The sequence below is a fragment of the Budorcas taxicolor genome, chromosome 6 (assembly GCF_023091745.1).
Source record: "Budorcas taxicolor isolate Tak-1 chromosome 6, Takin1.1, whole genome shotgun sequence".
Classification (NCBI taxonomy): Eukaryota; Metazoa; Chordata; class Mammalia; order Artiodactyla; family Bovidae; genus Budorcas; species Budorcas taxicolor.
In genome coordinates, this window is record NC_068915.1 from 4,445,533 (window position 1) to 4,589,711 (window position 144,179).

At 40.6% G+C, this 144,179-nt stretch overlaps 1 protein-coding gene and 1 non-coding gene across 2 annotated transcripts; both read left to right on the forward strand.

Moving 5' to 3' along the window:
* The first annotated feature begins 7,706 nt into the window (after positions 1 to 7,706).
* On the forward strand, positions 7,707 to 7,778 carry TRNAC-ACA (transfer RNA cysteine (anticodon ACA)). Its single transcript has one exon. It is a non-coding gene; the product is annotated as a tRNA-Cys (tRNA).
* Positions 7,779 to 12,352: 4,574 nt separating this feature from the next.
* Positions 12,353 to 67,797, forward strand: QRFPR (pyroglutamylated RFamide peptide receptor). Its single transcript, XM_052642214.1, has 6 exons — positions 12,353 to 12,692; positions 55,642 to 55,800; positions 59,023 to 59,084; positions 64,309 to 64,544; positions 66,556 to 66,653; positions 67,397 to 67,797. The coding sequence occupies exons 1-6, from the start codon at positions 12,353 to 12,355 to the stop codon at positions 67,795 to 67,797; spliced, it is 1,296 nt and encodes a 431-aa protein (XP_052498174.1).
* Positions 67,798 to 144,179: the final 76,382 nt, after the last annotated feature.

The following is a 144,179-nucleotide window of genomic DNA, read 5'->3' on the forward strand; positions in this document are numbered from 1 at the left end:
GTTAGACTATCCTGGGAACATCAGCAAGTGTGTGTCACTATTATCCTAAACAAACCCACAGGAATAATAAAAAGCTTCTGAGCACAATCTCTGCATGAGTACACACACCATTCTAAAGACAGAGGCCTTCCCCCTGCCCTTGCGGCTCCTTTGATAAAGCTCAAAATGATCACTTGCTCCATTGATTTGGCTATTATTTATTGTTTTTCACAGTTTTCATAGTGTTTCTCATAGTATTAGAATTCAGAAACAAGCATTATAAACTCAACACAAGTACCTCCCAAATTGGGTCACAAAACTGATTCTTTTCAGTTGGTTTTAATCTATAGTTTGGTTAGCTGTCATTAGACTCATTTATTATAAAATGGCCTATTTAGTTAAAGGAAACTCCCGACCCAGGGATCGAACCCGGGTCTCCAGCATTGGAGGCAGATGCTTTAACCTCTGAGCCACCAGGGAAGCCCTTAATTAAAGCAAGGGAGTCATTATTGACATTAGTGATTTTCATACTTGCTTATCCATTACAACCATGTAGGGAGCTTCCACACTCTCAGAAGCCCAATTGGCATTCAAATTAGTTACATTAGTAACTTGGGGTGGGGTCCAGGTGTCATACATTTTTAAGTGCTCCAGGAGATTCCAACATGTTTGGAAACTACTGATATAAAGGAAAATTTTAAAATTTTTATACTACTTAATTAGATTTATACTAATAGCAAAGACTGGGATATTGTGCCTGCGAATGTACTGGGCACTGTTGTCAACCTTTATGAATGTAAACACACCTAATCTTCACTACAGCCCTATGGTATTATTATCTCCATGTTACAGTCGATGGAAAAAAGATACAGAAATTAAAAGACCTGTCCAAAGTAACTCACACTGTAAGTAGCAGAGTCATAATTTTTATTCCATTAGTTTGGCTCATAACCATCATTCTGTCTGTTAAATGTTTATGTTTTTAAATAGAGTTTGAAAACAAACATTTAACAGTAGTTGCAGCAGTGATGTCAGGATGCACTCAGAGGCACACTTTTAAGTTCTTTATATAAAGAAATACATTGATAACAAAGAAAGAAAGAAAGAAAGTGAAAGTGAAGTTGCTCTGTCGTGTTCGACTCTTGGCGACCCCTTGGACTGTAGCCTACCAGGCTCCTCCGTCCATGAAATTTTCCAGGCAAGAGTACTGGAGTGGGTTGCCATTTCCTTCTCCAGGGGATCTTCCCGACCCAGGGATCAAACCCAGGTCTCCTGCCTTGCAGACAGACGCTTTACCATCTGAGCCACCAGGGAAGCCCAAGAAAACCTCTTAAATACCAGTTCTTATTAGTAACTGCTTGATCTATTTTTGATTGTTTTACTCAGACAAACCTCTTTTGGAATGTTATATAACAAATTAAGCCATATATCGTGTACCAGGAACATTAGCTTAAAACTATTTGTTAACATTGACAATGCACGTTCCTATGAAAATCTTCCTGTAATTGTCTTCCCTTTCATTCTCTTTAAAAAGTTCTGAACCTTTTACCTTTTTAGTTGAAAACATATAAATTATAAAGTGAAAGAAAGAATGGGCCTTGCAGTTAAGTCAGGTCTGGAGTCAAATCCCAGCTCTGCCACTGGCTATCTGGGCTCCTTCACCTCTCTGAGACTCGGTTTTTTTCTCTACAAAATGGGGATAAATATAATGCATGTGAATGTGCATGCAGCAGGGTTCCAGGCCTAGATGAGACCCTCCTCCACTGTTCCCAGACCTTGGTTTCCCCATCTAGGCAATGCAGTAGGGAAAAAAATAAAGTGACTCTCCTCTCCCCAAACAAGTGAACAAGCACTCCTCTTTTGTTCTTACCTGAAGTACCATCATCCCAGAATACTTAAAAGTCCCCCCTGGGAGCCCTCTCCTGTGCTGCAGGCATACTTAACCCTGGTAACTGCCTTCCCGACATTCCTGGTTTACCCCCTCTCAGAGTTTCTGACACCCAAGATCAGCACAAAAGCAAGCAGCTCTTGGAGCCCGCCACCTCCAGGCAGCACTTCCCTTTCTCTGCCGTGCAGCCTGCAGGAGAGAGAGGCTCCTCCAGCCTCAGGCCCCAGGAAAGGGGCCCTCTGGCTGCTCCCTTCTCCTCGGGTCACTCTGCTTCACCATGGCCCGTGAAGTTTGCTCACAGAGGCCATGGAGGTCCTGCAGCTGCTGCCAGCTAAGCCTGATGGGGGCCCTGAACCAGACCTCTGAAACAGTGCTGAGTCCCTCTTAGAGTGGGCACATACATAGCTGTTGATTATCATCTGCCTTTTAGTCCACCCTCAGTGTTATGTCTCTACTTTTCTCTTCACACTCACATTCCAGCCTTGGAGGCTGGCCCTGACCTGAGATAACCTCCCTTTCTTCCCTCTGGCATCTGTAGTCTAAGCCCCAAACATCAGCCCCAGACTGGGCTGGCCACATGCTGACAGATCTCACTAATGCCCACAGTCTGCTGTTGCGGCCTTATGACTCTGCCAGGCCTCTGGGAATCCATGTGCCAGTCTCCCTGGATGATCTCTGCTTTACTGTCAACGCCTGTGGAGACTTGTCCCAGTGACCTCCTCTGCCCTTGGGGTTCTGTGGAGTCTCCACTTATTGGCCTTTTCTAGCCTGACCCACCCCACGTGCCATTTGAACTGAAGTGTGGCAGCTTTCTCTCCATGGGAGCTGGGGGTTATGATAAATTATTCATGTGCACACAGAATTTTGTTTTTACTGGATTGTGTCACCAGCTTCTAGCAGTTGTCCCCACCTGTCTCAAGATGGCTGGCACAGATTTCCCTTTATTTAAAGGGGCCAGGTCATTTTTCATAAAACATTTAAAAAGCACATGTACACGGGGCATACCTGTAAGCAGGTGTGCAGTAGCTTCTGGGGGCTTCACAGGGCATCATGTTTTCCCATGCCCTCTGCATCCCTCATCTGCATCCATCACTGACCAGCTTCCACCCAGACTCCTCCTTCTCTCTGTCTCTGCATGTCCCTCCTCATATCCCTCAATCGTCAGTTTCAATACCCATTCCTCAGGCTCTGGCTGCATATTAGAGTTACCTGAGTCCCTTCAATTAAACTACAGTCTCTGCAGGTGGGGCCCGGCGTTGGCACTATGAAAGGCTCCTCGGATGATTCTAATCTGCTTTCAAACATGAGAACTTCTGACAGGAAAATTTAGGCTTCAGTTCTTTTCCAGGAAGGGCAAGAAGCTCCGCCACCAAGAATTAATCTCTATCTAACTTATAATTTTACTCCTCATATATAACATAGCATGTAGCATATCTTGGGGATAATGTGTGCTTGATGAATAAATAAATGGATATTCTGAAATGTGTTTACAGCTTTGTCCTAAGCCTGGAAGCTATGATTTATATCCACTAAGCCAAATTGGCTAGAAAATTTGAAAAAAACACATTCCAAGCATGTTCTCATCCAATTATAAAAATTTTAGATTTTGACATTCCTTATCACTATATTAAAATTCAAAATATTTCTCCCATTTTTATATACACTAATTGTAGAAAAAACAGAAAATACTTCCAATCAAAATAATCTAAATAACATCTCTGCTTATACCATGACTGTTAACCCTTTATCATCTCTCATTTACTATGCCCACACACTATTGCATATATTAAATTGAATTATACCTTATTCCTTCAACAATATGTTGTGTAAAACCTTAGTCTCATTAAAAGTAACTTGGAGACAAGTCAGCTAAACATTAGGGAGGTTAAAACTTAAGTGTCTAAGTCCCCTTGAAGGACACTGAGAACTTTCTAACATTTGGCTACATTCTTATGTTCAATATGTGTATGTGTATTAGTCATTCAGTCATGTCTGACTCTTTGTAACATCATGGACTATAGACCACAAGACTCCTCTGTCCATGGAATTCTCCAGGCAAGAATACTGGAGTGGATTGCCATTCCCTTCTCCAGGGGATCTTCCTGACCCAGGGATCAAATCTGGGTTTCCTGCAGTTCTCACAAATTCTTTACCATCTGAGCCAACAGTGTAGCCCATGCCTGTATTCTCTTATTAGTCAAGTCGGTAAATGACATTTGTATTTGAAAAAATGAACCTTAGGTGACTGTGAAATAGGGAAAGTTACTCTCCAGTGACTACATATAGGGACAAAGAGAACATTTTTAATAAAAATGAAAACAATTTCTGAGGGTTTCAAATCTTAAACTCAACATTATTTTGAACCTATGCTTGCTTTTTTATTTTGACAGAAGAAAACCACGATGACTAATGTTTATCAACCACTTTTTTGTTAGGCACTGTACTAAACAATTTATGTAAACTATTTTGCTTATTGCTCACAATAGAACCATTAAGTAGGTATTATATCCCCCGGTTATGAATAAGGAAGCTGAGGCTTAGACAGACTAACAGGTTCAGCTGGGTTCTGCAGGTAGCGAGTGACAGAGCTGGGATTGAGGGATGAGAAGGGTCTCCCCTGACCACAGTGTTCTATTGCTAGTCTCAGTTCACTTACCGTGTCTGACTCTTTGCGACCCCATGAAACACGCTGGGCTTCCCTGTCCATCAGCAACTCCCAGAGCTTGCCCAAACTCATGTCCATTGAGTCAGTGATGCCATTCAACCATTTCATCCTCTGTCATCCCCTTCTCTCCCTGCCTTCAATCTTTCCCAGCATCAGGCTCTTTTCCAATGAGTCAGTTCTTCATATCCGGTGAACAAAGTATTGGAGATTCAGCTTCAGTATCAGCCCTTCCAATGAATAGTTAGTCTTGATTTCATTTAGGATGGACTGGTTGGATCTCCTTGCAGTCCAAGGGACTCTCAAGGGTCTTCTCCAGCACCACAGTTCAAAAGCATAAATTCTTCAGCACTCAGCTTTCTTTATGGTCCAACTCTCACATCCATACATGACCACTCGAAAAACCACAGCTTTGATTGTATGGACCTTTGTTGGCAAAGTAATGTCTCTGCTTTTTAATATGCTCTCTACGTTTGTCATAGTTTTCTTCCAAGGAGCAAGTGTCTTTCAGTTTCATGGCTGCAATCACCATCTGCAGTGATAAGAAAATAAAGTTGTGTCTAGCAACTGCTAGTCTAGTAGCACCTAATAAAATGCATTACTTTGACAAACCTTATTCTTAATTAAAAAAACCTGTGTTGATAATCTCCTTCCTTTTATTAAATTACTCTATAATTTTACTGGAACTCGCCTTAAATTTATGGTTTAAAAATCGCTGTTTTCCTTCTTGGGGAAATGGAGAATTTATCCACGTCTAGTCCACAATATTTTTATTGTTTTCTTTTTAATTTTCTAAAGATTCTCAGTGGCAGTTCTTCAGCCCCATGGGTTAAGTTAGTCCTCCTCATAGATAGTGTATTAAAAAGCAGAGACATCACTTTGCTGACAAAGGTCCGTATAGTCAAAACTATGTTTTTTTTTCCAGTCGTCATGTACAGATGTGTGAGTTGGACCATAAAGAAGTCTGAGTGCCAAAGAATTGATGCTTTCAAACTGTGGTATTGGAGAAGACGCTTGAGAGTCCCTTGGACAGCAAGATCAAACCAGTCAACCCTAAAGGAAATCAGTCCTGAATATTTATTGGAAGTACTGATACTTAAGCTGAAACTCCAATACTTTGACCACTTAATGCAAAGAATTGACTCTTTGGAAAAGACCCTGATGCTGGGAAAGATCGAAGGCAGGAGGAGAGGGGACAACAGAGGATGAGATGGTTGGATGGCATCACTGAGTTAATGGACATGGATCTGAGCAAACTCCGGGAGATAGTAAAGGACAGGGAAGCCTGGTGTGCTGCAGTCCATGGGATGGCAAACATGACTTTAGTGACTGAACAACAACAAACATGCTTTCCAGCCCTACAGTCTGTTGCTGACGGCATGCAGAATCAGAGGGGTCCACTTGAACAGTAGGACAGTGCAGCTGATCCCTTAACTTTCCTAACAAACCCACTAACTAGTAAATATACTGTGTCCAGAGCACATGGGTCTCTTTTCAATCAACAGCAGAAATTACCTCATTTTCTCAATTTAGAGCTACTTCCTATATGCAGCTCCTGTCCAAAGGCTGACAAATACAACTGATATTCAGGGCTGGTAGTTTATGAGACGTGAATAGTAATACATTTCCTAAGCTTTCTCCTACCCAGTCAAATCACTCACATATAATCACATGCCTGCATTTTATTACTCTGGCTTTCCATACACCTCATTTTAGGGGTTATGACTCGAGTTATGCCTTCAGCCGCATGGTGAAGTTTGTCCTATGAATGGCGACATGCCGAATGTCCACTACTGCTGAAGACACATCAGCATGTACTTTCATGTTTTTTCTATAAAGGCTGGTGTGGTCAATTCCTGCTGCAGTTCAGAGTCAGAAAAAGCCTGGTCTCTTCTGACATACAAGTATGCTTCTTTTCTCTTTTGAGTAATGAAGAATGACTCCCTTCTGCAGGAAGGAGAGGGGAGTCCTTCCTCCCTACTCCCTTCCCTTCAGGAAGCTGGTAGCTAAATATTCTACTCAGTTGCTGTAGCTTCTTATCTAGATTCACTGGTATAAGTGCCTGCTTGTCTTTCTTCATTGCCAACTCCATGCCTATATTCCCTGCCTCTCCTTCTTTTTGTTTTGTCCTGGTAAGTTTAATAGATTTTTGCTGGATAGTAAAGACAGTATGGGCTTAAGAACCTTACTTCCTGGAATTCTTTAGAAACTAACAGTTTTAAGCTGTGTGAAGTTGAGTGAGTTTCATAATATTGTCTATGGCTCCCTTTTTCATTTATAAAATGAGAATAATAAAAGCACCTGCCTCACACAGTTGTTTTAAAAATAAAATAATGCAACATATAGTTCAAATGATGCTATTATTAATGCTTTCGCTCCCTTTAAAAAAATACTCGATGCATGATGCAGGATGCTTGGGGCTGGTGCACTGGGATGACCCAGAGGGATGGTTTGCGGAGGGAGTTGGGAGGGGGGTTCAGGATGGGGAACACGTGTACACCTGTGGTGGATTCATGTTGATATATGGCAAAAACCAATACAATATTATAAAGTAATTAGCCTACAATTAAAACTAATAAATTTATATTTAAAAAGATAAACACAAACCATAAAATTAAATACACAAACCATAAAATTTACTATCTTAACCATTTGTAAGTGTGCAGTTTAGTACTGTAGTATATCCACATCATTGTGCAACCAATCTCTAGAACTCTTTACAGTTTGCAAGACTGAGATGCTTGATATACCCCAACAACTCTCCATCTGCTCCAGCACTTAACACCTGGCAGCCACCATTCTACTTTCTATCTCAATGAATTTGACTACCCTAAGTACCTCAGATAAGTGGAACCGTACAGCATTTGTCTTTTTGTGACTGGTTTATTTCACTTAGCATAATGTCCCAAGGTTAATTCATGTTGTAGCACATGTCAGGATTTCCTTCTCTTTTAAGGCTGAATAATATCCCATTATATATATATACACACACACACATATATATGTGTGTGTGTGTATATATACACTCACATATAATACCACATTTTGTTTATATATTTATCCATTGATAGACACTTGGGTTGTTTCCACTTTTTTGCCTATTGTGACTAATGCTCTACATCTGTGTCTCTATTTTTGCTTTGTGAATACATCATCTATACCATTTTTCTTAAGCCTTCCCTGGTGGCTCAGATGGTAAAGCGTCTGCCTACAATGCAGGAGACCCGGGTTCAATCCCTGGGGAGGGAAGATCTCCTGGAGAAGGAAATGGCAACCCACTCCCGTATTCTTGCCTGGAAAATCCCATGGGTGGTGGAACCTGGTAGGCTACACCCTATGCGGTCACAAAGAGTTGGACATGACTGAGCAACTTCACAAATACCATTTTTCTAGATTCCACCTCTATTTACACCTATAGTGTATGCATTAATACACTATATTTTTTCTTCTCTTCCTAACTGACTTCACTTTGTATGACTCTCTCTTTTCAAATGACATGATTGTCAATGTAGAAAATCTCAAGAGATCAACAACAACAAACCGCCTAAAACTAACAAGTAAATTCAGCAGCATCATAGGTTTCAAGATCAACATATGAAATAATTGCATTTCCATGTACTAGTAATGAACACATGGAACTGAAAATTAGAACTACAATATCATGCACAGATGCTTAAAAAATAGCTTAAGTGCAAATCTAACAAAATATTATGCAGGCCTTATATGCTGAAAACTGCAAAATGCTGATGAAAGAAATCAAAGAAGACCTAAATATACAATGAGACCTACTCTGTTCACAGATTTATTCATAGTAGAGATCTCAATTCCTATCAAAATCCTAGAAAGACATTTTGCAGAGACACACAAATATATTATAATATTTATACAAATAGGCACAGGCCCTAGAATATCTAAAATTCTTTTTTTAAAGAAAAAGAAAGTGGCAGAAATCACTCTACTTGGTTTCAAGACTTACATAGCTGCAGTATTCACAACTGTCAGGGATTAGAGGACAAAGAGACACTTCAGTCAGTGGAACAGAATAGAGAGCTCAAAATGTCAGATGTAAAACCACAGCACTCTTAGAAAAGGACACAGGAGGAAAGCCTAGGGACAGGGAATCTGGTGAAGAGTTCTCAGACTGGACGTCAAAAGTATAACTAATAAAATTAAAAAAGGATAAATGGGACCTGATCAAAATTGAAACCTTTGAGAAGGAAGGTATATATGTACACATAGAGCCAATTCACTTCATTGTACAGCAGAAACTAACAGACCATTGTAAAGCAACTGTACTCCAATAAAAAATTTAAAAATGAAAATTTTGATCCATGAGAGACTCTGTAAAGGGGATAAACAACAGAGTATAAACAGAAGGAAAGATTACAAGCCACTTATTTGACAAAGAATTAGCATCTAGCACTCTAGTACTCTTGCTTAGAAAATTCCATGGATGGAGGAGTGTGGTGGGCTACAGTCCATGGGGTTGCAAAGAGTTGGACACAACTGAGCAACTTCACTTTACTTTCACTTTATCCAAAGTGTACCTTCTAAACTCAACAGCAAACAAGCCAAACAGTTCAATTAGAAAATGGGTAAATATATTTTAAAAAATGTTTCACTGAAGAAGATACTGGGATGGCAAATAAACACATGAGAAGATATTCAATATAATTTGCTATTAGAAGAATGCAAAGTAAGACTCAATGAGATATCACTGAACACTTATTAAAACAGCTAAAATAAAAGTAATGAGACAGCACCAAGGATGTGGAGAAACGGAAATTCTAATATGTAGATGTTGGAAAGTTAAAATGTACAACTATTCCAAAAAGTAGTTTGACAATTTCTTGTTGTTGCTCAGTCACTTAGTTGTGTCCGACTTTGCAACCAGCATGGGAAGGCCTGGACTTTGCAGCACACCAGGCTTTCCTGTCCATCACCAACTCCAGGAGCTTGGTCAAACTCATGTCCATCAAGTCAGTGATGCCATCCAACCATCTTATCCTCTGTCATCCCCTTCTTTTCCTGCCTTCAATCTTTCCTAGCATCAAAGTTTTTTCCAATGAGTCAGTTGTTTGCATCAGGTGGCAGACGTATTGGAGCTTCAACTTTAGCATCAGTCCTTCCAATGAGTATTCAGGACTGATTTCCTTTAGGATTGACTGGTTTGATCTCCTTGCTGTCCAAGGGAGTCTCAAGAGTCTTCTCCAGCACCACAGTTTGAAGGCATCAATTCCTTGGGGCTCAGCCTTTTTTATTGCCCAGCTTTCACATCTGTACATGACTACTGGAAAAAACATAACTTTGACTAGAGGACCTTTGGCAAGGTAATGCCTCTGCTTTTTAATATGCTGTCTAGGTTGTTCTTAACTTTTCTGCCAAGGAGCAAGCATCTTAATTTCATGGCTGCAGGCACTATCCACAGTGATAATGGAGCCCAAGAAAATAAAGTCAGCCACTGTTTCCACTGTTTCCACTGTTTCCCCATCTACTTACCGTGGAGTGATGGGACCGGATGCCATGATCTTAGTTTTCTGAATGTTGTTTAGTTTTAAGCCAACTTTTTCACTCTCCTCTTTCACTTTCATCAAGAGGCTCTTTAGTTCTTCTTCGTTTTTTGCCATACAGGTGGTGTCATTTGCATATCTGAGGTTATTGATATTTCTCCCGGCAATCTTGATTCCAGCTTGTGATTCATCCAGCCAGATATTTCATATGATGTATTCTGTACATAAGTTAAATAAGCAGGGTGACAATATACAGCCTTGATGTACTCCTTGGCAATTTCTTAAAAACCTAAATATACAAACCATAGACTGGACAAGCAAAGTGAAGAGAAGTGTTAGTCACTCAGTTGTGTATGACTCTTTGCAACCCCATGGACTGTAGCCTGCCAGGCTCCTCTGTCCATGGAATTCTCCAGGCCAAAATACTGGAGTGGGTTGCCATTCCCTCTTTCAGGCGATTTTCCTGACCCAGGGATTGAACCTGGGTCTCCTGCATTGCATGCAAATTCTTAACCATTTGAGCCACCAGGAAAGCCCAGAATGGACAAGCAAACTTTTTGTCATTTCTCAAAGAAATGAAAACATACACACAAAAATCTGTACCTGGCTCTTCAGAGTAGCTGTGTTTATAATAGCCCCAAACTGGAAACAACCAAAATATCTTATTATGGGTGACTGGTTAAACGGTGATATATGCTCAGCAGTAAAAATGCAACTACTGATACACCTAACAACTTTGATGAATTTTAAGAGCATTATGCTGAGTGGGCAAAAAAAATTGATATCAAAAGATCATATACTGTGTGATTGTTTATACAACCTGCCAAAATACAGAGCCGGAGAATGATTAGTGATCAGCAGGGGTCAGAGATAGGGGGAGTACTGGGTGTGACTGTAAAGGGATAGCTTTATGGAAATCTTTGTGGTGAGAGAAGAGTTTTCTATCTTGGTTTTGGTGGTGGTTACAGGCATCTACACTTGCTATAAAATGACACAGACCTACACACACAATATATCACACACATATCAGATTCCTGGTTTTATATTCTACTATAGGAAGAAAAATTATGACCAACGTAGATAGCATATTCAAAAGCAGAGACATTACCTTGCCAACCAAAGTCCGTCTAGTCAAGGCTATGATTTTTCCAGTAGTCATGTATGGATGTGAGAGTTGGACTGTGAAGAAGGCTGAGTGCCGAAGAATTGATGCTTTTGAACTGTGGTGTTGGAGAAGACTCTTGAGAGTCCCTGGGACTGCAAGGAGATCCAACCAGTCCATTCTGAAGGAGATCAGCCCTGGTTGTTCTTTGGAAGGAATGATGCTAAGGCTGAAACTCCAGTACTTTGGCCACCTCATACGAAGAGTTGACTCATTGGAAAAGACTCTGATGCTGGGAGGGATTGGGGGCAGGAGGAGAAGGGGATGACCGAGGATGAGATGGCTGGATGGCATCACTGACTTGATGGTCGTGAGTCTGAGTGAACTCCGGGAGTTGGTGATGGACAGGGAGGCCTGGCGTGCTGCGATTCATGGGGTGGCAAAGAGGCGGACACGACTGAGCGACTGAACTTGACTGAACTGAACTGATCTGATAGTTAAACAAGATATAATCAATTGGAGAAACCAGATGCAGGATACAGGAGACCTCTCTGTACTATCTGTGTGATTTCCTAGGAGCTTGTAATTATTTTTTAACACAGGAGAATAATTAAAAATAAATCTCATTTTGCCTTGGCTGGCTGTAGCCCTATTATAAGAGGAGAAACGGTGAGACTGTGGAAAACCACAGTACTCAGTTTTACCCAGACGCAGGACCTGGGGCACCAGACAGGGAGGAGTTTCCCACTCCCGCCTGGAGGGTGCGGAGGCGGGGTCCCCGAGCTGAAGCTGGGAGTGAGCGGCGCGCAGCCGAGCTCCCGCCCCGCCCTCCGCCCCTCCGGAGCCGGTGCAGCGTCCTCACCGCGTGGCCGGGGAGTGAAAGGCGTGGGGACTGCCGCTCCGGCATTCCGGACGGCCACAGCGCCTGGCCTCAGAGAAGAGCAGAACTTTGAACTAGGAACATTTTTGGTCAATGGGATAATCTCCCTCGCTTTGGCTCTCGATTATGAGTTAAAGCCCTGCACTGTGTTCCCTCCCCCGAACCTCTCGCGCTGCTGGCGGGAGCCCTCCCGCGCGCCGGAGCGCAGAGCAGAGGCTGCCGAGGCCTCCAGGGGCGGGAGGCGGCCGCCGGGCCGGTCCTCCAGGAGCCCGCGCCCCGCTGCGCGGGAGTCCGTGCCCCGGAGGTGGATGGCGCTAGGGGCGCGTGCAGCATGCAATCGCTCAACATCACTCCGGAGCAGTTCTCCCGGCTGCTGCGGGACCACAACCTGACGCGGCAGCAGTTCATCTCGCTCTACGGGCTGAGGCCGCTCGTCTACACCCCAGAGCTGCCCGGGCGCGCCAAGCTGGCCTTCGTGCTCACCGGTGTGCTCATCTTCGCCCTGGCACTCTTTGGCAACGCGTTGGTGGTCTACGTGGTGACCCGCAGCAAGGCCATGCGCACTGTCACCAACATCTTCATCTGCTCCCTGGCGCTCAGCGACCTGCTCATCGCCTTCTTCTGCATCCCGGTCACTATGCTCCAGAACATCTCCGACAACTGGCTGGGCGGTGAGTTCTCTCCCTTTCCTTCTCCCCTAATCCCCAGCCTTCCAGGGAATCCCCCACCACAACACACACTCTGTGCTTTTGACTTTCTTTTTTCCTCCCTCTTCCAAATGAATCCAGCGCCCTTTCTCGGAACTTTCTTACCTTCTCTCACTTGGAGATAAGTTTTGGCTGCTTTTGTTTCCGTTCCACCGTTTTTCTTCCTGTTGCTTAGAAACTCAAGTTAGGAAGCACTTAGAAGAGGCTCAGGGCAGTGGGGTGGGAAGTCACATCAGTTATTTCAGCTTCCTTTTCCATAGTTCCCTGGGTGAGTAAGAGCCCCTGGAGAAGGGAATGGCAACCCACTTCAATATTCTTGCCTGGAGAATTCCATGGACAGAGGAGCCATGGGGTCTCAAAGAGTCGGACAGGACTGAGCAACAAACACACACTTTCCATAATTATCAGAACTTTTCCCTATTTTTTTTTAATAAAAGTGAGATACTTTCAAATAATAAAAGCCCCAACATCTCATTCCTCTAATGTCCAGCCTCACTCCCCAGTTTGCCTATACAGGTATTTGTAGTGCCAGTATATTTACGGACTTAAAACTTCAAAACAAACCTAATGCATTAGCAAGAAAAAAAAAAAAAATCTAGTCCTCTTAAAAAAAAAAAAAAACATAGACAGAGTCATACTTGGAGAAGGAATACAGAAAACATAGTCCCCCTGAAAGAGAAGAGATTAATTTCTCTTCCTTAGGAGAGCAGAAATGGAAGAGAACCATTTGGAACCATCGTTGAGAGTAGTATGTGGGGAAAAATAGACACTGAACTCCCCTCAAATGATCCAGTCTTTCCAAAGACACATAGCTAGAGCATGTGTTTCGTAATCCTAAATAGTAGTGGGTTGTATTTTCACCAATGCTTATGGAGTGCCCTGAGGAGGAAGCATTAGTTGTACCTGTATTTTCATGGTTGGCTGTACTCTTGTGACCACATCAAAATTCTAAAAAATGGTTGGAAATATAGGGAGAACAGGGAGAAGCTCTGCTGTTTCCACCCATTCCTGAGCTAATCCCTTTTATTCTTATGGCGGGTGTTTACTTCATCCTACTGTTACCAACTTGAGATCTTCCATTTAAGTCTCTGGTATTGTTTTTTGTTTTTCATTTTTTGTACTGTATTTATTGTTAGTGGATCAGGATGCTAAAATCTTTGTTTCCCATCTCATCTATGATGTATGTATTTCTCCAAATGCATCCAACATTAGAGTACACAGCATTGGCTTAAAAGTGACACATAACGCAGTGTCATAAATTGATTTCTGGATTACTGACTTTCTTATGCACTCTGATTTAAATCATTATACTTGGGTATTTTAAAGTTGCCCATTGTAACTAATTCCACAGCATTAATGGAAAAACTTTTAACCGTCACATCTAGCTGTTTTTTTGGTGTTTTTTTGTTTTTTTTTTTTTTGTTTTGTTTTGTTTTGTTTTTGAGAAAAAGGCACAGGAGTTTTCATTTCTAAATGTTTGTGAAGACAGATTTGTGAAGCATGTTTGTATTGCTGGATGATGATAGCAGCATTTATAAAGTTTCTGTAATTAAGCAAAGTGGGTTCTTACACTGGGAATCAGAAGACTTGGATTACTACTTTGGCATTAATGCAGGTTAATGCAACATGTCTGGACCTCAGTTCAATTGAGTATTAGGGATTCTAGAAGCTTGAAAGTGGAATGGGGCAAATCTTTAGCCCCTATCATTGGAGAATGATGCCTAGGGAAGAGTACCTAATGGACCTTCCCTCCTGAGGATTTAGGTGGGCATTGCAGATTTTTTTGAACTTTCTGTTTTCCTAGTTCATGGTGAACATTTCACTTTAACTTCAAATGCTGAAAGAGTATACTACATTGCTTACATATATTTCAGAGTTAGTGTGAGGGTAAAATGTATTATAAAAAGTGCTTTGAAAAAATTTGCCATTCCATGAATATGTAAGGAATTAATTCTATGAAGAAGTGTTTAAAGATGATCTATGTCCATCTGGAACCAGATTTATAGAATAAATGTTCTTATAAATTGAATAAGCAACACCAAAATTGAAGAAAAAAAAAGCTTGTAGGCCAACTGGAGATAGTAGTACAAGGAGGATTAACTTGTACTTCACAGGATAGGATAAAAATGGCAAAACTCCCGTGATGAATTACAAAAAGAGAGTTAAAGGGAATGTAATCTAACAGTTAAAATCAGTTCACAGTTTTTTACTTTATAAAGCTATTGAGGATCTCATTTGTTGGCAAAGCATTTTACTATGAGAATACAAAAATGAATAAAGCCCACATGTGGCTCTATGGGCCTCAGAGAATAGGAAATAACCTAAGCTGGGCAAAAGGTAGGTATGGTAAGAGAGAATTTATTTAGGCCTGCAGCATGGAAAAGTCAGGAAGGTTTCATCAAGGCAAAAATCTTGAAGGGTAATTCAAACTGTTTCCAGAAAAAAAAAAACAGAAGGATGGAATGCATTTTAGGAACAGGGCTTCAAATTGTGGAGAAAAGAAAGGAAGTGATGTAGTCCAAGAATATTATTTAAGGAAGGCATTTCAGAGAATCCGGAAATACAGATTTTATGCTGTTGGCATTAATTCAGATTTGAAAAATAAAATGTAGTTAGGTGAAAGCAAACCTCTCTGTGGGTTTGGCCACATATCACCTGATGTGAAGAGCCGACTCATTGGAAAAGATCCTGATGCTGGGCAAGGTTGAGAGCAGGAGGAGAAGGGAGTGATAGAGGATGAGATGGTTGGATGGCGTCATTGACTCAGTGGACGTGAGTTTGAACAAACTCCGGACGATAGTGAAGGACAGTGAAGCCTGGTATGATGAAGTCCACGGGATTGCAAAAAGTTGGACATGACCGAGGTACTGAGCAACAACAACACGGGCCTCCAGTTTGTGACTTCTCTACAAAGCCTCTCAGACATTTCTGAGAACAGAAGAGTTGGGAATGACTTGTGTTTCTTCCTGTAGTCTACTCTCTCCCTTGCTCGGGACCAAGAGCAACTTCTGAGTTAAAGCCTATGCTTTGATAAGATCCTCAAGTGATTCACGCACACATGAAAGTTTGAGAGATACCGCTTTAGGTAATGGTTCTCAGACCTGGCTGCACAGAGAATCTCCTGAGGGAGTGTGAAAGCTGAGCCGGGCCCGCCCCCGTCCAGACTGGTTGCATCTGACGCTCTGGAGTACTGACTTAGAGCCTCTGTGTGCATCTCTACTCCGCTCCCTGCTGCAGGACATGATGTTGTTGCCTTGACACTGGTCGTGGCAGGAGTATTTGAATCATGGAAATTGTTAGCTATGTATTTGTCCTTTAAAAAAACCCAGACACTTGTTTTCCAGCATACCCCCGAGCAGAGGGATTGAGTTTCCTTTTGCCCAGTGATGGCACATCCATGACAGTAAGACAAAGTGTAGCCATAAACATTTAGTTTATTTAGGAGATACAACTGATCCTCAGCATCTAGGTGTTGCCCAGCATTGTGGCAAGCTGATGTACAATCCTGTTTATATCCTGTGTCTTACCATCCTGATATCGACTGTCTTTGACCTGTCGATTGACTTGTTCCCAGGCTACTCCCCAGAACTGCTTCCCGCATGGAATGAGGATTCTCTTCCCCCCAAAATAATAAATAACATTTGCTCCTAACTTTTCTTTGATCACTAATACAAGGATGGGGTTGTGTTATTACCATAGCAATTAACAGTAGGGCCTTGAAAGTTCTGTCTCTGATCTACTCTGATTTATTTGGTCAGACTCCAGCAGTGAGCTTGCCCACTGTGTTCTTGGGGCCAGGGAATTTACCTGTCCTTATCTGTAGCCTACTCTTCTTCATTTTGCCTCTTTCCTCCCCTTCCTTTTATCTTTCTTTACAATATCTACATGTGTCTCCACATTCACTGACTGAGCCTGTTCAACTTTTTGTCCAGCTAAAATCAGTGTAATAAATTGGGCTTCTGAGTAATGCTCTGGGACACTTTGCTCTCTTCTCTAACTTTCCCATGAACTTCCCTTTTCTTTCTATCTCTGTTGCCTTTATGTCTCTGTCTCTTTCTTTATGCTTTCCCTTTGAATGATTCTCACTTACCCTTATTTTTTTGCGTGCATATCCACTGAAGCCTAGTATGCAGTCTTTTTTTCTCTCCTCATTCATTTCTGCACTGAGGCTACAGCCAGGACTCTTCCTTACTTTCCTGATGATTCTGAAATCAATATCTAATCATTATCTTAGGCCACAGTTCCTCATTCAATTTGAAGGCATTTACACATGAATATTCTTTGAGCCCCTTTCTTGGGGAGGGTGGGCAAAAATACTGGAGTGGGTTGATACTCCCTTCACCAGGAGATCTTCCCGACCCAGGGATTGAACCCGGGTCTCCCGCATTGTAGGCAGATGCTTCACCATCTGAGCCACCAGGGAAGTCAAGTCATCTATTTCTGCTTTATTGACTATGCCAAAGCCTTTGACTGTGTAGATCACAATAAACTGTGGAAAATTCTGAAAGAGATGGGAATACCAGACCATCTGACCTACCTCTTGAGAAACCTATATGCAGGTCAGGAAGCAACAGTTAGAACTGGACATGGAATAACAGACTGGTTCCAAGTAGGAAAAGGAGTACGTCAAGGCTGTATATTGTCACCCTGCTTATTTAACTTACATGCAGAGTACATCATGAGAAATGCTGGGCTGGAAGAAGCACAAGCTGGAATCAAGATTGCTGGGAGAAATATCAATAACTTCAGATATGCAGATGACACCACCCTTATGGCAGAAAGTGAAGAGGAACTAAAAAGCCTCTTGATGAAAGTGAAAGAGGAGAGTGAAAAAGTTGGCTTAAAGCTCAACATTCAGAAAACGAAGATCATGGCATCTGGTCCCATCACTTCATGGCAAATAGATGGGGAAACAGTGGAAACAGTGGCAGACTTTATTTTGGGGGGCTCCAAAATCACTGCAGATGTTGATTGCAGCCATGAAATTAAAAGACGCTTACTCCTTGGAATGAAATTTATGACCAACCTAGATAGCATATTAAAAAGCAGAGACATTCCTTTGCCAACAGAGGTCTGCTTAGTCAAGGCTATGGTTTTTCCTGTGGTCATGTATGGATGTGAGAGTTGGACTGTGAAGAAAGCTAAGCGCCAAAGAATTAATGCATTTGAACTGTGGTGCTGGACAAGACTCTTGACAGTCCCTTGGACTGCAAGCAGATCCAACCAGTCCATTCTAAAGGAGATCAGTCCTGAGTGTTCACTGGAAGGACTGATGCTGAAGCTGAACCTCCAGTACTTTGTCCACCTCATGTGAAGAGTTGACTCATTGGAAAAGACTCTGATGCTGGGAGGGATGAGGGGCAGGAGGAGAAGGGGACGATAGAGGATGAGATGGCTGGATGGCATCACCGACTCAATGGACGTTAGTTTGGGTGAACTCTGGGAGTTGGTGATGGACAGGAAAGCCTGCCATTCATGGGGTCGCAAAGAGTCAGACACGAGTGAGCAACTGAACTGAACTGGACTGACATGTGAATATCTTATCAGCCTCCGACATTCTCTCACCCTACTTTGTCCCTCTGCCCAGGGTCTAAGTTATTATTAATAGTACTATGAGTCATTCTTGTATTCAGCATTTCCTAGGTATCTGCTCTGTTTATTAGGATATTGTAGGTGTTGAGAAAGCTGTGCCCTGGTGGAATAGCCAGGTTTCAGTTAGAGCGAGAAGGGGAAGGAAGCATTCAAAGAAAAGATGGAGAATGCAGAGAATTTTGTTGATGTCAGGGTTCCAGAGCGCATAGTGGAGAAAGCACAGTGCAAGTGTTGGGCGGCAGGGGCTTGAGTCAAGTTGGGATGAACCTGGATTGGGACCAAGAGCGAGGGATGGTCAAAGAGAATGGGCTTCACAGTGACTGAGGTACATGTGAACTTGAGGCCCAAGCGGTTATTTTGTCTATTTCTTTGGCTTCACCATGCCTTAGTTGAGGCAGGCAAGATCTTTGGTCTTTATTGGAGGTAGAAAGTCAGTTCTAATTCTAGGCTTCTTTATGGCTCTCAACATTAATAAGGTGAGATGGGGCGTGTTTGGGGAGAGGGTGGAGTGGTCCCTTGTTGGCAGGGCTCTGTGCCCACTTTAATCCTGCTGTGCTTGTAGTCACAGCCAGGGGCAAGGATAGTCTCCCTGGGTGTACAGAGAGCTCCGTGGCTCTCCCTGCAATCCTGCTTAGGGCAATGAAAAGAATTTTCTAATGGTTGTTAGAAATTTGAGTAAAAGCTCTTCTAAAAAAAGGAATTCCAAAAATATCCTAGGTGATGGCTGCATCAGTGAGGGAAGCGTATATCCTTGTCTACACTTGAGGACTTCCAGCTTAGGTGATAAAATGTAAAACATCAGAATTCCTCTTAGAGCAGTGGCTCTCAGTCTTGGAAAAACACACGAATCACCTGGGAAGTTTTGAAAACGATGCCTGATGCTTTTCCGCTAGAGATTCTGATTTAATTGATCCCTGAGTATCAGTGTGAACCCAGGGTATCCGATTCTCAAGTTTCCTGATAGAAAATATTGTAATTTATAACCAAGGTTGAGAACCACTGATGTAGGATAAATGCACCAACACTTGGACTGTTGTAAAGGTTAAAAGAAAGAATGTATGTAAAGTGCTTAAATAGCATGATACCAGTCACACGTACCAGTGTAATATATTGTAGCTATTATATTTTTTAAAATAGTAGTTGGAGTCAGAATGTTCGGAAAATACAGAAGCAGGTTGCATAAAATTGAGTCCAACATGGAACTCTGAGGCAATTCTTTTATTGTACACAGCCAATTTCATCTATACTGATGCCCTTAACTTTTTTTGGAGTCTTTCCCAATGGATTTGAAAAGAAGTTAAAAATGATTTAAGAAAAAAGTTGGGATCTAAGCTATGCAAAGGTTAGAAGAAGTTTTCTCTCATCTGGAGAATAGAACTCTAATACTAAACTAGCACATCCAAGCCATAGTGGCTGGTGGGGTGACTTGTGACAGATGAGGTAAAGCTCTCAAGCTTCATCAGAACAACTCCCTTCTTTCTTTTTAATAGATAGGGTTTTGCATAAGATTTCATATGAAAAAGAACAGTTTTACTGAAAGGAGGACCGGAGGGAGGAAGGGAGAAAAAGAAAGAGCCCTCACTGAACACAGCATGACAAATTTAGGTGAATTTTTAGAGATTATGAGCTGATGAATTGTGAAGTGGGTTATTAAAAAAAGTTGTGAAAATTTTATTTGATGATAAGATCTTAATTCTTTGGGCCAATTCAGAACAGAGAGATTAGATTGAACTTCTTCAGGTCTATATTATTGTTTTTTTAATTGATTGATTAGTGGTTAGAAAATATCACTTGTGCTTATTATAATAATTTGTTCTAGAACAGCTCAGAAACTTCAGAGTCCCAGGGGAAATTTAAATATGGTGAAATTGATGTAAAATCAGCAGTATTATGGGCCTTTAAAAAATCTTTTCAGAGGGATGATGAAAGTTATTGATGAAGAATAGTCTCATTAAAGTATAAAAGAAATAAATCAAAGGGAGGCCCAACAGCAACAGCAGTTTGGAAATAAGATAAAAATTGTGCCAGGGGGCTGGCCTCTGGGTGATCTTTCTTGGAATCAGTTATGCACACACTTTGAGAAGGAAAGATGCCAGGGGTCAGAAAATCACTAAATTTTCTCAGATGGTTAGATTGGCAGTAACAGCAATGGGATTTGTATAAAATATTCTCTCTACTTAAGACAAAAATATTTTACAGTTAAAATAAGGAAAGGATTTAACAATCGGAAAGTTTGAAAAACTTTATTGTTCACATAGAATCTTAGAATCGAATCGCCAGTCTATGTCCGATGCAGGATACAGCATGCTTGGGGCTGGTGCACGGGGATGACCCAGAGAGATGTTATGGGGAGGGAAGTGGGAGGGGGGTTCATGTTTGGGAACGCATGTACACCCGTGGTGGATTCATGTCAATGTATGGCAAAACCAATACAGTATTGTAAAGTAAAATAAAGTAAAAATAAAAATTTAAAAAAAAAGAATTTCTTATAGTTTGCTTTTCTGGAACATAGCTCAGCATGTTCTTTGACAAGTGGTTGGTTTATTAGGATTCTTGTTTACAAGTAGCTATGGTTTTTCCAGTGGTCATGTATGGATGTGAGAGTTGGACTGTGAAGAAACCTGAGCACCGAAGTATTGATGCTTTTGAACTGTGGTGTTGGAGAAGACTCTTGAGAGTCCCTTGGACTGCAAGGAGATCCAACCAGTCCATTCTGAAGGAGATCAGCCCTGGGTGTTCTTTGGAAGGAATGATTCTAAAGCTGAAACTCCAGTACTTTGGCCACCTCATGTGAAGAGTTGACCCACTGGAAAAGACTCTGATGCTGGGAGGGATTGGTGGCAGGAGGAGAAGGGGATGACAGAGGATGAGATGGCTGGATGGCATCACTGACTCGATGGACGTGAGTCTGAGTGAACTCCTGGAGTTGGTGATGGACAGGGAGGCCTGGCGTGCTGCGATTCATGGGGTCACAAAGAGTCGGACAGGACTGAAGCAACTTAGCAGCGGCAACAGCACACTGTAGTGTGGGTGTCCCAGGTGGCACAGTGGTAAGGAGTCCACCTGCCAGTGCAGGAGGCACAAGAGACACGGTTTCAATCCCTGGATCAGGAAGATCACCTGGAGAAGGAAGTGGCCACCCTCTCCAGTACTCTTGCCTGGAAAATTCCACAGACAGAGGAACCTGGCAGGCTACAGTCCATAGGGTCACAAAGGGTCAGACATGACTGAGCAACTGAGCGCCACACCACACAGACATTATGGTGTATACAGAAGTCAAAATAGAGTGTACACATGAATTTTATATATTGATATAAGCCAGTGTCTTCAATACATTCTTTAAAATGTTTGGTGCATTTGTGTGTAGAATGGTTTTATAATCAATAAGGATGATAGAATTAAAACACTGTATGTAGCATGTTACTAATATCTCAGATACATATGATAATGTATATATACAAAACAACTACAAATAACCTGGCCCATTGATATTTTTGTTATTAAAATCTTGAAGATATTCACTTCCACATGAAGACTATTATAAAAATTCAAACTAATCATTTGTATTCAGAAAATAAAAGAGTGCTTGATTTCTTTTGTCTCAGAAGCAATTATATTTAATATATCCCTAGAGGAGAATTAAGTGGTAAAAAATGTGTTGGGGCTGGTACAGAATTTTGCAATTCCTTGCAAGGCTCCTGCCTCTTTCCAAGCCACTCCAGGCTGCAGGCACAATGTTGCCATGCCCGTGTCAGTGCCAAGCTGTCCCACTGAATCATGCCCCCTCTTATAATGCAGAGTCTTAAGGTCCCTCAACTCTGTGCCACCCTCCCCATCCCACCCCAACTGAACCTCCCTTGATTATGAATCTGTGCTGCTGGTACCTTGTTAACATCCCTGCTGCCCAGCCGATGGCATGAAAAGGCACATCAGGCACCTCAACTTGGCAGGAACGTGACCAGAGTCTTGGTTGTGGTGAAGCATTGACATCAGTTTCATGACTGCTGTCCTTTACTCTCTCTTGCTGGCATGTGAGATTTGCTGGGATCTGGGCAATTCTGGGGCTTCCCAGGTAACACTAGTGGTAAAGAACCCACCTGCCAATGCAGGAGATATAAGAGATGCAGGTTTAATTCCTGGGTCAGGAAAATCCCCTGAAGGAGGGCATGGCAACCCACTCCAGTATTCTTGCCTAGAGCATCCCATGGACAGAGAAGCGTGGCAGGCTACAGTCCCTAGGGTCGCAGAGTTGGACACGAGTGAAGCAACTTAACACAGGCAATTCTGGATGCTAGAATCTCATCGGCTCTGTAGAGAAGAGAGAATATTACTGAAATGAATACCAAACTCTTAATATAGAGCTTTGGCTTCCCTGGTGGCTCAGCGGTAAAGCGTCTGCCTGCAATGCGGGAGACCCGGGTTCGATTCCTGGGTTGGGAAGATCCCTTGGAGAAGGAAATGGCAATCCAGTCCAGCACTCTTGCCTGGAAAATCTCATGGATGGAGGAGCCTGATAGGCTACAGTTCATGGGGTCGCAAAGAGTCGGACACGACTGAGTGACTTCACTTCACTTCATGTGCAAGTCTATTATTATCCCCATTTTACATGGGAAAAAATGAAGGGACAAAGAGATGGTGCTATGTATCATTTATCTGTTCTGCATAACTACTCACACTGGTGGATTAACAAACACTCTGTTTATTTGCTCATGATTCAGTGGGTTGGTATTTTTAGCCTAGCTCGCTGGGCAATTTTTTGCTAGTCTCACCTGGGCTTTTCAGGTAGCGCTAGTGGTAAATAATCCTCCTGCCAATGCAGGAAATGCAAGAGATGGGTTTGATCCCTGGGTGGGGAAGATCCCCTGGAGTAGGAAATGGCAACCCACTCCATTATTCTGGCCTGGGAAATCCCATGGACAGAGGAGCCTGGTGGGCTACAGTCCATGGGGTCATAGTGTCAGATATGACTGAGAGACTGAGCACACTTATGAGTGACTGGGGTCACTCATAAGACTCCAGTCCTCTAGTAGCCTAATGGAGGCTCACTGTTTAGATGGCCTCAGTAGAGACAGGTCATCTCTGGCCATGCAGTTGCCTTATCCAGTAGGATAACCCAGGATTCCTTGTGCAGAAGCATCACGTTTTAGGAGAGTGAGAGCAGAAGCTTGAAGATTCCTTGAGACCAGGACTGGAAGTTGTGCAGATGTCACTTCTATGATAAAGCAAGTCACAGCACCAGCCTAGATTCAAAGAATGGAGAAATAGAGATCTCTCGACTTGATGAGGAAAGTGGCATAGTCACATTGCTAAGGGTGGGTGCAGGGAGTTGCAGAGAGTCATGGAAGAAATCTGTAGCTTTTTATTTTTATTTTTATTTTTTTACAATTAGTCATCATCACATTAAACAAATTGCCCAAACTCATATAGGTAGGAATTGATGGTTCCAGGATCTGAAGGTATCTGCTTCAGTGTTGAGGTTTTAACGTGGTGGCTCTACGGGAAGAGGCACAGTTTCTACAATGCGTTATTCTTCATCATCTGCTTCTGCACCACTTGCCTATGGTATTGGCCTACACAGTTTGACCCCCTAGACGTCAGATACTGTTTTGGGACCTGGAGGACACATTTCCTGAAATGAAACAATTGCCATCATCTTTTATTTAACTTATATGCAGAGTACATCATGAGAAACGCTGGACTGGAAGAAACAGAAGCTGGAATCAAGATTGCCGGGAGAAATATCAATAACTTCAGATATGCAGATGACACCACCCTTATGGCAGAAAGTGAAGAGGAACTCAAAAGCCTCATGATTAAAGTGAAAGACGAGAGTGAAAAAGTTGGCTCAAAGCTCAACATTCAGAAAACGAAGATCATGGCATCTGGTCCCATCACTTCATGGGAAATAGATGGGGAAACAGTGTCAGACTTTATTTTTTTGGGCTCCAAAATCACTGCAGATGGTGCCTGCAGCCATGAAATTAAAAGATGCTTACTCCTTGGAAGAAAAGTGTGACCAACCTAGATAGCATATTCAAAAGCAGAGACATTACTTTGCCAACTAAGGTCCGTCTAGTCAAGGCTATGATTTTTCCAGTGGTCATGTATGGATGTGAGAGTTGGACTGTGAAGAAGGCTGAGCACCGAAGAATTGATGCTTTTGAAGTGTGGTGTTGGAGAAGACTTGAGAGTCCCTTGTACTGCAAGGAGATCCAACCAGTCCATTGTGAAGGAGATCAACCCTGGGATTTCTTTGGAAGGAATGATGCTAAAGCTGGAACTCCAGTACTTTGGCCACCTCATGTGAAGAGCTGACCCATTGGAAAAGACTCTGATGCTGGGAGGGATTGGGGGCAGGAGGAGAAGGGGACGACCGAGGATGAGATGGCTGGATGGCATCATGGACTCAATGGACGTGAGTCTGAGTGAACTCCGGGAGTTGGTGATAGACAGGGAGGCCTGGCGTGCTGGGATTCATGGGGTCACAAATAGTCGGACACAACTGAGTGACAGAACTGAACTGAACCTTCCTGAGAAACCTTGATGAGAAGTTGTTGTTCAGTTTCTCAGTCATGTCCCACTCTTTGCGACCCCATGGACTGCAGTATGCCAGGCTTCCCTGTCCCTTACCATCTCCTGGAGCTTGCTCAAACTCATGTTCATGAAAACTCATGCTCAAACTCCTGCAAAATGACACTCAGTAGCTCTTCCCACCAGTCCACTAATAATTGGACTACTAATACACACACAGTCCATACTAATTGAGATACAGAAGGAATTGTCAGGTTAATCTACAGATGAAACCCCATGCTTGGCTTTTTAAAACTTTCCTGTAATATCCACAGATAATAAAGGACTTCTTTTTATGAGGAGGAATTTTATTGGATCAAACTGTAGTCTTAGTATCAATATGAAACTGATCCAAGCAGGGATTGTCTTAAGTGGACTCTGAGAAAGAAATAGTAGTAAATTCATTTTAAGAGAACAGTTTTACTTTCTTTGCAAGAACAGTGATGGAGGCTTAGAAATTAGCACTGATCTAGTGCTTAAAGCAAAGTAAGTGAGACTTAATGAAATAAAATAACACTTTGAGTAAGATGTAGATCCTGTTGAAAATTTCTCATTACCTATAAATAGAATCATTAGGTTTAAAATGTAGATCTTCACACTGGGTCTGCAGGATGCTAAAAGAGCTGGTAAATTCAGCCAGCACATTATTCAGATTAGATTTTCAGTGTTGGAGAAATAACATATCTAAACTTTATGACGTTGAAGACACAATTTATTTGCATATATATATATATATATATATATATATATAAGCCCTGGTTGCTTAGACGGTAAAGCGTCTGCCTGCAATGCGGGAGACCCCGGTTCGATCCCTGGGTCGGGAAGATCTCCTGGAGAAGGAAATGGCAACCCACTCCAGTACTCTTGCCTGGAAAATTCCATGGACAGAGGAGCCTTCTAGGCTACAGTCCATGGGGTCGCAAAGAGTCAGACACGACTGAGCAACTTCACTTCTTCTGTATGAGATATCCAGGTGGCGCTAGTGGTCAAGAACCCAGCTGCCAATGCAAGAGACATAAGAGACACAGGTTTGATACCTGCATCAGGAAGATCCCCTGGAGGAGGGCATGGCGACCCACTATGCCTAAAGAATTCCATGGACAGAGGAGCCAGGTATGGGCTAGAGTCCATAGGGTCGCAAGAGTCAGACATGACTGAAGTGACTTAGCAAGCAAGCATACATACGTGTGTGTGTGTGTGTGTGTGTGTGTGTGTGTGTGTGTGTGTGTGTATTTGGTGTCTTTCACTAGAATGGGCTCCCCTGGTGGTTCAGACAGTGAGGAATCCACCTACAACACAGGAGACCTGGATTCAATCCCTGGATCCAGAAGATCCCCTGGAGAAAGGCATGACAACCCACTGCAGTATTCTTTCCTAGAGAATTCTGTGCACAGTGGAACCTGGCAGGCTACAGTCCATGGGGTCGCAAAGAATCAGACACTACTGAGTGACTAATGCTTTCACTAGAATGTAAGTTACATAAGGTCAAAGATTTCATCTGTCTTGTTTATCGAGCACTTAGTTTGTTGCCCAGCAATAGAAGGTTCTTGATATCATGTAAGAGGTTATCAATACATATTTTTAATGAATTTATATAATCTTATCTATCATTGCACTGATGTTTGAGGCTTTTAAGGAATAAGTTGTATTTATTTTTGTGATGTGCAGAAGAATGAGATTGCATTGACTTTTGGTTTTTCGGTCACAATGAGCAAAGATTCAGTTTACCTCAAATAATTGGAGTTTTGGTGAGGCTGTTTTTCAGCAATAAAGGAAAAGGGCTTCTGTGTTGAATTTAAGGATGGTGACAGGTAGATCTCATGGAAACTGAAGTTGGACCCAAAGAGGCAGCTGTATGGAACACCCCATGAGAAGTCATGAATCTCCAGAGCTTAGCCGCAAATGTGACTTTGCTTCCCTTCAGCAATTGAAAGGCCTGCTGTTTAAATCTGATTACTTTTTACTACCACAGTGTTTAATCTTTGGTTTATTAAGTCTTTCTACTGTCTCATATCTTCTGCCTTCTGCTTTACTCTTGGTAGCCTGAATAAATCCTAGTGTTCTAGGTAGCCCAGGCTAGATACTGCATCACATTCTAAGAAACATAGTCCAGTATCCAACACTCATGTAAAATAATTTAAAATTTTACTTGCATACTTCAAAATATTTTAAGGTTTTAGCTCACTTTTCACAAGGTTATTTCTTAAAACCCCTTTCTTCTCTTCCACTCAGGTGTTTTCTGTCACAATTTGTCATGTCCCATAAGACTCTTCTCAACCTGCAAGTCTCAGGTGTCTTTTCAGGCCATCTGTACTTTAGACACAATGTTGCCATGTTGTATTAATGCAAAGCCCTCCCACTGACTCTTGCCCTCCTCCTTGGTAATCCTGGACCTCTAGACTCCTCAACTCCTTTGTGCTACACTCCCCATCCTTCCCCAAGAGAAGCTCCCTTGAGTACGTTCCAGTTATCTTGAGTACGTTCCAGTTATCTTGAGTATGTTCCAGTTATCTTGAGTATGTTCCAGTTATCTTGAGTATGTTCCAGTTATCTTGAGTATGTTCCAGTTATCTTGAGTATATTCCAGTTATCTTGAGTACGTTCCAGTTATCTTGAGTATGTTCCAGTTATCTTGAGTATGCTCCAGTTATCTTGAGTATGTTCCAGTTATCTTGAGTATGTTCCAGTTATCTTGAGTATGTCCCAGTTATCTTGAGTATATTCCAGTTATCTTGAGTATGTTCCAGTTATCTTGAGTATGTTCCAGTTATCTTGAGTATGCTCCAGTTATCTTGAGTATCTTGAGTATGTTCCAGTTATCTTGAGTATGCTCCAGTTATCTTGAGTATCTTGAGTATGCTCCAGTTATCTTGAGTATGCTCCAGTTATCTTGAGTATGTCCCAGTTATCTTGAGTATATTCCAGTTATCTTGAGTATATTCCAGTTATCTTGAGTACGTTCCAGTTATCTTGAGTATGTTCCAGTTATCTTGAGTATATTCCAGTTATCTTGAGTATGTTCCAGTTATCTTGAGTATGTTCCAGTTATCTTGAGTATGTTCCAGTTACCTTGAGTACATTCCAGTTATCTTGAGTATGTTCCAGTTATCTATCTTGAGTATGTTCCAGTTATCTTGAGTATGCTCCAGTTATCTTGAGTATGTTCCAGTTATCTTGAGTATATTCCAGTTATCTATCTTGAGTATATTCCAGTTATCTTGAGTATGCTCCAGTTATCTTGAGTATGCTCCAGTTATCTATCTTGAGTATGCTCCAGTTATCTTGAGTACGTTCCAGTTATCTTGAGTATATTCCAGTTATCTTGAGTACGTTCCAGTTATCTTGGGTATATTCCAGTTATCTTGAGTATATTCCAGTTATCTTGAGTATGCTCCAGTTATCTTGAGTATATTCCAGTTATCTTGAGTATGCTCCAGTTATCTTGAGTATATTCCAGTTATCTTGAGTATGTTCCAGTTATCTTGAGTATGCTCCAGTTATCTTGAGTATCTTGAGTATGTTCCAGTTATCTTGAGTATACTCCAGTTATCTTGAGTATGTTCCAGTTATCTTGAGTATGCTCCAGTTATCTTGAGTATATTCCAGTTATCTTGAGTATGCTCCAGTTATCTTGAGTATATTCCAGTTATCTTGAGTATGTTCCAGTTATCTTCAGTATGCTCCAGTTATCTTGAGTATCTTGAGTATGTTCCAGTTATCTTGAGTATACTCCAGTTATCTTGAGTATGCTCCAGTTATCTTGAGTATGTTCCAGTTATCTATCTTGAGTATGTTCCAGTTATCTATCTTGAGTATGTTCCAGTTATCTATCTTGAGTATGCTCCAGTTATCTATCTTGAGTATGCTCCAGTTATCTATCTTGAGTATGCTCCAGTTATCTATCTTGAGTATGCTCCAGTTATCTATCTTGAGTATGTTCCAGTTATCTTGAGTACATTCCAGTTATCTTGAGTATGTTCCAGTTATCTATCTTGAGTATGCTCCAGTTATCTATCTTGAGTATGCTCCAGTTATCTATCTTGAGTATGCTCCAGTTATCTATCTTGAGTATGCTCCAGTTATCTATCTTGAGTATGTTCCAGTTATCTTGAGTACATTCCAGTTATCTTGAGTATGTTCCAGTTATCTATCTTGAGTATGTTCCAGTTATCTTGAGTATATTCCAGTTATCTTGAGTATGCTCCAGTTATCTTGAGTATGCTCCAGTTATCTATCTTGAGTATGCTCCAGTTATCTATCTTGAGTATGCTCCAGTTATCTATCTTGAGTATGCTCCAGTTATCTATCTTGAGTATGTTCCAGTTATCTTGAGTACATTCCAGTTATCTTGAGTATGTTCCAGTTATCTATCTTGAGTATGTTCCAGTTATCTTGAGTATATTCCAGTTATCTTGAGTATGCTCCAGTTATCTTGAGTATGCTCCAGTTATCTATCTTGAGTATGCTCCAGTTATCTATCTTGAGTATGTTCCAGTTATCTTGAGTATGTTCCAGTTATCTTGAGTATGCTCCAGTTATCTTGAGTATGTTCCAGTTATCTTGAGTATGTTCCAGTTATCTTGAGTATGTTCCAGTTATCTATCTTGAGTATGCTCCAGTTATCTATCTTGAGTATGCTCCAGTTATCTATCTTGAGTATGCTCCAGTTATCTATCTTGAGTATGCTCCAGTTATCTTGAGTATGCTCCAGTTATCTATCTTGAGTATATTCCAGTTATCTATCTTGAGTATGCTCCAGTTATCTTGAGTATGCTCCAGTTATCTTGAGTATGCTCCAGTTATCTATCTTGAGTATGCTCCAGTTATCCTGAGTACGCTCCAGTTATCTTGAGTATATCCCAGTTATCTATCTTGAGTACATCCCACCTATACTGTCGACATTCTTGCTCTTTAGGTCCTTTCCTTTCTCCAGCCTGGTCAGTCTTTTCTCTTTTCTCCTTTCTTCGCTGTTCTCTTATTCCTGTTCTTTTTTCTTCTTCTTTCTCTCCACCTCTTCCTTTTCTTCTGTCCCTTTCCTTCTCCCATTTCCTCTCTCTACCCTTTAAATCTCAGTCTTATTCACACAAATACCCCATCCTAATATCTACCCTCCCCCCACCCATTTATTAACACAATCTGGTTAATAAAATGGCCTCTAGAGGGAAATATCTAGCAAATATTTTCCTTAGGTAAGGAGTGAAGTGTTGAAGAGAGAACAAAGCTAGGAAAACTCATCCTATTCTATTTACTCATCTTTAGGTTTTCTATTTCCTCAAAATCCTGTGGTCTCCACTCTTGCTTATGTCTTTTCTGTGTATCTTCTGTCTTCATTTGGCATTGTATCTTTATTTAATTTACTACATCTTAGCCCAAAGAGAAGCTTTGATTTGGAGCGCAATATGCTTTGACATTGGGCCCAATATCCAGTCAGCAAAGGGCTGTGGGAGAAGGGGTAAGGTCATGAGACCCACACAGGGCATCTCCCTTGGCAGACTTGGAGAGAAAGGGTAGTGCCGTGCTGTGGCAAGATTGACACATGAAGCAGGATGTAGTTTGGGCTCCTTCCTTGGGAAATTCCTGGAGGCTGAAGAGTACACTAGGCTTGTGTGGACTTCAAAGAGGTTAATTGACTAATTTCTTTCCTTTAAATTTGTCTATGAAACTCTCAAGTCTTTGGAAGAACTGTTCTCTGTGATAATTTGCAGAGTTATTTCAATAATTATGATGGGAATTTCATGGGATAAGTATAAACCTTGGTGAGTTATCTAAATTGGATTTGCTTTTTATCCTTGACAGACTTCTCTTTAAATAGTCTTTATTGTAGTAGACATTCCAGAGAAAGATTTTCTCTTTAGTTAAAGCGTCTCTATATATGTTCCCCATTTTTTCTCTCCTTGGAAAAATGTATGTAGTAAAAACAAAACAAAACAAAAAATCTTTAATCAAGGAAAGGAACTGGGGGAAAACTACACCTGCATTTTTCTATTATTGTCAAAAACTCTCGACTTATAGATGTTACTGACACATGGGAGGCTGACTCTATGAAACTGGGATTTGATTATCTTCCATTAAAAACTTGAAGGAAATCTAACAACAACAACAAAAAAGTTAAGTTAGAGGAATATGAGCCAAAATAATATAGTGAGCTGTTTGGGTTCCATGTGACTTTTATGTATCTTTTCAAGATGTTTCAGTTCTATGTAGTAACAATGTAGAGAATTGACAACAACTGAAGTTTCTGATGTCAATGAAAAATGGCTGCTTCACTGATAACTGGAAGATATCTTATTCTGGGAAGAATAGTACTAGTTTCTTTTAATTTGAAATTCTGTGGAGGAAGGAAGGGCTGCTCTTTGGCTGAAACAGTTCCTCCAGCACAAGTCATTAGGTCAAGTGGTCATAGGACCTGCTTGTGGCCCAGTTACCTTGGTAACACAAATATTTGAAATGGGAAGTAATGCTGCCTAGGATCAAAAGAGAACTTCTTCAATAAACTGTGTACTTTTCATGAAGGCTTCATACACAATGATCCCATAGTCTTACAAAAACTATTGCATTAGAAATGCTAGTATTTCAGGTCAGTATGCCAATGCGAGGCTTTTGTAGTTGTAATTTTGTTTCTCAAACTGGCCACTTTTAAAATGTAGACATTAAACATAGATGTCTGCAAAAAATAGTAAAATAAAAATTATGTGATTTCTTGTTATTTGGGCTTAAATAATGCTTTCCTTGCTTGTTGGGCTTAAAGCTCAACATTCAGAAAACTAAGATCATGGCATCTGGTCCCATCACTTCATGGCAAATAAATGGGGAAACAGTGGAAACAGTGATAGACTTTGTTTTGGGGGGCTCCAAAACCACTGCAGATGTTGACTGCAGCCATGAAATTAAGACTGTTCTCCTTGGAAGAAAAGTTATGACCAACCTTGACAGCATACTAAAAAGCAGAGACATTACTTTGCCAACAAAGGTCCGTCTAGTCAAGGCTATGCTTTTTCCAGTGGTCATATATGGATATGAGAGTTGGACCATAAGGAAAGCTGAGCGCCGAAGGATTGATGCTTTTGAACTGTGGTGTTGGAGGACTCTTGAGAGTCCCTTGGACTGCAAGCAGATCCAGCCAGTCCATCCTAAAGGAAATCAGTCCTGAATATTCATTGGAAGGACTCATGGTGAAGCTGAAGCTCCAATACTTTGGCCACCTGATGTGACGACCTGACTCATTTGAAAAGACCCTGATGCTGGGAAAGATTGAGGGCAGGAGAAGGGGATGACAGAGGATGAGATGGTTGGATGGCATCACCAACTCAGTGAACATGAGTTTGGGTAAACTCCAGGAGTTGGTGATGGACACGGAGGCCTGGTGTGCTGCAGTCCATGGGGTCACAAAGAGTAGGACATGACTGAGTGACTGAACTGAACTGAACTTTCTATTTAGAGTCTAGGCAATAGGCCTGTAGCATCGTATCACCTGAAATCTTCTTAGAAATGCAGTCTAGATTCTGTTCCAGACCTAATGAATCAGAATGTGCATTTTAACAAGATCCAAATTCACAAGGAAGTTTGAGACCCATAGGTCTCAAATACACTATTGATCTCTAATGCACCATTCCTGCGTTTCACTTTGGGACAGATTATTTTCCCTGGTGGTAATAGGCCACCACTAAGCATTTTTCATTAGCAAATAGACAGGCTAAATATTTCTCTTTGATTGTCTATTATACCACAGAAGCAGTTACTATAGTAACCAGGACTTATGTTATTACAGCTCATTTTTCCAAGTCATCATTATACCAAGGTTGTGTGGAACTTAATACACAGTCAATTTTATTTGTCTGTCTGATTTGTTGATGGCCAAAATCCACCTGAAGCAAATTAAATGGGGGACAATTTCCTCAAAGTAAATAAGCTTTTATGAAACTGTTCACTCTAGTTTCCAGAAATTATAATTTTCCTTAGTAAATCTCTAGGTTATTGAGTGCTTTTTCGCCTTTCTGTAGCCTAAACCTGCATTTGCAGTGTAAAATCTGTGGAATGTTATTGTCAAAGTACATTATTTGAATAGATTTTTATATAATTTTTCCTTGGTTCATTTATTCATTCACTTACTGATTCACCTAATATTTTTTGAATCCCTAGTTTATGCTAGTCATTATACTGAACTCAAATACAAGGGTGAATAGTATACAATTTATGTTGTGTAAGATTTTGAGGAAAGAGCAATTTTCCTGAAAAATGTGAGTAGTCTGTATTCTTGAAGTTTAGCATGCAAAGAGAAAGTGGTGAGAGATGAAGCTGGAGAGGAAAAGAAAATCATGAAGAGCCTTCTAGTGCTATACGAAGGAGTTTGAACTTTATTCTGAAGCAGACCCATCTCTTCTGGAGCAGTGAATTTCAAACTAGAAGTTGAAACTTGTTAATTAGTCATTTGTGCATCAGGATTAGCAATTTTTGAAAAAAGCTGACATAGAATAGAGAATTTCAAAGGGCATTTACATAGTAAAATTTCGGTTGTTTGTGTATGTATAAGTATAATCATATATGTATACACACATGTAGTAAGAAATTTCACGTCTGTGTGACTAATGTAAAGATATTTCCTATTGTAGGTCATGGTCAAAACTGCTACTGTAAAGGAGAGCAAGTTAGAGCAAGTACAGTTTCCCACAAGCAAACCAAACCCATCAGAACTCAGCAGCGTCATGGTTATGTTCCATCGCTACATGTGACAATACTCTGTCAGCCAACTCTCAGAATTGAATTATTAAACTGGAGGAATTAATGATGCAATTTCTATGAAACACAGTTAATTTTAAAAAATTGATTGATTTGGGTTGCTAATAAAGTAGAAGTTTGTATTCATCTTGGAATGTGTGAGTGTGGAATTGTTGTTCAGTTGCTCAGTCGTGCCCAACTCTTGGCAACCCCATGGACTGCAGCACACCAGGCTTCCCTGTCCTTCACCATCTCCTGGAGCTTGCTCAAACTCACGTCCATCGAGTCACTGATGCCATCCAACCATCTCATCCTCTGTTGTCCCCTTCTCCTCTGGCCTTCAATCTTTCCCAGCATCAGGGTCTTTTTCCAATGACTCAGTTCTTCGCATCAGGTGGCCAAAATATTGGAGCTTCAGCTTCACCATCAGTTCTTCCAATGAATATTCAGGACTGATTTCCTTTAAGATTAGCTGGTTTTATCTCCTTGCAGTCCAAGGAGATAAAGACTCTCAAGAATCTTCTCCAACAGCACAGTTCAAAAGTGTCAATTCTTCGGTGCTCAGCCTTCTTTATGGTCCAACTCTCACATCCATACATGACTACTGGAAAAAACAGAGCTTGGACTATACGGACCTTTGTTGGCAAAGTGATGTCTCTGCTTTTTAGTACACTGTCTAGGTTTGTCCTAGCTTTTCTTCTAAAGAGCAAACAAGTGTGGAATAGACCGTGACAAACGCAAAGAGATGAGATGAGACTGAGATGAGATTATGCCAAAAGATGCAAGTGGTGGCTGCATGGAAAAATGGCTATCTTACATGGTTTTTTGCCTCAGGTCACCTAGCTCTCTGACTATTTTTATTACTGCAGTAAAATCAGAGCTGTTCCTAGAAAAACAAAAATACGGTGTGTGTGTACATGTGTGTTTGTGTGTGCTCAGTCGCTCAGTTGTGTCCATCTGTTTGTGACCCCATGGACTGTAGCCTGCCAGGCTCCTCTGTCCATGGAATTTACCAGGCAAGATTACTGTAGTGGGTTGCTATGCCCTCCTCCAGGGAATCATCTTGACCCAGGGATCAAACCTGTGTCTCCTGCACTGGCAGGCGTGTTCTTACCACTAGCATCACCTAGGAAGCCCAGAAGGCATTAAACAGGGGCAAAGAAAAGAGAGAGCAGATGCGAGCAGAGATAGACTTTCGTGATGTTGCAGAACTGCAGAAGTCAATGAGAGCAGGGTAGGGAAAGAGTTGAAAGACAAGCATGTTAGCCAGGGTTCTGCTGGGAAACGGAACCAATAGTACATGTGTGTATGTATGATCTATTGTGAAGAATTGACACACAGTTATGCAGGCTGAGAAGTCCAACAGTCTGTTGTCTGTAAGTCAGAGACCAAGAAAGCGTGTGGTGCTGGTAGTTCAAAAGCCAGAGGGCCACAGAAGCAATGTTGCAGATTTCAGTCTGAATCTGAAGGCCTGAGAACCAGGGGTCTTGAGGACAGAAGAGCAGTTTCTCAGCTCAAGCAGTCAGGCAGAAAAAAAATTCAACCTTCCTCCAGCCTTTTGTCTATTTAGGCCCTCAAAAGACAGATATGCCCAACCACACTGGAAAGGGCCATTTGCTTTACTCAGTCCATCAGTTCAAATAATAATCACCTCTGGAAACACCCTCAAGTAATGTTTAACACACCCAGACACACCCAAAAGTAATGTTTAACCAGACATCTGGGCACCCCATGGGTCCATTCAAGTTGACACATAAAGTATCACAGAGTATTGAATAGACTTCCATGTGCTATACAGTAGGTCCTTGTGAGGTGATAGATGTTAACTATATTGATTGTGGTAATCATTTTGTAATATATACTTGTTTCAAGTCATGTTTTACACCTTGAACTAATACAAGGTTATATGTCAATTTTATCTCAGTGAAACTGGGGGAAAAAAGAAAAATTATAAATCCACTTCCCATTTTCTTTTCTTTCTATTTTGAACATTGCTTAGTGTCTAAGCCCACACCAGTGCTATAGTGTTTATTGAAAAGACTTTTTAGGATATCTAAATATTGTATTTGGAAAGCCCCTCATTTCTTTAACCTTCTCTTTCAGAGCTGATTTAGCTGTGTAAGAACCTTTATTTTTCCATAAGCACTTAAAAATAAGTTTGTGCGTACTAAGTTCCTTCAGTTGTGTCCAACTCTTTGCAACCCTGTGGATCATAGCTCACCAGGCTCCTCTGTCCATAGGATTCTCCAGGCAAGAATACTGGAGTGGGTTGCTGTGCCCTCCTCCAAGGGATCCTCCTGACCCAGGGATCGAACCTGTATCTCTTATGTCTTCTGCCTTAGTAGGCAGATTCTTTACCACTAGTGCCACCTGGGAAGCCCCCCAAAAATGTTTGTTCCCCTGGAATTTTGATTGGTATTGTATTCAATTTATGTGTCATTTTGGAGATAATTGGCATTTTTATGATAAGTCACTGTGAAATATTAAGTCGTGTTAATTCTATGTGATAAAACAGAATAGTGGTCCTTCAAAGATGTCTAATCCTTACAGACTGTGATTATGTTACTTTACTTGGCAAAAGGGATTTTGCTGATGTGCCCAAGTTGAGGATCCAGAGCTGTGGGGATCATCCTATATTATCTGGCTGGACTTTCTTAATCACAAGGGTATGTATAGTCAGGAGTGTCAGAAGCAGAGAAGGAGATGTGGCAACTGTGTCACAGGTCAGAATAATGCAGAACTTTGAGTCAAGGAATGTAGGCAATCTCTAGACACTGGAAAAGGTGAGGAAACAAATTGTTTTCTAGAGCCTTCAGAAGGAATGCAACCCTGCAGACCCATTTAAACACCTGACTTCCAGAACTGTAAGGTATAAATGTGTGTTCTTTTGAACCACTAAGATTGTGGTAATTTGTTGTACCAGCAATAGAGAATTAATAATATCACCCTTTGCATATAGGATCATTCTATTTATTTAGGTATTATTGGGTGTTATTCCTTCCAAGCAGAAACCTGGTATGTTAGGTATTGGATGGACGTGTTCTTCAGGGATGTTTAGGATCCTTCTCAGCTCTAGGATTGGATTTCATTAATTTAGGTCAGTATTTTAAATTTCATTCCCCTTGTCCATGATGAGTTATAAAATGGGCATACAACCCATTTTGGCCATGGGGGCTGGGGGGTAGTCTAAGATTTTCCTCACTTTCATAAAGGGTTTGAGAAAAGTATGTATTTTCCTTTCCGCTCTTGGCTTTTGGATATTGTTTGAGCGGCAGTGGTTAGAGATAGTGTAGGCATCTTATTTGCACAAAGGTAGCATGCTAAGAGCAAGAGCAGAGCCACGCTAAGGAGCATGAAGCAATCCAAAGGAGAGAGCGCCAGTCCATGGTGAGATCATTCAGCTATCGAATTTACTGCCCCATTATTGCTCTACCTTTGGAATCACTTTCATGTGAAGTAGTACATCTCCCTTATTGTTTCAGCCAGTTGAGATGAATTTTCTTTTATTGGCAGTCCAAAACATCCTAATTAACATACAGAACAAATATGCATGCAGAAATATAAAGAAAATAAAATTTATGTATTTCAAATCCAGAGGTAATTATAATGAGAAGTTTTAGTGTGTTACACTTTAGTTTTCCCCTGAATATATTTTTAACAAAATAGAAACTCCAGTGTTTGAGTGTATGTGTGTGTGTGTCTAAATGTATATATCACTTGCTTACTGCTTGATTTCAGTTAGTTTTCATTTTAAATCATCCATTGAAAGATGGCTTAATAATTTACATTATATTGACACAAAAATTATTTATTCATACAGCTGTTTTTTGCATTATGTTAAATTAATTTGACATTGTTTTATGTTTGGTGATCAACTGAGTACATAAATTACATGAATGTTTAATATTTTTATTAAGCTTTTCTTGGATGAACACTTTATAATGCACTTTTTTTGCATGATAACATTTACATTCAAGAATTTTTTCCCTAATACCTAACCTGGGTTTCTGTATTTCTTTCCTCATATACAAAAAAAAAAAAAAAGGAAAGGAAAGAAAGAAAAATCCCTCCTTCATTGCTTGATAGTAAGTTATTTTAACATTTTAGCATAATGAAGCCACATTGTTTCTGCTTTCTGTTTTATTACCCTGATGTTTAACCTGGGCTTATTTTATTCTATTATTTGAAAATCTGACTATTGCCATTAATGGAAAGTAAAAAGCCAATTCAGTTACTTTTTTAAAATAGTATTTGTACCTATTAGAGTAATGCAAATAAAAATGAAACTACCAGAAGAGATATAATTTTACTTCGGTCTACTTGTTTTTTCTAGCACAAATATACATGCAGAAGTTTCTTCTTCTAGAATAATTGAAGGAAGCACTCTGAGCAGGACTACAGAACTAGTACCAACTTGGCTCCACAGGGAAAAACCTCAGAGTCCTGCAATTTGTATGACCTCTAGAGGAAGCCCAGTCATCCTAAATCAAAGTCTTTCTGAGGACAACTCCAGCTCCTGCACACAGAGAAGCCAGAAGTCTTTCATGTTGCTCCATTCTTAAATATGTAAAGGCAACCAAGGATTGTTAGGCAGTTGAAGAAAGTTTGCAGAATAAAAGGGAATAAGACAAGGCAATGGCACCCCACTCCAGTACTCTTGCCTGGAAAATCCCATGGACGGAGGAGCCTGGTGGGCTGCAGTCCATGGGGTCACTGAGAGTCGGACACAACAGAGCAACTTCACTTTGACTTTTCACTTTCATGCATTGGAGAAGGAAATGGCAGCCCACTCCAGTGTTCTTGCCTGGAGAATCCCAGGGATGGGGAAGCCTGGTGGGCTGCCATCTATGGGGTCACACAGAGTTGGACACGACTGATGCAACTTAGCAGCAGCAGCAGCAGCAGAACATCAAAATCGCAGATATTTTGAACAGCATGCCTAGTGTCCACAAAGGGATGTGTGTACAGAATGTTGCTGACATTAATGAAAGAAACCACACCATTTCACACATTCTCATGACCTCCTAGGTAGCTCAGCTGGTAAAGAATCCACCTGCAATGCAAAAGACCCCAGTTCAATTCCTGGAGTGGTAAGTTCCCCTGGAGAAGGGATAGGCTACCCATTTCAGTACTCTTGGGCTTCCCTGGTGGCTCAGCTGGTAAAGGATCTGCCTGCAGCACAGGAGACTGGGTTCAGTCCCTGGGTTGGGAAGATTCCCTGAAGAAGGGCATGGCAACCCACTCCAATATTCTTGTCTAGAGAATCCCCATGGACAGAGAAGCCTGGCAGGCTAGTCCATGCGGTCTCAAAGAGTCAGACACGATCTAGCAACGAAGCACATCACACATTCTTAGCGGCTGAGCCATTCTTTGCAATCATTAGTTTTGAAAAGGAGACTCACTGTGCAAAGAGGTCACTGGAAAAGAGATTGAATTCTTTAATTGCATGATGAGAAATTAACAAAAACTGAAGTTGTTCAGAATATTAGTCTGAAAAGTTTAATCACAGTTGTAACCAGAAGGTATTCAATTAAATCACTAGATACTGCTTGCTAAAAATTATTTGTGGATTCTGCAAATACACTGATAATCATTATCTTTGAACTTGGCTGCCAGATATTTCTTATAGCATCATGCAATAAGACTAGAGGAGAGTAAGTAAAGCTTTATTCTGAAATTTTTCATCCTAAAATATCACCTATCTCCCCTTGAATATTCATTCAGGAGTCTTTACCTGAGCACAGAGGTGATATTAAAAAAAAAAAAAAAACTGACAGCTTCTGAATTTTATAGTTTGCTTGAATTTGCACCCCAACTTACCCATGATATCATTCTCCACAACCAATGACAATGATTACACTGCAACCCTCCTCACCTCTCAACTTTCTTCAAATTTCCAGTCTGTTCCTTTCTTCATGGGTAACAGGTCATCCCATTGTCCTGTTTTGTTGCAAATTATACCTGAATTTTTCTCACATATTCATTAATTTCTGTGTGCTGGTTGCTATAATTTGTTGGAAAAAAATATTCGTGATGTACCACGAAAATGCTGCATACAGAACAACATGCACGCAAACAATTAGATAAGAACATTCTAATTGCTTTTGCAGTTGGAAGCAATATTTTAAGCACTTTTGCATGCTTTAGTTACACTTAAGGAATTCTGTTGGAAGTTTAATTTGGAATTCTAAATAATAGGGAGTAGGCTCCGAGTGCACATTTTCACACAGAATGTATCATTTTCATGAATGAGTTGCTGATGATAAGTGGGAGGTGTCTTGATTTAAGAAGATATTGACTTCATAATTCAAGAACAAGCATTTCTGAAAAGAAACAATTTGAGAAGAAAAGCTCTTAAAAGTGAAAATATGATTACTGAATTTATATATAAGAATTGGAAGATAAAGACAAGAAACTTTTTATAATGTGGACCAAAAGGACAAAGAGAATTTATAAGGTAAAAAATACGTATAAACAAAAGATATTCAACATGGGGGATATACCTAGGAATTCCAAAATCTGATTAATAAGAGTTTCAACCCCCCCCCAAAATGAACAAAACAGAGATAAAACACAGAGATATTGGAATCAAAAGTCTCCAAATTCAAAAAGCACACAAAGAGCAGAAGAATAAATGGGCCATGCTTCAACACATATCCCCATAACATTTCAGAATCCAATTACAAAGAGATCAATAAAAGCTTCCAAATAGTAACCAGGGTACTCATAAGGGAGAAAAAGTCAGTCTGATGGTATAAATATGTTAACACCAAAAGTGGATGCTAGAGATCAATAAAGCAAGATTTTCAAGATTCCAAAGGAAGATGATATTGAATTTAAGTCAAATATTAGCCACTTTCTGATAAGCAAGAACTTACTTTAAACTCATTATTTTGAAGAAGGTATGTGAGAAAGATTCATGCAAAATGAGAATGATATGCAAGAATTAAGTAGCAATGAAATAAAAGGAACAGTGGAGAAGGTATCCATTCTAAATGAATTTCAAAATTATGGCTATAGAACAATTTTAAATAAATAAAGAGCTGTAGTCATCAAAATTGGAAATCAATAGTGTTCTAGGGGAAAGTTTTAAAAGAAAAAATGTTAGAAAAATAGATAACAAATAAGGACCTACTATATAGCAGAGAGAATTCTACTCACTACTCTAATATCCTATATGGAAAAGAATCTTAAAAAGAGTGAATATATGTATTTGTATAACTGATTCACTTTGCTATACACCTGAAACTAATATAACATTGTAAATCAACTGTGTGCCAATAACATTTTTATAAAAAGAAAGAAAAAGAAAAACAAATACTAGAATTGATTCCAGGTACTGAATATACTATGTGAAAAGTTGAGGTGTAATAGTAAAAATGATGGTGATGATGGTGATGATGATGATGACAACAATCAATGTAGCTAACACTCATGAATGCTATTCCACTGGCGCTAGAGATTATTTTAAACACACTGTTTATATGATTTCACTCATTGGAAAAAACTCTGATTGCTGGGAGGGATTGGGGGCAGGAGGAGAAGGGGACAACCGAGGATGAGATGGCTGGATGGCATCACGGACTCGATGGACGTGAGTCTGAGTGAACTCCGGAAGTTGGTGATGGACAGGGAGGCCTGGCGTGCTGCGATTCATGGGGTCTCAAAGAGTCGGACACGATTGAGCGACTGAACTGGACTGAACTGAATCCTCTAAGAGTCCTCTGAAACAAGTAGTGTTTCATCATTTGCATTTTATAGATAAGAAAATCCAAGACACAATGAAGAAAGGTCATGTCTTTGGGGTTTCCCTGGTGTCTCAAATGGTAAAGAATCTGCCTGCCATGCCGGAGCTTGGGTTTGATCCCTGGGTTGGAAAGATCCCCTAGAGAAGGGAATGGTAACCCTCTAAAGTATTCTTGCCTGGAGAATCCCATGAACATAGGAACCTGGTGGGCTACAGTCGATGGAGTCTCAAAGATTTGGACACACAATTAAAGTGAAAGTGAAAGAAAGTGTAAGTGAAGTTGCTCACTCGTGTCCGACTCTTTGCGACCCTATGGACTATAGCCCACCAGGCTCCTCTGTCCATGGGATTCTCCAGGCAAGAATACTGGAGTGGGTTGCCATTTCCTTCTCCAGGGGAATCTTCCCAACTCAGGGCTTGGACCCGGGTCTTCCACATTGTAGGCAGATTCTTTACTGTCAGAACCACCAGGGAAGTGACAGACACACAGTTAACTACTGACTAAGTCAAGATTCAAAGCCAGGCAGTCTAATTCCAGAAGGTGAAGTGAAAATGAAAGAGTGAAAAGTGAGAGTCGTGTCCGACTCTTTGCAACCCCATGGAATATACAGTCCATGAAATTCTCCAGGCCAGAATACTGGAGGGGGTAGCCTTTCTCCTCTCCGGTGGATCTTCCCAACCCAGGGATTGAACCCAGAAGGAAATGGCAACCCACTCCAGTACTCTTGCCTGGAAAATTTCATGGATAGAGGAGCCTGCTGGGCTACAGTCCATGGGGTTGCAGAGTCGAACACGAACTGAGCGACTTGACTTTTTCTTCTCCCACATTGCAGGCAGATTCTTCACCAGCTCAGCCACAAGAGAAGCCCCTAATTCCAGAGCTCATACTCTAAACTACTGTACCGTGCTGAAGAAGGTGCATGTTTCTTCTTCAAACTAGAAAAAAAAAGAAAAAAAGAAATGCAAGGAAAAAAAGAAAACTCTAGGAAAAATGAAATAAATGAAAATGCTCTACAAAAGAGCATAGCCTTGATCAAAAACACATTAAATTATGGCATACTTTAGGGCAGTAAGTAAATTCACAAGGATCATGACTATAAAGTCAGAGAAAGAGAAATGTATTTAGAGCATACCTACTGGCTTTGTACTTAAAATATTTAAATAGTCATACTGATGAAAATGCTGTCTATAGTTTTAATCTTTCATAATTAAAATGTAGGCCAAGTGCACAAGATTTAACATGGCTATGAAACAGAATGAAAAGCTATTAGTCTCGATAAAGTAAATGTAAAGGTATGGCTGATAGAAGTTACAGGGCAGAAGAGAGAAAGAAAAGGAGGAAGGAGGTGATGCGAGGAGGTGAGGTATTATCATCTTACAAAGTGTGGGGTGAGATAAACTGTTGGAAGCTGAGAAACTAAGGAATAGCATGTTAAGTATATTACTTCATGAGTCAAAGATGGGGAAAACACATACTTGAATTTAGGAAGCACACTTCTCAAAATCTTTTCAAAGAAATTATTGAAGAAAGTGTTTTAACTATAAGAAAACTAAAAGGAGAAGCAGACGTAGGAGGTGATTAAAGTGAACTAAAAGCCCATCTTTCCTAGAAGAAAGTCAATACAGACCATCTAAAATCAATAAATCAAAAACCAAAAGCAGTTAGATTAGAGATGTCAAGGTGCCTGACAGAAGACTGCAACACAAGCAGATTTGGAAGTAAGACATCAGGTGAGTGAGGGTGGGAGAGACCCATTCTTTTTTATTGTAGCCCTTTTGATTTAGAAACATTTGCTCATAATTCTTTGACTAAAAAGATATTCTCAAAAGGAAGAGACACAGTTAGGATGCACCCACACAGCTGCCCTTACCCCCAAAAAAATCTCCCGGCCCAGATGGTTTCACTGGAGAATTCTGCCAAATACACAAAGAAGAATTACTACTTTTACACAAACTCTTCCTGAAAATAGAATAGGAAAGAAAATTTCCTAAACCATTTTCTGAGGCATTTTTTTGTCTGGTAAATAAACTAGACAAAGACAGTACAATAAAAAGAAAACTGCAAACCAGTGTCTCTCACAAACTTAAACATAAAAATGCTCAATATATCAGCAGACAGATTCCAACAGTGTATAATAAAGATTATACACATGATCAAGTGGGATTTATCCCAGGTCTGAAAGTGTGATTCAGCATTCAAAAATCAATGCAATCCACCATATCAACAAGCTAAAGAAGAAAAGTCATAGAAGCATAGCAAATGACACACCAAAAACATTTGACAAAATCCAACATCCATTTAGATAAAAGTTTTCAGCAGGTTAATAACAGAAAGACTCTCAGCTTTATAAAGAACATCTATGAAAACCTACAGCTAACATCACATGTAATAATGAAAGACAGGTTTTTTTCCTTAGACTTGGAACAGAGAAAGGATGTCTATACTCACCACTCTTTTTTTTAAATTTATTTATTTTAATTGGAGGCGAATTACTTTACAGTATTGTAGTGGTTTTTGCCATACATTGACATGAACCAGCCATGCGTGTACATGTGTTCCCCATCCCGAACCCCCTTCCCACCTCACACCCCCCCCCCATCCCATCCCTCATGCATTGAACCTGGACTCGCAATTCATTTCACATATGATAATATACATGTTTCAATGCCATTCTCCCAAATCATCCCACCCTCTCCCTCTCCTACAGAGTCCAAAAGACTGTTCTATACATCTGTGTCTCTTTTGCTATTTCACATACAGGGTCATCATTACCACCTTTCTAAATTCCATATATATGCGTTAGTATACTGTATTGGTGTTTTTCTTTCTGGCTTACTTCACTCTATAGAATAGGCTTCAGTTTCATCCACCTCATTAGAACTGATTCAAATGTATTCTTTTTAATGGCTGAGTAATACTCCATTGTGTATATGTACCACAGCTTTCTTATCCATTCATCTGCTGATGGACATCTGGGTTGCTTCCATGTCCTGGCTATTATAAACAGTGCTGCGATGAACATTGGGGTACACATGTCTCTTTCAATTCTGGTTTCCTTGGTGTGTATGCCCAGCAGTGGAGTTGTTGGGTCATAAGGCAGTTCTATTTGCAGTTTTTTAAGGAATCTCCACACTGTTCTCCATAGTGGCTGTACTAGTTTGCATTCCCATCAACAGTGTAAGAGGGTTCCCTTTTCTCCACACCCTCTCCAGCATTTATTGCTTGTAGACTTTTATTCACCACTCTTATGTAATATAGTGCTTGAAGTTCAAGCCACTGCAGGGAGGCAAAAAAAAAAAAAAAAAAAGAAAGAAAGAAAGAAATGAAAGACATTTTTAAGTTTGGAAATGAAATATAAAACTGCCTGTATTTGCAGATGAGATTATTTTTGGCATAGAAAATCCCAGGGAATCTACCAAAATTTCTGAGAATTAAGGGAATTCAGCAATGTCAAAGTATACAAGATCAACACACAAAACTCAATGGTATTTCTATATTAACAAGTAAAATGCAGGAAATGAAATGAAAAATACCACACTGCTTCCAACTACTTCAAGAAAATGAAATACTTAGGTATACAGTAAACACAGCACAGTTTTCCATTCTATGTACCTGAAAATGACAAAATGCAGGTGAAGAAAATCAAAGAATACATAAATAAATGGTAGACATACTGTGTTAATGGTTTAGAATACTCAACATATTAATGATGTCAGTTTTCCCAAAAGTGATCATAGGTTTAAAGTAATTCCTATCAAAATCTTAGCAAGGATTTTTTTTAAACATAGATGAGTTTGTTCAGAAATTTATAATAGGCACAGAGACTAGAACAGCTAAAATAATCTTGACAAAGAAGAATGAAGTGGGAGGAATTCCTCTGCCTGTTGTCAAACTTTTTATGTAGATAAAGTAATCAAAACAGTGTGGTATTGACAGAGGGATAAACACACATGAATGGAGCAGAATGGAGAACTTAGAAATAGACCTACACAAATATGCTCAACTGATTTTTAACAAAGGTGTGACTCAATGGAGGAAGGAATGCCTGTTTCACAAACAGTGCTGGAGCGGTTGACATTTGTAGGCAAAAATAAACCAACGAAACAAACAAAAACTACTCATCTTAAATCTGACCCTTTATACAAAAGCCTACTCAAAATGTGCAATAGACCTAAAAGTAAATGTAAGGCTATGAAACTTTGGGGAAAACCATAGAAAATGATCACGGGTGAGCATGGAATTCTTGGGATTCTTAGCCGACACCAAAAGCTCAGTGCGTAAAAGGAAAAACTGATAATTTGGACCTCATCAAAATTAAATACTTCTTCTGTTAAAGTCCATGTGGGAAGATGAAAGGACAAGCTACAGATGGAGAAAGAATATGTACAAAATGTATATCTTACAAAATACTCATATCTAGAATATATAAAGAACTCTCAAAATTCAGCAGTGAAAAGACAGTGTAATCAGAAAATGGGCAAAACACATGAAGAGAAATTTCATCATAGAGGATATACAGATGGCAAATGAATACATGAAAAGATGTTCAGCCTTATAAAAATCAGGGAATTGAGAATTGAAATAATATCAATACACATAAATCAGAATGGCTAAAATAAAATATAGTGACAACATTGACTGTTGGCAAGGATATGGAGAAACTGAATCACTTATACATTGCCAGCAGGAATGTCAAATGACACAGCCATTCTGGAAAATAATTTTGCAATTTATTATAAAATTAAATATGCAATTACCATGCCATCAGAGAATTAAACTCTTGGGTATTTATCCCAGAAAAATGAAGTTTTGTTCATACCAAAACTTTTTCATGAATATTCATAACTGCTTTTTTGTAATAGTCAAAAACGGGAATACCCCAGATGATCCTCAGTGGATGAATTAAGCAAACTGTAGCACATACATTCTGTGGAGGATTAGCATACAGAGGAACCAACTGTTGATAAAGGCAACAACTTGGATGTGTGTTCAGGGGTTTGTGCTAAAAGAAAAAACCCAATCCCAAAATGTTATTTACTATATTACTATATTTATATAATATTTTTGAAATGAAAAGTTTTAGGAATGGAAAACAGACTAATAGTTGCCAGTGGTTAGGGACAGGGAGGGGCAGAGACAGGAGGAGCATGGGTGTGATTATAAAAGGGCAACGGGAGGAACTATTCAGTATCTTAACCGTGGTGGCAGATACATGAACCTATTAATAAAAATCCATAGACCACAAATGAGTACAGACAAAATCTGAATAAGATCAGTGGATTATATTAATGTCAATGTCTTGGTAGTGATATTTGTGTAGTTTTACAACATGTTACCATTGGGGAAAACTGGGCAAAGTGTACAAGGGGTCTCTCTTACTTCTTACAACTGCATGTGACTCTACAATTATCTCATGACATTTTCAATTAATAAAAAGAAAGAAGAAATAAGAGATCAGAAGAGTAGAGCCCTCATGAGTAGGATTTGTGCTCTTGTAAGAGAGATCCCATGGAGCTCTCTGGCCCTTTCTGCCAGGTGAGGACACTGTGTGAGGTCTGCAACCCTGAAGGGTCCTCCCTGAACCATGCTTGTTCACTTTGACCTCAGGCTTCCAACCTCCACAGCTGTGAGAAGTAAATCTCTGTCTTTATAAGTCATCCCATCCATGGGATGTTCTTATAGCATCCCAAATGGACATGCTTCCTCTCAGAGCCAGCTGGGGGCCTTCTGTCTCCTTCCCTAAGTATAACAAGAATTCGGGGGGGGGGGGGGGAGTTGGGGGGGGAAGTGGCTTATCTCCCTTGCTGTCAGTTTCCTCCTACTGTCTCTCAATAGAGACTCTCTCTTCTTGGCACCTGGGAACTGTAAGACTTTTCTCCTTGCCCCTCTACTCTGCAGGAGTCAAGGTGCCTTCTGCCTCCTCTGAGCCTTCCCCTTCGCTGGGAGCCAGGCTTTCCTTTCCTTTAGCTCAGTTCCTCCCTCTTTGCTGCTGCACAGATGCAGCATTATCGGAAAGTTTGTAAATCAGAGGATAATTACTAGATCACTTTGTGAAGGTCTTACACTAATTAGTGTAAGGGATACAGTTGACCCTTGAGCAACACAGATTTGAACTTCAAGGGTCCACTTATATGCAAAAATTTCAGTAGTAAACACAGCAGTATTGCGCAATCCAAGGTTGATTGAATCCTTGGATATGGAAGGCTGACTGTGAAGTTACTGTCTGATAATCAGCTGTGCCCTAGTCAATACCCTAACCCCCATGTTGTTCAAGCATCAACTGTAATTATCAGGAGGGCTGAAGTTCTAGGAGAGATTTGTCACATATCTGTTTTAAATTTTAGTCTGTTATGGTTTAAATTGGCAGAATCTCCCAGTCCACTTTGGAGTTCTTTTTTTTTTTTTTTTTTTCCCAGAAAAACATTTACTTCTGCTTTATTGATTAGGCCAATGCCTTTGACTGTGTTCAGTTCAATCGCTCAGTCATGTCCAACTCTTTTTCATCCCCTGGAGTGCAACAAACCAGGGTCAGTGCAAACTGTGGAAAATTCTTCAAGAGATCTAATGCCTGATGATCTGAGATGGAGCTGATGTCATAATAATAGAAATAATACTGTGCAGTAAATGTAATGCATTTGAATCATCGCCCCCATGAAACCATGCCTGGTGCCACAAATGTTGGTGACTATTGCTCTAAACATTTTCTTGGGGTGGAATGTTTTTCCCTGTTTTTAAGTACTCTTACACCTTCACAGCTGTGGAGACTTATGGTGAATGAATCGCTTTACTGCCCACTGGGTAGGAGTGTATTTTTTCTGCCAGAATTAAGGTTCTATAACTTCTTCTTTGAAATTGCTGGTGACTTATGTGCTGGAACCACATTAAGTTAAACTGGATTCAGGTGGACTGATCCAGCTGCAGCAGGAATGGCGCTCAGAGCCTCCTCTCCTTTCTTGGCAGTTCCTAGAGCCTGCCTGCAGGAGCACAGGGCTCCATGGAACACTGATGGAAACCCTCAGCCTGGATCCTTGCTCGGAGGGCCTTCCTGCCAAGGAATTCCACAGTTCTGTTCCATTGTGGTTCTCAGCCACAGGTTGTATAGCAATTCTGACTCTGCCTGTATTTAGTGTGTTCCCAACCATTGGATGTGGTTGAGGGAAATGCTGTTAGGATTCAGGATTTGGTAAATTTATTAGCAGCTAGCTGCTTAAGAGGAGAAGGCAATGGCAACCCACTCCAGTACTCTTGCCTAGAAAATCCCATGGATGGAGGAGCCTAGTAGGCTTCAGTCCATGGGGTCGTGAAGAGTTAGACACGACTGAGCGACTTCACTTTTATTTTTCACTTTCAGGCACTGGAGAAGGAAATGGCAACCCACTCCAGTGTTCTTGCCTGGAGAATCCCAGGGACAGCAGAACCTGGTGGGCTGCCGTCTATGGGGTCGCACAGAGTCAGACACGACTGAAGCGACTTAGCAGCAGCAGCAGCAGCTGCTTAAGAAATGCTGTAGAAAAAAAACTAGAAACTAACAGCCATAATGGGACAGGATGCATCAATTGTTTGAATATAGCTTAATTTTTTTGTACAGGAAATTAAATCCCAGATTGTTTTGTAGTTTGTTAGACTATTGTTTCAAATAGTGGTTCTATAAAGTAATCTTTCCTTTAAAACTGCAAATATCTATTCATTTTGTTTATTACCAACCTTGGAACAAATTATTCATAGACATCATCATAGTTATCATCATTTCTTGCAATCATAGCTCATTCTACCATTTTCTGAATTAATAAAGGAATGTTTTTAATCTTTTCTAAGTATGAAAACTCTGGTTGTTTTTCACTCTGTCCTTTCCACTTGGATCCTTTTTAAAGGCACTAATACTGGCCAAGTTGTTTTCAATTTCCAAGTATCATTTTTAGAAATAATGAGATCTTGTTTTGATTCGAATCACTGAGACCTACGCTGCATACAATAGGAGGTGAGGACCAGTATGGGTAGGTAGAAGAGTGGATATCATTCATATGCAGAGCAAAGAGTTCATTTTCTGGAAAATTAAGTTGTATAAAAAGGTGGTAAAAAGAAGGTTTTCTGTGCTTAGTCACTCATTCATGTCCAGCTCTTTGCAGCCCCATGGACTCTAACCCACCAGGCTCCTCTGTCCATGGGGATTCTCCAGGCAAGAACACTGGAGTGAGTTGCCATGCCCTCCTCCAGGGGATCTTTTCAACCCAGGGACTGAACCCAGGACTCCCGCATTGCAGGTGGGATCCACCAGGAAAGAAGGCAATAAATAAAGAAGGAAATAAATATTTAATCAAAGCATTTGTTCCTAATCCAGTAGGCAAAGGAGAATTATTGTAAATTCTTGGGAAAGAATTTGATGTAGTAGAAATAGAACAACAATGGAAGCAAACTATAATAGTAGGATTTGAACTGTTATATAAGCCTTAGCAATGCACACAGGAGGAGTGCTAACTAGAGTATTCTACATTTTAGGAAATCTACCTTCCAGAGAAAAAGTGATGAAAGAGAAGTAGCCAAAAAAAGTTTACTTGGTCTGCAGTTGATAGCTAAGTAGCTTAAGAGAAGGGGATATACCAGAAAAATGTTGGAGGCTCACAAGATCATGAATCTGTAGGAAGGACCTGCAACAGGCAGGGACCAAGGGTGCACAGAGGTGAGCAGCCACAACTAAACAGTGTTCTGTTCATGCTCATGATCTGGTGAGCGCAGGGCCCACCACTTCAAATCTTCCTTTCATCTTCACTGCACTCTCTCAGCAAGTTAAAAAAACTGAGATAAATTTGGCACATTTGGAGCCGATAGATTCTTTGAGAGACTCCATCCTGTGTTTGCCTTGTCTTCTCTAGTAGGGCCTCTTCCCTAACCTTCCTGCATAGAGGAGAGTTCATGCACCAGAGGAAATTGTGCTTCTATCAGAAAGTGAAGGTAGATGGTAAACAATCAAAATGTGAAAAATAGAGAATTTCTTGGCAGTCTAGAGGTTTGCACTTAGAACTTTCACTGTCAGGACCCAGGTTTTGATCTCTGGTCTGGAAACTGACCCACAAGCCACAGTCCAGTTCAGTCACTCAGTCGTGTCCAGCTCTTTGCGACCCCATGAACCGCAGCATGCCAGGCCTCTCTGTCCATCACCAGCTCCTGGAGTCCACCCAAACGTGTGTCCATTGAGTCGGTGATGCCATCCAACCATCTCGTCCTCTGTCATCCCCTTCTCCTCCTGTCCTCAATCTTTCCCAGCATCAGGGTTTTTTCAAATGAGTCAGCTCTTCACACAAGGTGGCCAAAATATTGGAATTTCAGCCTCAGCATCAGTCCTTCCAATGAACACCCAGGACTGATCTCCTTTAGGATGGATTGGTTGGATCTCCTTGCAGTCTAAGGGATTCTCAAGAGTCTTCTCCAACAGCACAGTTCAAAAGCATCAATTCTTCAGCGCTCAGCTTTCTTTATAGTCCAACTCTCACATCCATACATGCCCAGTGGAAAAACCATAGCCTTGACTAGATGGACCTTTGATGATGAAGTAATGTCTCTGCTTTTTAATATGCTGTCTAAGTTTGTCATAACTTTCCTTCCAAGGAGTAAGCATCTTTTAATTTCATGGCTGCAATCACCATCTGCAGTGATTTCAGAGCCCAGAAAAATAAAGTTAGCCACTGTTCCCATTGTTTCCCCATCTATTTGCCATGAAGTGATGGGACCAGATGTCATGATCTTAGTTTTCTGAATGTTGAGTTTTAAGCCAACTTTTTCACTCTCCTCTTTCACTTTCATCAAGAGGCTTTTTAGTTCTTCTTCACTTTCTGCCATAAGGGTGGTGTCATCTGCATATCTGAGGTTATTGATATTTCTCCTGACAATCTTGATTCCAGCTTGTGCTTCCTCCATCCCAGCGTTTCTCATAATGTACTCTGCATATAAGTTAAATAAGCATGGTGACCATATACAGCCTTGATGTACTCCTTTTCCTATTGGGAACCAGTCTGTTGTTATTTCTGCATTACTGACTATGCCAAAGCCTTTGACTGTGTGGATCACAATAAACTATGGAAAATTCTGAAAGAGATGGGAATACCAGACCACCTGACCTCCTTCTTGAGAAACCTGTATGCAGGTCAGGAAGCAACAGTTAGAACTGGACACAAGCCACAAGGCATAGCTAAATAAATAAATATAGTCATAATTCACATTTAAAAAATAAGAGAAGTAGCCATTCAGGCAAGCTCTAAGAAACATAGCTCTTATAGTAACGTCAGATAATCCTTTAAGAACAAGAGGGAAGGACATCCCAAGAAAACAATGCCCTCTATAGGAAATTCTAGGGTTATTATCCCAGTTTAAAATTGCCATTTGTGGGAAGAAATGTCATAAGGGACACATTCTCACAAAATACCAGACCTGTTTAGTTCACATTGGGAAGGCTGCAGTGTAGATCAGGCTGACTGTAGAGTCATCAGAAACATTCATCATTAGAACAAGGAACTAACAACAAAAGGGAAGGTCATTGATAGAAATTTAATGAAAGGCAGAGGGAAAAAACCAAGCTCTTCAATGCCTGTTTTTGCTTCAGTCTTCTAGATCTTGAAAAGTGACCTGCAAATTAAAAAGGGCAAAACAAAAATGACTAGAACTAAAATAAAGATCCAGTATAAGTGAATAAAGAGCAAAAGAGCATCTCAGAACATCGAGTCAGTGATGCCATCCAGCCATCTCATCTTCTGTCATCCTCTTCTCCTCCTGCCCGCAATCCCTCCCAGCATCAGGGTCTTTTCCAATGAGTCAGCTCTTCTCATGAGGTGGCCAAAATATTGGAGTTTCAGCCTTAGCATCAGTCCTTCCAAAGAACACCTAGGACTGATCTCCTTTAGGATGGACTGGTTGGATCTCCTTGCAGTCCAAGGGATTCTCAAGAGTCTTCTCCAACACCACAGTTCAAAAACATCTACCTATTTTTAAAGCAACTCATATCTTCCATGCAGATAAATTATATGCCGCAACACTGAAGACAGTTGGAGGTGTGATCAAAAAAACTTCTCAGTAATTTCTTAGAAAGTTGATTGGAGAAATATCAGAAGTAATGAGTTGGACAAATGCTGTCTAGATTCATAAAACCATTACAATGACAGATTACAGAACTCCTCTTGGTACAAAATTTTCAAGTGGATTATTAAACAGATGAATTTTGAGCATGTAGACAAGAAAACAGCCATGTAACATGGATGTGTTCAGATAAGTGAAGGTGACATAGTGGAAAGAGCTGGAGACAGACGACCTGGATTCATGCCTTCATTTTGTCAATAAACAGCTCTCTGGACATGAGCAAATCACAACTCCTTTGAGCTGCAATATATTTATCTGCAAAATAGACTATTGAAGTATATGTTCTTTAATAGGACATTTAGCCACAAAGAATCTATCAGTTCCACGTGTACTGAATTTACCAGTAATCTTTTAATCGGGCTGCCATTTATTCTTTTACTGGATCTTTATGTCATTTTATGAAGTAGAAACATTGGTCCTGTAACAGATAGGTATTATTAATTCTTTTTTACAAAAGGGATGAAATGGAAGTTTAGAGTAGCCGACTGAGCGACAGAACTGAACTGAACTAATAGGTTAGATGAATCAAGATCAGAGTGTATCCTAGTATCAGGCAATCAGCTGACCAATTTTCCATACCATTGTGATGGACGTGTTGAGTAGATTTAGGATGGAAGCATTACAATGAGATAACACTACAACAATCATTTTTGTTTGGGTAGTTATACCTAAAATGTATTGATAATGGATCCATGTCCATTTCATGGGAAGTCTCTTCTGGTATTTCTTTAGCTTTAGTCTGTCCAACGTTTGTTCTGAAAGAATCAATTTGGCTGAAAGAATCAAGGAAATTCTGATCAAATTTTCAAAAAAAAAAAAAAAAAAGGAGAAATACCCAGATGAATAATTTGGTCATATATTCATTTTTTCAAATGTCACATCCAAAACAGGATTTGAGGTAAGCTATTTCATTCACAATATGGTCAGTGTTCAAGTAGTGAAATATATGGGTACTGAAAATATTGATAAATTACTGCATTTAGCTCAAAACTATCTTGCTGGAAAGGAAGGGCCTTAACTTTGAACAGGGTTGGAATTTGAGGATCTGGAACAGAGATTGGGAGTGTGTGGGACAGGCTCTTAGGTTGCCATGTGGAGCAAGAAGGATTAGAATGGAAGTATCTCTAGCGATATTAGGTCTTTTTTTTTTTTTTTTAACTAAATCACAGGATGGAAATTAAGGAAATCTTGAGTTAACAGAAATTTTCTGTTAAATGGTCCCAATTAATTTCAAATTGACTTCAAGTTCAACAGACACCAACCATTTGAAAATTCTAGCTGATGTATATTTCAGTTACATGCACAGAAGATGTTCAGACCCAGGGAAGCAGGACAGCCCTACAGTTTCTGCCTTGTCCAGACCACATCCTGAGCATGGCGGGTTCCCTTTGGGGCCACATAGTCGCAAACTGAGAAAGTTCAATGGAAGGTGTCCAGGGAGTTGAAAGATCTGAAGAGCATGTCATGAGGAGTAGCTGGGGCAACTGGAAAAGATGTGAGCGTGACATAAAAGTATCTTTTATATATATGAAGAGTTGCTCTTTGGGAAAGATAGTTGGTTAATTCTAAAACTCTCAGAAAGAAAAATTAAAGAAGTGGATGAAATTATTGAAAGATCCTTTTCCCAGCGAGAGCCTCTCCGAAGTTGAATGATGTCAGTTTAACAAGGTTAAGAGCTTGCTAGTCACTCATCCTCTTCAGCTCAGTGAATGCCAGTTGAGAGCCTTCTGTGTACCATTCTCAGTGCTTACAACATGTCAGTGCAAAAAGAAACAAAAACCCTTACTCTCAGAGTGTTTACATCCTAGTACAGGTGGGGAAGGTTCTCCCAGGTGCCGCTAGTAGAAAAGAACCCACTTGCCAATGCAGGAGACACAGGAGGAGGAGAAGACACAGGGTCAGGAAGGTCCCCTGGAGGAGGGCATGGCAACCCACTCCAGTACTCTTGCCTGGAGAATCCCATGGACAGAGGAGCCTGGTGGGTTAAGGTCCATAGGGTCACAAAGAGTCGGACATGAACTGAAGCAACTAAGCATGCATGCACAGGGCTGGGGAAACTTTCAATAAACAATAAAGCAAGTCAGTAAATTACATAGCATGTTGGAATTGGAAGAGTTATGGGAAAAGTGTAGAATGAGAGGACATGCTGTAGTGACAACAGGTTTATTCAAGTAGGTCAGCCTCATTGAGAGGGTGACATCTGAGCAAAGACTTCGGTGAAAGGTGTGAGGAATAGTCTCCTGGGGAAGAACATTCCAAGCAGAAGGAAAAGATATGTGAAGACCTGAAGTGAGGATGTGCCAGCAAGGAGGGCTTCCTTAGGTCTCTAAGCAGAGCCAGGCAGAGCATTTGGGAGAGGAGGTGAAAAGAAGATCTCTGGTCTGAGCAAGTGGACTGAAGTCTCTTCCAACTTTTTATACTCCCTGAGCTTATGCCTTTCAGATAGTTCAAAGTAATTAATTTGGTATTGATGAGCAGGGTGGATTTAAGAGCAGAAATGTCAGACCGTATCTTACAAATACCAGTGGTGAGGGGGCTGGACACACAGTGTAAGAAATTTATAAATGTGGGCAATGCATCCAGATATTTTTATTTAAAATATTATGTATATCAAATGAAGTATGCTCGCAGACTTGGAGACCTTTGCATTAGAGAATGTGAAATCAGTTAAGAGCATAATGGTATAATCTGCATATTAAGTCTTGGACAGGAAGTCAAAGGACAGTAAAAGATAAAAGAAGAAATCAGAGGGACTTTGGTGAAAATTATCCCTTTGTTATGATTTGACAAGGAACCAAAAAGGAAGAAAGAATCAAGAACCACTTTGTGGTTTAGACCCCAAGAAACCAGTTAATACCAACTTTGTTTTTTCTCAAGGAAGGGTCACACTGATTTTCTTCTGCTTATTGTCAATGGCCAGATACTTACTTGTCCTTTCATCATCCCACTATACATAATTACACATCATTTAGTAACTTGAAATCCACTTAAGGAAAGAAAATATCATCCAGTACAAACTTTCTCAATTATTTTGTATCTACTGTGTAATTATAGTCATAAAACTTTTAAACAGAGGCTCAGAACAAATTCACTGTGATAATGACAAAGAGAGATAACACTTCTATTCCTGTTGCCGCTTAACTTGTCCTGGTTCCTTGCTGCAGGTGCCTTCATTTGCAAGATGGTGCCATTTGTCCAGTCCACCGCTGTCGTGACAGAAATCCTCACGATGACCTGCATTGCTGTGGAGAGACACCAGGGGCTGGTGCATCCTTTTAAAATGAAGTGGCAGTACACCAACCAAAGGGCTTTCACGATGCTGGGTGAGGACATGCCCCTGGCAGCATTAAAGCTGTGCTTCATTACAGAACAAAGAGAATTTCTGTAACGTGAACCGTGTTTATGAACTAGAGGAGGAAGCTCCTGTCTGTCTTGTAGGCATTGGGGTGTCATTTCACGGTTTCAGTCATCTCCGAACTTACTGCTCCCCTCCCCTCTCTTCTTGAGGCCTAGCTCAGCACTGAAAATCTCTCCTCTCAGATTTCCCTGAGTTGCTGTTCCTAACTTTTTAAAGTGGTGCTAGTACTCTTGCCTGGAAAATCCATGGACAGAGGAGCCTGGTGGGCTGCAGTCCATGGGGTCACTAAGAGTCGGACACGACTGAGCGACTTCACTTTCACTTTTCACTTTCATGCATTGGAGAAGGAAATGGCAACCCACTCCAGTGTTCTTGCCTGGAGAATCCCAGGGACGGGGGGAGCCTGGTGGGCTGCCGTCTATGGGGTCGCACAGAGTCGGACACGACTGAAGCGACTTAGCAGCAGCAGCAGCAGTGGTAAAGAACCCGCCTACCAGTGCAGGTAGGCATAAGAGATGCGGGTTCAATCCCTGGGTCAGGAAAATACCCTGGAGGAGGGCACATCAACCCACTCCAGTGTTCTTGCCTGGAGAATCCCATGGACAGAGGAGCCTGGTGGGCGACCATCCATGGGGTTGCAAAGAGTGGGATATGACTGAAAGGACTTAACGCACACAGGCACACAGCTGATCTAAAATCGGTCAGTGTCATCTCCATATTAATATTCATTAGATTAGTCAGCTGTCATCCTGAGGTAAGAAGCAAGTAGATTTCAACAGGTAGTTTTTGACAGAGGCCAGGAAGGTGTGTTTAGAAGAGTGGGGAACACGGGTGCTGCCTAGACGGGTCTCAGAGCAGAGTACACAGCAGCAGAAGGTGGCAGGACCTGTGAGGACACTGGGTCCCAAGTGCTGGAGAAGCCTGACAAAATGGATTTCATTCACATCCTAATTGTGCTTCAGGCACTCCTGAATCCCCAGCTTGCTGTAACCGTTTCTGAATCACCATGTATCCTGTGATGTATGTAAATGGAAAGCAATGTCCTAAAGCGTAGCACAGTGAAATGGAAAAATTTCTTTATTTGGTAATTATAATCGAGCCATTTAAAACTTCAATGTGGTTCTCAGTGATTTGAATGCACTATAGCTGAATAACCAGAGGTTTCAGAACAACTAATATGATAATCAAAGAGAGCAATTTTTGCTAATATCTCACTTGAGAGGAATGAGTAAACATTTATTTCTGCTGTAAGAATTTAGCCAGCATCGGATAGTAGAGTTACAGAAAGAACTCCTGAAGGTTTTGCTACACTAAACTCTTTGAAATAGTTTGAACTGAATAGATAAGCCCATAGAGGGAAAAATTGTTAGTTATTTTCAAATTTATGTCACATTCTCCCTGAAAAAGAATTCAAAGACCTCTTGGCTTTTAATAATTGACATGTTTCCACCATCAGAACATCTGAAAACAGCATGTGGGTGTGGAAAGAGGGTTAGGAAAGAAATACATGGAGGGCGGAAGTTATTTTTTAAAAGACAGAGAAGGAAAGAGAGTTTTGACATTTGTAGGCAAAGTTGATAATAGGCAGCCAAGTCAGTTCCTACTCAAAAAAGTCATAGGAGACAGAAAACGTTTAAATCAAGAAGATTCATCTCCCCAGGAGGCTTTCCTGCAGCGCTGACTGACGTCTTCCTCTGTCTCTGTCACTCGGGAAACCAGCCTTGTCCTCTCACTGGGTCCGCCCCCTCACTGGGTCCGCCCCCTCACTAGGTCCGCCTCCTCACTGGGTCCGCCCCCTCACTGGGTCCGCCCTCTAGATGAATCCCCCACCCCCATTCCTCAGCTGGCAGAACCTGCTAGGCTTACTTGCCTAGATTATACCAATTATTGCCCTTCTATCACTGAGTAGACAGTGGAGTCAAGAAAACTGGTAATGAGCTAAGCCAGGTAGGCTCAATGCCTCCAGAATTTCTACTAAAGACTGGAAAAAGGATTGGATACGAGCTAACATAATAAAATAATGATTGGACTAAGAGAGAATGGCTATGTGTCGCAATGAAGAGAGAGTGGGGGACAGAAATAGAGACAATGATTTGTGACCCTGAGGGCAACCTGGAATCACTGATTCTTGATAACTTTCTATAGGTGGTGTCAGTCCGTGTGTATCTTTATAATAAATTCCAATCAGTTTAAGTGGGTCTCAGTTCCTTGAGATTTACAGCAATGCAGTGTTTTTTTTTAAAATGCTCCCACTCACTACAGAAAGAGCAAGCAGAGTTTGAGCTGGGAAACTTTCTTCAAAACAGTGCTCTTGGTTCTGGCCTTGCCCTGGTATGTTAAGATTCTCTTTTGTTCTTTGCTAAGGAATGCATCATTGAAGTAATCCCCTCAACAAACTCATGGAAAACGGAAAATTTGGAAGAAGTACTCTGGTTTTTTGTTATACATGTTTGTTTTGTAAACAAGAAAATAATGCTCATATAATTACGCCTAAAATAAATATAATTTCAACTTTAAGAAGCTATAGAGGATTCGCTCTATCATGTTTATTTTATTCATCCATTCAACAAACAAACAGTAGGTGCCCAATCTGTTCCTGCCAAGGGAAATGGGAGCTGAGACCAATTCTGTAAATTCCTCATGAGAGGACTCGGGCGTGAAGAACATGAACAGAAATGTCACAGGACACAGTGAGGCAAGCAACATTGTAGAGAACCTCCAGGACCCTTTTAAGGAATTTGAGCTTTATCCAGCAACAGCTTTTTATTCTTTAAATTAGTTACTTAATTACTTTTAATTGGAGGATAATTTATATTGTGATGGTTTTTGCCATACATCAGCATGGATCGGCCATAGGCATACACGTGTCCCCTCCCTCCTGAACCTCCCTTTCACCTCCCACCCCGCTCCTTCCCTCCAGGTTGGGTTCCCTGTGTCATGCATATATCAAACTCCCACTGGCTATTCTCGAAAATCATCCCTCCATCTCCTTCTCCCAATGTGTCCAAAAGTCTGTTCTTTTATGCTCCAGTGACGATTTGGAGGGTAGAGTGGAAAATGTGAGGAGAACACTGCCCTGCGCCAGGGAAAAAATTATGCTGTCCCTTGAACATAAGAATTAAGAGAATTAAGTGCAGGTGGATTTTGCTTTGCTGAGTTGCATTCTAATGATCTTAACGTTTTGCAGGGCTGGTCTGGCTGGTGGCCGTCATCGTGGGAGCGCCCATGTGGCATGTGCAACGACTTGAGGTAGACTGGGGGCTGGGATTGGTAATCACACTGTTTTTCCACCCCTCTTACTTGCAATCATTCTCCTCCCTGCAAGCACATTACAGCAAATTTGTGTGATCTCAATTTTTTTACTGGAGGTTTTTCAAGTGGAATAAAGTAATTTGCTTTAAGATAGTTTTCTCTGCTTTTCTCAGCTCTTCCTTGAACTTATATTGTTAAGACTTTAATGCTTAAAATAAAATGTTCCAGGGTCAATTTCTGCATTTGCCTGCCAGCAGAAACATGCCTTTCCTGGTGTTGTTCAGTGTCTTGTTTCATCGTAAGAGTTTGATGCTCGCTCTAGATTTTTCTTTTTTTTTTTTTAAGTTCTTTTTTATAAAAAATATAAATTTATTTATTTTAATTGGAGGTTAATTACTTTACAATATTGTATTGGTTTTGCCATACATCAATGTGAATCCGCCACAGGTATACACGTATTCCCCATCCTGAACCCCCCTCCCACCTCCCTCCCCATACCATCCCTCTGGATCGTCCCAATGCACCAGCCCCAAGCATCCAGTATCATTCATCGAACCTGGACTGGCGATTCATTTCATATATGATATTATACATGTTTCAATGCCATTCTCCCAAATCATCCCACCCTCTCCCTCTCCCACAGAGTCCAAAAGACTGTTCTATACATCTGTGTCTCTTTTGCTGTCTTGCATACAGGGTTATCATTACCATCTTTCTAAATTCCATATATATGTGTTAGTATACTGTATTGGTGTTTTTCTTTCTGGCTTACTTCACTCTGTATAATAGGCTCCAGTTTCATCCACCTCATTAGAACTGATTCAAATGTATTCTTTTTAATGGCTGAGAAATACTCCATTGTGTATATGTACCACAACTTTCTTATCCATTCATCTGCTGATGGACATCTGGGTTGCTTCCATGTCCTGGCTATTGTAAACAGTGCTGCGATGAACATTGGGGTACACGTGTCTGTTTCAATTCTGGTTTCTTCGGTGTGTATGCCCAGCAGTGGGGTTGCTGGGTCATAAGGCAGTTCTATTTGCAGTTTTTTAAGGAATCTCCACACTGTTCTCCATAGTGGCTGCACTAGTTTGCATTCCCACCAACAGTGTAAGAGGCTTCCCTTTTCTCCACACCCTCTCCAGCATTTATTGCTTGTAGACTTTTGGATCGCAGCCATTCTGACTGGTGTGAAATGGTACCTCATTGTAGTCTTGAATTGCATTTCTAATGTTAACCATTTATCTACTTATTGGTTGATTCTCCTTCATAAGCACTTCCACTGCCTCTTAGTCACTGACAAATATTTGAACTGGAACATGTAAGCCATTAATTTGTGACCTGAGAATGATCTTAAATCCTTGATTCTTAGTAACTTTCTATAGGTGGTGTCAGTCTGTGTGTATCTTTATAATAAAGATAAACCTTTCTGTTCCCTTCACACCTCTGTCAGCTGGGCCCAGCCTGCAGCGGTGATTCACAGTGAAGAAAACACTGCACCATTTTTGGTGACCTGTCTCTTTACTGGGGCCTAGTTGAATGTGTCCTCCCTGGGAGGGCTAGTGTAGACAGTGGTCTTCAAAGACACTAGGGGGGTTGCTCACATGGCCTCTAAGATAATTTTTTAAATTATTTATATTTTGCACCTTTTTAAATTAGTGTAGGTAAACAGAAACTGCTGGACACTCAATGTTCCCCTGGCAAGGATATCAAATGAACCCTCAGGCAAGAGTGCATTGTAAAAAGTGACTTAGGGCTTCCCTCGTGGCTCAGGTGGTAAAGAATCTGCCTGCAGTGCAGGAGACTCGAGTTTGATCCCTGTATTGGGAAGATCCCATGGAGAAGGGAATGGCTACCCACTCCAGTATTCTTGCCTGGAGAATTCCATGAACAGAGGAGCCTGGCAGGCTACAGTCCATGGGATCGCATAGAGTCAGATACGACTGAGCGACTGACACTTTCACTTTTCACTTTGATGTTCGATGCAACCTGTATATAAATGAGCTTGACTGCACAGGTAACAACGGAAGGCAGTTTTATTCTGTCTCTTACCACCTCTAACAATGTGATGGATGAAGCCTTGAATGGGTCCTGGAACTCTTGTGGTCATTCAGAGAATAAAATACCTCTGGTCACGTTAAGTCACAAGAACAGTAACTGGTTACTGAATATTGTTAGTTCCCTTATCAAAATATCCAGTCCAGCGCCACAGTCCCTCAAGCCCATACTTTCAAGTAAATTTGAGATGTCTCCCTTTCCCCAGTTTGAGCCATTTTAGGCCTAGAACCCTAGGGTATGGAGAGGAGCTTTGATCCCTTTATTCTGCATATTACTGTTTCTCATGACAGATTCTTGATTTCATGGGTTCCTCACAAATAATATCCCTGGGGCTTCCAATGGCTACTCCCTTCTTTAAGCTTCCACACACAGTTGGACATGGCCAACTCCTTTCTCTGAGGCTGCCCTTATGTCCAGCAGGAAGCCCATACCTTTAAAAATAACCCAACCCAGTTCCCATAGGGAGTCTAATTCTGGCTCATAGAACACAAGGAGATGTGTCCATTTTAAAAAATAAAATTATTTTATCATATGCTCTAAATATATTTTAAAATATAACTCATTTAATTTGTAGAAAATTAATTAAATCTAATTGGCAAAACCAGTTCTCTCTGTCAGATGGATCAGCCAAATCAGATTTGCTTTCTGTCAAGTATGATTTCATTTTTCAAGTCAAGTAAATGTATTAATATGCTCTCCCACGGCCACCTTCTCACTCCTAAATTCTATTAGCAAGACTGCAAGCATGCAAGACGGTTTAATTGCTCCACCGGCTGAAATGAAGCACCAGTGATGTCACCATTTGCACTGATGTTCTCTTTGCTTTGCTCCTACTGCACTCTCTCCCAGGAGTGATGTATCTGACAGCTTTCAGGGGCTGGAAGCAACAGGGTGGTCAAGTTAAAGTTATCATTACTTCTCCCCTTTACTATGCGGATAATGGGAATTCACAACATCTCATCACCTGTCAAAACACCTTTTTTTTTTCTAATGTCAAGTTTCCCCTGAATAGAAATCCATTTAATACAGGGAAAGGCACAAAACCCTGTCCTGGATTTATGGTGCCTTGATCAAGGGGGCTTCACTGACATTCATAGTTTGGACCACCTCTTATTTTGGTGGTCCATAGTGAGCTTGCAGTTGGGTGAGAGATAGGACTTGCGAAGATTGAAAGAAGGAGGATTATGAAAAAGGAACTGGAATGCATGACACTTCAACCCCATCCCACACATTCTCTTAGGCAGTGAGATTTTTGGAGAATTGTGAGTTTGGACATAGAAGGTCTGAAATTGGTCCCCACAAAACCATCAGAGCACACCCTCAGAAGGTCTCTGCTTGTCCCCAGGGGAACGTGCAGAGTTCAGAGGCTGGCAGCCTCTCCTTGTGCTTTAGAATGCATCAGCATGTGACCCCCACTGTGGGCTATGCTTTCACGAGTCAGAATAAGTTTCACCTTCATATCCTCTTCCCAGGGAGTACAGACCTTGCAGTTATTGTTTAATTCTGTCATTCCTCATTGCACTTGAAAAATAATATCTAGATCACAACTTGAATTGTCATACTTTTGATAACAATACCAGAAAGCTTCCCACCTCCCCCTACCCTGCCCCCACCACCATTCAGTTGACTTTGAAGACTGGTGATAATACTCTGGGAATGGAAGCAGAAATATGTGTTAAGACTTAAGTATTCCTCATCTGTAAAGCTCCAGAGTGACTCAGATGATAAGAATTTTGATCAATTCTCTAACATTAATTCCTATTATCCAGATATATGACTTTTGAATGTACTTTAAATGTTTAGTTTTTCTCATATTAGCATTTTCTACGGTTTCCCTGGTGGCTTGGTTGTAAGCAATCCACTTGCCAATGCAGGAGACACGAGTTTGATCCCTGGATCAGGAAAATCCCCTGGAGAAGGAAATGGCAACCCACTCCAGTACAGTATTCTTGCCTGGGAAATCCCATGGACAGAGGAGCCTGGCAGGCCATAGGACATGGGGTTGCAAAAGAGTTGGACGTGACTGAGTGACTAAACAACAGCAACAAATTCTAATTGTTTTTATTAATTTTTGAACTCATAAGTCAGTCTCTTAGAAATAGTATTTATAAATAGAAATTGCCTTTCTGTATAATACATACCTCAAAGGCTTATAATTGGGTCTGAATATTAGTACATTGGCAATAGTTCAAATCCTAATTTCTCATTCATCTCAAAATCTAAAAGCTACAAGTTTCCTCTCTAAAATCTTGGCGAACAGCATGATCACTACAATCTGAAACAGCAGTAGCAAAATACAGATTTTCAGTTCAGAAACAAAATGCAGACTGTCGGTACTTATTCAACTGGAAGAAGTCCGATGCCTTGTCAAAACTGATCTCATCAACAATTGAGGAAGTAAAATCATGTAACAGCAAACGAGCTGGTTGCTTTCCCATGTGGCACAGTGGTAAAGTATCTGCCTGCCAGTGCAGGAGATGCAAGAGACAGGGTTTGATCCCTGGGTTGGAAAGATCCCCTAGAGAAGGAAATGGCAACCCACTCCAAGATTCTTGCCTGAGAAATCCCATAAACACAGGATCCTGGTGGGCTACAGTCCACCGGGGGGCGTCGCAAAGAGTCGGCTGGGACTAAATGATGGAGCATGCACGCAGCATAATTAGCTGGCATGCTAAAATAAACTATTTTTTTCATACATACTTTGGTCATTCTAGTGTGCTTTCTTTCACTCAACTGAAAATTTAATGCTGCTGCTGCTGCTGCTAAGTCGTGTCAGTCATGTCCGACTCTGTGTGACCCCATAGACGGCAGCCTACCAGGCTCCTCCGTCCCTGGGATTCTCCAGGCAAGAACACTGGAGTGGGTTGCCATTTCCTTGACTATCATGTAAAAGGTGGAAAAGATTTTTTTTTTTTTCATGAACAGGCTATGGACCTCGATTCCATTTAAAACCGAAAAGAAAATATCAAACTGTCAAGAATCTAAGCAGTGAAGGCCAGAAAACACACTTCACAACAAAAGAAGAAGCAAAATTGTATCTCAGTTGAAATATCTACCCACAGTAAACATTGTCAGAAGCCTGCCTAACGATAGTCTTGGTTGCTTTGTGTGCTTTGATGTTGCCTCTGGCTCTTCTAACTGAATTACACTTGTTTTAAAGATTAAGTATGACTTCTTATACGAGAAAGAACATGTGTGCTGCTTGGAAGAATGGAGCAGCCCTGTGCACCAGAAAATTTACACCACCTTCATCCTTGTCATCCTCTTCCTCCTGCCTCTCATGGTGATGCTTATCCTGTACAGTAAGATTGGCTATGAACTTTGGATAAAGAAAAGAGTTGGAGATGGCTCTGTGCTTCGAACTATTCATGGAAAAGAAATGTCAAAAATAGCCAGGTGTGTTGCATGGAACATTCACCTGTTTAAAACATTCACCTGTTTTAGAGACAGTGGCCAGAGATTTCAGATGCCTGGGTAATGTAATCAAAGTGTCATTGGTAATTTATGTTGAGCACATGCGCTGACTTTGAACTTTTGATTTTACATATGACAGAAAGAAAGAGCAAGATTGCCAGCTCCCAAGTCAGAGGGGAAGGTCACTGTTACAGATAGTTGCCTGAAATTTTTTTAATTGTTATAGTTTCATCTGCATGTTGATACAAATTGCTGTGACTCTCTCCTCTTTCTGCTACTTCCCAGCCACTTGATGTGGATAAATCTCCTTACTCCCAAGCCCCCGACTTTCCTCGTATGTACTGCTGCTGCTGCTGCTGCTAAGTCGCTTCAGTCGTGTCTGACTCTGTGCGACCCCATAGACGGTAGCCTACCAGGCTCCTCCGTCCATGAGAATTTCCAGGCAAGAGTACCGGAGTGGGTTGCCATTTCCTTCTCCAACCAGAAAGCATCAAAATATCCATCCATACTTCCTCCTACACAAGGAATGATGCTAAAAGATGTGAGATGATATGTATAAAAATACTCTGGAAACCAGAGTATGTTATTTATTTTAAATTGTTATCTTATATTTTATTTTGGGGCTTCTCTGATGGCTGGCTCAGTTGGTAAAGAATCTGCCTGCAATGCGGGAGACTTGGGTTCAATCCCTGGGTTGGGAAGATCCCTAGGGAAGGGAATGGCAACCCACTCCAGTAACGCACACATACACACCCAAAGAATGATGCTAACAAGAGTGAGATGATACTTATGAAAGTCCTTTGGAAGTGAGAGTATGGTATTTATTTTTAATTATTATTTTATATTTTATTTTTACCTAAGGGCTTTACTTTCTGATCATATGGACTAACAGAAATTTAAAAACACAGTTACTGCTATGGTACTTGTGGGCCATTTGGTTTATTTTATAACCTACACTGCGTGACACCAGCTTAGAAGTCTAGTGGTGGACAAAGTTTATCATTTCTTCAAGTGTGCAGCGACCTCTAGTGCCCGATTTGTATAAAGACGTACTCCGGCTCCATGAACAGGGTGCTAGACTGTTCAGCATCTTGGGACTTATTGCTGATTAAGCTCTCTATTTTCCTCCGAAGAAAAGGCTAACACGTTGAGATAATAATGAATGCGACTCGTTATAATTTGAAAATGTGCAGATCTTTTGCAGGCGTTAATCTCCTTTACGTGACTAATAGAGAAAACTCTGAATCCCTGGTTAATCGTATTACTTAATTATATAATGGAAGATTACATTTTAATTCTGTCCTGAGGACTTCCCATATTTTTCTAACACAGGCATGAGTGTTCTTCGATATAAAATGAATAAGAGTTTTGGCACTGAAGTTAGACTGCCTAGGTTTAAATCCAAACTAAACTTTATAGTTTAAATTCTCAACTTTCCGATCTGCAAAGCCATCTGACTTTGCAAGTTACTTAACCTCCTCTGTGCCTCAGTTCCTGCATCTGTCCAATGGCTTGTCAGGAAGATTAATCTGTGCCAAGCATGTAGCATGCTGCTAGGCTCATAACAAGCACGTATCTTAAGGATATTTGTAATATGAGAAATATAGGGATGAGGGTAAAAACAATGGGGAAAGATGATAAACAGTTCACAGTTAGCCTGTCATGAGCTTCATTAGAGGCTTCCCTCCTGGCTCAGTGGTAGAGAATTCACCTGCAATGCAGGAGATACAAGAGAGAGAGGTTTGATCCCTAGGTCGGGAAGATGCCCTGAAGAAGGGCATGATAACCCACTCCAGCATTCTTGCCTGCAGAATCCCATGGACAGAGGAGCCTGGCGGGCTACAGTCCTCAGGGTCACAAAGAGTCAGACACAACTGAAGAGACTGAGCATGCACGAGCTTCATTTACATGTGAAAATTATCACTGAGAGGTCGAGACTTGACACATCTGCCAAGGGAAAGTTAACTGATACAGTGTATCCTTGTGGACCCAGGAAGAAGAAGCGAGCTGTTGTTATGATGGTGACAGTGGTGTCTCTCTTTGCTGTGTGCTGGGCACCTTTCCACATTGTTCACATGATGATCGAATACAGTGAGTGACTGTCCTTCTCATTTGGCGGAAGTTCTGGTTCATTCCCTGCTACAATGGACAGTGAATCATTGAAATGTTTAGCCATTCACTTGGGTAATCAAATCTCAAACATTTACTAGGTTTCTTTCAAGTTTTCAAGATAACCAGATCATTATGTGATGGGTAATTATATATGAGTATTATCAAAGCTTTAGTAATTATAGAAGATAAAGAAAAATGTTTGAGATGCATCTCCCATGCTATGCCATCTAGTCTCCCTAAGCCATTTAAACCCTGGGAGAGGTGTGACATCCTGTGAGCAGTCCCTATTTGGAACCCTCACTTGAGCCACATGAATTTAATACCACCTAGGATTTCAGCTAGACCTTTAATATACCATCTCTGATAATCTGAACCTTAACATGGTTCTCAGATGTTCGTGTTTCTGTAAGACAAATGGACATTTGAAGGGTGACTGAATCTTCCAGTTTATGTGGAGCTTGAAATCATGTTGAAATGCAATAAGCCCTCTAACATGTGCTGGGCTTGTAAGCCTAGATTCTCTAGCAAGGAGGACACATCACAAAAGTGGGTCTCCTTCAGACATCAGATGGCTCTCCCCAAAGTCTTACAGAATTTTTCACAGAAAATTTTACATAGTTGTACAAGTGTAACTGTTTCATAAAGATGGAAGATAAACAAAAATGTTGTCTTATGTTCATTCAAACAGATATCCATTCTAAAGCATTACTTTTTTATTTCAGGCAACTTTGAGAAGGAATATGATGATGTTACAATCAAGATGATTTTTGCTATAGTGCAAATAATTGGATTCTCCAATTCCATCTGTAATCCAATTGTTTATGCATTTATGAATGAAAACTTCAAAAAGAATTTTTTATCTGCAGTTTGTTATTGCACTGTAAAAGAAACCTTATCCCCAGCACGAAGGCATGGAAATTCAGGGATTACAATGATGCAGAAGAAAGTAATGTTTTCCCGGAAAGAGAACCCAGTTGAGGAGACCAAAGGAGAAGCCTTCAGTGATGGCAACATTGAGGTCAAGTTGTGTGAACAACCTGATGAGAAGAAACATCTGAAACGACACCTTACCCTCTTTAATTCTGAACTTTCTGAGAATTCTGGTCTAGGCAGTGGGCATTAATTATAACTGTCTTCATAATTCATGCTATTCATAGCTGAATCTGAAAATTATTTTGAGCAAAAGTTAAAGACTTGCTTTTTACACATTCAGTGTAATGTGGCTTTCCATCTATTGCTAAGTTGGATGAGATAGCTTAACCCTTGTATTTTTTTTTCTTACATTTAATAATTGAACACTATAATGTAATTTTTAGTGCATGATTGAAGGTTGGTGATAGTCTCTTGCAAATGAAGTCTGTCCAATAATCATAAAGCCAAAGACAGTGAAGACACAGCAAAGTGACAGCTTAGGTTTCGAGGCAGATGCCTGGGTTTCAGCTTCTCACCCATCACCATGGTTGTAATGACTGACCAGCCACTCAACCTCTTGAAGTCTCCTTTCCTTCTTGCGTAAACTGGGCTGGTTCCTCCAACTCCAGGAAGTTGCTACCAGAACAAAATGAGATCGCAGTGGGAATGCACTTTGCATTCTGAAGCACCCAAGTTCTGAAGCATTATTGTAGTTCTTCATGTCTCGGTACCACCCCGCCCCATATCTGTTCTCTTTTCCTTTCTGAGACTTGACCTCAACCCTATTCAACTTTTCACATGTCCCTGTTTTGTAGCTAGTTTATTTCATCAAAAGAAGAATATTCCTGGGATCCTCATTCATAAGTTGACTATAATATATTTTGAGAAGGAAAAGGCAAGCCACTCCAGTACTCTTGCCAGGAAAATCCCATGGGCAGAGAAGCCTAGTGGACTCCAGCTCATGGGGTCACAAAGAATTGGACACAACTGAGTGACTAAGCACATAATATGCTATATCAAAAATTTATATTTTTTAAACTTTTATTTTCACTAGTGGGATGAAAGACTTTTTGTCATGTTTAAGGGCTTTTAGGTGTAGTTGGGGAGAATCAGCTGCAAGTCCATGACATTTTATCATGCCCCAAACTGACCCCCAAGAGAGCTGGGTCAGGAAGAACAACAGAGTTCCTCACCTGTATTCCTGACCTAATTCTCCCTTGAACGCAACCCCTCTCCTTTTTGTCTTTTCCTCTTGCTCCCAAATGCCATGGTTCCAGTGGTCACGCTCCCCATACTCTGTTGCTTCCCCTTCATTATCTGAGCTTCCCAAAGCCCATTAGTCACAACCTCGTGGCCAAAGTGTTTCTTCTGCCTCCAACACTTCTTCTTCCAGCCAGGTATTAGAAAGGAAAGGAAGCTCAAGAATTCTTAAGGTATTTCACTTGTAGAGCTTTCAGGTTTGGGAACCAATGAATGTAGGCCACTGATATCTTTCAAGATACAGACATTTAATTTTATATGTATGTTAATGTGGGCATGGTTAAAAAAGAAAAAAGATGAAACAGTGTGTGATACCGAGGGAAATGTTAATATGACAGAAAAAAATTAATAGTCAAGAGGGAAAACTGATTATTTGGTTGTGTTAAAATGGCCTCACCATGGGTTATTTATGTACGCTGTTCTCCTGTTTCCCCTAGTTACCCTGTAGCAAAACAGTGATTATCATTATGCCATCAAAAATAAATCATATTCACTGACTTTTGGTTATAGCTGTTTGGCCAATATCCATATGACTTTTCCTAAATTTGATGTTACACATGCTCCTAATATGTCAATGAAGAACAAATAATACTATTCCTGACCGTTTAATTATCAAGACTGTTGTTATTTAATTGCTAAGTCATGTCAACTCCTTTGGACCCCAATGACTGAGGCCTGCTAGGCTCCTCTGTCCATGGGATTTCCTAGGCAAGAATACTGGACTGGGTTGCCATTCCCATCTCCAGGGGAATCTTCTTGACCCAGGGATTGAACCTGTGTCTCCTGTATTGGCAGGTAGATTCTTTACCATCTGGGCCAGCAGGGAAGCCCAGTTCCCAAAGGTTGATTATTAATCACCATGATGAAGAGTAAGAGCTGGTAAATAAGAGAGAAATGGCAGCCACACAAATTCTGGTTGCTCAGTGATTCTTTGCCACTGAGCCACTTCGGAAGCCCATGGTTAAGGAGAGGTAAAGAAAACTATTCTTCCATTTACTAGCCTTTGGATAAAATGTCTATGAAATCAGTGAAAAGATCGGTACCCCTGTTCAGATGCTTAAGTCTTTTGTTTCACTCTGGAACACTGTGCCAAAAAGAGCTCTGTGTATTGACCAGTGTGGCAACATAATTAAAAAGGGAGACCACAATCTTTCAAACAAATGCTTCCAAACCAACTGAATACCCAAGTACCAAAAATAGGACCTTGATCTTTATATCACACATAAAAATTAAATCATAATGCACGATATACTTAAATATAGAAGCTAAGTCTATAATACTAGAATAAAATATAAAAGATAATCTTTACAACCTAGATTAGGGAAAGTCAGAATTTCATAAATAGAGCACTAAAAGGAGAAAGGCTAAAAGAAAGAACTGATAAAATGAACTCCATCAAAAACAAAATTCTGGGAGCTGGTCCTAAGATGGCAGAGGAATAGAATGGGGAGACCACTTTCTCCCCCACAAATTCATTAAAAGATCATGTGAATGCTGAGAAACTTCTACAAAACAACTTCTGAACTCTGGTGGAGGACACCAGGCACACGGAAAGGCAGCCCATTCTCTTCAAAAGGAGGTAGGACAAAATATAAAAGACAAAAAGAGAGACAAAAGAGTCAGGGAAGGAGACCCGTCCTGGGGATGGAGTCCTGACGGAGGAGAAGTTTCCAAACAGCAGGAAACCCTCTCACTGGCAGGCCTGTGGGGAGTTTTGGAATCTCAGAAGGCAACACAACTGAGAGGGGAAAAAAAAAAAAAGAAAGAAACCGACAGAATATGCGCCTAACCACAACTCCCAGTGGAGAAGTAGCCCAGACACTCTCATCCACCACCAGCGAGTGGGGGCTGGACGGGGAGGCACAGGCTGCATTGCTTAGGGACCGGGCCTGAATGCCCTGAGGACAATCTGAGGGAGCTAACGTGAGACAGAAACCCAAACTGTGGGATAGCCAGAGAGAGAGAAAAAAAAAAAGAGAGAGAGAGAGAGGACTTTCCCACAAAAAGCTCTAACCTAAGGTGCAGACTGGTCCACTCACAAAAACAAAGGATTGCACAAACACCAAAGGAGCGCTAGCCGGCTGCAGACCAGCCCATCCCCCCACCGTGGGCAGAGAGGCAGGTGAGCAACAGCCAGAGCTGGAAAGCAAGGGGCAATTTAGACCCCAGAGACTGGCATCCTCCACCAAACTGTGAGCAGGCTCCCAGCTGCTAACCATGTCTTCCTGGAATCCTAGACGGTTGACATCTGCCAGAAGGGTTGCAGCCTTAGATCAGTTCCCCAGAGGAGACACATGGCACCTGAGACAGCACTCTCACGGTGCACCCAGGAAACCAAGTGGCCAGGATGGGGTGGTGATTAAGACTCACAGCCCACCTGGGAAGGTGCACTTGCCAAACACTTGGTTGCCTGAGCTGCTCCGAACTGGGTAGGGCACAAAACACAGGCCCAACCATGTCTGTGCCTTTGTGGAGTACCTGAGAAGCTGAAGCTGAGCAGCTTAGACCTGGGAAGTGCATGAAATGCAGGGCCCAATTTGGACAGCACCCCTGCAGAGCAGGCTTCAGCAATCTGGAGCTTGAGCAGTGTAGACCGGGAAAGTACACACTGCCATGTACACTGCCATGAACTGGGGCAAACCCAGTGTGGTCCATATACACTGCAAGCACTCTTTGCACACACCAGTGATATGTGTTTGCAGTGTTCCTCCCTCCTCACAACAGAACTGAACAAGTGAGCCTAAATAAGTGACCCACCTTTGCCCTCTTGTGTCAGGGTGGAAATTAGACACTGAAGAGACTTGCGAAGAGTGGAAGCCAAAATAAACAGAAAAGAGGGAACTGCTCTGGGAGTGACAAGTGCAACAGATTAAAACCCTGTAGTTACAACTGACTAAGAATTAGAAAGGGCCTATAGAGCTTGAGAACAAGTATCAGTTCAGTTCACTGGCTCAATCGTGTCCAGCTCTTTGCGACCCCGTGAATCACAGCACGCCAGGCCTCCATATCCATCACCAACTCCCGGAGTTCACTCAGACTCATGTCCATCGAGTCAGTGATGCCATCCAGCCATCTCATCCTCGGTTGTCCCCTTCCCCTCCTGCCCCCAATCCCTCCCAGCAGCAGAGTCTTTTCCAGTGAGTCAACCCTTCTCAAGAGGTGGCCAAAGTACTGGAGTTTCAGCTTTAGCATCATGCCTTCCAAAGAAATCCCAGGATTGATCTCCTTCAGAATGGACTGGTTGGATCTCCTTGCAGTCCCAGGGACTCTCAAGAGTCTTCTCCAACACCACAGCTCAAAAACATCAATTCTTCGGGGCTCAGCCTTCTTCACAGTCCAACTCTCACATCCATACATGACCACAGGAAAAACCATAGCCTTGACTAGACGGACCTTAGTTGGCAAAGTAATATCTCTGCTTTTGAATATGCTGTCTAGGTTGATCATAACTTTTCTTCCAAGGAGTAAGGGTCTTTTAATTTCATGGCTACAGTCACCATCTGCAATGATTTTGGAGCCCAAAAATATAAAGTCTGACACTGTTTCCACTGTTTCCCCTTCTATTTCCCATGAAGTGATGGGACCGGATGCCATGATCTTCGTTTTCTGAATGTTGAGCTTAAGCCAATTTTTTCACTCTCCACTTTCACTTTCATCAAGAGGCTTTTTAGTTCCTCTTCACTCTCTGCCATAAGGGTGGTGTCATCTGTATATCTGAGGTTATTGATATTTCTCCTGGAAATCTTGATTCCAGCTTGTGTTTCTTCCAGTCCAGTGTTTCTCATGATGTACTCTGCATATAAGTGAAATAAGCAGGGTGACAATATACAGCCTTGACGTCCTCCTTTTCCTATTTGCAACCAGGCTGTTGTTCCATGTCCAATTCTAACTGTTGCTTCCTGCCCTGCATACAGATTTCTCAAGAGGCAGGTCAGGTGGTCTGGTATTCCCATCTCTTTCAGAATTGTCCACAGTTGATTGTGATCCACACTGTCAAAGGCTTTGGCATAGTCAATAAAGCAGAAATAGATGTGTTTCTGGAACTCTCTTGCTTTTTTGATGATCCAGTGGATGTTGGCAATTTGATCTCTGGTTCCTCTGACTTTTCTAAAACCAGCTTGAACATCAGGAAGTTCATGGTTCGCGTATTGCTGAAGCCTGGCTTGGAGAATTTTAAGCATTACTTTACTAGCATGTGAGATGAGTGCAATTGTGTGGTAGTTTGAGCATTCTTTGGCATTGCATTTCTTTGGGACTGGAATGAAAACTGACATTTTCCAGTCCTGTGGCTGCTGCTGAGTTTTCCAAATTTGCTGGCATATTGAGTGCAGCACTTTCACAGCATCATCTTTCAGGATTTGAAATAGCTCAACTGGAATTCCATCACCTCCACTAGCTTTGTTCGTCGTGATGCTTTCTAAGGCCCACTTGACTTCACATTCCAGGATGTCTGGCTCTAGATGAGTGATCACACCATCGTGATTATCTTGGTCATGAAGATCTTTTTTGTACAGTTCTTCTGTGTATTCTTGCCACCTCTTCTTAATATCTTCTGCTTCTCTTAGGGCCATACCATTTCTGTCCTTTATCGAGCCCATCTTTGCATGAAATGTTCCCTTGGTATCTCTAATTTTCTTGAAGAGATCTCTAGTCTTTCCCATTCTGTTGTTTTCCTCTATTTCTTCGTGTTGATTGCTGAAGATAGCTTTCTTATCTCTTCTTGCTATTCTTTGTAATTCTGCATTCAGATGCTTATGTCTTTCCTTTTCTCGTTTGCTTTTCACTTCTCTTCTTTTCACAGCTATTTGTAAGGCCTCCCCAGACAGCCATTTTGCTTTTTTGCATTTCTTTTCCATGGGGATGGTCTTGATCCCTATCTCCTGTACAATGTCACGAACCTCAATCCATAGTTCATCAGGCAATCTATCTATCAGATCTAGGCCCTTAAATCTACCCCAGAACTCACTACTGGACACTTCATTGCACTCCAGAGAGGAGAGATCCAGCTCCACCCACCAGAACACAGATGCACGCTTCCCTAACCAGAAAACCTTGAGAAGTCATTAATCCAACCCCACCCACAGGGAGCAACCTCCACAAAAAAGAGGAACCACAAACTTTCAGCCTACAGAAAGCCACCCCAAACACAGCAATCTAAACAAAATGAAAAGGCAGAGAAATAGTCAGCAGGAAAAGAACATGATATATGCCCACCAAACCAAACAAAAGAGGAGAAAACAGGGAGTCTACCTGAAAAAGAATTCAGAATAATGATAGTCAAGATGATTCAAAATTTTGAAAACAAAATGGAGTTACAGGTAAGTAGACTAGAGACAAGGATTAAGAAGATGCAAGAAATGTTTAACAAGGACATAGAAGAAATAAAAGAGTCAATCAATAATGAATAATGCAATATTTGAGATCAAAATCACTCTGGAGGGAACCAACAGTAAAATAACTGAGGCAGAAGATAAGTGATGTGCAAGATAGAATGGTGGAAATAAATGAAGCAGAGAGGAAAAAATAATTAAAAGAAATAAAGACAACCTCAGAGACCTCTGGGACAATGTTAAAAGCCCCAACATTCGAATCATAGGAGTCCCAGAAGAAAAAGACAAAAAGAAAGGGCATGAGAAAATATTTGAGGAGATAATAGTTGAAAACTTCCCTAAACTGGGGAAGGAAATAGCCACACAAGTCCAGAAAACCAGAGAGTCCCAAACAGGATAAACCAAGGGGAAACACCCCAAGACACATATTAATCAAATTAACAAAGATCAAACACAAAGAACAAATATTAAAAGTAGCAAGGGAAAAACAATAAATAACATACAAGGGGATTCCCATAAGGATAACAGCTGATCTTTCAAAAGAAACTCTTCAGCCCAGGAGGGAATGACAGGACATACTTAAAGTGATGAAAGAAAATAACCTATAGCACAGATTACCCAGTGAGGGTACCCAGCAAGGGTACCCAGCAAGGATCTCATTCAAATATGAAGGAGAAATCAAAAGCTTTACAGACAAGCAAAAGCTGAAAGAATTCAGCACCACCAAACAAGTTCTCGAACAAATGTTAAAGGATATTCTCTAGACAAGAAAAACAGAAAGGGTGTATAAACTAGAACCCAAAACAATAAAGTAAATGGCAACAGGATCATACTTATCAATAATTACCTTAAATGTAAATGGACTGAATGCCCCAGCCAAAAGACAAAGACCAGCTGAATGGATACAAAAACAAGACCCCTATATATGCTGTCTACAAGAGACCCACCTCAAAACAAGAGACATGTACAGACTGAAAGTGAAAGACTGGAAAAGGATATTTCATGCAAATGGAGACCAAAAGAAAGCAGGAGTAGCAATACTCATATCAGATAAAATTTGAAATAAAGGCCTTGGAAAGAGACAAAGAAGGACACTACATAATGAACAAAGGATCAGTCCAAGAAGAAGATATAACAATTATAAATATATATGCACCCAGCATAGGAGCACCACAATATGTAAGGCAAATGCTAACAAGTATGAAAGGAGAAATTAAGAGTTACATAATAATAGTGGGAGACTTTAACACCCTACTCACAATTTTATGGATAGATCAACCAAACAGAAAAGGAAACACAATGGACCAGTTAGACCTAATTGATATCTATAGGACATTCCACCCCAAAACAATGAATTTCATCTTTTTCTCAAGTGCACACAGAACATTCTACAGGGTAGATCACATCCTGGGCCATAAATCTAGCCTTGGTAAATTCAAAAAAAAATTGAAATCATTTCAAGTGTCTTTTCTGATCTCAGTGTGATAAGATTAGATGTCAACTACAGGGGGAAAAAAACTATTAAAAATACAAACTTATGGAGGCTAAACAACATGCTTCTGAATAACCAACAAGTCACAGAAGAAATAAAAAAAGAAAATATGCATAGAAACGAATGAAAATGAAAACACAACAACCCAAAACCTATGCGATTCAGTAAAAGCAATGCTAAGGGGATGGCTCATAGCCATACAAGCTTGCCTCAAGAAACAAGAGAAAAATCAAATAAACAACCTAATTTTACACCTAAAGCAACTAGAAAAAGAAGAAATGAAGAACTCCAGGGTTAGTAGAAGGAAAGAAATCATAAAAATTAGGCCAGAAATAAATGAAAAAGAAACAAGGGAGACTATAGCAAAAATCAACAAAAGTAGAAGCTGGTTGTTTGAGAAGATAAATTTATTTTAGATAAACCATTAGCCAGACTCATCGAGGAAAAAAGCGAGAAGAATCAAATCAAGAAAATTAGAAAAGAAAATGGAAAAGTCACAACAGACAACCCAGAAATTCAAAGGATCATCAGTTCAGTTTAGTTCAGTTCAGTCACTCAGTCGTATCCGACTCTTTGTGACCCCATGAATCGCAGCATGCCAGGCTTCCCTGTCCAACACCAACTCCTGGAGTTCACTCAGACTCACGTCCATCGAGTCCGTGATGCCATCCAGCCATCTCATCCTCGGTCGTCCCCTTCCCCTCCTGCCCCCAATCCCTCCCAGCATCAGAGTCTTTGCCAATGAGTCAACTCTTCTCACGAGGTGGCCAAAGTACTGGAGTTTCCACTTTAGCATCATTCCTTCCAAAGAAATCCCAGGGCTGATCTCCTTCACAATGGACTGGTTGGATCTCCTTGCAGTCCAAGGGACTCTCAAGAGTCTTCTCCAACACCACAGCTCAAAAACATCAATTCTTTGGGGCTCAGTCTTCTTCACAGTCCAACTCTCACATCCATACATGACCACAGGAAAAACCATAGCCTTGACTAGATGGACTTTAGCTGGCAAAGTAATGTCTCTGCTTTTGAATATACTATCTAGGTTGGTCATAACTTTTCTTCCAAGGAGTAAGCGTCTTTTAATTTCATGGCTGCAGTCACCATCTGCAGTGATTTTGGAGCCCAAAAAAATAAAGTCTGACACTGTTTCCACTGTTTCCCCATCTATTTCCCATGAAGTGATGGGACCGGATGCCATGATCTTCGTTTTCTGAATGTTGAGCTTTAAGCCAACTTTTCCACTTTCCTCTTTCACTTTCATCAAGAGGCATTTTAGCTCCTCTTCACTTTCCACCATAAGGGTGCTGTCATCTGCATATCTGTTCAGTTCAGTTCAGTCGCTCAGTCGTGTCCGACTCTTTGCGACCCCATGAATCGCAGCACCCCAGGCCTCCCTGTTCATCACCATCTCCCGGAGTTCACTCAGACTCATGTCCATTGAGTCCATGATGCCATCCAGCCATCTCATCCTCGGTCGTCCCTTTCTCCTACTGCCCCCAATCCCTCCCAGCATCAGAGTCTTTTCCAATGAGTCAACTCTTCGCATGAGGTGGCCAAAGTACTGGAGTTTCATAAGAGACTACTATAACCAACCACTGCTGATGCTTCTAAGTCACTTCAGTTGTGTCCGATTGTGTACGACCCCATAGACGGGACCCCACAAGGCTCTGCCGTCCTTGGGATTCTCCAGGCAAGAACACTGGAGTGGGTTGCCATTTCCTTCTCCAATGCGTGAAAGTATAAAGTGAAAGTGAAATCTCTCAGTCGTGTCTGACTCTTCGTGACCCCATGGACTGCAGCCTATCAGGCTCCTCCATCCATGGGATTTTCCAGGCAAGAGTACTGGAGAGGGTTACCATTGCCTTCTCCCTATAAGCAACTATATAATGGACTATAAAACGGACAACTTGGAAGAAATTGACAAATTCTTAGAAAAATATAACCTTCCAAATCTGAACCAAGAAGAAATAGAAAATCTTAACAGACCCATCACAAGCATGGAAATCAAAGTTGTAAGAAAAAATCTTCCAACAAACAAAAGCCCAGGACCAGATGGCTTCACAGGTGAATTCTACCAAAAATTTAGAGAAGAGCTCTCCTACTATCCTTCCTATCCTACTCAAAGTCTTCCAGAAAATTGTAGAGGAAGGTAAAACTGTCAAACTCATTCTCTGAGGCCACCATCACCCTAACACCAAAACCAGACAAAGGTGCCACAAAAAAGAAAACTACAGGCCAATATCACTGATGAGCATAGATGAAAAAATCCTCAACAAAATTATAGCGAACACAATCCAACAACATGTTTAAAAGATCATACATCATGACCAAGTGGGCTTTATCCCAGGGATGCAAGGATTCTTCAATATTTGCAATCAATCAATGTGATACACCAAATTAACAAATGGAAAGATAAAAACCATATGATTATCTCAATAGATGCAGAGAAAGCCTTTGAAAAAAGTCAACATTCATTTATGATTTTAAAAAAAAAAAAAAAACCCTCCAGAAAGCAGGCATAGAAGGAACATACCCCAGCATAATAAAATGCTAGAGCTAATTAATGAATATAGTAAAGTTGCAGGATATAAAATTAACACAGAGAAATCCCTTGCATTCCTGTACACTAGCAATGAGAAAACAGAAATAGAAATTAAGGAAACAATTCCATTCACCATTGCAACAAAAAGAATAAAATACTTGGGAATAAATCTACCTAAAGAAACAAAAGACCTGCATATAGAAAGCTATAAATCACTGATGAAAGAAATCAAAGATGACACATATAGATGGAGAAATATACCATGTTCATGGTTTGGAAGAATCAATATAGTTAAAATGAGTATACTACCCAAAACAATCTATAGATTCAATGCACTCCCTATCAAGCTACTAACGGTATTTTTCACTGAGCTAGAACAAATAAATTCACAATTTGTATGGAAATACAAAAAAACAAAATGGTCAAAGAAATCTTAAGAAAGAAGAATGGAACTTGAGAAATCAACCTGCATGACTTCAGACTATACTATAGTCATCAAGACAATATGGTACTGGCACAAAGACAGAAATATAGATCTGCGGAATAAAATAGAAAGCTCAGAGATAAATCCACACACCTATGGACACCTTATCTGTGACAAAGGAGTCAAGCATATACAATGGAGAAAAGACAGTCTCTTTAACAAGTGGTGCTAGGAAAACTGGTCAACCACTTGTAAAAGAATGAAACTAGAACACTTTCTAACACCATCAGTTCAGTTCAGTTCAGTCACTCAGTTGTGTCTGACTCTTTGCGACCCCATGAATTGCAGCACGCCAGGCCTCCCTGTCCATCACCAATTCCTGGAGTTCACTCAGACTCACGTCCATCGAGTCAGTGATGCCATCCAACCATCTCATCCTCTGTCGTCCCCTTCTCCTCCTGCCCCCAATCCCTCCCAGCGTCAGAGTCTTTGCCAATGAGTCAACTCTTCTCATCAGGTGGCCAAAGTACTGGAGTTTCAGCTTTAGCATCATTCCTTCCAAAGAAATCCCAGGGCTGATCTCCTTCAGAATGGACTGGTAGGATCTGCTTGCAGTCCAAGGGACTCTCAAGAGTCTTCTCCAACACCACAGTTCAAAAGCATCAATTCTTCGGTGCTCATACAAAAAAATAAACTCAAAATGGATTAAAGATCTAAATGTAAGACAAGAAACTATAAAACTCCTAGAGGAAAACATAGGCAAAACACTCTCTGGCATAATTCACAGCAGGATCCTTTATAACCCACTTCCCAAAGTAATGGAGATAAAAGCAAAAATAAAGAGTCAGTACAGTTCAGTTCAGTCACTCAGTCGTGTCCAACTCTTTGCGACCCTGTGAACCGCAGCACTCCAGGCCTCCCAGTCCATCACCAACTCCCAGAGTTCCCCCAAATCCATGTCCATTGAGTTGGTGATGCCATCCAACCATCTTATCCTCTGTCAACCCCTTCTCCTCCTGCCCTCAATCTTTCCCAGAATCGGGGTCTTTTCAAATGAGTCAGCTCTTCGCATCAAGTGGCCAAAGTATTGGAGTTTCAGCTTCAACATCAGTCCTTCCAATGGACATCCAGGACTGAGCTCCTTTAGGATGGACTGGTTGGATCTCCTTGCAGTCCAAGGGACTCTCAAGAGTCTCCTCCAACACCACAGTTCAAAAATATCAATTCTTTGGCACTCAGATTTCTTTACAGTCCAACTTTCACATCCATACATGACACTGGAAAAGACATAGCCTTGACTAGATGGACCTTTGTTGACAAAGTAATGTCTTTGTTTTTTAATATGCTGTCTAGGTTGGTCATAACTTTCCTTCCAAGGAGTAAGCGTCTTTTAATTTCATGGTTTCAATCACCATCTGCAGTGATTTTGGAGCCCAGAAAAATAAAATCAGCCACTGTTTCCCCATCTAATAAACAAATGGGACCTAATTAAACTTAAAAACTTTTGTACAACAAAGAAAACTATATGCAAGGTGAAAAGACAGCTGTCAGAATGGAAGAAAATAATAACAAAGCAACTGACAAAGAATTGATCTCAAAAATATACAAGCAACTTCTGCAGCTCAATACCAGAAAAATGAATGAACCAATCAAAACAATGGGCCGATGAATTAAACAGACATTTCTCCAAAGAAAACATACAAATGGCTAACAAACACATGAAAACATGCTCAACATCACTCATTATCAGAGAAATGCAAATAAAAACCACAATGAGGTACCATCTCACACCAGTCCGAATGGCTGCTATCAAAAAGTCTACAAACAATAAATACTAGAGAGGGTGTGAAGAAAAGGGAACCCTCTTACACTGTAGGTGGGAATGCAAACTAGTACAGCCACTATGGAGAACAGTGTGGAGATTTTTTAAAAGACTGGAAGTAGAACTGCCATTCGACCCAGCAATCCCACTGCTGGGCATACACACCGAGGAAACCAGAATTGAAAGAGACACGTTTACCCCAATGTTCATCGCAGCACTGTTTACACTAGCTAGGACATGGAAGCAACCTAGATGTCCAATGGCAGACAAATGGCTAAGACAAAAGCTGTGGTACATATACACAATGGAATATTACTCAGCTATTAAAAATAATGCATTTGAATCAGTTCTAATGAGGTGGATGAAACTGGAGCCTATTCTACAGAGTGAAGTAAGTCAGAAAGAAAAACACCAATACAGTATATTAACACATATATATGGAATTTAGAAAGATGGTAATGATGACCCTATATGCAAGACAGCAAAAGAGACTTTTGGACTACAAATAACAGATTTTTGGACTCTATAGGAGAAGGCGAGGGTGAGATGACTTGAGAGAATAGTATTGAAACACATATATTACCATATGTGAAATAGATAACCAGTCCAAGTTCAATGCATGAAACAGAGCACTCAAAGCCAGTGCACTCATACAACCCTGAGGGATGGGATGGGGAGGGATGTGAAAGGGACGTTCAGAAGGGGGTGCACATGTACACCCATTGCTGATTCATGTCAATGTATGGCAAAACCACTGCAATATTGTAAAGTAATAAGACTCCAATTAAAATAAATAAATTAAATTTTGAAAAAATCTGTGCAGGAGTGTTCATAGGAACTTAATTCAAAATAATCAAAAACTGGAAACAGCCCCAATACTTGTCAACTAGTGAATGAATAAACAAATTTTGGTAATGTTATCCCAATGAATATAGCTCAGCAATAAAAAGGGTTAACTATTAATACATATAACAATAAGAATCAATTTGAAAAGTATTTTGCTAAATGAAAAAAGTGATGCAGTAAAGAATATATACTCTATGATTCCATTTATGTGAGATTCCAGAAAAGGCAAGTAGGTAGGGATAGAAAACAAGCAAGTGGTTGCTAGGGGATATTTGCATGTGTGCTAAGTTGCTTCAGTCACATCCGACTCTTTCCAACCCAGGCTCCTCTATCCATGGAGATTCTCCAGGCAAGAATACTGGCATGGGTTGCCATGCCCTTCTCCAGGGTATCTTCCCAACCCAGGGATGGAATCTACATCTTTTACGTCTCCTGCATTGGTAGGCAGGTTCCTTAACACTAATGCCACCTGAGAAGCCCCAGGGGCTAGCAAAATCTAGACAACTGAATGAGAAGGCCATGAGGGGTGTTTTTGAATGATAGAAATGTTCCATATCCTGATTCTGATCATGGTTAGTTGACTTTATACATTTGTCAAAATTTTTTGAATTGTATACTTTAAAACAAAGAATTTATTGTAAGAAAATTATACCTCAATTTTTTAAAATACATAAGGGAATTTCATTTTGCAATGCAAAAATGTCAAATCCTTATATTGGTTCCTTGACTGGTAGCACAAGATTTGCCATAGTAGGAAAGTTTTTGAAACTGCCCTTCCCCACTTCCAGCAGCCAAGAGTGTAAACCAAAAACAATATTGCTTCCCAGGATGAACAAAGATTAGTGCCACTCTCAAAGTTTAAATGATGCACATAAGTACCCATCATATCCCTGTTTAACTCACCAATCAGACCCCTGAAAAAGCTGGTCTTTAAAACTAATTAGTTTAATTTTTTTAACTAATTTATTTAATTATTTTTGGCTGTACTGGGTCTTCCTTGCTGCCCACAGGCTTTCTCTAGGTGCGGAGAGCAGGGCTAATCTCTTACTGTGGTGCTCGTGTTTCTCATTGCATGGCCTCTGGTTGGGGAGTACAGGCTCTAGGGCACACTGTCCCCAGTAGTTGTGGCACATGGGCCCAGTTGCTCTGTGGCACATGGAATCTTCCCGAACCAGGGACTGAACCCGTGTCCGCTGCACTGGCAGGCAGATTCTTAACCACTGGACTACCAGGAAAACCCCCCAAAGCTGGTCAGATCTTAACGAATGACAGTGGGTTAACAAAATTTAGGTCATAATTCAAAGTGCTGCTGCTGTGCTGGGTGAAGTATCTCTCATAGAGCAGATTATCACATCCTCTGGTCCATTTCCATTGTTTTCAGTGCCCACTTATAAGGAGAATCAGCAGTTTACATTCATGTGAGATAGACAATAATGTATATTTCACTGCATTAACCAAGATTATGTTACTTTTCCTGCTTCTTCATAATATAATCCAAAAGGAAATGAACAGTCTGGATATTCCTCAGAAGATCATTTTGGTCCATTATATTTATCACATTACTTAGATCTGATAAGGAAAAAATTGGCAAGGACTCTGCTTTCATAATCACATGTGCTCCAGAGAGAAGAAAATAATAGTGATAAAACTTTAAAACATTTAGAGGTTGCCACCTTGGTGAAGTTTTTAGGGTGTCTTATGTTCTGGGGAGTTTTAGGATACAGCTTTCAAAGTAATTTATAGGTTTTTGTACCTTGAACATCCTACCACTAACAAAGTACAGTACTTAATAGACCTTTCCTAAGTTTCAGAGGCATTATATGCTCCTCTAGTTTTGACCCAATTTATTGGTAATATGGTAGATTGCTAATTTTGAGTGGGTCTCAGAGCCAGAAGGGGCTCTGTAACTGATCTAGGTTACATCCAAGCAGACCTGTCACTTGGACCAGATGACCTAGAAGATCCAATAGCCTAGGTTGCAGTATGAGAAATGTGGTCACCTGGATCATATGCCCCACAAAATCCCATAGAAAAGTATCTTTGTGAGATACAGATGTCACGTAGAGCCTCTAGCAAACTGCAGTTAAAGAGTTGCTGCATACCCTTGAATTTCTGGAGCAAAGTCTGTCATCTATCCACCGTCAAAATGTCACTCCAGACCAAGTGTCATATCATCCAGTCACCACGTGACCAAAACTGCCTATCATGAGTTGGGCAGTCTCATCTACTAAGTCATAGATTGGGCAGTCCCATAAACAATGCATAATAAAAGGAAAGTAGTACATCCAAGATCATTGATCATTGGATCAATGGATCCAATGGATCCAAGATCATTGATCATTGGATCATTGATCATTGATCATAATCCAAGTTCATTTTTTGTGCCCAGAGGGCACAAAGCGGTGGCACACCTTCCATATCCCTCAACAGTCCTGCACCAAGGTCTCTTCCTTAGCTCACGTGAATGTTCTCCTGTTTGTTACAGTATCAGTTACTGAGAGAGATGACTCAAATTCTACCACTCTGGTGTTATATTTATCTATTTCCTCTTTTACATTAGCCAGCTTTTGCTAATCGGTTTAGGTTTTGTTGTCAAGTACACGGACATTTAGAATTCATATGTCATTATGACTGGCTATTTAATCATTATGAAATGTTCCTTTCTATCTCCAGTAGCAACAAGGAAGTTTTCAAAGAGAAACAAAAAAAAATTTTTAATTTCATTTTCATTAAAAAAAAAATTTTATAGCTGCTTTACAATGTTGTGTTAGTTCCTACTGAACAGCAAAGTGAATCAGTTATATGTATGCATGTTTCCCCTCTTATTTTGATTTCCTTCCCATTTAGGTCACCACAGAGCATTGAGTAGAGCTCCCTGAGCTGTACAGGAAGTTCTCATTGCTTATCTGTTTTATACACAGTAGTGTATAGATGCCAACCCCAATCGCTCAGTTCACCCCACCCCTCTTTCCCCTCTTGGTGTCCATATGTTTGTTCTCTCTGTGGGTCTCCATTTCTGCTTTGCAAATAGGTTCATTGTACCATTTTTCTAGATTCCACATATATATGTTAATATGTATTTGTTTTTCTCTTTCTGACTTACTTCACTCTGTATGACAGTCTCTAGGTCCACCTTTAAATATATTTAATAAAATGACATGTACTGGTGTTTATCAATAGGAACAATTCAGAGACAGGAAAAAGCCTTAGTGCCTAACAATACGGGAATGGCCAGATAAATTGTAACATCCACAAACCTATATTTTCAAAGAATGTTTATTGTCCTGTGTGGCAGGTGAAGTAATGCTTAAAAAAAGTGCACATTCAGGAATTTCCTCCTAATACTCAATCTGGCCCTCTCTACTCCCCATGCAGTCTGTAAGACTAAAATTCCTCTTTTTGTCATTCCATGAAGAGTTCCTTTTACATTCCCAGCTCATTGAGTAGCCTTAATGTGTTTTTCTGCTTTACTGCTCTAAAATTCAACCTGGAGTCATTTAATTTAATTATCTGTAAGGCTAGCGGCAATTTAAATACAATATTGAGAGGTTATTACTATGAGTAGAGGTAAACAAGAAGTTTAGCTACATTTCAAATGTAGTGTTTATAGGTTTTATTGGGAATACAGGAGTCCTTGTGAGAGAGTCAGTTCCTAGGCAGGTTGATGAGAAGTCTGGGGTCCCCAAGGAGGGAGAAAGGGGTCTGGGGCCCTCAAAGCGGAGATAAAGGTCTGGGATTCTCAAGGAGGAGGAAAGGACAAGCGTCTTTTTTTTTCTCTACATTCCTTAGTCTTGATCACATAAAACGTTTTTTTCCTTTAAGCCCAGAATTGATGATTACACAATAAACAACTCAGTTTAAACTCTGTACTAAAGATTATGCAACAAGATGTACCCTGCTTGAGGACAGTTTCTCCTTCCTGAAAACCTTCTGGCTAATTCTGTTATCTTAAAATGTAAATTATGGGAGTGGGTGTAGTAAGGTCTTCACAACCTTGAGACATTCTTTTGATTGATTGTAATAACTAATGAAAAAAGTATATAACTCCTTTGCTAACACTACAGAGGGGGGCACTCTCCATCCCCCTTCTGATGTCCATGTCAGAACCTTTCTTTCTCCCTTTCACACTTTAGTAAAACTCTGCTACACAAAAGTTCTTAAGTAATCAAACCTGGTCCCTGGTCCCAAAGCTAAATCTTCTTCAGAGATCAAGAATCTGACACAGCTCACTGTAAACTATCATTTTGGGGGCTCATCCAGGATCTTCAGGACAAGATAAGAACACTCAGAGCTGTAGCGTCTTTGCTTTCTCAATACACACAGTTTCTTCTTTAGTGTAATAACTCTGCAGTGTGCTTGTTTGAATGGATGATGTGCCCTGTGCAAAGTGAGTTGTGTGGTTTCACAGTGCCTTGAAATGACTGAAGGCAGCCCCCAAAAGCAGCACCTTGTCAGGCCTTATACTGACCTGCCAATGCCAAGAGACACCCAGTGTCCCTGCGAGGGGAGTGGCCAGAGATGGGCAAAGCATGTGGCCTGAACTTTCCCTTCTCGGTCACCTTTTCCTGGTCTCTTTGACCATTTTGTAGTTGCCTGGGGAATTAGAACTACTAAGATAATCTGGTGACTTTCAAGGGACTTGTGATCCATGCTGTTACTGTGTTCTTTTACTTAGACCCCAAGTATGGAAGTGCCTAGCCTTGCTAGGAGCTGAAAGTTACAGGAGCACGTTTGAGAGCAAGGCAGAACTCTAGCTCCAGGAACGTCTCTCTGGCTAGAAGTCTTGGCTGCCTGCCTCAGGGGCCAGCGGCCTGAAACTGAGTCTTTGTCATGGCTGTGTCTCCTATCTGTGTGGATAGAAGCACTGCTGGTGACCATGAGGTTTTTGAGAACACCGATTGGGAATTGCAGGATCTGGTCAGATTGGAAGTGCAATAGGCTTCTTCCTTTGGTAGCACTAGCTCTTAGTGGACCAGAGGAAACTCTCCAGTGGTTTCTGTTTCAACTCTTTAAATAGTCCTTTTGTGGAATCTGTGGAAATGAACTGGAAGGATTGGCCCTAATAGGTCAAGGACAAAAATCACTTTTTCCTCACTGGCCAACCCTCCACCACCTCTTTTGCGGTCACATTTACTGGATTGGTGACACTCAGAAGAGACATCTTGGTTGCTGTTTGTCCCTTTATAACTCACCGTTTCTACTGCAGTCAGGACTGTACTCAGGAATGTGCACGGGCACAGGTAAGATGGATGCTCCCCCTGGTAGTACTAGCTTGGGAAACATTCCAAAAAGCTACTGTGCTCCACCTCGGGTGGCATCAGAGAAAAGGGCAAATCAAACAAAGGTGTTGGTGGTATGGAACTAAATCAATCTGGGGTGCCATCAAGTCTACCCCTGGTGTATCTCCACCTCTCCTCAGTGGTAGAACCAGGAGGGATGAGTAAGATGCCTGCCTTAGTCAGTAAGGGACAGACTAAGTCAGAGCAGGGAAGGAAAGCTTCAGTGGAAAGTCTGTCTACACTCCCATCTAGAGCAGGGAAGGAAAGCTTCAGTGGAAAGTCTGTCTACACTCCCATCTAGAGCAGGGAAGGGTGCTTCCAGTAGAAAAGAGCCATGGCTGTGAATGCCACTTTTTTCTCTCTTACAGAGGGGAGCTAGCATTTCCAGAACCATTCCTTTACAATGTATTTTAAATAATGGGACAAGTTTGATCCCCAGAATTTAAAAAAGACATTCCCGATCTTCTTCTGTGATACAGAATGGCCATGGTATACTTTGGAAGATGGGGAACGCTGATCTGTTGAAGGATCTCAATTATTAGTTTTAACAACTAGATCAGTTCTGTAGAAAATAAGGGAAAATGGAAGAAGTGACATATGTGTTGCTGTTTATCTCTCTGTGAGACATGACAGACTTATGTCCTAAGGGTACAGATTGGATATGAAACCTTCAGCTGCCTCCTGTTCTTGTTCTTTGCCCCTTTATCTGGGGTTCCCAACTGAACAGGCTGAGAATCAGGGTGGGGTTGCCTCAGTGTAGGTAGAAATTCAAACAGTACCAATTGTGGTTGAGACCATTTAGTGGATCCAAAAGGTACATAGAAGCCTTTATAGGACTGACTACTTTTTTAGCTTACTTGAAGAGATATAATGCATGTCTTGGGACAGATGCTGACTCCTGACTCAAGAGCTCAAGTTTTGGGGGTAACTATTACTTTTGGAGATGAATGGCTTGAACATGGGGCAAGGGGAAAGAGGGAACACGAAATAGCCCTCCTCCCGACTGGGAATCAAACAGTTCCCATAACAGAGCCACATTGCCATATGTATTCTTGAAGGACTTAAGCAAGTGCACACTAAGGCTTTAGACTATGCTAAGTTGGTTGACATAGAACAGGGAGAGAAGGAAACTCCTGGTAAATTTCTAGATAATACAGGAGTCTCTCTACAAGTTTACTGATGTTGGTTCCCAAAGTTCAGAGGAGGAATAACCTTAAAAGATAGATAGCTCACTCAGTTAGCTCCAGATATCTGCTGTAAGTTACAAAAACAGATGTATGGACGAAATCAGTCTTTAGATAATCTGTTGCAACTGGCTCATATGGTATATTATGGTAGACAATACAAGGAGGAAAATCAGAGGCAAAAAAGACCAGGGAAAGACTGAAGCCCCAGCATGGCTGTTAGATCTGTTCTGAAATAGCCTGAGGAAAAATGCCCAGAGAAACCCAGGCGAAATGAAATGGACTTGTTATTACTGTGGAAAGGAGGAGCATCTCAAGTGGGATTGCCCTTGACATCTAAGCCACCCCCAGCACCATAAAGGACAACACTGGAGGAGAGACTGCCCCCAGAGGTGTAGGCCCCAGGGGTCGGGCTCTCAGGACAATTAGGACTGAAGGTGCCTCGGGATCCCCACACAAGTTCCCATCCTAATAACACCTGAGAACCCCCAGGTATTAATAACTCTGGGGGGCCAATCAGTCGATCTCTTTTGGACACTGGGGCAACTTTCTGCTCACTAAAGCCCCTGGTCTACTTTCCTCCCAATCCACTACTGAAATTGGGCTGTCTGGATGAGCCCAATGCTGTTATTTCAGGCATCCTTTAAGCTGCAACTGGGACTCTGTGCTGTTTTCTCATGAGTTTATGATTCTGTCAGAGTCTCCCACACTCCTTCTGGGGAGGGATATAATGAGCAAGGTCCAGGCCTCTGTTTTCATGAATATGGAACTTGCTTTTTCTAATGGAACAAAATGCAAATCCTAAAGTGTGGCTGATGGAAAAACTGTGGGTCAAGCACAAAATGCTGTTCCCGTCATTATCAAACTCAAAGACTCTCACCTATTTCCACATCAAAAGCAGTATCCATTAAAACCTGAGGTTAAGGAAGGGTTAAAACCCATCATTGAAAATTTAAAGAAACAAGGGCTATTAATTCCCTGTAACAGTCTATGCAACACTGCTATTTTGGGTATAAAAATGTCAAATGATAAATGGAAGAATGCTTTCTAGAGTTAAACCTATACTAAATCATCCTCCTTCTATGATTTTAAGACAATTGAGAGGATTCTTGGGCATTATAGGCTATTACCACATTTGGATTCTGGGTTATGGGGAAATTGCTAGCCTTTATATAAACATAACTGAGACTCAGCAGGCCCAAACCAACAAACTGGTTTGGTCCTCAAAGACTCAGAAACTTTTAAGGTTCTTCATACTGCTCTCTTGCAGGCTCCAACTTTGAGCTTGCCCACAGGATCCGCATTTGGTTCCTTACTGAAAAAAAGGCTATAGCCACATTCCGTAAGGGTAATTACTACTGTTGTTTTGCTATTGTCTAAAGCTCATAAAGGAGATCCAACCAGTCCATTCTGAAGGAGATCAGCCCTGGGATTTCTTTGGCGGTAATGATGCTAAAGCTGAAACTCCGGTACTTTGGCTACCTCATGCGAAGAGTTGACTCATTGGAAAAGACTCTGATGATGGGAGGGATTGGGGGCAGGAGGAGAAGCGGACGACAGAGGATGAGATGGCTGGATGGCATCACTGACTCGATGGATGTGAGTCTGAGTGAACTCCGGGAGCTGGTAATAGACAGGGAGGCCTGGCATGCTGCGATTCATGGGGTCGCAAAGAGTCGGACACGACTGAGCGACTGAACTGAACTAAACTGAACTGAGAACTCATAAGTTTGCTAATGGACAAAATCTTACTGTACTGACTTCTCATGATGAAAGTGGGATCTTAAACTCTAAATTTCAGAGTAACAATGGCTCTGTCTTTAAAGCTGCTGTAACTCAAGGGGTGTCAAAAGCTCTAGGAATAAAATATCACTTATACTGTTCCTGGAGACACCAATCTTCAAAAAAAGTTGAAAAGGCTAAAGACGTTATTAAAAGACATCCATGTAAGCTAACTCAGGAAACACAAGACAATTGGTTCACAGTTCTACCCATAGCTTTAATGAGGGCTCAAACTACCCCCTCAGAATAGTCTGACAGATTGTTTTATGCACAGACATTGTTATAGACCTTGAAACCGTAGAATTAACTGTGACTCAGCTTTCAGCCTTTTCAAAAAGACATTACCAGGAGGTTAGCTCCTGACCCAGCCTTTGAGTCAAACAGCTAGTGTTTGAGCCAGGAACTGAGATGGCCCTGAGAATCTATGTGGGCTTGCGTCTGCTGACCCCAAAAGTCCTGAGCCTGCCATTTGACCCTCAAGACAATGCCTTCTTGTCCTGAGCTCATTCTTACACTGCATTCCATAATCATATAATTGCTGGGTCTGCAGAGTGCTCCCTCTCCTTATCAACTGAAGACTTTCCATGGTGGGTTCCTCCACTTTGAGGAAAAGACCTTCTTCAACTCTGTCAATATCTTCACCAACAAAAATCACTTTAATCTGATGACATCTAGCAGTCCTAAGAAGGACTGGTGTAACACTTTGTACCTTAACGATGGACATAATGTGAATTTCAACTTTGATTATACACATTATCTTGGTTTAATGACTATTTTGCTGCACATAAGAAGGTAAAAGGGTCTAGATCTGCTGGTTTCCTACCTGATGTTTATGAGATATGAGATGAGATCATATGGCTAACTCCTGAAAATGGATGCCTACTATCTAATGCTCCCATATGCTGGGAACAACAGAGCCATACCCAGAAGTTAGCTGACAATTATAATGATTGGAAACAACTGGGGTTCTTGCCTCAAGAAATATTCAATGTAATCATTCCTGTGTTTTCCAATCCCAGTTCAGGTCCTCCTTTTGCCTGGCCAGGCACTGATTGGATTGGGACTGGATCCTTCAGTCATGCTGGTCTGCTCCAAATGTGGCTCTTACCTATGGGCATGGCTTCCCCTCTGCCTGGATAGGGAGATGCTCCCTAGGTTTACCTTTTACTCATGGCTTCACATTTCCAGAGCTTTCAGAGAAGCCTGCTAGTCTGCCACACCTTAAAACTCACTGGACAAGGTCTGTATTTCACTGGTATGATTATCTGGCAGCAATATTCATTCCCTCTCTGGGAACTACAGACATTATGCTACGAGTTGATGCTCTAAGTTTACTTATCAGACTTCACAAGATTTTCAAAATTAGGCTCTTAATGCTAAACAAATGCAAATTAGAAGGGTGGTTTTACAAAACAGATTAGCCTTAGATGTTCTAACAGCCACACAAGAAGGAACTTGTGCTATTATTATTCATACCCAATGTTGTACATATCTACCAGATATGAGTACTAATGTTACTCACTTTACTAAACACATAAGCAAGATGATTCATGCTATGCATTCTCCTGAAGCCTCAGTCACCGCACTTTGGGAAATGTTAACTAGCTCCCCATGGTGAAAAACTATCTTAATCGTAACAATTCTAATTGTTCTGTTTTTACTCTTTACTCCAAACTGTGTAGCTCGGTTTGTTTCTAACTGTTTGAAAGCTTTTAAGTTACAAAGGGTTGTCCAGGCTCCTACGACTGCCACAGACTCCTCCAACTATTATTTGTGGCCCCTGGATCAGAGACCCCCTATATGAAGGTGAGCAGAATATGTGGCCTCAACAATTTAGGGACAATGCCTCTCAACAGCAGGAAGTAGTTATGGAATGAAAACAATGCCCCTTTTCCTCGGCAACATAATTCTCCTAAAGAAAAGGGGGGTGGGGGGGGAATGAGAGAGTCAGTTCCTAGGCAGGTTGATAAGAAGTCCAGGGTCCTTGAGGAGGAGAAAGGGGTCTGGGGCTTTTAAAGCAGAGATAAGGGTCTGGAATTCTCAAGGAGGTGAAAAGGACAAACGTCTTTTTTTCTCTACATACCTTAGTCTTAGTCACATAAAACGTTTTTTTCTTTAAGCCCAGAACTGCTGATTACACAACAAACAACTCAGTTTAAACTCTGTACTAAGGATTATATAACAGCAATGTATCCTGCTTGAAGACAGTTTCTCCTTCCTGAAAACCTTCTGGCTAATCCTGTTATCTTAGAATGTAAATTAGGCTTCCCTGGTGGCTCAGTAAAGCGTCTGCCTACAATGCGGGAGACCTGGGTTTGATCCCTGGGTTGGGGAGATTCTCTGGAGAAGGAAATGGCAACCCACTCCAGTACTCTTGTCTGGAAAATCCCATGGACGGAAGAGCCTGGTAGGCTACCGTCTCTGGGGTTACAAAGAGTCGGACACGACTGAGCGGCTTCACTAGAATGTAAATTATGGGTGTGAGTGTAGTAAGGTCTTCACAACCTTGAGACATTCTTTTGATTTGTTGTAATAACTAACGAAAAAAGTCTATAACTCCCTTGCCAACACTACAGAGGGTGGCACTCTCCATCCCCCTTCTGATGTCCATGTCAGAACCTTTCCCTCTCCCTTTTCATACCTTAATAAAACTCTGCCACACGAAAGCTCTTGAGTGATCAAACCTGGTCCTTGGTCCCAAAGCTAAGTCTTCTTCAGAGATCAAGAATCTGACACTGAAGGCTATGACTCGAAGTGTTGAAACAAAAACAGACCCACCTATTAAAAAGTGTTGTTCACCACCAGAGAACTGAGTCAACAAATATTTTTAGAGCTCTTACTGTGTGTTAGACCTAGACACCTTCTTTCCATTTTGGGATCAGCAAAAGCATTTCTATTCTGAATCAGATGAGGCTTAAAAGAGTTGGGTGGCAAATTAGAGAATGGGGGGTGGGGTGGGTGGGGAGAGTCATAAAAATCAGTTGAATCTATATATTTTTAAAACATACAGAGTTTTACTAGCTTAGATCTCAAATTCCTTTTCCTCTTGCTCAGCAAAACCTCATTTTCCAGAACCAAGAATACGAGTTCTCTATACAAGAAGAAAATCAGAGAGAAATGAGATAAAATAAGATCAAAATGCTGCTATATGAATGCAGTACCCCACAAGATGGTATGGGGAAATGCTACTGTTCCGACTCCTTTGGCTTCTGGTCACTCTGCCAGATCTCTTGACTCCTGACATGCTTATAAAATGTTAGCTTGGCAAAACCTAGAAAATAGATATGAAGAAGCGATTTTTTAAATTAACTTTTAATGAATTGGCAAAGGCAATTAAAAGGGGGAGATCACAAGGGAAAAGAACATCCAAGAAACCTTCAATTTACATTCATTCTCTGTAGGGAGTGGGCATTTAAGCGTGACAGACTCTAGACTCCACCAACATTAGTGGTTTAAAAGCTAATTAAGGAATAATTTCTTAAGATAGTAGACTGTTGAAACGTATTTATTTTTTCTCCCAAGATCCGACCAGAGTGACAATGAAAGAAAACAAAGTGTGTAAATCCACAACAATAAAGAAAAAGAGAATAGTCACTGTGAACGAGAATTGTCAATACATTTCTTGAAAACAAAAATAGGCTGCTGATTATGAACATCATGTTGAAGCCAAGAATAGTCATCAGTTAGATCCATTTACTGTAACTTGCTTAATTAATAACAAACTGTAACTGTCTTCCCTGATCAAGCTTGCTGTATGTTTTTATAAAGCTTGCATATCCTCCAAATGTCCCCTAGCCTAAACAGTAACATGTTTGCCTGAGTTATTTTCCAGGGACTTGGAGTCAGCTGTGTCTAGTTTGAGCTCCAGCCATTTAAGACTGGGCCACTAGCCCTCCATCTGGGCACGTGTGAGTGTCCTCGGTGACCTTTTAACATCAGAGGGCCAAAAACTCCATCTTCAGGACATTTTTCAGAAAGTGCACTCTATAGAGAAGCATTTAGCTTAGTTGCTCCTGCATAGAAGGATGATCACCTTTCCTTTTTCTTGTTTCTAGTCAGCTTTCCCCACACTTCTCACTCCTCAGCTTTAGCCATGAATGTTCTAAGCCTCTCACCTTCAGGGAGGTAGATTTGAGAGTTGTTCTCCTGTCTCCTCACTCATCTGCTTTGGGTATAAACCCTTTCTCTGCTGCAAACTTCAGGCTTCCCTGGTGGCTCAGTGGTAAAGAATATGCCTGAAATGTAGGCGAAGCAGGAGAAGTGGATTTGATCCCTAGGTCGAGAAGATCCCCTGGAGGAGGGTATGGTAACCCACTCCAGTATTCTTGCCTGAGAAATCCCAGGGTTCGCAATGTGTCAGACATGAGTGAAGCAACTGAGCCCGCAAGCATGCACTGCTGCAAATCTCAGTGTCTCAGAGTTTGGCTCGCTGCACATCAAGCAAATGAACCTGGATCAATAACATAAGTAAGAAGAAAAACAGTGGAAGTCAAAGATTAGGATAAACTCGGAGAAGACCACAGGAGCAAGAATTAGTCTCTTCAGCAGAATCCTAGAGAGACTCGGGAAATCTTAGATAGTATCTGAATTGGAGAGTGAGAGAAAGAATGGGTGAAGAGGGCAGATTCACTGATGGCTTGTCTACAGAACAGTTAGCCACCCCAGTCCACTCTAGCACTCACCATGGACAGAATGGGCATCAGTTCAGTTCAGTTCAGTTCAGTCGCTCAGTCGTGTCAGACACTTTGCGACCCCATGAATCGCAGCACGCCAGGCCTCCCTGTCCATCACCAACTCCTGAAGTTCACTCAGACTCACGTCCATTGAGTCAGTGATGCCATCCAGCCATCTCATCCTCCGTCATCCCCTTCTCCTCCTGCCCCCAATCCCTCCCAGCATCAGAGTCTTTCCCAATGAGTCAACTCCTCTCATGAGGTGGCCAAAGTACTGGAGTTTCACCTTTAGCATCATTCCTTCCAAAGAAATCCCAGGGCTGATCTCCTTCAGAATGGACTGGTTGGATCTCCTTGCCGTCCGAGGGACTCTCAAGAGTCTTCTCCAATACCACAGTTCAAAAGCATCAATTCTTCGGCACTCAGCCTGCTTCACAGTACAACTCTCATATCCATACATGACCACAGGAAACACCATAGCCTTGACTAGACGGACCTTAGTCGGCAAAGTAATGTCTCTGCTTTTGAATATGCTATCTAGGTTGGTCATAGCTTTTCTTCCAAGGAGTAAGCGTCTTTTAATTTCATGGCTGCAGTCAGGAAGTTATTTACCCCTCAAGCCTTGGCACTTCCTCCCTCCACAAACACACATGCACGCACACACAGATGCACAGGTTTCCTCTTGAGAGAAATTAGAGGTGAACCACAGCATTTAGTGTTAATATTGACAGAAACTGCAGTGTTCTGGAATGCTAGAATGGCCAACCATAATGACTGAATCCACACCCAATTACCATCCCATGTTCCACAGAGCTCTTGGTCAGTTCACATTTCTGCATTCTTAAAGGATTGTTAGACATTCTAAAAAAAACTGAAAAGTAAAAGAATAAGGTTAAGATAAGTAGAAAACTAACTCTAGAATAATTGAATAAATACAACGTAACAAAAGAGAACTTGGACATAAATTTAATTAACTACTATTCTCATAAAGATTTAAGAAAATATCTCTTTTATAAAATAAAAAACAAGCATGCTGTGAAAAAGAACAATTGGATTAATAAAACATTGGGGAATTAAGAAATAGATTCCTGAGATTAAAAACAGATAATTTACTCTACCTTATTTCCCATATATTTAATAAGAGCCTCTGCAAAACTTTCTGCAAAAGTGTTTTCTAAAGGATGCTTGTATGGCAACCTCAGCGAGGATATGTTTATCATTTGGAGTGCTGTTTGGAGACAGATGGCACATTCAAACCAAGCACCTTGAGGTGAGATTAACAAATGGACCATTCACAAAGGAGTGAACGGGCCTCATAAAAACAGGGATTAGTGCAGTACCAGCTGCTAAAAGCAAGGCACTCTTCCTATCCCTGGGCCTGGAGGGATGACAAGAAGCAAGAGAAAAACAAAGAAGAGGAGGGAGAAAAGGAGTAGCAGAAGAAGGAAAAGAAGAAACTGAGAGATAGAGGGAGAAAGCTATGTGGGAATAGAAACTGAATTGGAGCTATGACTTTGGGCAGAAGCATGAAGCCCATGCTGCCCTCATGGGAGGCCCTGTGACTCTTTATAAGTGACCTGATTCTCCCTCTCTTTGATCTATAAGTGGTCTCTGTTCCTCAACAGAATCAAATGCCTAGGGAGCCCCTTGATCCAAGCACTGGGCAAAGTGATGCAGGGTAGATGATTCACAGTGGGCAAACAAGATATCCAGTACATGTGTCCCTGAACATTTGATAGTCACACTTTCATATTTAAATCGTGCTTTGCTGGATGGAAAAGGTCTAAGGTCTAAGTTCATTTCCTTCAATACATTTAAGCCTATAATGTTTTGGCTCTGATTCCCAGTATGACTGTTCAGAATTCTGATGTAAGTCTGACATACCCTCTTTCTCTTTGGTATTTTAAGGATAGTTCTTCAACCCTTTGATCCTATGAAATTTCACTATCATGTGTTTACATGTTTTTTGTTTTTTTTTTTTTTGTACCGTTGGAGTACTTTCAGTCTGAGGTTTCTAATTATATTTTTGAAAAGTTCCAGTTACTATTTCTTCAAGTATTTCCTTTCCTCTATTTATTTTTCCTTCTGGGATTTCTACTGTATGTATTTGACACTTCTATTCTCCTTCTCATTGAAGTTTCAATTAATGATTTTTTTCAATCATTAAAACTTCCTTGATGTCCTTCTCAGAGAGTTTCTTAATATTCCTGCTCCTTAATTCATTCTTGCTCTAAATCTACTCTGCTTTACAATACTTTTATTTTAAATTTTATATTTTTTTATTTGCAATGTATCCACTTGACTTTTCATTGCAACTACTAGATTTCCTTTTCATGTCACCAAAATCTTCCTTAACATTTCTTGAAGGATACTTACAATGCTGTATTTTAAATTCTTGATCTCCTCATTCCATTTATTTTGTATTACTGCATAGATTTTTCAGTCTATTATCTTCCTCTAATAGTAGCTGTGTTTTTTAGATGTCTCCTTAATTTATCCTTTGAGTTTATTTCCCTGTTAAAGTATTAGAGATCTTGGTTAGTAATATGCAGAGAACCTAAAAGACCCTGTTAGTGAGTTTGCAGAAAGAATGTGTTACAGGGGCAGATAAGTGCCCCAGTTGAGACATGCCATCCTGGGTTGTTCCTTTTATTCTCAACCAAATCTGGCCATCTCACTATGATGTCGGCTGAATTCCTTTTTTCAGTGAGGATGAACCCACACACATTTTTACCTTATCCATTTATGTATCTATCCAATATCTACTTGTTGAATGACTTCTATATGCCAAATTTGCATATGCAAGATAGTTAATTCTAGTTATTGCTGACTCTGTCCATAAAATAGTCTAGGTCTTCAAAAAAAAAAAAACTAACTTATCATCTTGAATATAAGTACATGCTCATAACTTTACTAGTGGCCATTTTCTAAATTTTCAGAAATGTGATAAAACCATAATTTATAAAATTTGCCCAAACTAAAATATTTATATCTGTAAAAAATAATTTATACTTTAAGATACAGCCCAGTTAAGTGTAAACTGTAAGATATGGCAGTAAGAGTTAGGATTCCTGTCTGGAGGTTTAGACAACACTAGACAGCAAAGGATGTGTTAAATGAGAGATAGAATATTAATACAGAAATTTGTAGAAGGTCTTGGAGTAATCAAGGAGACAGGAGAGAAACGGTAACTCACATCTGAAGTACTTAGAGTAGATGTGGGGTGGAATGACCAGGGGAAGAAAGAACGCTGTGTGTACATAAGGAAAGAAGTGCAAATTTAGGTTCCTGCAGTTGATGAGGGAGAACTTTGTAGAAATTCTAATAAGATGGTTTTAAAGGAAAGGCCTCTACTATGAGTAACAAATAGTGCTTGGATGGATAGACTGTGTAGAAATTGTCTAGAACAGTCAGCTATGGGGAATGTGTCGATAGGACATGATTGAAAGAGTTTCTGTGTGACAAAGTGGGCCAGATTAAAGCAAAGCCTCACAAGTTTTAGTGGTCAACAGAGGCAGCAGGATCTAGTAACATTTTGTAACCAGGTCAAAGAGTAAATAGCATTATCTGGGAAATTCAGATCAGCAGAGAAGGTGAACAGAAAGAACAATAAATTAAGAGGGGTTTTCCTGAAAATGTAACAGCTGTTCTATTTTTAATAAGGGAAAAAATGATGATAAAGCAGAAGAAAACAGATAGGAAGGAAGTGGAGAACTGATAAAGGTGTATAAAGGAATGAGTAGGTATGAAACGCTACCCCTCTGTCATCAAGTACAGAGTGGATACAGGAGGAGGTTAGAAGTTAAGAAGTGTTAGTTGTGGCCCAGAAGACATTGGTAAGACAGATTTTTGAGAACAAGTGAGATAGAGAATTGAGGGTTGTCTGACATCAGTGTTGCAGCTGACAATTTGATGTAGCTGAGTTTCCAGACAGCCTCTTTCCCTCACCACCTGCCTTGGGGTAGATGGGGAAAAATGCTTCTCCCCTTTGGGCTCTGGCCTTGCTCATAATAAGGTCTTCTGAGAATGAAATCTCACTGAGGCTTACAGAACTGGGTACAAGAAATGTTACCTCTTAAGAGTGCCAGGGAACTGATTAAAGCTTTGTGTTTCCATGATTATAGATAACATACGTGTCCTTTCATCAGTACATGCCTGTGTCACAAGAGAGACAAAGTAAAAATATGTGGTTGAGTCACTTCATGTAACTGTTTACCAGGGGAAGAAAGGAAGTAAAAGCACATATTTTTATTTTTCCTGTGTCATCTTCATTATGGGAAGGACAAAATTGGTTGTATTTCTTTCTGAAGAGCTAGGCTTGAATTGATTTCTCTCCCAACTCTAAAAGCATCTTTGCCTGTAGCACATTTATCTGGCAATTTGTCCTGCTCTGCCTTCTGTTGTTGACTTAGGACTTAGTTTCTGCATCCTCCTGTAGCATGGGTACATATAGACAGATCTCTGTCAAAGTAAGGAGCGGGTGGGTTGTTTACCTGGTTTTGCCCACTCTGGATACCAGAATCTAAATGACCATAAATATGTAAGTAAATGTGACAGTATTTTTTAGTTGCCGTTGTTCAGTCGCTAAGTTGTGTCCAACTCTTTGTGACCTCATGGGCTGCAGCTCACCAGGCTTCCCCGTCCTTTGCTATCTCCTGTAGTTTGCTCAAACTCATGTCCATTGAGTCAGTGATGCCATCTGACCACCTCATCCTGTGCTGCCCCCTTATCATCTTGCCCTTAATCTTTCCCAGCATCCGGGTTTTTTTCCAATGAGTCAGCTCTGCATCAGGTGGCCAAAGTATTGGAGCTTTTTTTTTTTTTCAGTAAGTTATTAAATCTTCAGTTGACCAGTAGGAACCCTGCCTGTGGGGGATAAAGAGATGAGTCCTGCGGTCTGCCCTGTGCTCTGTTCTCGTGGTTGGGTCTGCTGAGGGCTTTCCCAGTCTGGTTATGAGGCCCATATTTACGGGATTTGTTTTGTTTCATTTTTTCCAAATACTGAGTTCCATATTTTAATACTCCTGCCCTACCCTGACACCTATACCATTGAAGAGTTGTGGTGTATGCTACAGTTCTTTCTCTCCCACCTCCCACCTGAGTATATTAATTATTTCTATAATATAGAAATATTATGGATATCAGTATGTTTCTTTCCTTGTGACAGCAGTAATTGAAAAATATAAAAACCCTGAGGTGGGCATTCATTGTTCGTAGGTTTTGCCATATTGAAAACATTCATTCTTTTTTATGGCAAAAAAAATTTTCTTTGGCAAATCACTCTTTCTCCAGCTTAGATTATGGTATTTGACTGGAACTGTTCCTACTCACAACTCCAGTAACGTTCTATGACTACTGTTAACCACAATGATGAGTCTAGGGATGGGCATACAGTCCCATTCTGGCCAATGAGAGTCAGTCCTAGGACTGGAAGTTTCACTGACTGTGAAACAGAAAAAGCTTTGACTTTCTTGCTGGATTCAGGACAAGTGCTTGTGCAGCCATCCTGTGAATAAGATAAACGGTTACTTAAGAATAATGTTCACTGAGGAAGTGAAGGCACAAACAAAAAAAGGAGAAACTAGACCTGGATGAAGACTCACTGAAAGAAATCAGCCCCTGGAATGCTCAAATACATGTCTCAATAAATTCAATTTTGCTTAAGCTACTTGCATTTTTTTGTCACTTACAACTGAAAAAATATAAGCCGTGGATGGTGAAAGCTGCTTTAAATATCCATTTGAAGGTGTTTGTGTAGATACACATTTTCAAAAACCATTTAATGAGTATATTACTGACTGCTTGGAGTTCAAAATGAAAATGGATCCCTGACTTACTAATGCTTTGATATTTTCTATGTGTTTACTTATTAATTTATTCAATACATCTAGTGAGGTCATAATCAGCATCAGGTATTTTGCTGGATTCTGAGAATAAACTGGTGAGCAAAAGAAGATGTGGCTCCTGATCAGTGGAGCTTACTGTCAGTGGGGAGGCCAGACATTATTAAAGAGAGACACACTTCAAATAAAGATGTGAAGAATTAAAGAACTGAAGAGAGACTTTGTAGGCTGAATAGACATGATTTATTGGTGCATTGGTTATGAGGAATAGGTATAGGGGGATGGATCTCAGGTTCCCACATAATGTAAGGGTAGATGGTGGTATCATTTAATGAGATGTAAGACCCTGGAGAAGAGCATGGAAATCCTCTCTAAGACATTTTGAGTTGTTTTTGAAGCTTCCAAGAAATCATAAAAAGCCAGTTGAATATATTGGTAAAAGTACTAAATATTTTCTTTGCCAAAGGCTTAAGAAATTGCTGTTTAATTATTTCATGCTCAGTACTGTATGAGTTGCATTTATGCCTTATTTTATAGACTCCTTTCAAGGGAATATATATGTATACACATTTAATGTATACACACATATACATGTGTGTACATTTTATACATATATAAAACATATATGTCTATATGTGTATTACATGCACACACATATGTTTGGACATGTATATTGTATATACACATAAACACACACATGTATTTCATACACAAAGCACAATGCTTTGTTCCTCACGGTGATGAAATATTATTTTAATGGATATGCATCTTTTTTTTCCTGCATAGATCACATGAGTTTATTTTCATTCTGTGTTTATCAACAACCTGATCCATATGGCACAGAGGAAATGTAGCAGTTTCAAAATGCATGTGATACATATTAATGCCCTACTAAAGATAGGAATGCAGTGTAGGAGAATTGCATTTTTCTACATAAAATTGCAAGTACATAAAACCTGATACTGAATCATTGCTTTTAAGAACTTTATAATAAGCTCTCAATTTCGGTTCAGTTCTGTTCAGTTTCTCAGTCGTGTCTGACTCTTTGCGACCCCATGGGCTGCAGCACGCCAGACTTACCCATCCTTCACCGTCTCCTGGAGCCTGCTCAAACTCCTATCCACTGAGTTAGTGATGCCATCCAACCATCTCATCCTCTGTCATCCCCTTCTCCTCCTGCCTTCAATCTTTCCCAGAATCAGGGTCTTTTCCAATGAGTCAGTTCTTTGCATCAGGTGTCCAAAGTACCGCTGTTTCAGCTTCAGTATCAGTCTTTCCAATGAATATTCAGGACTGATTTCCTTTAGGATTGACTGGGTTTGATCTTGCAGTCCAAACACCCCAGTTCAAAAGCATCAGTTCTTTGATGCTCAGCTTTCTTTATGGTAAAACTCTTACATCCATACATGACTACTGAAAAAACCATAGCTTTAACTAGATGGAGATTTGTCAGCAAAGTAATGCCTCTGCTTTTTAATATGCTGTCTAGGTTTGTCATTGCTTTTCTTCCAAGGAGCAAGTATCTTTTAATTTCATGGCTGAAGTCACCATCTGCAGTGTTGGTGCAATAAAGCTCTCAATTTACCTAACATTTTCTGTTTCTTGGTTATGAAATCCTTGAAAATTTTAGTGGGAGGTCTCTGATTTTCCAATAATGAAACCTGTGCTAGTCAAAGTAAGAAGCTGAACATAAAAAAGTAGAAGATGAATGTAAGTTCTGGGCCAGAGTGTAGATTCTCTTGCCAAAGGTGGTATATAGGAAGAGTTGGAGGATGGAGATGTCTTGGTTAATTCACTGGTTATCATGAAGACTTTATCCAGGGTTGATAACACCTGGGGTCTTCTGCTCATTCCAAGAGGAGGAAAAAAGCTTTTAATCTCAGAGGAGGAGCATTCATGGTGGCCTGAAATACCTTCCCTGCACCCCATCCCTGCTTCTTTTCTAGTTAGTCATCTATGGAATAGTGAAGGAACATGGGCTAATGTGATATACTTGAGTTCAAATCCCACTTTGCCACTTATTTGCTGAATTGACGTGGGTCAGTCACATGATATCTTTGGCTCTCACCTTTCTTATTTATAGATTGAGGTTAAATTATGATGATTCAGCAAGATTATGTGGTTATTAATCTATCGTCTTTAAATAAAAGTAAATACATGTAAAAATTAATAAAATTAAATCTCATCACAGTCTCTCTTTTACCAGGTTGGTGAGAAATTTAGTTTAAACATTGAGTCACTGGGAACTCTTTCTGCAAGTAATAATTTATTCATATTTTGCTGTTACAGAAATTTGTATCTTGTTGTTGTTGTTGCCCAGTCATTAAGTTGTGTCCAACTGTTTAGGATCCCATGAACTGCAACACACCAGGTCTCCCTGTCCCTCTCTCTCTCAGAGTTTGCTCAAGTTCATGTCCATCAACTGGTCATATTGTATAGGTTGAATTTAAATGCCTATTCAGTTTTTCCAGGAACATGATTAAAAAAAAAAAAAAGAATAAAGACAAAGTAGGCACATAATTACAAAAAAAGGAGGCAGACTATAAACTTCATTCTAGTAAAAAGAATAGAGATGTGAGGAATCTCCAGTAGCCGTTCAGAGTCATTTATCTGCTAATTGCTTTTACTTTTACAGATCATTGAGAATATAAAAGTCAATACCCAAAAAGAAAGAGGATTTTTTTTTTTTTTTTTTTTGGCCATGCGGCTTGTGGGAGTTTTGTTCCCAGACCAGAGATAGAACTGGGGCCCTCCTCAGTAAGAGGGAGAAGTCCTAACCATTGCACCACCAGGGAATTCCCAGATATTCGTATTTGGTCCACTGAAACTGAAGTACTACTTTTTCTAGATGATAGTTCTTTACTGCCACACATTTGGAAAGGTAGGGTGGAAAGGGTAAATATATAAACCCACGTATACTCAGGAGTAGAATGCAAGTGCATTTAAATCACAATTGTACTTGGTGTTGTGATTGTGCATAATGTTGGGGTTTTCATTAGTTTATCAAAGCAGGAGAGTTACCCTTTATGTAGCCGTTTGTTTAATGTGTTTATTAAGTGCCAACGGTGGCTAATCATGGGGCATGCAACACAAAATAAGTGCCCACCCTGAGAGCTTATAATCTGTATTGGTGTAAGAAAGGGAGAGAAACTTCAGGTAAAATGGGCAAGTTAAGAGAACAATACAGAGCTACAAAGAAATCAGCTTGTTTGGAATCAGAAGAGAAGCTATGCTGGAGATGGTGATAAATGGCAATCAAGCATAAGCCTCTGATAGAATTGACCATAAATGGAAAGAATAAGGCGTTGAATGACTAGATGTATTTTCTAAAAGTACTTAATACTTTTGGTCAGAAGCTGATTTATGAAATATTGAATTTCTATGCCCTAAAAATGTCTCCAGATGTGTTTTATTCCTGTCTTCCTGCAATTTCTATTACTTTCCTATTTATTCTGTCTCATGGCTTTTCTGAAGAATTTTTTCTTTATGTTTTATTCATAAGAATCATTATCCAACCTTCAATTAAGACTGAGACTTTTCCAGTTGGGATTACTTCATTAAAATCTCCTGATTGTATGTTACTGTGCAGCCTTTTTCTTATATTCTCAATGAATATAATAAATATGATAAATGTTTATAAATAATTATATAATGATAGTAATATAATATGTAAATAAATAAATGCAGTATATCATGCTGTTGTGAAAATTAAGAAAGCATTTATGTGAATACACCAAAGTTATGATCCATATGAAAGCACTTGGCTATTCCACTGATACTAGTTTCTTTTCTTCAGAATTCTACCTCTGAATTTTTCTAAGAACTCACTTATTCCAAAAGATTATTTCTGGGAACTGAAAATTTTGAAATATTTAACTCCTTTCTGGCTGAAAAGGGGAAGAATATCTCTAAAAGGGCATATAAAGAGTTAGATTTGGTTCAAAACTATTTTTCGTAATGCTTAGCAAAAAGTATTTGCCTTTGTTTCTAAAGAAGACCTAAATATTTTTTATTGCAATGTATTTCACATGCCATAAAGTTTGACATTTAAAAATATGAAATCTGATAGCTTTCAGTATAGTCACAAAGTTGTACAATCATTGCCACTAACTAGTTTCAGAATATTTTCATGACCCTAAATTGAAATCCTGTACTTGTTAAGCAGCCATTCTTCACTTGGACTTTTTTCTAGTTTCTGGAAACCCCTAATTAATGTTCTGTTTCAATAGCTTTGTCTTTTCTGGGAATTTCATGTAAATGAAGTCGTATAACATGTGACATTTCTGTCTGGCTTCTTCCATGCAGTATAATGTTTATGAAGATTATCATGTGGTCTCATTAACATTAGTTTATTCCTTTTCATGGATAAATAACATTCCATTAAATGGAACTTTGATGATGGAAATGTTAAATGGGGAGAAATAGTTTGGCAGTTCTTCAAAGAGTTAAACATAAAGTTACCTTATGACCCAGCAAATCCATCCTATGAATACATATCCAAGAGAATGGAAAATATATGTTCAAACAAAAACTTATACATGGGCAGTTGCACCTGTTAGGGCAACAGGCAGAGGCTCTTTTCTAGAATGGTCAGTAATAACAGTGAAGTGAGCCTAGGCTTTCAGGAGCCATTACTTGGATCTGATTTTGAAGCCACACAGTGGAGAGCTATGCCAAGATAAAAAGGAACTCTTTCTAAAGGACAACTCCTACCACCTCCTGTTAGCATGCTCACCCCAGAAAAACATCCCTATGCAAATAAAGCCGTAAGAGGAGCCCTGAGCCTGTCAAGACAAACATGTCACCACCATATTCAGAGATCAAGCCCTGAGCCTTTGGAGTGGGAACACTGAGTCCAAGACCCTAGGCTACCAGAGAACTGTCCCTAGGGAGTATCAAATAGTGAGAACTCACACAAAGAAAATCACTTAACACAAGCCCCAGCACCACCCAACCACCAGTAGCACCCTGTGCAGGATGCCTCATCCAAACAACAAACAAAACAAAAGTACAAACCCAATCATCAGCAGACAGGATTACCACCTCATTCAGCCTTACCCATCAGAGAAAAAACAAACAAACAAACAAAAACTCAGCACAAATCTCACTCTACACAAAGCTTACACACACCACTGGGTCAAACTTAGGAGGGTAGAAACCAAAAGGAAGAAAGAATCCAACCTTGAAGCCTGGGAAAAGAAAACCTCAAACACAATAAGTTTTAAAAAAAAAAAAAAAAAAAAAGAAAGAAAAAGAAAAGAAAAGACAGAGGACACACTACACAAATGAAGGAACAAACTAGAAACACAGAAGTCCAAATAAGTGAAGAGGAAATAGGCAAACTACCTGAAAAAGAATTCAGAATAATGATAGCAAAGATGATTTTTTAAAAAGCCTTGAAAACAGAATGAAGAATTGCAAGAATCAATTAACAAAGACCCAGAAGAATTAAAGAATAAATATACAGAGACAAACAACAAAATTAGTGAAATTAAAAATAGTCTAGAGGCAATCAGTAACAGACTACCTGAAGCAGAAGAACGAATCAGTGAGCTGGAAGATAAAATGGTGGAAATAACTTCTGAAAAGCAGAATAAAGTAAAAAGAATGTAAAGAACTGAGGACAGTCTCTGAAACCTCTGGGACAATATCAAACACACCAACATTTGAGTTATAGGGGTCCCAGAAGAAGAAGAGGAACAGAAAAGGTATAAGAAAGTTTTTGGAGAGATTATAGTTGTTAATTTCCCCAACATGGAAAAGGAAATAGTCAATCAACTCCAATAGGGGCAAAGAGTCCTATACAGGTTAAACCAAAGGAGAAACACACCAAGACACATACTAATCAAATTAACAAAGATTAAACACAAAGAAAGAATATTAAAAGTAGCAAGGGAAAAGCAACAAGTAACATACAAGGGAAATCCCATACATTTAACAGCTGGTCTTTCAGCAGAAACTCTGCAGGCCAGAAGAGAATGGCAGGATATTTTTAAGTACTGAAAGGGAAAAATCTACAACAAAGATTACTGTACCTGGCAAAGATCTCATTCAAAATTGATGAAAAAATCAAAAGCTTTTCAGACAAGCAAAAGTTAAGAGAATTCAGTACCACCAAACCAGCATTATAATAAATGTTAAAAGGACTTATATAGTCAAGAAATACAAGAGAAGAATAATATCTACAAAATCAAACCCTGAACAATTAAGAAAATGGCAATAAGAACATATATATCAATAATTACTTTAAATGTAAATGGATTTAATGCTCCAACCAAAATACACAGACTGGCAGGATGGATACAAAAACAAAACTCATATATATCCTGCCTACAAGAAACCCACTTCAGACCTAAAAACACATATAACTGAAAGTGAGAAGATGGAAAAATATATTCCATGCAAATGGGAAGCAAAAGAAAGCTGGAGTAGCAAACCTCATATCAGACAAAATAGACCTAAAAATAAAGAATATTACAAGAAATAAGGAAAGACAATACATAGTGATCAAGGGAGCAATCCAAGAGAAAGACATAACAATTGTAAATACCTATGAACCCAACATAGGAACACCTCGATATATAGACAAACACTAACTACATAAAAGGAGAAATTGACAGTAACATAATAATAGTAGAAGACTTTAACACCAATGGACAGATTAGTTCAGTTCAGTTCAGTCGCTCAGTCATGTCCGACTCTTTGCGACCCCATGAATCACAGCACACCAGGCCTCCCTGTTCATCACCATCTCCTGGAGTTCACTCAGACTCACATCCAGAAAACAGTAAAGAAATACAACTCTTCAATGATACATTAGATGAGATAGAGCTCACTGACATCTTCAGGACATTCCATCCAAATGCAGAATACACCTTCTTCTCAAGTGCAAGTGGAATATTCTCCAGAATAGGCAACATCTTAGGTCACAAATCAAACCTCAGTAAATTTAAGAATATTGAAATCGTATCAAGCATCTTCTCTAACCACAGCATTATGAGACTAGATATCAGTTATAAGAAAAAAACTAAAAAACACTAACACACGGAGATTCAACAATACGTTTCTAAATAACCAACAGGTTACTGAAGAAATCAAAAAGGAAATAAAAAAATTTTAAAAAACAAATGAAAATGAAAACGCAACTCAAAACCTATGGAATGCAACAAAAGCAGTTCTGAGAGGGAAGTTTATAGAAGTACAATCCTACCTCAAGAAACAAGAAAAATATTGATTAGACAACCTAACTTTACACCTAAAAACAACTGGAAAAAGAAAGAGCAAAAAACTCCCAAAATTAGCAGATGGAAATAAATCATAAAGATCAGAGCAGAAATAAATGAAAAAGAAATTAAAGAAACAATAGTAAACTTTAGTAAAACTAAAAGCTGGTTCTTTGAGAAGATTAACAAAATTGACAAACCTTTAGCCAGACTCCACTCCAGTACTCTTGCCTGGAAAATCTCATGGACCTAGGAACCTGGTAGGCTACATACAGTCCATGGGGTCACAAAGAGTCAGACACGACTGAGTGACTTCTCTCTTCTCTCTTCTCTCTCATAGCGAGACTCATTAAGAAAAAAAAAGAGAGAGAGAGAGAGAGAAGAATCAAATCAACAGAATTAGAAATAAAAAAGGAGAGGTTACAACAGACAATGCAGAAATGCAAAGGATTATGAGACTATTATGAACAACTATATGTCAATAAAATGGATAACCTGGAAGAAATGAACAGATTCTTAGTAAAGTTCAATCTTGCAAGACCTAACAGAGGATGAGATAGTTGGATGGCATCACTGACTCAGTGGACATGGGATGGAATAAACTCCAGGAGTTGGTGATGGACAGGAAGACCTGGCATGCTGCGGTTCATGGGGTCGCAAAGACTCAGACACGACAATGTGACTGAACGAACTGATGGGTGATTCATGTTGAGATTGGACAGAAAACAACAAAATTCTGTAAAGCAATTATCCTTCAATTAAAAAATTAATTTATATATTAAAAAACTTATACATGAATGTTCATAGCAGCAGCAGCAACAGATTAATTGATAAACAATGTTTTATAGTTTTCAGTGTATTAGACTTATACTTTTTAAATTAAGTTTTTCCAAGTATTTTGCACTTTGATGTGATTATAAATGGAATGTTTTAAAATTTTCTTTTCTGATTGGCCATTGCTGCTGTATAGAAATTCAACTGATTTTTGCATACTGATCTTGAACCCTGCCATCTTGTTGAATTATTAGCTTGAGAATTTTTTGTGGATTCCTAGGATATTTTATGTATAAGATTGTGTCTTCTCTAAATAGAAGTAATTTTACTTTTTTCCTTTCCTATCTAGATGCCTTTTATTTCTTTTTCTTGTCTAATTTCCCTGGATAGAATCTCTGGAATAATGTTGAAAAGACATGATAAGAATAGGCATCTTGACTTGTTCCTGATTTGGGGGGAAAGCTTTCAGTATTTCATCATGAAGTATGATATTAATCATAGGTTTTTCATTTATGTTCTTTATCAAATTGGATAAGTTCTCTTTTATTCTTATAACATCTTTAAGATGTTCATATGGTTTTTGTCCTTTCTTCAATTTTATGAAGCTGTACATTGATTTCCATATGTTGAACTAATCTTGCATTCCTGGAATATATCTCACTAAGCTATAAGTAAATTGTCAGCAGCTACGTTAGGCATTACTGACAGAATGGAGGCACAACCCCAACTCCCTCTCCTTGTCCCGCAGGCACGGACCTGGGATGAAGGAGCTAGGTCTTATGATTCTGACTTGCTTTTTCCTTTCCTTGGCTGAGTTGACTGAAAAGAATATTAAGGTGCTTATTGTTCTTGAGAGGAGCATGAGAAGGCACAAAGCCTTCTGCAGTTGTGCTCAGAGAATAATTCATAAAGTTAATCATTAGCATTTGTTCAAGGATCTTTACAAAAGAGTGTTCCAGGGTGAGCATGTAGGCCGCAGCTTGAGGCCATGGGAAGGACTGTTATCTGAAACTTATTTGTGAGGGAAATGTTTACAGCAAAGGAGTTTGCTGAATCTAGGGCTTAGGAATAATTAAAAATAGTTAGAAGCTAAAGATTTAAGGCATGTCATAATGTTAGCATATTTTACTATAGCTTATAGAGATTAGGAATCTTAGAGATATTAATAGCTAGAAGCCTTTTTTTTTTTTTTTAATTTTACTTTAAGAGATAGTGAGCTCAGGATACTAGGGGCAAACAGGATTTAGAAAGATAAGAAATAAACTGAGGTTTGTGGTATGCCACCTAGACATAAGCATGAGTTACAATGTAGTCACAAGTTAAAGTAAACACAGTTCTGAGAGGAGCACTGAGGCAGAAACTCTGCTTGAAGGACAACAATGATTTATGGAGACAATAAATCTGGGGGAGGGGAAATTGAAAATGTCAAACCTCTGACCTAATGCTTTTGTCAAAGTATAAAAGAGAATCTAAAGCTTGAAATAAACATTCAGTCCAAGAAAATTAAGTGAGAGGCTGCATCGTAACTCGCCGACACTGCCCATCCCTTCAGGCTGATTCCCTGGCTGCTGGAGCTGGTCTCCAGCAGTAAATAATTATTATATGCTGAATTTAGTTTGTTAGTGTTTTGTTGATGATTTTTGCATATATATTCATAAGAGACATTGGTCTGTAATTTTATTTTCTTGTATGTTTCTATCTGGTTTTGGTGTCAGGGCAATACTGGCCTCGTTAAATGTATTGGGAAGTTGCTCTTCTCCCTGTTTATGTTTTATTTTATTTTGGGGAGCATTAACAAATACATTAATTTCTCTTTAAACATTTAGTAGAATTCATCAATGAAGCCATCTGTGCCTGGACTTTGATTACTAATTCTATCTGTTCACTTACTATAGGTCTGCTCAGATGCTCTGTTTCTTCTGAAGTCAGTTTCTGTAGTTTGTGTCTTTTTAGGAATTTGTTAATTCTGACTGTTAGCTGATTTTCAGGTATATACTTTCTATCGCATGCCCTTATGATTCTTTTCATTTCTGTAAATCCATAGTAATATCCCATCTGCCATGCTGCTGTATAAACCCATAGAACTAAGTGCACTAAGATTTTCTTGTTTCTCAGCCATAGGCAAGAATCCACTGAAATATAAAAGTACATCATTATTGATCTTATTCTAAATCTTCTGCAAATGAATCACAATTCTTCCTCACATCTTTTTATAATTGCATTTTCTATTATTAATCTGATTTATTGCACTGTCTTCCTGTATTTGTTGGGATTTAGTTACCAATACATAACGCATAGACTCTAGTTTAATGTGTTTGAGCAAAGCAAGTCTTTTTTTAAAGTCAGCTATCTGGCACCCAACATGGATGGACAGGGAACTGAGCTGGCTCCAGGACCATGCCACTTCCACCATGATCCATTCCATGAAAATGGATGTCCTGTGTTCTGTTTAACATTGGAGAATGAGGAACTCTGCTTTAGGACCCCTGCAAGAGCTGCCTGAAAAAGTCAAATGCCTCTGTGATTATCTTTGCCAGCAGGATCCAGGTTTGGGCCCACCCTATTCATCCTCAAGATGATACTGCCGGGACACACTTTGGTTTCTTACTGGTTTTACTGTAATTTATTTTAGTCATGCCTGAGCCACTTAGAAATGTAAACACACTTTAAGAGTAATTTTCTCTTTAGATGAAAATATCTCTCTCCAGGGGTACCTTTGTCTCTTTCTGCTTTCACATATTAGAGAATTTCTATTGTACTCTTCATGTAACTCTTTACATAACTGCTAATGTTTGCATATTTTGTTTCTTGAATTAAAGTTTACTTCAATTCACTCTCTACACATTTCTGAGATGGAAAGTACCTAGTATTTGAAAGAAGAGTATCTATGTACCTTTAAAATGTCTGTGACTAGGATTGTATAATGCTAGAGAAACAAATATTTACTTGAAGCCAAAAGAAAAGGAAAAAAAAAATATGACAAGAGGAAAATCTGTAATAACAAACTATAATCTTTTCTTAAATCAGTGGGGAAAATTGCCAACCTAGAGCCTTGAATGAAGAGTAATTTTCAATTATTTGTTTTCTTTTGACTTAAATTCATTTGTATTATGGTATGAAATAAAAGGCCCTTGGATTTGAAAAATAACATCTGGTACGATTGGCAGAACACAATTGTATAAATTCTTTTTCTTGCTTTCTTCATTCTACCTAGGTATCTACTCTGCATTCATTATGCATTCTTAGTAAAAAAAAAAAAAATGTTCTTTCTCTAGCTTAATCCACCTATGTCCAAGTTTATTTGAATGAAACGTCTTCGCAGTTCTCTCTTTTCATTATAAACTCTTTTCCATCTCTGGTGTACACAGAGAAGCATGCACAAGTTGCTTTAAGCATGAAGCAAGATAAACGAAAGTGATTTTAGCATGTTTTATGCTGACACCTGGAGAAGGCACTGGTGACCCACTCCAGTACCCTCGCCTGGAAAACCCATGGGCGGAGGAGCCTGATAGGCTATAGTCCATGGGGTCGCTAAGAGTCGGACATGACTGAGCGACTTCACTTTCACTTTTCACTTTCATGCATTGGAGAAGGAAATGGCAACCCACTCCAGTGTTCTTGCCTGGAGAATCCCAGGGACGGGAGCCTGGTGGGCTGCCGTCTATGGGGTCACACAGAGTCGGACACAACTGAAGCGACTTAGCAGCAGTAGCAGCAGCAGCATGCTGACACCATGTTGGTTTTATTATAAACTATGCCCCATGCTTTCTTACTGAGTGAAATCCTGGCATATTATATAGAAAGTTACTGTCACATAGTATATATTTAAATAACTCAAAACTTGACTATTTTTAATTTCCAGAGAGATCAATTACTATATCAGAACCTTAAAAAAATTCAAAAATATCTAGCAGTATCAATTCCAGAGCCAGTGGCTAACTGATCTGGCAAGTATTTACAAGTGTTCTGACCAGATCCTCCCAGGAAGGCGGAGGTGGAAGCTTAGGGAGGTTATTAGAAGTAGAGCAGGAATAGACCTAGCTTCAAAGCCTGCTCTCTTTCCATGCACTAGATGTGCTCAGCAGTGGCACACAAATGAATTTGGGGTGGTTTATCACAATGTGTCCTAGAAAAATATAATGGTTATATCAAGCTTGTGATTTCTCAGGCATCCTTGCACAGGAAAACACTTATGTTAAAATATTCAAAGACTTCTAAAAATAATAAACAAATATTAGGCTTGGGCATGTTGCGAGGATGAGAGAAGTTTGGAAAACATGGTGCATCACCAGCTGCCCTTACTAAACAAAACTGCCTGTCAAATGAGAACAAAGAAGAGTTTGGTCAATCCTAAGAAGTTCTAGGCTGAAAGCATATGAGACCAGTACTCCCTCACTACCTGTATGCCCACAGGCATGGAATGGACCTTACTGTACACCATAGTCTAGAAGCTAAAGACTGCATTTCCCACACACTGTCACAGTCAGGCTCTACCATGATCTCTCATCAGCCCGGGACATGGGAGAGACAGCAATCTCACCTATTTATCACCTTCCTGACTGTCCCGTCATAATCATTTAAGAGCATACATGAGATCAAAGAGGACACCCCATTTCTGCTGCTTGTGCTGCCTCTGCGGGGAACCTGGCTCATGGGAGCATTTGGTTTTCTGTGGTAGCTGCAGCTGAGCTCCCTGACTCCACCCTCACTTCCATCAGTAACCTATTTCACCCCTATGTACCTCATCACATAGAGTTAGGGTTGAAGGAAGAGAACACCTCTGGTGGGCTATGTAGAAAAGAAGTTAATTAGCAGTTTTGAGGTAACTCCCAACAATTTTGAAAGGACTGGAGGAAGAGGCTCTAGGCTGGCTTGGCAGGGATTACTCTCAGAAGATATAAATGGCCTGACCAGAAGCTGTTTCCTCTGCTACAGTCTGGAAGATGACGAATCAGAAGATCAACACCATCATTGTTGGCTTAAGATTCATTTCATTTACCGTGATCCATGCACCATATACTTTGGCCACGTGATATGAAGAGCTGACTCATTTGAAAAGACCCTGATTCTGGGAAAGATTGAGGGTGGGAGGAGAAGGGAACGACAGAGGATGAGATGGCTGGATGGCATTACCGACTCAACGGACATGAGTTTGGGTAAACTCCAGAAGTTGGTGATGGACGGGGAGGCCAGGTGTGCTGCGGTTCATGGGGTCACAAAGAGTCAGACACGACTGAGCGACTGAACTGAAACAAACTGATGCACCATGGCTTGCCAGGTGGCGCTAGTGATAAAGAACCCACCTGCCAATGCAGGAGACATCAAAGACACAAGTTTGATCCCTGGGTCAGGAAGATCCCCCGGAGGAGGGCATGGCAACCCACTCCAGTATTCTTGCCTGGAGAATCCCATGGACAGAGGAGCCTGGTAGACTACAGTGCATAGGGTTGCAAAGAATCAGACACGACTGAAGTGAATTAGCAAGCTTGCATGCACTAAATGATAGTGATATATTCATTCCAACTTCATTCTTTTCTTTAATTTTTGTGTCCCTCTTTTTCACATTTTAAAATAATCAGTGATGAAAAACACAGAGCTTCCCTTTAAATGTAACCATAACACTAGCCTACCAAATGCATATGTAAAATATACTGTAAAGTGCTACACTTGACAAAAATTGTATTATTCCTCTGCTGCTACTGCTGCTGCTGCTAAGTCGCTTCAGTCATGTCCGACTCTGTGCGACCCCACAGACGGCAGCCCACCAGGCTCCCCCGTCCCTGGGATTCTCCAGGCAAGAACACTGGAGTGGGTTGCCATTTCCTTCTCCATTATTCCTCTCCCTCGCCCTAAAGGAGATTTTCAATGCTTTGTCCTTTTTTCACACATTGTTCTGTAGGTGGCGCCATTGCTGCACAGCACCAGGTCATCTGCAAAAGAACTGGCTTATAAGAGGACTGGAAACAGGTTAATTTGAAGCATCCCTCTGGAACTCCGGCTTGTGGTTGGGTCAGAACTTAAGTATTTTCTAGTTTTATCTGTGCTGAGATGTTGGTGGGGTGCCTCTACACTCTGGGAATTAAAGGTTAAAACAAGCTTGAGTTTGTTAGCAAAAGAGAAGGTGCAATTCAGAGGGATGCTCTTGACAGCCCAGTTCATGTCTTGTTTCGCTCCTTTCAGGGCTCACCTGGGCTGGAATAAAAGCATGCCACCCTGCTTGAGTCCATCTTCACTTGCGGGAAGGTGGGCAAGGACAGCTGCCTGGAAAAAGGAAGACATGACACTGGAGATACCTTCATTTTCATGCAAACTCCTCCTTTTTCTTCCTCTTGTCCAAATGCCCTTTCTTATCTTAGTAACAAAACATTGGGTCTCTTTCTGACTTTTGCTTTATGGAATAAATTATCCCCTCCAGACTTTATTTTTGGGAGAAATAATAATGTAGAATACGAATGTGAGTAATAAAGCCCAAATGAAAATAAATTCTGAGGCTCAGTGACCTATTCAGGGAGCCAGACAATGTAACTGCCTTCCCTTCAACTCTTGAAATCCTCCAGCAAATTTGACAATAGGTGCAAGAACAATAATTCCTAGAAAACCTCAGTAACTTAGAAATAAGTTTGAGTCACATATTTGTGAAAGTATGAAGTCACATTAATAACATACTTAGGTTGATAGCTAGCCCTATCATAAATAAAAACACTCAGTAAAGATCCACCCAATGATGACCCTGGGTCCGCTCTTTTGAGGGAAGTCTGCCATCTTTCCCATCTTTCCTACGCATTGATCTGCTATGTGCTTCAAAGAAAATAGTTTATACAGCACAAATACATTGGTGTGGTAGGAAGTGAACCCTACCCATGAAGATTATGCTGTGGTTAGCTCTCAGGCAATACTTGAAAATCTATATTCAAATAGAAAGCCCAGAGATAAATCCACACACCTATGGATACTTTATCTTCGACAAAGGAGGCAAGAATATACAATGGAGTAAAGACAATCTCTTTAACAAGTGGTGCTGGGAATTCTGGTCAACCACTTGTAAAAGAATGAAACTAGATCACTTTCTAATACCATACACAAAAATAAACTCAAAATGGATTAAAGATCTAAATGTAAGACCAGAAACTATAAAACTCCTAGAGGAGAACATAGGCAAAACACTCTCCGACATAAATCACAGCAGGATCCTCTATGAACCACCTCCCAGAATATTGGAAATAAAAGCAAAAATAAACAAATGGGATCTAATTAAAATTAAAAGCTTCTGCACAACAAAGGAAACTATAAGCAAGGTGAAAAGACAGCCTTCAGAATGGGAGAAAATAATAGCAAACGAAGCAACTGACAAACAACTAATCTCAAAAATATACAAGCAACTTATGCAGCTCAATTCCAGAAAAATAAATGACCCAATCAAAAAATGGGCCAAAGAACTAAATAGACATTTCTCCAAAGAAGACATACAGATGGCTAACAAACACATGAAAAGATGCTCAACATCACTCATTATCAGAGAAATGCAAATCAAAACCACAATGAGGTACCATTTCACGCCAGTCAGAATGGCTGCAATCCAAAAGTCTACAAGCAATAAATGCTGGAGAGGGTGTGGAGAAAAGGGAATCCTCTTACACTGTTGGTGGGAATGCAAACTAGTGCAGCCACTATGGAGAACAGTGTGGAGATTCCTTAAAAAACTGCAAATAGAACTGCCTTATGACCCAGCAATTCCACTGCTGGGCATACACACTGAGGGAACCAGAATTGAAAGAGACACGTTTACCCCGATGTTCATTGCAGCACTGTTTATAATAGCCAGGACATGGAAGCAACCCAGATGTCCATCAGCAGAAGAATGGATAAGAAAGCTCTGGTACATACACACAATGGAGTATTGCTCAGCCATTAAAAAGAATACATTTGAATCAGTTCTAATGAGGTGGATGAAACTGGAGCCGATTATACAGAGTAAAGTAAGCCAGAAAGAAAAACACCAATACAGTATACTAATGCATATATATGGAATTTAGAAAGATGGTAATGATAACCCTGTATGCGAGACAGCAAAAGAGACACAGATGTAAAGAACAGACTTTTGGACTCTGTGGGAGAGGGAGAGGGTGGGATGATTTGGGAGAATGGCATTGAAACATGTATACTGTCATGTAAGAAACGAATCGCCAGTCTAGGTTCGATGCAGGATACAGGATGCTTGGGGCTGGTGCACTGGGATGACCCAGAGAGATGATATGGGGAGGGAGGTGGGGGGGGAGGGGGGTTCATGTTTGGGAACTCATGTACACCTGTGGTTGATTCATGTCAATGTATGGCAAAACCAATACAGCATTGTAAAGTAAAAAAATAAAGAATAAAAAAAATAAAGAAGACTTAAATAAATGGAAAAAAAAGAAAATCTATATTCAGAAATGCTCTATAAAGCACTCCAAAAATTTGATAAATCTTGGCCTGTACAAAAGGAATAAGAAAATTGATGGTAAACACCAGGAAGGGCATGGCTACACTCACAGTATTTGTGATACAATACTAAAAAAACCACTCTGCACTTATAAAATTTGGAAATGAATAAAAGGAAGGGCTGCAGGTGAGAAGTGGAGATTTGGATTTCAAAACTCTGGAATTTAAATCCTTTTACTCTGACTTCCAACGGCCCCTTGATCAACATTGTTTTTTCTCTCAAGTTCTTTTTAATATACTAAGAGTAGAAAAATATCTTCTGATATCTAGTAGAGGAATAAGACTAATTTTGGTAAAAAAATATAGTAAATTTCTTGCTGGCCAGATTCTTAATAAGCTTCTCTTTGGCTACACTCTTATCTTATTCATCTTAGTGTTATAAACTTGGAATTGAGAAAGTGGTGGAAGCTAAGGCACACAAGTGTATAATTTAAACTTACATAGACATAGATTGCGTGCATACCGATATGGAGTGGGACAGAAGATAAAGACTGCAATAAGGTAAGTGTTGCTTCTGTCAGTGTTTTAAAATAATATGAAAAACCCAAAGTAGAATTTAAATATTTCAGCTTTGTCATTAAAAAGAGTCAGAGTCATATGATTATTTTATTCTTTATGACTAGGGGTGCTACTTTTTATATTAATGAATTTATTTTATTATTGGATTTTATCTTCTCCATTATTTTTTTTGTTAAACATTTTTGTAATACTGTTTTGGAAGTTAGCCTAAAATTACAAAATGTAAGCCTACTTTTGTTGCTGTTTAGTTGCTAAGTGACGTCTGACTCTTTGGGACCCATGGACTGTAACCTGCCAGGCTCCTCTGTCCATGAAATTTCCCAGGCAGGATACTGGAGTGGGTTACCATCTCCTCCAGGGGGTCTTCCTGACCCAGGAATCACACTCGCATCTCCTGCATTGGCAGGCAGATTCTTTAACAGTGAAGCCACCTACTTGTCCTATTTCCTAAATATTTCAAGGAGATTATAATAGTTTAATTCCATTTATTCCCTTACTATCATTTTTGCTATAGCTATAGCTGTCACATTTTTCCTTGTGCATAAATTATAAACTCTTGAACTTCTATAACATTATCTGGAAACACTATCCTTTGACATGAAAATATTTCTTTGGTATTTCTTCTATTGTAGATCTGCTAGCAACAATTCTCTCAGTTATGGTTATCTGAAAAATTTCTTCCTCATTTTTTGAAGGGTATTTTTACTCTGTATAGAATCCTAGATTAGAAAGTATCGTTTTGTGTTGTTTTCCTCATTCAGTTCTTTAATCATGTCTTCTAGTATATAGATTTGGTCAGTGGTATTTCTTACTGTTATTTTTATGAAGGTGATGTGTTTTTTTTCTGTTTTAAAGATTTTTCCCTTAATTTTTAGAATAATAAGAGCTAAAATTTTCTTTGTTATATATCTTGCTTGCAGTCCACTGAAGTTGAATCTGTGAATTATTTTTCATCAGATTTGAAAAGCTTTCAGCCAAAATTTCTTCAAATAGTTCTTTAGTCTCAATCTTTCTCCTCTCCTTTAGAGACTCCAGTTACATGCTGGTTAGGCATTTTAGTCAGATCTTACATCTCCTCTGTGGTTTATTTTGTTCCTTCCTTTATTTGCTGTTTGTACTTCTTGAATGTTTTCTCTTAACCAATTTTGATAATATAACTACTGACTTCTAATTCAGCCTGCTCTGTAGTTTGCATTTCTAGAATTCTGGGCTTCCTTTTTTATGGATTCTAATTCTCTATTGTAACCCTCCATCTTTTCATCCATGTTGTCCATGTTTCCCTCTACTTTCTGTTCTTTAACTTGTTTTTTCTTTGTAAAAAAAAAGTATTTATATATATATTTTGTTAAAATTTAACAACAGTTGAACTATTTGCTATTAAGATTCTACAACTCTAAACAATATGCTTCTAACAATATAATTTGTTTAATTTTATGCATAAATTTTAAATAAGCAATTATTAATCATGTTTATTTAAGGTGCTACCTGCTAACTACAACTTCTAGATTATCTTAATCTTAAAGCTTATGTCTACTGTCTACTTTCTCTCATGTCTCTTGATATCCTCCACTTTATTTTGTGTTTTTGTAGTATTTCAAGTTCTCTTCTGCTTCCTACACCATTTGTTTCTAATGACATCTGTGTTGGAAAAAGAACTTTTTTGTAACATAGCTTTCAATACCAATTGCAGAGAATTCTAAGTTCTTTGTATTTCAAAGTTGATGAAAAGTCACACTTGAGAATATTTTTTTAAGCACTATATTTCTATGTCTGGCCACTGCATGGAAGATGAAATGCTGGAACCTAAGGATCATGCTTGCTAAATATACCCAGCAAAATGCTGTCTGCCACTTACTAGTCAGGAGGAGCTTCATTTATCTGTGCCTACATTTCTCTCTGTGACATTATTATTACTAGTGACAAAAAAGTGTTTATTTTACTGTTTACTTTCAAAAATGGGAGGAAAATCTTCTAGATTTGTTCCAACATGAAAAAGATTATCTCTTTCTTTCAAAAATTATAGCTCACATACAATCCTTTTCCTTTCCTAACTTATCAAGTCCACGTCTTCTGTTCTAGCTATAACTTTTTATTACTTAAGATACTTCAAAGCCATATGAACTACACAAATATTCTTTATTTGTAGACTGAAGCCAAAATGGTTTATTTAGCTGAATTTCTGCTGAAATGTGAATGTTACGTGTGCGTTGTACTTGAAGAGCCTCAATCAAACATTGTCTGAGGTGATCTTAATTCTAAGGCAGAAAGGGGAATAAATCTGAGAAATTCAAGAGAGTGCAATCCCTGAACCCATTTTAAACCAGCCTCATACATTTTTAAATAGACTCATTTTCTTTTGTTTCCATCAGATTTTATGAAGCCGTACTATCAAGAATATCACATACAGGAATATACCTTCACTATAAGGCACCCTCTCTTCTATAATTCCAGGAGATGATAGTCCTAGATTTATTTATTCTTTATACCCTTTTAGGTCATATATATTAATATAAATTTGTTTTACATTATGAGCCTTTTAGATTATTAGCAACTAGGAGCTAAAGGCTGGAAAAGGCGTCCTTTGTGATATTAGCCTTTGTGCTCAAGGAAAGGACTTGCCAATCCCAGCCTTTAGCTTGTACATGGAGAATTATCCTGATTCTGTAGATGAGGCAGTGAAAGAGTATTTGCCACATTTTCTCTGCACCAAAATCACCATCAAGTCTGAAGTGATAAATGCACCCAGAAAGAGCCAAAAATTTGAGTGCTTTGCAGGACTCACTTTAGAATAAATGCAGACTTGGGTAAAAGTCTGGTTTAGCAAGTCCACTTAACTATAAGCTTCACATTTCTCATATCTAAAATAGGAATGATACTCTTTTTTATACTTTGAATTTGAATAGAGCTTTAGACAACTAATAACATTTCCCTAAATTTTCCCCTTAATTTTGATTTTTACCTAGAACTTAGTCAAGGAGAAAAACTAAAGAAAAAAATGGGCTGGGGATTTTTCATTTTCTAAGTGACTTCATCCATCCTCTTGAGTCCATTCCTTCTGTGTCACTTGAACCCAGAGAACAAAAGGTGGAGAGGAGGGAGAGGGCCATCCTGATTTCTGCTTTGGTGAGAGATGAGTCTATGGTTATCTCTGTGCCCCATGAATGAGTAGATGAAGAGAAAATTCACAGGATTTCAAGACAGAGTTGTAATTGGATGCTTCCAATGTGAGGTGCTACATAAAACCTTTAGTCCCACAATTGGGAGTGATCAGATTGTAGAACAGTGTTAGTTTAAATTATCTACCTTGCATCTCCAGGGCTTGACTCTTAGGCTAAGAAGAGAGTCCTGCCTTTTGTCTGGGCTGTGGAGCTGCCCACTGTTGCAGAGTCTGCCAAAATTAAGAATGCCTCCATCCTATGGGCTATTTTATTGCTATATATTAGAAAATAGAAGATACCAAGGAGTATGGGCTCTTTAAAAGGTTGAGCTCTCTTTTATTTTTACATTATTCCCTTGTATGCAGTGCTATACAAATGGAGATGATTCTTTTTTGATGCTTACATTTCTGGGTCCTCCCTCACACTCATTAGTCAGTGTGAATCTAGATGGATCCTTGACCCTAACAGAGACTAAGGCCAATCCACTGTTAGAGTAACTGGGGTCTGTTTCTGCAAATGGTTGGCGCTGATAATCTTCTGATCCTCTTTATTAACTTGCTACATTATGAACCCATAATTATATTCAAACAATTTTTTGTCATATTTGGACTATATGGGGGGAAATATATGTAAATATAAAATTACATGTAATAAAAGATTGATTTGGTTTAACCTTGCTCTTGAGAAACATACCTTTGGCACATCTTATTTAATAATAGATAAAAATCATTGTCTACTTAAACTAACTTGTTATTTTAGAAGGAAAAATTGGACATGGGAGTGTCAAGAGGGCCTCAGACCCATGTAGGGGATTTTTCTAAGGGTTCCCAGTAATACCCACTCACCTTCTTAAACGCTGGTTCCCTACCTTTGAAGGAGGAAACAGACAGAACAGGCTCCATCTTTAAAGCAGGACTCCATCTTGGGCCAGACAGTGGACTTTGAACTATATGCCCAGTACCTATGGAAACGACATATCAACCGGAAAACCAGACCACCACCTCCCCCACTGGAAGGAAGAACCCCAGGGCTCATACCTAGACTCTCCATCACCTAGAAGAATACCCTAATTATCTGTGTAGCCGAATAGAACCATAAATTCTATTATGCTTATTGGGGTATGACCACAGGCTTACTGATAATTGTCTACTGTAAAGTGTGTAGGCTTAAGGTGGGTGAATCACTGGTTACCTTTGATTGTATCTTTCTTTTCCTTTGTTCAGACTGGTTTCAGGGAATTTGGGGAGGTGGGTTTGGGCACGCACACTTGGGGTATTTAAGGTTTTCACAAAAACTGGTCGGGGTCCTTGGCTAAGAGGAGACTCTGCCCTGGGCCCACCCGTGTAATAAACTGCACTCCACTATCTGCATTGTCCTTCCGAGTGAGTTTGTTTCCCGGAACGTGTGGCTACAACACCTTGACATATAATTCTAATTTAATACTACACACAATTTTCCTCTGATTAATATTTCAGTCATTAGATTAAGATTCACAAAAATTTTAATTAGCAAACTTTATGATATTATCTTTCAGAGATTAGAGAGACTTTAATATAGCCTGCCTATTATTACTTCATCTATCTACCTTCTGACTGATACACATAATTTAAAATCTCCCTGTACAGTCATTCACATTCATAAGAATATTTTTCCAGCCCTGAAACAGAGACTCATTCAAGTATATCACTGAAAAATTCATGAAAAAATCATTAGAACATATCACTGGTAGATAGATTGAGACCTCCCACAAATATGATGATACAATGTCCCTCTAGCACTTTTATTTTAATAATTTTATTTTGGGGGTCTAAGTCTTTTATTTATTTATTTTTATTTTTGGCTGCTCTGGGTCTTCGTTGCTCTGTACAGACTGTCTCTGGCAGCAGTGAACCGGAGCTACTCTCGATTGCGGTGTGGGCTTCTCATCACAGTGGCTTCTCTCATGGAGCGCAGGCTCTCGGTGCCTGGGCTTCAGGAGTTGCAACAAGCAGCCTCAGTAGTTGTTCTGTGGCACGTGGAATCTTCCTGGACCAGGGATTGAACCCATGTTCCCTGCATTGGCCACTGTGCCACCAGGGCAGTCCCCTCTAGCACTTCTGATGCAGGTTGCTATGGGATTAATTGAAGAAGGGCACACAAACTGTTTAGTGTGATGTCCTACATTCAGGAAACTTGATCAACTTTAGCTTTATTATTTTCATTATAAATATGATGGCAGTGCTTTATCCATATGGCTGTATCTCTCGGGACATTGATGTGCTCTTTTGCAGATAAAATATGAGACATTAATTAAAAGCCATCTTTCTCCAAAGCATAAGTAAACTGCACATGATAACTCGATTATCTCAGTTAAACAAAATCTATCCTCTCCTGAATGTTTGATGCATTGTTTGTTGAAACAACATTCTTACATTGGTCTTTTCTTTTCAGTGGAATGGCTCACTTTGTTGACGAAGGTGGAACTGGCTCTTGACCTCATCATGATGTGGAAATATGCCAAGACTGAATGAATGTGCAGCTCACTTATGGACCATGAATCCATGAAGAGTTATCTATCAGCACGCAAATGTATCAATAGACAACCTGCCTGGGGTTGGGTGGGGGTGTGTATGAGGTTGTGACGGAGGGTGGGAAACACAGTAAGTCATGCTTGCATTCTCTTGGAAAGCTTTCTTTGTAATTTTATCATGAATAGATTTAACCGGTCTCTTCTTTTCAACTAATTCCATACTGTTGGAAGTTCTACCATTGTTTTTACTGTAAAGAATCAAAGAAATTTAACAAGGCTCATTTCATTGATTTTCTTTCTATCGTAGGTCAGATATGCTTCAGAAACACAAGTGACCATGTCATTCTTTAGCTTCAACATGTAATTCAGTGGGCCACTTGACAGAAGCATGGAGATGGGGAGTCAGGATTTTAGCCACACATGTACAGAACACCCACTCAGTGCCCGGACTAGGAAAACTGTATCATGTATTATCTAAACTGAGACACTTTAAGGGTACTTCTCTGGTGGTCCAGTGGTTAGGACTTTGAGCTTACAATGCTGGGGCCATGGGTTTGATTGACCCCTGGTTGGAGAACTCCTACATGCCAATAGGGCATGGACAAATTAAACTTGGATACTTTAAGAGAGTGAAAGGGGGCTCTATTCACGAAGACAAAGTGAGAACAGGCACAAACTGGGGCTGTCCCTACTACCAAACCAGGGTTACTTACCAATTGCACAGCAAGCCAAACCCTGAGATGCCAAGATTGGCAGCAGAGAAAGGGTTTATTCATGAGGCGGCCAAGCAAGGAGACAAGAGAATGAATCTAAAATCTTCCTCTCAGAAGGCAAGGGGCTAGGGATATTCATGGAATAATGCCAGGGTGTGGAGAGGATGGGGAAAGGTGACTGGAAACAAGAAAAGGTGAAATAATTATTGTCTGGGCACTTGCAAGTAAGCTGCAGGCCCCTTCATGAAACCCACGTTCAGAAAATGGCAGCCATATTAACATGTCCTGAAGGTAGAGTTTTTGGCCTTCTGCCATCAAAAGGCCACCAAAGATACTCATGCTGGCCCAGAGGGAGGGTTGGTGGTCCTAATCAGTCTTAAAAGGCTGGAACTCAAACTAGACTCAGGTGACTCCAAATTTCTGGGAAACAACTTGGACAAACATCTTACTGTTTAGGCTAGGTGACCCTTGGAGGATATGCAAGCTTTGTAAAAACAATTGAAACAAATTTGATCAGGGAAGATGGGTTGCAGTTCATTATTAATCAAGTTACATTTTCGTGGTTCTGACTGATGACTATCCTTAGTTTCATCCCCAGTTAACTGGGATATAAGACACTTTAGCTATAATCCCCCTAAAAGCTTGGAAAAAATACTGGAACATATGGAATGTCTTTTGTTTCATTGCAAACTATCCCAAAGACCTATACGAGGATGGACCAAACTATAGTGCTAATAGTTAGGTGGTGGCTTTCCCTGGTGGCTCAGTGGTAAAGAATCTACCTGCAATGCAAGAGATACAAGTTCAATCCCTGGATCAGGAAAATTCCCTGGAGAAGGAAATAGAAACCTGCTCCAGTATTCTTGCCTGGGAAACCACATGGGCAAACGAGCCTGGTGAGCTATAATTCATGGGGTCTCAAAGAATCTGACATGACTTAGAGCCTAAGCAGCACTCGTGCCAATGCAGGAGACACAGATTGATCCCTGGTCTGGAAGACGCCAAATCCCACAGGGCAACGAATCCTGCACACGACAACTGCTGGAGCTCAAAAACTCTAAAGCTTGTCCTCCACAACAAGGGAAGTTCCCACCATGAGAAGCCGATGCACCACAACTAGAGTAGCCCCTGCTCGCTGCAACTGGAGAAAAGGCCCATACAGTGACAAGGACCCAGCACAGCCAAATAAATACATAATTTTTAAAAGTAGTTAGATGATAACATTTCACATTAGGTGGACAAGAACAACCTATTATGGAAGATAAACTTTACAGAGGAAGTGAGTGAACTTACCAATAGGACCTAGGAGGACACTCTTCAGGACTTTATTGGAACATCTGAGCCTAGCTGGGGCTCAGTTTATGCCAGATGTTTCAGGGTTCTCGCCTCAGTCACAGGCCCATCTGAGTATCTACCATCACAGGAGTATGAGCTAGGTCTGGCAGGGCCATGTGGGCAGAAGTTGAAACAGAATAGTCAGATGTCAGGAAGATCCTCAGGAGACCCTGGGTTGATGGACTCAACATTCAAATATGCAGAAAAAGTTTTTAAACTGAAAGACTCTGACTTGGATTACTGGATTATACATCTAAAGGGACAGTTTGAGCCTCAAAGGAGCCCTGGCCTAGGTGGCACTTTTGTTTAATGAGACCAAAATGCAGGATAAAACCAAGATAGGAATCTGGGAAGAAAGGAACTCTCAGGCAGACACAGCCACTTGAGCCCTTTGCTCAAAGCCACTGTGCAAGAGCATGGCCGCATCTGTAAATAGTTCTCGGCATGTGGTGGGCCCTGTTATTTCTGAAAGTATGAAAACGCCAAGGAGAATGGCAGTAACTATGACAGTGAAAGAAGCATAGGCTTTGGTACTCAATATGTCCATGTGTCTGAGAATATCTAGGAAACCTCTCATTCCTCTTTCTTAGCTCTGGGGTGTCAACATTCCCAAAAGATAAAGGATCATAGCGATCCATGTAGTTCTGTGTTTGCGAGTTTCACCCAAACAATGAGAGGAAGAAGGGCTTAGGAACTTCAGAAGATAGCTATAAAAACGTTAACAAAGCATCTGAGACTTCACCTTTCTAGGAAATTTCATGGACGCATTAGATCATAGTACTAGAAAAGAGCCTGTAGAACAGTGATGCAGGTCACTCCCTTGACAGATGGAGCTAATGAGACCCCATGAGGTTAGGGAGTTATCCAAAGCTGTTGCACAGCTAGGCAGCAGCAGAACTGGTATGAAAACTTTGTTCTCCTGACTCCCTATTCAAGGCAGTGGAAGGAGGCTAAGGGAGGAGTGCTTAGGCGGAAAATTAATCTGAAATTTCAAAAGTGGGAGATAGTGAAGTAGATAAAAAAGAACTTCCAAATTTGGAAAATGGAGTTAGATGAAAACTTAGGAAGTGGAGGAAGAAAGCACGTCATTAAAATGGACAGTAAAATGGAAAATAAGGACAGATAGGAAGGAAGGGGCAGACAGCAGTGGGGAATAGGAGGACCAAATTGAGAAGAAGCTTTAAAGGAAGCATATACATGTCACTTGTCACCAAAACTAGGGTCATTCTGGCCATGCATCATGGACACCTGGATTGTTCGTATGACAATGATATTTTAGAGGAAATTGTTCCCCAACACCTACAACTTTTTTGGGTGTAATCTAAAATATCTTGTAGATTAGTCAAAAAGGTTTGTTCAGGTATGGGCAAATTGGGGAGTGGCATTATGACAGGGTTCCAAATAGGAAAAGGAGTATGTCAAGGCTGTATATTGTCACCCTGCTTATTTAACTTATATGCAGAGTACATCATGAGAAATGCTGGACTGGAAGAAACACAAGCTGGAATCAAGATTGCTGAGAGAAATATCAATCACCTCAGATATGCAGATGACACCACCCTTATGGCAGAAAGTGAAGAGGAACTAAAAAGCCTCTTGATGAAAGTGAAAGAGGAGAGTGAAAAAGTTGGCTTAAAGCTTGACATTCAGAAAACTAAGATCATGGCATCTGGTCCCAACACTTCATGGCAAATAGGTGTGGAAACAATGGAAACAGTGGCTGACTTTATTTTTTTGAGCTCCAAAATCACTGCAGATGGTGATTGCAGCCATGAAATTAAAAGACACTTACTCCTTGAAAGGAAAGTTATGACCAACCTAGACAGTGTATTGAAAAGCAGAGACATTACTTTGTCAACAAAGTTTCGTCTAGTCAAGGCTATGGTTTTTCCAGTGGTCATGTATGGATGTGAGAGTTTGGCTATAAAGAAAGCTGAGCTCCAAAGAATTGACGCTTTTGAACTGTGGTGTTGGAGAAGACTCTTGAGAGTCCCTTGGACTGCAAGGAGATCCAACCAGTCCATCCTAAAGGAGCTCAGTCCTGGGTGTTCATTGGTAGGACTGATGTTGAAGCTGAAACTCCAATACTTTGGCCACCTGATGCAAAGAGCTGACTTATTCGAAAAGACCCTGATGCTGGGAAAGATTGAGGTCAGGAGGAGAAGGGGATGACAGAGGATAAGATGGTTGGATGGCATCACCGACTCAATGGACATGGGTTTGGGTAGACTCTGGGAGTTGGTGATGGACAGGGAGGCCTGGCGTGCTGTGGTTCATGGGGTTGCAAAGAGTCGGACATGACTTGAGAGACTGAACTGAACTGAACTGATTATGACATGGATTCAGATATGGCCTCTGGACTTTTTGTAGTTTTTCAGAATGAAAATTTCTGGCTCACTGACGCAGATGACATTCACTGCAGGCTGCCATATTGCATACATATGTCTCACCATTTGGTTATAATGAGTTATGCACGATATTCATTTTCCATTCTGGAAGATTTTTCTCCTTAATGAGACTGTGAACTGTTTGAAGCCTAGAACTAGATTTTTCTGACCTCTGCGAGTCCATTAATTATGACATCCCTGGATGCTCAGTAAATATTCAAAGGAGAACTCGTTATTTGCTATTGGGACAAGACAGGAAAGGAAAATGGCTTGTGAATTTTACACACACAGTTTGACACATACGACAAGCCCTGATAAAGTGTGATAACAAAGCAATTACTGGGGCATGTCCTCCCAGCAAATAATTTTCCAAATATGTGAGCTTTTTTTATGACTCAACCCCTCTATACTTGGTAAAAACCAAATTCAGAAATGAAGCCCATGGAAGTCTATATTTAGTCTAGTCCCTTGACCTTCTTTCACTCCTTGACCAACCAAAGTCAAACGAAAACTGCTGGGGGAGCTGAGCCTTAATAAGCCAAAATCTTTTAGATAAAAATCTAAAAGGAAAGCCCACCGCTGCCAATGTATCTGAATGGCTCTCAAAAGTTCTATTTCCACACTGCAGAAGTTAAAACTGGCAGCAGCAGGAAGCACGAGGCACTAAAGGAGGAATCAGCCAGGGTCCTCAAGTTGCCCGAAGGTGGGCCAGGCTCCAGCCAGTGTGGACTGACCTGCCCGGGTGGCAGGCTCCTCGGCCTCGCCGCCCCTTCCCCCCCCGCCCCACTGAGACCCCCAGCCCCCTCCACGCCTGCCTCTCCCCTGTGTAGGATCAGCATCACCAGTGAGAGCTGTCACTTCAGCTCCCACCAGATAAGGGGCTAAAGACTTTTTCCTAAAGATTTTGCATTGTTTTAACTGAAGAAACAGTGGTTCTAGTAACAGTCCTTTTCTCCTTAATTCAGCTAACTCCTTTGCCAACAGGGTGCACCTGAGAGGGAAGGAAGCTTGGAACATGTGAAGTAAACAGCAGCCAGTCGGGAAGTTACCTTCTTTGAAGGAAATCCACCAGCTGACATTTTTGGAGGCAAATTCAGTTACTTGCAGAGAGTCAGTCGCTTTAAGAGATCACATGAACAGCCTTCTGGGCATTTTTAGAGATGTGTAGCAGAAAAGTGAAAGTGAAAGCCGCTCAGTCCTGTCCAACTCTTTGTGACCCCGCGGACTATACAGTCCATGGAATTCTCCAGGCCAGAATACTAGAGTGGGTGGCCTTTCCCTTCTCCAGGGGATCTTCCCAACCCAGGGATCAAACCCAGGTCTCCCGCACTGCAGGCAGATTCTTTACCAGTTGAGCCACAAGGGTGTAGCAGAGGTGCAAATTAATTCAGATGTTCAAACAAAAATACAGTCTTCCTTTTCCAGAACGCATCTGATCCTTTTCATGACCTCCTGCTTATCTGAGCTGTAGTGAAAACCATTTAACCCCACTTGGAAAACCAAATTTGACCTAATAATACAAATATTTTCTTATGTAACTGTCTTCCAGAAATTGCCTCCTCCCCCACCCCAGTGCTCTAGACAGATAGACTCCACCAGACAGACTCACCAGCCATGTACAGTGGGGAGTGGAGAGTTTGCATAACCTTATAGCAGCAGATGAGGGAGGTGGTAAGGGGTCTCGGCATAGAGCCTAGCAGGGCCTGCAGCTCTTCCAGCTTTCACACAGTCTCCCTTCTACCTGATTACTGTGCAACATATCGGAATATGAAGCTGAATTCTTCAGGCAATGAACTCAGCTTTCTCAGGGACCCTCCCTTCTCACTCAGCCCTACCTCAACTACTACTGGCTCCATTGCTTTTCCTGAGGTCAGCAATAACTCTGACTTGAGTACAAGCTTGTGGCCTTAGGTCCCCCAGCATTTCGCCTGTGTTTCAGTGACACCCCTCCTTCACCTGAGCTGGTTGACCAAGACCATTGCCTGCTCTCCACACCCCTACCTACAAACTCAAGGTGACTTGACCACATTCATGCCGTGAGTTAGATGGAGACTCAGACCCTCCACTGAGACCATATGCCCACCGTCTGTGGACCCTCAAAGAAGAGAGGTGCAAAAGACTCTCCTGTTGCTCTTGTCGGTGGTGGTGGTGAAGTGTGTGTGTGTTTGTGTTGCACTGCCTTTAAATTATTCAGCATGCTTTCTACATCCAGGACTTTTGCTCAGAGACAGGACACCTAGAAAGGGTGTCACCTTACCTATTTCTAATCTTCTCTGCTCATCTTTCTCCCATAAGCCAGACTTTCCCACTCTTCCTCTCAGGTAAAGAATTCCCTTCCTTAAAACTGGAGGATCAGAGACTAAATTAGAGTAAATTACAGTATTCCTTTGCATTTTGATAAAGTCTGTGCTTCAGTGCTATTGTCTTGCTCTAGCCAAAAAGAATCCACCTTTAAGAAGCAAGGTTGATTTGATGGAAGACCTTCTGTTCTTGGAGGGGTCTGTTCTCTGCTTTCCTACAGAGCCTCAGAATTCAGCCTACAGGCTTCAACGGAGCAGGATTCCTAGGCAGAAATAAAATACATCATTCTATTTTTCTAAAAATACTATCCTGCTCTAAGAGTAGGAAGTAACTACCCAGGTCTCTTCTGGGTCCTCTTTCAGTACCCAGGCCCAGCCAGGCTCTCTACCAGCTCACGGACCATCCCCTTCCTCTTTTTCTGGCTTCCTCATGGGGCCTAGACACGCACCCACACCATAACACCTGACTTCAACTTTAATACGAGGAGTGAGGAGATAAGCACGAGTGGGAAGAATAAATGATGATGTGGTTTTCCAAAGACAAGCTCAGAACCATCTTAACCATGACTAACAAGGAGAAAGCCATACACACAGCATCGTCTTATAAGCCCTTCTTTCTCTAGGAGGGAAAATTCCTGCTTTTTCTTATATGCAAGTAGAAATAGGAAGCAGCCTTCCCATGCTTTTCTTCCCTCTGTCATCAAATCTAGAACATGATATTTAAACTCATTTCTTCGGTGCAGTTTGAGAGAGGTGCATGCGTGCGTGCTCAGTCACTTCAGCTGTAGCCGACTCTGCGACCCCATGCACTGTAGCCCACCAGGCATGGGATTCTCCAGACTTGGATACTCAAGTGGGTTGCCATGCTCTCCTCTTGAGAAAGGTGAGTGGTATACAGATAATAATGATGATTTCAATTTTCCTAAGTGAATAGAGTGAATGTAGTTCAGGATCTTTTCTTGGTGGAAGATGGCACTGACCCTCTCAGATGAGAAGCTGCTTGAGGCAGACTCCTTGCTTTGCATGTTTTTCCCCAAATACTCATTTGTATACATCATGACTAATTGAAAACCCAGAATTGAAGTAAAACTACATTTTAACTTCACACTGTTAAAGCTAGAAGTCCCTGCCAGGTCCAGCTTGTCCTGACAGGATTTTATGTATTGCTTTTTAGCATTTTATAAACTCTTCTAATTCTCTTGCTTTAGTGTTGCATTAAAAACTAAATGAGGAAAAAAATAGGAAAGAATCAGAACTATTAAGCCTTTCAAAAGGTGACTGTTAAAAAATAACCTTTAAAGGAGGTCTAGCAGCTACCTGTTCCATTCACTGACTCCAAAATCTACCAAGTCATCTTGACCAGAGCTTCTCTGATGGAGCATTGCTGGAAGTGTGAGTTGAAAATTTTCTAAATGGACAACAGACTCCCTTTGCCCCTGGAGTGTATGATTCAGATTCAGGATCTTTTGACTAATTTTGATTTTTTGGAGATTTTGATTTTTTTTTTCCTTTATTTGGTTTTTAATGTGACCTTGACCTTTGGTGTACCAAGCTTAGGGAAGGAGTGAATGAATGAGCATAATGATCCCAAAAGTCTTTAGGAAAGGACAGCATCAACTTCCCTCCCCAGCCCTACTACCCTCACTGCCTTAAAACCTGGAGCTATACAATTAGGCCAAGATGGAACGAGGTGGCCCTAACTGGAACCTGAGGACAGATAAAAACATCTTTGAGTCTTTAAGGGAAAGAAGACTGACTTAAGCTGAGGACCCGAATCTCATGGCCTGGAATTGATTCTGAGGGCAAACAGAAGGTGCCTGGATGAACTGCACACAACTAAGAAGAGTGAATATATTTGTATCCTGAGTTGGTGAATGAGTACACCGAAGTTATAAATCACACCAGAATCAAGATTTAGTGAGCTGCTATCCACCTTGTCCTGGTCTAGGTGCTTTTAGGAGTATAAAGAAGTTTAAAACATGGTACCTGTCCACAAGGAATTGTTGTTGTTCAGTTTCTAAGTCTTGTCCAACTCTTTGTGACCACATGGACTGCAGCATACCAGGTTCCCCTGTCCTCCACTACCTCCCAGAGTTTGCTCAAATTCATGTCCACTGAGTTGGTAATTCTATCTAACCATCTCATCCTCTACTGCTTCCTTCTCCTTTTGCCTTCAATCTTTCCCAGAATCAGGATTTTTTCCAGTGAGTCAGCTCTTCACATCGGGTGGCCAAAGTATAGGAACTTCAGCTTCAGCATCAGTTCCTATAATGAATATTCAGGATTTATTTCCTTTATGATTGACTGGTTTGATCTCCTTGCACTCCAAGGGACTCTCAAGCATTTTCTCCACCACCATAGTTGAAAAGCGTTAATTCTTCAGCACTCAGCCTTCTTTATGGTCCAAGTCTCACATATGTCCATGACTATTGGAATAACCATAGCTCTGACTATAGAGACATTTGTTGGCAAAGTGATGTCTCTGCTTTTACTATGTTGTCTAGATTTGTCATAGCTTTCTTTCCAAGGAGCAAGTGTCTTTCAATTTCATGGCTGTAGTAACTCCACAAGGAGGTATTAAAGCTGAATATTAGAGAGGCAATGCAGTTCAAGAATAAGAGAGAAAATTGCAGCATTAAGGGGGAGAAGTGAAAAGCAAAGGAGAAAAGGAAGGATATAAGCATCTGAATGCAGAGTCCCAAAGAATAGCAAGGAGAGATAAGAAAGCCTTGCTCAGTGATCAATGCAAATAAATAGAGGAAAACAACAGAATGGGAAAGACTAGAGATCTCTTCAAGAAAATTAGAGATATCAAGGTAACATTTCATGCAAAGATGGGCTCAATAGAGGACAGAAATGGTCTGGACCTAACAGAAGCAGAAGATATTAAGAAGAGCTGGCAAGAATACACAGAAGAACTGTACAAAAAAAGAGCTTCACGAGCAAGATAATCACGATGGTGTGATCACTCACCCAGAGCCAGACATCCTGGAATGTGAAGTCAAGTGGGCCTTAGAAAGCATCACTACAAACAAAGCCAGTGGAGGTGATGGAATTCCAGTTGAGCTATTTCAAATCCTGAAAGATGATGCTGTGAAAGTGCTGCACTCAATATGCCAGCAAATTTGGAAAACTCAGCAGTGGCCACAGGACTGGAAAAGGTCAGTTTTCATTCCAATCCCAAAGAAAGGCAATGCCAAAGAATGCTCAAACTACCACACAATTGCACTCATCCCACACGCTAGTAAAGTAATGCTCAAAATTCTCCAAGCCAGGCTTCAGCAATACATGAACCCTGAATTTCCAGATGTTCAAGTTGGTTTTAGAAAAGGCCGAGGAACCAGAGATGAAATTGCCAACATCTGCTGGATCATCAAAAAAGCAAGAGAGTTCCAGAAAAACATCTATTTCTGCTTTATTGACTATGCCAAAGCCTTTGACTGTGTGGATTACAATAAACTGTGGAAAATTCTGAAAGAGATGGGAAGGCACCTGACCTGCCTCTTGAGAAACCTATATGCAGGTCAGGAAGCAACAGTTAGAACTGGACATGGAACAACAGCCTGGTTCCAAATAGGAAAAGGAGTACATCCAGGCTGTATATTGTCACCCTGCTTATTTAACTTATGTGCAGAGTACATCATGAGAAACACTGGGCTGGAAGAAGCACAAGCTGGAATTAAGACTGCCGGGAGAAATCTCAATAACCCCAGACATGCAGATGACACCACCCTATGGCAGAAAGTGAAGAGGAACTAAAAAGCCTCTTGATGAAAGTGAAAGAGGAGAGTGGAAAAAGTTGACTTAAAGCTTAACATTCAGAAAACTAAGACCATGGCTTCCAGTCCCATCACTTCATGGGAAATAGATGGGAAAACAGTGGAAACAGTGTCAGACTTTATTTTTTTGGGCTCCAAAATCACTGTAGATGGTGATTGCAGCCATGAAATTAAAAGACGCTTACTCCTTGAAAGGAAAGTTATGACCAACCTAGATAGCATATTCAAAAGCAGAGACATTACTTTGCCAACAAAGGTCTGTCTAGTCAAGGCTATGGTTTTTCCAGTGGTCATGTAAGGATGTGAGAGTTGGACTGTGAAGAAGGCTGAGCGATGAAGAATTGATGCTTTTGAACTGTGGTGTTGGAGAAGACTCTTGAGAGTCCCTTGGACTGCAAGGAGATCCAACCAGTCCATCCTAAAGGAGATCAGTCCTGGGTGTTCTTTGGAAGGACTGATGCTAAAGCTGAAACTCTAGTACTTGGGCCACTTCATGCGAAGAGTTGATTCATTGGAAAAGACCCTGATGCTGGGAAAGATTGGGGGCAGGAGGAGAAGGGGATGACAGCGGATGAGATGGCTGGATGGCATCACCGACTAGATGGGCATGAGTTTGAGTGAACTCTGGGAGTTGGTGATGGACAGGGAGGCCTGGTGTGCTGCGATTCATGGCGTCACAATGAGTCAGACATGACTTAGTGACTGGACTGAACTGAACTGAACTGAACTGAACTGAATTGTCCATAAATAATAACAATGCATGTATAGAGTTACCGGGTACCAGCTTCTGTTGTTAGTATTTATGTCTAATGACTCACTTAAACCTCTAAGCAGCCCTATTGTCTTCATTTCACAGGTAAGGACAGTAAGCACAGGAATTTAAACAACTCGTCAAAGGTCACAGATCAGTAGGTGGAGAAGGCGAGACCCCTGTTTCAGGGTCTGGGCTCTAATTAGCTACATTAGTTGGCCACTATGCCCAAGGACCACAGGAGCTCAGAGCAGACGGTAGTGAAAATAGGTACTAGAGGTAAATTCACAAGATTGATCTCACGTCTAGAATCAAAGCAAAGATTTTACAGAGAAGAAGGCAAAGTAAAGGGATGCATTAAGAGCACCATCTGTGTTGTTTTAAGCAAAGGTAGATTGATTTCTATAAGCTACTTTTTGGAAAAGAGCAATATTGCATAGGAACCTGGAATGTCAGGTCCATGAATCAAGGCAATTTGGAAGCGGTCAAACAAGAGATGGCAAGGGTGAACGTCGACATTCTAGGAATCAGCAAACTAAAATGGACTGGAATGGGTGAATTTAACTCAGATGACCATTATATCTACTACTGCGGGCAGGAATCTCTCAGAAGAAATGGAGTAGCCATCATGGTCAACAAAAGAGTCCAAAATGCAGTACTTGGATGCAATCTAAAAAATGACAGAATGATCTCTGTTCATCTCCAAGGCAAACCATTCAATATCACAGTTATCCAAGTCTGTGCCCCAACCAGTAACGCTGAAGAAGCTGAAGTTGAACGGTTTTATGAAGACCTACAAGACCTTTTAGAACTAACATCCAAAAAAGATGTCCTTTTCATTATAGGGGCCTGGAATGCAAAAGTAGGAAGTGAAGAAACACCTGGAGTAACAGGCAAATTTGGCCTTGGAATGCGGAATGAAGCAGGGCAAAGACTAATGGAGTTTTGCTAAGAAAAGGCACTGGTCATAGCAAACACCCTCTTCCAACAACACAAGAGAAGACTTTACACATGGACATCACCAGGTGGTCAACACCGAAATCAGATTGATTATATTCTCTGCTGCCAAAGACGGAGAAGCTCTATACAGTCAACAAAAACAAGACCAGGAGCTGACTGTGGCTCAGATCATGAACTCCTTATTGCCAAATTCAGACTTAAATTGAAGAAAGTAGGGAAAACTGCTAGACCATTCAGGTATGACCTAAATCAAATCCCTTAGGATTATACAGTGAAGTGAGAAATAGATTTAAGGGCCTAGATCTGATGGATAGAGTGCCTGATGAACTATGGAATGAGGTTCGTGACACTGTACAGGAGCCAGGGATCAAGACCATCCCCATGGAAAAGAAATGCAAAAAAGCAAAATGGCTGTCTAGGGAGGCCTTATAAATAGCTGGGAAAAGGAGAGAGGCAAAAAGCAAAGGAGAAAAGGAAAGATATAAGCATCTGAATGCAGAGTTCCAAAGAATAGCAAGAAGAGATTTTTCAAAAAGCCTTCTTCAGTGATCAATGACAAGAAATAGAGGAAAACAATAGAATGGGAAAGACTAGAGATCTCTTCAAGAAAATCAGAGATACCAAGGGAACTTTTCATGCAAAGATGGGCTCAATAAAGGACAGAAATGGTATGGACCTAACAGAAGCAGAAGATAGTAAGAAGAGGTGGCAAGAATACATGGAAGAACTGTACAAAAAAGATCTTCATGATCCATATAATCATGATGATGTGATCACTCATCTAGAGCCAGACATCCTGGAATGTGAAGTCAAGTGGGCCTTAGAAAGCATCACTATGAACAAAGCTAGTGGAGGTGATGGAATTCCAGTTGAGCTATTTCAAATCCTGAAAGATGATGCTGTGAAAGTGCTGCACTCAATATGCCAACAAATTTGGAAAACTCAGCAGTGGCCATAGGACTGGAAATGCTCAGTTTTCATTCTAATCCCAAAGAAAGGCAATGCCAAAGAATGCTCAAACTACCACACAATTGCACTCATGCCACATGCTAGTAAAGTAATGCTCAAAATTCTCCAAGCCAGGCTTCAACTATATGTGAACCATGAACTCCCTGATGTTCAAGCTGGTTTTAGAAAAGTCAGAGGAACCAGAGATCAAATTGCCAACATCTGCTGGATCATGGAAAAAGCAAGAGAGTTCCATAAAAACATTTATTTCTGCTTTATTGACTATGCCAAAGCCTTTGACTGTGTGGATCACAATCAACTGTGAAAAATTCTGAAAGAGATGGGAATACCAGACCACCTAACCTGCTTCTTGAGAAATCTGTATGCAGGTCAGGAAGCAACAGTTAGAACTGGACATGGAACAACAGCCTGGTTCCAAATAGGAAAAGGTGTATGTCAAGGCTGTATATTGTCACCCTGCTTATTTAACTTGTATGCAGAGTACATCATGAGAAACGCTGGGCTGGAAGAAGCACAAGCTGGAATTAAGATTGCCAGGAGAAATCTCAATAACCTCAGATATGCAGATGACACCACCCTTATGGCAGAAAGTGAAGAGGAACTAAAAGCCTCTTGATGAGAGTGAAAGAGGAGAGTGAAAAAGTTGGCTTAAAGCTCAACATTCAGAAAACAAAGATCATGGCATCTGGTCCCATCACTTCATGGGAAATAGATGGGGAAACAGTGGAAACAGTGTCAGACTTTATTTTTGGGGGCTCCAAAATCACTGCAGATGGTGATTGCAGCCATGAAATTAAAAGACACTTACTCCTTGGAAGAAAAGCTATGACCAACGTAGACAGCGTATTCAAAAGCAGAGACATTACTTTGCTGACTAAGGTCCGTCTAGTCAAGGCTATGGTTTTTCCTGTGGTCATGTATGGATGTGAGAGTTGGACTGTGAAGAAGGCTGAGTGTTGAAGAATTGATGCTTTTGAACTGTGGTGTTGGAGAAGACTCTTGAGAGTCCCTTGGACTGCAAGGAGATCCAACCAGTCCATTCTGAAGGAGATCAGCCCTGGGATTTTTTTGGAAGGAATGATGCTAAAGCTGAAATTCCAGTACTTTGGCCACCTCATGTGAAGAGCTGACTCATTGGAAAAGACTCTGATGCTGGGAGGGATTGGGGGCAGGAGGAGAAGGGGACGACCGAGGATGAGATGGCGGGATGGCATCATGGACTCGATGGACATGAGTCTGAGTGAACTCCGGGAGTTGGTGATGAACAGGGAGGCCTGGCATGCTGCGATTCATGGGGTCGCAAAGAGTCGGACACGACTGAGCGACTGAACTGAACTGAACTTAAGGTAAAGAGCTTTCATAGAAGTCAAGAAGGTGAACCTAAGGACGCGGTATTTGAGTTGATGCGGAAAGAGGTGGTGTGTGGAGGACAAAGGAAGCAGTACTTTTAGAGCCTGGAAAGAAAAGGATGATGCATTTTAGGAAATGAAAGCCATTCAGTATGTCTGGAGAAATTGATTTTTTGTGGAAATGGCTTGGAGAACATAATATCTGATGAGACCAGGGACATATTTGAGTCGTTAGCATGAGAGTCTTTTATACTGTTAAGAATTATTGTAAGGACAGTAGGGAACTATGGAAAGGCTTAATGCAGGAATGTAATAAAGTCATATTTATATTAAAGAAAAAAATCCCAGTTACAGGATAGAAAATGATTTGGGGATGAGTTGATATTTACAAGTCAGGTGAGAGTTAATGAGACCCTGACCTTAAGCAATGGCAGCTAAGACAAAAAGATATAGGCTTATTCAAGAAATGTTAAGGGGAAAAAATTCATTAATCATTGATTGGAAGTAATAGGCAAAGGAGGAAAAGGAGTCAAGAAAGATTTTCACATTTCTGATCCATGTATGTCGATGGTGATATCACCAAGTGTGGAACAAATTGAATTTGAATTTCATTGAAAACTACTACGTGGATATGACTGGTTGGCCGTAACTACCTTGATCTGGGGCTAGGGGACTGGGTAACCAGGGATGAGGTTGTCTTAGTTGCCATGATGAATTTGATAGAAGCAAAAAGATGGGAACAGAAGCCATGGGGGTATGGTTAAGGGTTAAGTTAACTCATCAGAAAAACAGTGTGTAGAGGAGAAAACATACTAAGCCAGATGAATGCAGAACACTAATTATTAAGTGCTGACCTTGGAGAAGGCCAGGAAGATTTTTGGTGATTCTGATGAGAGCAGATTGGGTGAAGTGAAGGTGGTGGAAATTGGATCCAGACAGGTTGAGGTCAGTAAGAAATGACACTAAATGCAAACAAACCCTTCGTAGAAGTTTAGGAGTTTAATAGTTTTTATCTTCCAACAGGAAAGATTAAAAATTAAAACTCAAAGGAAAATAGATTTTTGTCAGGCAATCTGAACTCTTACTTTGAGGTCTTTCTTAGCCTCTAGGGGACCTAACTCTACAGAGAAAACTCTGCAAGTTTAGAGATGATGAAAAAAATAATAATAATAATGAATCCAGAGAATTACAGTAGGTTAATTCTAGTCTTATGCCTCTTTTGCTGGGCCTGGGAGGCAGATAGTGAAAAAATAGTCTTATGATGAATAAGAAATTAGAAGAGTTTGATATTTTAGTTTTAAAACTCTAGTTTCTTTTTGATTTGGCAGTATTTCCCCCATCTTACACAATCTAACTAAATGAGGCATAATGAGTGATTACTTGGTAAAAAAGCCGAAATTATAATCAATATTCACTTTAAAGAGCTTGAGTAAACATTGGAAATTACATTCCTGTGAAGACATATTATGGCCTGTTGAAAATATAATGTTAAGTTAATTAAAATGTGGTTTCACAAATATATTTCATCTCATCTTACAAATAAACACTGTACAATATTTCTGAGATATTTTTAGGTTTGTTGTGCATTAACTATAAAACCTTATAACCAAGGAACATTTTTCTTTTGTCAGCAGACTGATTTTTGCTTTAAAAGTAGCTATTTTCCTATTTAAAGAGCACCACAAAATGTTCTCATAAATACAGTCTGTTTAAGAAAAAAGACTGTTTTCTTATCTGAGTTTTCCTCCTCCTGACAGCCCCTCACCACATTTCCCCTGACCCTCTCTTCCACCATGTCCACCCACTGTCTGGATTAAAAAAAAATTGGACATTTGCCCCATTGCTGACAAGAAACCAAGCCCACTGTCTCAAGTGTCACCTCTTTGCTTTGGCTATCTTTATTGTACGTATTCAAAGACAGGGGCTTCCCAGGTAGCTCAGTGGTAAACAGTTTGTCTGCCAATGCAGGAGATCAGGTTTGATCCCTGGGTTGGGAAGATCCCATGGAGAAAGAAATGGCAACCCGCTCCAGTATTCTTGCCTGGAGAATTCCATGGACAAAGGAGCCTGGTGGGCTGCAGTCCATGGGGTCACAAAGAGTCAGACACAACTTTGTGACTAAGCAGCAGCAACATCATTCAAAGACAGATGGGTTATAAAAGTCCTCCTCTCTTTATGAACTTGATTAAATGATCCACAACTTGTTTGTGTCTGGTCAAAGGTTGGCATGATCCATTGAGACTCTTTATGCTCTTCTGCTCAATGTATTTAGTGACAAAACTGAATAATTGATTCAACAACAATTTATTAATGTCTGCCAGGGGTTGTGATAAACTGTAAAAACCAAAGAGGAATAAAATAAGAATTTATAACCTAACAGAAGAAGACCGATATTCACCGTTAAGATGCTATCACAGAATTATGTCTATTGTTAAGATGCTATCATAGAATTTATGGTGGAGTGGATCCACAGGAAAGAAGCAGCTCTTCTGTTGAGGGCTGGGGTAGTTAGAGGAAGCTTCATGCCAAGATAATTAGGACCAATTGAATTGTAGTCCCCAGGTCTTTACTACCTCTCTCGAACAGAATTACGCATCCATGGGACATAACTGTAACTCTGACTATGAAATAGGTAAAGTAAACTTTCCCATCCCATTGACTTTGTGCGTGGCAATATGCCTCACCTTGAACAATGGAATGTTAATGAGCTTTAAATGTGCTTTAGTGATGACTGCTTCTCTTGCCCTGGCATCAGCCAGGAGAAAAAAAGGCACCTGGTAACCACAGGTCCCATACCAAGGGACATGAAGTGTAGCTGTAAGCCACAGCCTGAAATAGAGCTTCCCTAGCTGACCTGCAAACTTGTGAGCTTGAGATAAATGACAGTTGCAATCAAACAAAATTTGTGGATTTTTTTACTAGCCTATAGCAACTAAACAGAGAAGGCAATGGCACCCCACTCCAGTACTCTTGCCTGGAAAATCCCATGGATGGAGGAGCCTGGTGGGCTGGAGTCCATGGGGTCGCTAAGAATTGGACACGACTGAGTGACTTCCCTTTCACTTTTCACTTTCATGCGTTGGAGAAGGAAATGGCAACCCACTCCAGTGTTCTTGCCTGGAGAATCCCAGGGACGGCGGAGCCTGGTGGGCTTCCGTCTATGGGGTCGCACAGAATCGGACACGACTGAAGCGCCTTAGCAGCAGCAGCTACATAGCAACTAAAGCCTGGCTACCACGATGATCCCTGATCAAAACAGGGAAGACGTATGTATCAGGAAGTTAGAGTATAAAGGATTTCCAGGCAGAAAGAACAGCACAAAAAAGTTCCTTCCGTTCTGTAAATGCTGCTATGCGCTGCAAGTCGATCAATAGGTGGTAACGCAGGGTATGGGATTAGACAGGAATAATCAGGAACCAGAATGTCAAAGAAGAGTTCATTGCCAAGTGTGAGCATTTACCATCTATCCAACAGGTATTAAGAACCCATGGGAATAGTTAAAGCAGATAAAATCTATAGTTAGATCTGTATTTTAGAAAGACGAAGTTAGCATGTGGGGGACTGGGTTGGAGCCAGGCAAGAGATAAATCAGGATATTGAAAAGCAGTGAAGAGGGTGGAGAGGAGAATGCAGGCTCTAGAGAAGTTAGGGACTCCCCTGGTGGTCCAGTGGTTAATCTGCCTTCCAATGAAGGGGACATGGGTTCGATCCTGGTTGGGGAACTAAGATCACACATGTTGTGGTACAGTTAAGCCCATGTGCTGCAACTACTGAGCCCAGATCCCACAGCTAGAGCGCCCATGTGCCGCCACGAGGACCCAGTGCAGCCTTAAGTAAATGAATGCTTTGTAAAGAGAAAGATTGTCATCAACAGCATCATCATTTTTTTCTTTTTACAAAATAAACCTTCTACAATGTTTTTCAAAGAGAGTTCGGAGGAAGTTTTTAAAAAAGTCAAATTTACTGACAGTTAATTTTCAGAAAGAGCAAGATTCTGAAGGCTCAGTTCACTGAAAATCAATTAGCCAAAGGCAAACTTATTTAAAGCGAGCCAGCTGAAAGTTAATTTTCCCCCAAAGGACAATTTAAGGTGAGTCTGGGACAGCCCCGAAGAGGCAGAAGAGGGAGCGGCTGGGCAGATGCAGGGGTTGGGGAGGGGCTGAGGAAGAGGGGAGGAAGAACTAGAGCAGGGAGAAAATCTTGAGGGAAACCACTTCAGTGAGTCGGCGAATTGGTTCTTCGCAAGCGGGTTTTTATTGATTTGTGGTGAATTGCTGTTTATCAGGAAGCAAATAGCACAGTCACGGGGTAGAACTGGTGGGAATTCAATGCAGGAACAGTTTAGAAAGGGGTAGGCTGAGTTCAAACCAACAAGGTCCCCTGACACTGCGAGAGACAGGAAAAATGCTTTCCCCCACCTTGGCCAGAAAAGACAAGGGGAGCGAGGAATGCCTGGTGTTCTGGGTGAGAGGCTGCGCAGGAAACGCAGCTGCTCATCTTCCTGCTGAAACTGCCAGTGAAGTCGCTCAGTCGTGTCTGACTCTTCGCGACCCGATGGACTGCAGCCCACCAGGCTCCTCCATCTATGGAATTTTCTGGGCAAGAGTACTGGAGTGGGGTGCCATTGCCTTCTCCAGGAAAACTGACAGTGCCCCCTTCCTGAAAGTGTGCTCCACAGAGCTCGGTGTGTTCACAGCAGGACGGGGCTGCTGGTGGCGCCTGGGTGTGCATGGGTATGCAGGAAGGTGCAGGGGATGGTGAGAAAAAGGGGCTTGGACCTCTACCTCCGCTTCAATTAGGACTATCTATATTCTATTAGAGTTTCTTACAAAAATGACAAAATGAAAGAAAAAAAAAAACTCATTGACTTGCAGAACTCGAATGATGTATGCACTAAAAACTGCAAAACAATAAAGAATGCTCTCCGCTCTGAGAAGTCTACAGTTAAGAGAACATATACAGAGAGAAAAATAACTACAAACTACCTCATACTAAATGCTAAGTGAGGGCAATAGATAATTAGAACAACAGAAGTTTAGAAAGAAAGGTGAGAATAAAATTAAGCATAGTGATTCTCTTTATCTTTTAGATTTTGTGAATCATGTCACTGAAAATGTTCCCCTTTTTCATTTCAGGACAAAATTTGTGGTCCAGCCTTAGGCAGTCTATGGAACTTTATGGCAAGTGTTTTATGAGTATAAAGGTGATCTGTGGCTCCATTTTATAACGTGATTTTTCTTTTTTCTTTGCTCTATCCTTCTCATATAAATCCAGCTGAGTTGTTGTGATACATTGGAGTCAGAAGACTGATTCAAACTCTGATGTTGCCACTTGTGAACTGAATGGCCTCTGATAAATTACTTAGCTATCCTGAGTTTCCTCATTTGCAAATGTTTACCCTATCACAGTTTTGTGAGAATCTGTATTCTTAGTGCATATCACAGTAAGTGTAGCTTAATCTGAAATTCCTTGTAGTGATTTCCTTAGTCAGGACCTTGTCTTCAAGATTCAACTAGAGGCTCAGATTGAGAAGGGGCAATAATGTGTCCTCATGCTCAAAAAGTAACTGCTAGAGGCCTCACTGAGGGCAGTGCAACCCCCAGTGTGGTATTTCTGGAAATTTGAAGGGGTAATTTTGTCTGTCACAATGATGAGGGGGTGGGGGTGCTGCCCCTGACATTTAGTGGGAGGAGGTAGAGATGCTTGACATCCTGCAACACACAGGGCTCTCCCACACAGAAGAGAGCTGTCCCACTTCCCCCACCCCCTTCAGATGTCCTATTGGTGAAATGACTCTTTATACCTCCCTGAGCCCAGAACTTAACTTCACTGTACATGAAAACCCCTAGTATTTTGGGTGCCTTTTCAAAATCCTCTGATATTTAGGGAATACAACTCCTGAATAAATAAAGGGAAGACTGTACTTTGCCCTGTTTGGAAGAGTCATTCACCATTTCAGAAGACTGCACAGGAAGCCTCCCGTAGAAACTCACGATGTGCTCCAAGAGCATCTCCAAGAGCCCGCCTCACAGATGCCCCTGCTGTCAGCCACACCGCACCCGTCGGAAGGGACGTGGAGGTCTGTGTCTCTCCCCACACCTACCTTCTGACTGCAGCACGCCAGAGAAGGGAGCAAGGTGTGGAAACAGCAGAACTGGAATGGCAGGAGGGGAAACTGGCCATCCCTCCTGCCCACTGAAGTTTCCAAGCCATCATAAGATTACTATATTGACTATAGAGTATAAGACTGACGTTTTACATTAGACTGAGCTGGACTAAAGCCTGAAAGCAAGCCCTAAGTACTGGAAAGAGGCATAACGAAAAGCTTCAGGACCTAAGATGATTTTGAGGGGAATGTCTGACGATGGAGATGCCTACAGGACATGATGAGAGAACAATGCAGTCAGTCCCCGAATGTTCTGTAAGATAAACCCGTTCTGTTCACCAGGTATGTAAGGAATCTAAATGCTATTGTCACTTACCTTTATCAGAGTCCTGCTCTGAACACCAAGCTGGCAGATGCTGTAACTAGGCCCTTCTGGCAACATGTGCGAGGCACACCCTAGCCTTTCTTCCACCCCCGCACCACATCTTGCAAGGGGTGTTCTGTAAACCAAGTCAAAGAAAATAGAATTTTCAGGAACTCTCAATTAGACAACCACATAAGAAGACAGAACTTGGTTTTTTGTTTGTTTTATGAAACTGGAGTAGGACAAACCCTACTCCTTTGGGAATCCCTTCCATGCACAAGGATTTCTGCTTCTTCAGACAGTTCCACTGTGCTGCTGGCTTGGTCTTTGGAAGACCGAGAGGGAACTAAGATGGAATCAGAGGAATGCAACCACGGAGTGAGTAATCTGGTATTGTCCCTATGCTGGAATACCAAAGTGTCACTAGGACTGGTATGAAGCA

Bases quoted from the DNA above. Each gene is read 5' to 3' on its own strand.
- QRFPR (XM_052642214.1), top strand. From the start codon at position 12,353: ATGCAATCGCTCAACATCACTCCGGAGCAGTTCTCCCGGCTGCTGCGG. The intron at 59,085-64,308 runs GTAGACTGGGGG...CTTGTTTTAAAG, and splicing joins GGCATGTGCAACGACTTGAG to ATTAAGTATGACTTCTTATA. The intron at 66,654-67,396 runs GTGAGTGACTGT...TTTTTATTTCAG, and splicing joins TCACATGATGATCGAATACA to GCAACTTTGAGAAGGAATAT.